The 102,804-nt window shown below is 46.0% G+C and overlaps 2 protein-coding genes across 4 annotated transcripts in view; both read right to left on the reverse strand.

The window, feature by feature from the left end:
* Positions 1-562: 562 nt before the first annotated feature.
* Fbln5 (fibulin 5) lies at positions 563-72,794 on the reverse strand. Of its 2 annotated transcripts, none has more exons than XM_051150594.1 (11): positions 72,413-72,794; positions 67,654-67,708; positions 65,154-65,205; positions 62,352-62,606; positions 23,584-23,706; positions 20,747-20,863; positions 17,117-17,236; positions 13,671-13,793; positions 12,572-12,698; positions 8,681-8,876; positions 563-1,236 (listed from the first exon to the last, which is right to left on the reverse strand). In XM_051150594.1, the coding sequence occupies exons 1-11, from the start codon at positions 72,427-72,429 to the stop codon at positions 1,075-1,077; spliced, it is 1,347 nt and encodes a 448-aa protein (XP_051006551.1). In that variant the 5' UTR covers positions 72,430-72,794; the 3' UTR covers positions 563-1,074. The 2 variants fall into 2 exon arrangements, with proteins under 2 accessions (XP_051006551.1, XP_051006545.1); XM_051150588.1 differs by lacking the exon at positions 72,413-72,794 and adding an exon at positions 71,906-72,332.
* A 17,889-nt stretch (positions 72,795-90,683) lies between these two features.
* Positions 90,684-102,804, reverse strand: part of Trip11 (thyroid hormone receptor interactor 11) — a 71,304-nt gene continuing 59,183 nt past the window's right edge. For both annotated transcript variants that reach the window (XM_051150611.1, XM_051150603.1), the window contains exons 17-21: positions 97,078-97,159; positions 96,038-96,152; positions 95,148-95,264; positions 94,871-95,015; positions 90,684-91,048 (exon numbers count right to left, since the gene is read on the reverse strand). In XM_051150611.1, coding sequence (XP_051006568.1) covers positions 90,828-91,048; positions 94,871-95,015; positions 95,148-95,264; positions 96,038-96,152; positions 97,078-97,159 — 680 coding nt within the window. In that variant the 3' untranslated portion in view covers positions 90,684-90,827. The remainder of the gene's footprint in view (positions 91,049-94,870; positions 95,016-95,147; positions 95,265-96,037; positions 96,153-97,077; positions 97,160-102,804) is intronic.

Raw genomic sequence — 102,804 nt, forward strand, 5'->3', positions numbered from 1 at the left:
CCTCTGCCCTCTGCCCTCTGCCTGTGGAGAGTGCCCACAACTGATCACCTAAGAGAACAGCTATGAGAAAGCTTGAGGTTGAGGATGACTTTCACTTCTCCACCATCCTCACTTCATGGTCCCCCATCTTTTGCTATCTTTGTTCAGTTATGGAGGACATTTCAATCCCTCAGAGAGCTTCCCAAGCCACTGCACAGACTAAAAACCAACCACCCCAACCACTAAATTATCCATGGGATCAAAATCAACCAAACAGAAGCTTTCTTCAAATATTTAATCAGTCTGGATACCTCTGTCTTCCAACCCGACTGGGTAAAAACTCTTAAGAGAGCATGAAGGGGGTCTTCATAAAAACTGGACTAAGATGGAGGGAAAGGCTGGCATTGGAAAGACTGGATATAACATGTATCTGAGGCCTTTTGAAGGAATTCTACCACTTTAAAAACTCAAAATGAACAAGTAGAGGTTAAACAGTCATACAAATTTTAAGGACAACTAAAACTTCCTTTATGCTGAAAATACTAGACATGGTTTTAAAATAGACTCTTTTTAAAAAACAAAAAAACAAAAAAACCTTAGATCCTGCTGTGGTGTGTTTCCATAACCTTCTCAGCACATGCAAGAAGCAAACTAACTATACCCAGCATCCCTCATGAGCTCATGGGGACTTTTGCAAAGCAGCAATGCAACAAGAGATGGAGGAAGAGGAGGAAGAGGCAAGAACAAGCCGCTCAGTCTTTGAACAAAGACTTATACCCCCAGCAAACCTAATCTATTGTCTTTGAAAAGAAGATGAAAATAAATGGAAGGACCTGAAGAGTCACTGGCAACCTCGCATCAGGGGCCAAGGAGAATACTTTTGGGTAACTGCATCGTGGGAACTGGGGACAGGATGTCCTTCAGAGTGACCGTCTACAGTGGTACAGGTAGGGGTCAGGATGCTGGGCTGATGCCCCAGGGAGATGTGCAGCAGGAAAGCCTCAAAGTCTGTCTTGCTCTCATTCTTGCTGGTTTCCTCTGTCCTCCTGTCCCTTGGTGCTGGTGAAAAGCAGTGTCAGAGGCCTTATCCAAGGCTTAGAACGGATACTGCGACACATATATCCGCAGTCGGATCACGGAGCTGCCTCTGAAGTTGATGACGGTGTTGACGGTGATCATCTCCAAGTCCAGCTGGATGTCTCGGGGCCCTTTGATGGGGCGTGTCATCACCAGGGTGGCACTGATAGGCCCTGTTTGCTGCGGACAGAACCACGGGGCACTAGTTAGAATGTATATGATGTTAGCAAAAGGAGTGGCTGGTGGCACAGCAGCCTGAACAAGGATGCTGTCTAGCCTGCGTCAGTGAAGCCAAAGTCACCTGGGCGCCTCAGTGATGCTGAACTCTTTCTCAGATTTACCTACTCTTTACCTGGCAGATCTCACCCAAAAGGTCCTTTTCTAAGACAGGCCTTCTCTGACTCCCCAGTCTAGATGAGACTCTGCCACAGGGCCTTTCACTACACATGAGAGAAAGAATTATTACTATACACTGAGAGAAAGAATGTGTCTCTGTATATGATTGTGTATGTTGTGGCCTTGGTCCATCTCTGCATCCCTAGAACACAGCATGGTGCCACTGCTTAGAAATGTGGACTCTCAGGCTCCATCCAAGATCTACTGAGCCATAGTCTGTAGCTTAACAGAATCCCAGGTGATTGGCAGGCACATGACAATTGGAAAGCGCTGACCTAAACGCAACCAGATCCTGGGGGGGGGGGGGGGGGGGGCAGCTGCCCTCTGTAAGGACTATCCTAAAGTTACATCTCATTATTCCTAATGAGTTACATGATTGGGGCCATGCAGGGGTAGAGCTGGGGACTTCCATTTGGGCTTTCTGCCTGGCTGCAAACCTCAGCCCCTTCTCATTATTCAACAATTATCAGAAGAGACTATGGGCTTTGGGTCTTCTCCCTTGTCATGCCTTAAATAAAGGTGCCCAGAGCCAATGCAATAGACAGATACAAGGTGTCTGCAGAGGAAATAGCACGAGGGAAAACATGGGCGGGCTGCATAATCACTTCCTAGAAGCTGCAGTACCCAGAAAAGGAAAGGAGCAAGCTCCATGAAATCAAGGAACTTGGCCCAGTTAAAGGCTCAGTAGGCATTTACTTTGTCTCCATAAAGGGAGGGCTAATCCTAAGGTTTGGCCCCTCCTCCAAGAGTGGTCACGGGTATGACAGAGGCGGGGCTGGCAGACAAGTGTGGGCCAGGCACTAAGCCTGCCTTGTCCATCAGACTATCAGCAGTTACAGCCACGCAATTTCCTCCTGCCACTGACTTCTTGGTGTCCCCGTCAGCATCCACGTAATATGTACCTCCTTGTGCAGAGGATCTCTCAGACTTCCTTCTCGGCCCTTTCAAAACCCCAGAGCCCAGGGCCAAGACTTCAGCAGGAATGGCCATGCAGGGAAATGGCACGACATCCACATGGGCATTCATTTTGTCAGGTTTCACTGTTTCAACAAAGGCCACGGTTGTTAAGGACCTTGACCTGAAAATGCCTGTGGGAATGATTTGCCGGGGAGGTGTGTGTCCGAATGGGGAGTGGACCAATGGGAAGTTGTCAAGCTAAACTTTCAAACAATGTCTTGAAGGTATGAAATAGGGCCGGGCCCTCCCATCTGCAAGTAGCCTTGGAAGTCATCGAGTGCAGACTGGCAAAGCCAAAGCAATTGCACCCTGCAAAAGGCTTGCCCACAGCACCTGTGAGTGCTCAAATGCCTGCTATATCTGAAGGCGACTGCCTGCCCACCAAATTCAGATTTTAGGGCAGTACTAAAACACCTGCCCTAAGACTCCTGGTCATTTGATGGCTTTGGTGACCCCCGATTCAAAACAATGGTGATAAGGCTGGGGATGTGTCTCAATAGAGGGGGCACTTGCTTAGTGTGTATGAAGCCCTGGGTTTGATCCCCAAGATCTCACACACCCCAAAATGATGCTTATATGATGCCAGTCGTTTGGCTACAACTTTTGTCCTACACTGCCTCTGGGACCAGAGTGTTAAGAGCTAGGAGCCTTGTGTGCCATAAGGTCATAAGACCAGTGCAATGCTAGGGTATCTGAAGCTAAAAGGCTAGTTTCCAATCAGCAGGCTCTCCACCTCTCCATTTCCCACCATTGCATGGCATGTATTTGGCTTCATTAGTTTGTCCCTCGTGTCCACTTCAGAGTGTATTCTTGGGCAGAAGCCATATCCTATGTATGTCTGAATTCAGTGCCTGACTCATATCTGCACATAAGTGAAGAAGGTGCAAGAAGAACATGAGTGAGTGACTGAAGAGAGAGAGTGGGATTGACCCAGAGTGAGCTGCAGACAGCCCACCTGCTATCTATTACAACGGACTAGGCATGATCTGGCACAGGCTAAACCCTATAATCCTTCTGTTTCTTCTGCACCTTCAAGCCCCCAGCGACAATACAGGTTTCCATCCAAGGTTCAGCTCTTGACAGACTGCTAACAGGGCCCCAGAGGCTATGCCTATGGAGATGCATGTGCGTGCATCCCTGTGTGTGTGTGTGTGTGTGTGTGTGTGTGTGTGTGTACACCTGTAAGCAAGTATGCATATGTGTGTGTGCATGTGTCATTGGAGGAGTGTACAGCTTGTCGGCTGACTGAAGCAATGCTGCTCCCAAATGCTTCTTATAACAACCAATAATCCTCAGTATGGGAGAGCCTGAATGGCTACCTGATGCTCCAGGCCCCTGGGTAGCATTCCCAACTTCTCCAAGCTCTGGGAGGTAGCGACTTCCTTACAACTGCAGTCACAGTAGCAGTGGGAACAGCAATGTCTATATAATAATTATACTTATTGAATGCTTTCTCTTTCTACAAGAAGCTCTTCTGAGACCCTACATCCAAAGAGTAAGTCCAAATACTCTGCATTCCAAAGAGGAATGTGCAAGTCCTGAGTAAGGACTGCCTGGTAGGTCGCGGGGCAACCCGCCAGCCTCACCACTTAAAGTCTGTGTGGATCATATTGCCAGAAAGAGAGGCTTGATGGGGCAAGTAGCCAACCGGAGATCTTACTGCCCACACAGGGAAATGGTCAGTGGGACACCCCTAGGTGGAAAACAACAACATGATGTAGCAAGAATTTGAGTGTCTGCCCCAGAAAGGGACATGACTCCTGGCTACGGTGATGAAAATATGGAGTCTGTGTTCACCTCACCCTTTGACCAATCTATACCTCTAACCCTGGAGAGTCCAGAATGCAGTGCTAGCCTAGGTGGGCGGGTAAGGAAATGACTATATGGATGGCTGTACCAGGGTCAGGCAGAAACTTGACACTGAAGGAGACTGGAGGTTGTGGTTTCTGTGTCAGTCATGAGGCGTTGGGCTAAAGAGAATGAGACAGTAGGACAGCCATCAAGGTATGTTCCTGGAGTCTTTCCAGAGCAGGCTGAGATATCACCTAGGTGTCCACAGGTTTGAGGCAGCAGTGAAGAGAACGGGCAAAGAGGCTGACAGTTTCCTGCCCTTCGGCCCTGCGCACAGTCATTCCGTGTCCCAGATGCTGTGCTAAGTGGATGACTCTGCAGCTAATCCAAAAGCAAATAACATTAGGATCTTCTCTAGAGATCAGGAAATTGAGACTGAGGAGCAGTTAGATAGCATGCCCAAGATCAATCTCAGGGCTGGGAAAAACCAGAGAAGACCAAGGAACAGGGCTTAGCCTGGCCATAACAAACACAGGTGAGTGGCCTCCTGGGAGGGTCCTGAGCTCTGGACAGCCTTGTGTTCAGGAGCCCATTTATTCCACCAGTCCCTGTGTCCTGTTCTCAACCGCCATGCCTTCCCCCCAAGTCTCACCCCAAGCCTTTGTTTTGGTCCCAGGCTCAGTCTTAGGGACCTTGGCTACCTCCCCCATCCCTGAGTCCCTTTGATCATATTTTATGGCAGGCCTAGGTCCCTTTGTTGCCTTTATGTCTTTTCTGAATACAAATGATAATGCTTGCAGGCCCTTCTCTGTCTTCTTGGAGAGATGCAAACTGCATGCAGCTTTGAGCTTGGTGTCCGGTGTTCCTTAGCTGGTGCACAGCCTGGGCCCAGCTGAAGTTCTAAGGAATGGAAGGATGGAGTCTCCCTCCTGTCTATTCTACCTACAGGGCAATCTCCTTTTCCTACCATTCATTCCTGGGCACCTCTCAGGCTGGCCACCAGAGTGACTGTGGGAGGGAGGCCTGCGGCAGGGGTGGGGCTGGGGGGAGGGTTAGTGGGTGCTGTTCAAACGAGTGACCTGTTGCCTAGAAAAAGGTGGCCACTACAGAGCTCCTGACCCGGTTGGGGTTGGAGGTGAAAATGAGACAAGCAGAACCAATGATGGAGTCTTAAGTCCCTAAAGGGGGAGGGATCTCTTTACCCCAGGACTAGGACTCCTGTCTCTAGATGAAGGACACTGGGGGGTTGGGCTTACCTTGAGGGTAAGCTCCCCCCACCCCACCCTGACACACACACACACACACACACACACACACACACACACACACACACACTTCTGAGACAGCTCCAAACCAGCTCCACAAGTCAGATAGTCACACATGACCTGATTCCCTTAGGATAGCACTAATAGTGGATAACGTTAGTAAGAATATACTAGTCCTTGAGATTGACAGCCCCAGAGGAAAGAATTGAAAGATCTTGTCAAGGGATGGGGATGGGGCATGAAATTCAGAGATAGGGCTATCTCATAGACCCTTGGATGGGTGTCAGGTCAAGTGTGTAAAACATCTATAGGCCTATCTTTCTGAGTACAACTCCCTATGGTGACTCTAGAGGTTCATTTACAGCCTCCTGGGTTCAGTAGGCCAAATTGTGACACTAAAGGCAGTGAGGTCCCAATCCTGGAAAAATGTAAATATTATAGGAAAAAAGAGAGAGAGAGAGAGAGAGAGAGAGAGAGAGAGAGAGAGAGAGAGAGAGAGAGAGTTTTGAAGATGACATAGTTTGCACCCAGGGAAATAGCTGTTCCTAAGCCAAATCACAAGAGTCTCTGTAAGAGCACAGCAGAGAACATGCACTCTTCCGTGTGCAAAAGAGTAGGCAAGAATGAAAACGAGTAAGTGAAGCTGAAGTGATGTGGGCCACGGTGAGGATGTGCTGGCTAGCTCGATGTCAACTTGACACAAGCAAGAATCATTGGAGAGAAGGGAGCTTCAGAGAGAAAGTGCCTCCGTAAGATGGGCTGTAGGCAAACACATAGGGCATTTTCTTAACTGGTGATTTATGGAGAGAGAGGCAAGCTCAGTATGGGTGGCACCATCCCTAGACTGGTGGTCCTGGGTTCTATAAAAAAAAAAAAAAAAAGCAGCTGAGAAAGCCATTAGGAGTGAGCCATAAGCAGTACCCCTCTGTGACTTCTCCATCAGCCCCTGTCTTTAGGCTCCTGCTTTGTTTGAGTTCCTGTTCTGACTTCCTCCAATAATGACTATAATGTGGAAGTTAAGCCAAATAAACCCTTCCCCACGCCAACTTGCTTTGGTCATGGTGCTTTATCACAGCAAGAGAAACCCTAGCTGAGACACAGGACATGTAGTAGTCATGTAGAAGACACAGGAGATGCTTCTCCTCTTCACATGGGATATACAGCCCTACAACGCTTTGGTGTAGATGCAGAAAGAATTTCAGACATTTTGGTTTCCAAAAGTATGAAGAAAAATATTTCTGTTGTCTTAAGCCACCAGGTTTTGAACCACTTGCTACAACAGCCACAGAGGGGAATATCCTAACTGGTGTGTGTGTGTGTGTGTGTGTGTGTGTGTGTGTGTGTGTGTGTGTGTGTGTGTGTGTATACATGTTTTTGTGTATATGTGCTCATGTACATGTATGTGCTATGCATATGTGTGTACATGCATGTAAAACCAGAGGTCAACATCAATTGTCTTTTTCTTTCTTAATCACTCTCTACCTTTCCCCTCCCCCGGAGACAACATCTCACTACATGCCTGGCTGATCTGGGATCTTGCTATGTAGACCAGGCTAGCCCAAACTCACAGAGATTCACCTGCTGTTTCCCTGCAATCTGAGTGCTGGGACTAAAGGTATGTGCTGCCATGCCTGGCTCCACTTCTTTTTTGAGATAGAGTCTCTCATGGAGCCAAAAGCTCACCAATTCAGCTAGGCTAGCTGGCCAGTAGGTTCCAGGGATACCTGTCTCTACCTCCTAGCACTAAGACCTCAGGCACATAATGCTCTGGCTTTACCATCTGAAGTAGGTCCTTTGGAGATGAAGCTCTAGAACCTTCTCCCAGGACAAGAGGCTACATGCATGCTACAACAGATAAAGATAGTTCCAGATCAGTGTCTGAAAGGAGGTGGATCCCTCCAGGAATAGAAGAGATGAGAAGTCCAGTCATATACATAACATGGTACTTAAGGTATATGCATGGCATGGTATTGTCACATTAAATTTGTATTGTTTGGTCTACACAATAACTGACACAGGGAGACTGAAGCTTAGTCCGTCAGCTCTACGCTGGGCAGAAATCTAAACTGATACAAATCTACCTGTAAACTAAACAAACCACTCTAAACCTCATAGCATACTTATACCCCAAGCACTTGCCACTCTGATGATCCTAGGGCCATTTCTCTCCCATGCCTCATCAACTCTCCCCCTCCTCCCTCCTCTCCCAACCATCGAACTTTTCTCCTCCCCCTCCAGGAAGTCCCGCCTTCCCCTTCCTGTCCTTCTGCCCAGCTGATTGGCTAAACAGTGCTTTATTGACGGTTGATACATTCACTCAGCATTCCTCCACATGGTATTAAAAGCACATAACTTATTTTAAGAAGTAAACACATTTTAGGATGTGTGCTATACTATTTTCAAGCTTTCTACAGTGTTCCGTATCTGAGCTATTCCATGTTATGGCTACAGGTGCCAAACAGTACTTGAAATGGGACAACTGCCAGGAAAGACATTCTTATTTCATTTTACTTAGTTTAGACTTTAAGGGTGCCAATTCCTGCTGTGTAGGCAAAGTCAGTAGAGTCCACACCTGAGAACTATACTTTGTTTTCTTTTTTATTGGCATGTAAGTACTATGACAGTGGCGATTTGGAGTGGGTTGGGTTTGTTTGGTTGGTTGGTTTTGGTTTTTAATGCTGTAGTCTCATCCTCTAAACATGCATGATAGGTATATACTATACTTGCCAAGTCAGTAAATGAATGGATGCGTAAGGAAAAGGGTGGGGTCTCTTCCACAGTTTTGAAACTAAGACTGTGCCATGGCCCAACTCCTCATTTCACAGAGGAGGCTCCTGAGACACATGAAGGAAACACACCTCTCAGAAGACCATGCAGAATGCGACAGAAGTGAGTCCTAGAGCACTGGCCTCCCACCCCCTCCCTTCCTTCCACACTTCCCACCTGAGCTTATTCTTACATTTTCCCATGAAGCACGATTATAGACTAGACCACACAAGGCTGTTATTAGAGGTAGAAACCAGCAGGTAGGGAGTGCTAGAGAAAGAAGGAGGCGAGCAATAGACTGAAGGCAGTCACCATTGACCTCCGGCCTAGACATGTGTGTGAAAAAACATACAGACATACATGTACTACACACACAAGAAGACAGCGGCCTTTGTTAAAGATGGTGGCCATTGTTAAATACGGCAGCCACAGTTCACTCTCCCTCTTACCCGCATATAGAACTCTCGGCCCTCGTTGCCAGATTTGATCTGGAAAATGTAATAGGCACCAGGGTAGCGGGTTGTTGCTTGCATCTGGAAGATGTCGGCAGGAACCGAGCGTCCTGATACCACATCCATGTCCCGAAACAGGATGGTGAACGGCTGGTCTCTACAGCCAGGGTTCTCAGCGGGACACATACAGCGGCTGGGAGGAGAGAAATCATGTGAGTGCTCGGTACACCCTGTCCAGGCATTCGTTGTGCTTACTCCCTCAGTTTAAAACAAATCCAAGTCATTCTTACCATAAGGTGGATTGACTACAAAACATCTCTGCTTCCAGTTCTAATCTGAAGGCTCTCTAGGATGTTGGTGAGATCTGTTTCCTAGACAGTCGCGTTCCCTGGCATCAGATATTCTGGCTACTGAAGGATTTGGTTGGCTCTCTGACCGTCAGAAATTTTCTCCTGTATACTTCACATGTGTCGTGTATTTAGACATGTGATGATGCTTATACAACCGTCATGTCCCAGTCAAGGACACTCATTAGTAATATTTAAAAGTGGAGGCTGGAGAGATGCTTCGGCAGTTAAGTAGACTAGTTGCTCTTCCAGAGGACCCGGGTTCAATTCCCAGCACCCTCATGGCAGCTCCCAACTATCTGCACTCCACTGCCAGATGTGGCGGCTCACGGGTGTCTATATCTCCATTCCCAGGGTGATGTGATGCTCTCTTCTTGCCTCTTCAGGTATCAGACATGCATAAGGTAGCTAGATATATATGTAGGCAAAATACCCATACACATTTAAAATTTTAAAGAATATTTTAAAATAAAAATTATTTTAGACTGATGGTTCTCAGGGATACTTTACATCTCTTTTACACTCAGCTCAGTATGTGTGAACTATAATTAAACCTTTTTATTCAATATACAAGAGCTCGGAACTCACTGGGCACTTCAGAAATTCCATATTAAGTAACATCATGCCCTCAAGCAATGCACCTTCTGATAGGAGAAATAACAAATATTTAAACACAAATATTTCTAATACAAAGCAGATACTTTCAAACTCTAGGACTAACGTAACCTAACAGAAAGCCATCTGTTGCCAAGGAATGCCTGTTAGAGACACCTGCTGGCTTAGCCATGTCTTTTCCATGAGAGTCCCCTTATGGAGCAGAATTCACATCAGGAGGTAGGCAGGTACAAAGAAGCATCTGGACTTAGGATTTAGTTTGGAAGTAAAGCTGACAACCTTGGCAGGTAGACTGGACATTAGGGAACACTGACCTAAAAGCAACAACGTTGACCCCCTCAGTGCTGGCCCCTCTGTCCCATATCTCCTCTCTCACCTGGACCTCTCTGATGGCCTCCTAACAGACTATCCTTTGTCAAACTAAGTCAGATTGCATCTGCCCCCTACACACTCTTCAGTGGTCTTAGTGAAGCCCGGATGAAAACTGAATTCAAGTTTTAGCCTCTATGGGCTGGCTCTGTGAGCCTTCTGGGTTTGTCCTCCCTGTCCCCAGCTTTCTCAGGCTGCTGTTCTTGACACTTTCTATGGGGAAAGAGCTCAACTTCTTGTGGTTCCTACAGCCTCAACTGCCCTCACACCTGCTGTTCCTCTGCCCTTCCAGCCTCTTGTTTAGTTAATATCAAATCAACTTCCTGCCCTATCCAAAGGTCATTTTCTCAGCGAGGCCTTTAGATTCCCAGAACAGGTCCAACTTCCTCTTTCTTTTTTCTAGAAATTCCTTACCCACTCTATCATTTATGTTTTCGCTTATATGCCAATTTTTTTTCTGTCTTTCTCCTCTTCTACACTTTCGGTGGGTCTCAGGAAGTCCATATAGGCAGAAATGAGCTCAAGCTGGGTCATGGAAGGCTTGCGGGTGGTTAGATAAGAGCCAGTGTTCCTCAGGAACTTGTGGAACAGGTTTTCAGTCCCTCCCTGCAGCTACTTTTTCTTTGAATGATCTGTCCACCCCGTGCTAGGCTTTCTCACATTCTCTCACACTTTTTCCTGCTCCTTTCACTAGCTCTTACTATCTCACCACTATTTTTTCCCACTCTCTGGCTTCCCTAGTCCTGGCCATGCCCAATCTGTTTCTTTCTTCTCTCTGTTCTGGGGTCTTCCAGATGTCTCTGGGTATTTTCTGCCTCTTGTTCACAATTAAAAAAAAAAACAAAACAAAACAAAAAAAAACATTCCTTCTAATGGAGCGGTCATGTTGGCAGTTTCTTTACTGTGTCCTCTCCTACACAGCGTTAAGCTCCACAAGAGCAAAGCCACAACACCTAGCACAGAATAGGGACACCACTAATAGTTAACAAAGCAGAAGGCTACAAAGAATCACCAAAGTATCATTTTGTTAAGGCTGCATCACAACAGCCAAGTCAAAATATCCCTGGTGCCAAAACAATCACATTAAAATGTCACATGTCAGAGAGAAAATAATTGTTTCCTAAAAGAAAATCGAGAGAGAGAGATAGAGAGAGTGATGGCTCCCAGCTGAAGAGGCTCAGGAACAGCTGGGAGAGGGGCGCTGAGCAGAGATCTGAAAGATGGGGTGGGTCTGGCCAGATGGAGACGGAAGAAATGCCTTCCATCTGGCAGGAAGTGCACAAAGGCTGGGAGGCTGGGCCGGCTGGGTGTTGGTCAAGGTAGAGAGCAAGCCCTGTTCCAGCTGGCAGGAGCACGTGATTCCAGAGCAGGCCTGGAGCTGAAACAGGGTGGCCATCACATGGGCCTTAGAAGGAGGAAGTTACCAAGCTGTTTCAGGACAGGCTTCACCGGTAACATCCACTCAGGGCTTCCAGTTGGACAGGATCAGTTGCTGGCGTGACAAACCCAGAGGGACCCAAGCACGGAAAGCAGCCTAAGCTCTGCTGGGCTACTTGGGGATTTGGAACCAGAAACTGGAAGGTCCCTGTTCTAAAGAACTTCTTGGAGGCACAGCTCATGGGTTACAAGTGACAATGCCTCCGAAAGAGCCCCCAGTTCTGACCTCATACTCTTCCTTTGTCCTTTTTTTTTTTTTTTTTTTTTTAAATCACAGCAGGAATCACCTTGGTAAGGCTGAATCCTCTTTTGAGAGAAGAATGGGATGGCTGACCCAGTCCTTCATCTCCACTGTGAGGGTTTGCAGTTGCTGGGGGGGAGGGGGGCATGTAGCTGAGGAGAAAAAGGCAGATGTGTATGTGTGTGCTATATGCTGTGCATGTACGTTCAGGAGGAGATACCGAGATGGACCAGCAGGGGGTGTGAGTGGGGTGGGGGCGGTGGGAGGTAAAGGGAAAGAAAGGAAACACAGAAACACACCCCAGTGCCATCCTTTGCTCGAAGCCATCTTCTCACTGTTATTATCAGCCATGTGGCGATTTCATAGTTGGTCTGCCTATAGGACTTCAGAACCTTGACTTCAGCAAGCTAGTTACCCTTGGGCATTGAAGATTCCAGAATTCTCCCAACAGTTTAGCACCCACAGCAGCCCCTGGTCAAGATAGCTTCATTTCACTCGAGGCTTGCCAGAAAGGCAAAACCACAGCCCTCTCTTGGCACTACACTCCTGCGTCTGAGCCTGCATGCACTAACAAGACCATCCAGGGAGGCTCTGTGTGCCACGGTTGAGAAGCTCATGTCTAAAAGACCTTGTGTACCTAGAATGTACGTTGGTAGGAGAATCAGATTCATCAGCTCTGCCTCTCTCTTCCGGGTAGCTTTCTAGATAGTCTTCCTATCTCTCTGGCATGCATGGGAGTAGCAATAGAGGGCATAAAGGAGGGAGCAGGCCAGATCTCTGGACTCCTTAGCTCAGAAAAACCGCCTTTGTAAGATCCTGACAGCCTCCTGAGCCAGGTCCATTCCTCCTTCCACTTCCCAAGGACCAGCCTTGACGTACTTATCGCTAAGCAGCAGATAAGGCTCTTCACAGCGGGTGGGGTCAATACATTTGAAGCCCCCTTGTAGATTGTAGCAAGTCTGCAGCGGGGTGCACGTGTGGTTTCGGTGCTCACATTCATTGATATCTGAAATGCAGGGCAGAGAAGAAACATGGTGTTATCCCTGGGGGTGAGATGAGGGTGAGAGCCACCCTGCATCATATTATCAAACATGGCAGCCATCGGCTCTGCACAGTCATTGGACACTCAGAATGTGGGTAGTGAAAACTGAGATGTTCTTGCAACAGGAAGTAGACACCAGATCTTTATGATTTAGTAAAAAAAAAAAAAAAAAAAAAAAGATTTATAGTGTTTTATCAGTGACTTTATATTAAGTATATATTAAAACTCTAAAATGTTTGGACCTATTGCTTTAAAAAAAATATAGCATTAAAAGTAACTGTATCTGTTTGTCTTTATTATCTTTAATGTGACGACTAGATGAGGTAAGTCAGATGGCTCGTGTTTATAGTAATTCAGGTAACATTTCTAATGTCCAGTGCCACCATTGCTTGGTATTGGGATAAGGTTAATAATAGGGCGGTCATTCTGCAAGCCTTCCAGTAGCCGTAGTGTAGGGATACCCATCTGGAGAGGACTTAGCCTTTTCATATTCAGGGTCTGAACTCTGTGAGGGATCTAGCATTTGGTACCTGAGGTCCCCCAGCATTCAATCTCTAGAGAGTCATAGAAGGCAGCTGGACAAGCTGCCTTCAAGGCAACATGAGAGAGCCAAAACTGATCCCTCAGTGGAGCCTAGCTACAAGAAGCCTTGGTTAGGTCCCAAGTAACCATTATTGGGGTTTCAGAGATCTATCTGCCTGACAAGACTGAAACCTGCCCTCAGAAAGTGCCATCTGCCTCTACAGAGTTCACTATAGACATAAGTAGCCCATGTCCTGGCCAGAGGGTGGGTTAGCCATTCAGACACCCTGGCCAGAGCTACGAGGCCCCACCACATCCAACCCTGCCATCTTCCTGAAGCAACAAGATTCCGCAGGAGAAGACACCCAGATGCCCAGCTGAGTCAGCCCCATGCAGTGCCTCTGGGCAGCTTACCCTGGCAGCTCCGGTTGTCCTCCAATAGGACGTAGCCTGGAGGGCATGAGCAGAAGTATGAGCCCGGCTGGTTCACACACTCGTGTTGACAGAGGAACTCGGAGAAGCTGCACTCATCCATATCTGAGAGTGACAAGGTATAGCTGGTGTGAATTTTCACAGACTATGTCCAGTGCTCACTCTTTCCTAAGAGACAATGACTTCAATACTATGAGGTTTTCAATGCAGTTCTTCATCACATCTACTGATCCCTATGAGATCACCCATTGACATTTGGTTAGCTCTATTGGGGTGGCAAGTAGCAGCACAGGGACAATGCCTCAGATGTCCCCTAGGACACGAGATACAGCAATCTCTAGCCAGCCTAGAACCATACTGCACAGGAAGGCTGGGGGCGGCACTGTCCCAGCAATACTGCCATTAGTCTGCATAGACCTTGGCAGCTGACACAGGAGCAGACATTCCAGTAAAGCCAACCCTTCATCGCACACAGAGTTTGGCAATGCAGGCCCCGTTTGCGCCTCATTCGACAGGCATGCCAAAGAAAACATGTTTTTCTTGCATTTGTTGTTTCCCGAAAACTCGCTCTCCCTGGTTTCCCCGTGTGAGGTGTCCTCGGATTGCTTTGTAACTTACAGACCACTGGTGGCTCAGATCGCCCAGAGAGGGTGAAGGCATGAAGGAGGCTGCTGCTGTGTCTTTGCAGAATCCATGCGTCACATAGCTAATGCTTTCTGAATCCAAGAAAGGAGCCTCTCCCAATCTCTCTGAGCTGTCTCCTGGCCGTGGGTGAAGAGTCAGTGGACTTAGAATACGCCTCCTAACTGGAGTTAGCATTCTTCAGTCTTATCCAAACCTCCACCAGCTTTACAGAAAAACCAGGGGACTCTGGCCCCAGCCCATCAGGGCAAAATATCATCCTTTGTGTGTGTGCGTGCGTGTGTGTGTGTGTGTGTGTGTGTGTGTGTGTGTGTGTGTGTGTGTGTGTAGTTTACAGTGTCCAGTAGTTTCTTTACTAGATATTAGTAGTGATATCTATCAGTTCCTGAGGCCTAATGGGTGTCAACTACCATGTTGAATGTTTGACATATCGCATCTATAATCCCACTTCAACCCTAAGAAGAAGGTACTATGACTATCTGAATTTTTAAAATTAAAATTTAAATTAAAAAAAAAAAAAAAAGAAAGAAAGAAGCTCATGGAGCTTAGGCAAGCAGAGCAAGCTCTTAGATGAAATGCTGAACTAGGACATCACAGCTCTGAGCATGGCATCTCAGTGCTACTCTGGTGAGCACGATGAGGTAGCATGCCCTAAAATCACCAGATCAGGGAGGACCAACGTGGGAGAGATACCCCAGGCAAGTTAATTCCAAGCCCACCCTGCCTCCTACTGGGTGAAGGAGGGTCCCCAACTCATTACACTCTGATTTGTCTTAGTATCTGCAACTCCAGAAATCCCAGAAAGTTTTTTTCCTCCCACAAAGGGCTGTGGCTTCGCCCTCTGCTGCAGAGGCTAAATAGAAGCCAGGCGTCTGGCAGGGAGCACGCACTAGGCTATTTTCATTCTTCCCTGTGAAATCTCATCACACTCGTAGGATTAGCACGGCTTAGCAGATCCCCAAAGGACAAGGGGACAAAGTTTGTTAGGTTTGGTAGAGGGGGCTGCCCCAGCTTTGAGAGCCAGCTAAGAGCAATAGTGCCCCAGTATCTCGGGAAAGTGCACAAAACAAATCCCCTAGGCCACTTCTAGCTCCCTACAAGGCCTGCTAGAGCCAGAGCTCCCATTGAAATTAGTAGAAGGCAGTATCTAGCGACCATGGAGGAAATGCAGGCCAGTTAGAGTCGAAAAAGTAAATCCTGGCAAACTAGAATGAATTGAGTTCCTCATGAAGCCCAAAGCACCTAACGCTTAGGGAAGATTCATAAGGAAACACCAATTCGTCTGGTCATTATGACCAGTTGATGAAGATAGTTATCCAACAAGGAGGACACTGACTGAGGTTTGGGAAGCCCCTTGGCCATAGAAAGGACCAACTAACAGAGGCAGAGTTTGAACCCAGACTTATCCAGCTCCGGAGTCTCGACTTCAATGCCCTGACGGTGGTCAATAAATGTCTATGGGAAGGCAGGTAATTCTGGGGCAAGTATTAATCCCATCCCATAATGCAAAGAACCTCTTAGTTCTTTGGCCCAGATTCCCTAAGGAGTACCATGAGGGGAATTGAAACCTGGGAAGAAAAGGGTCTTTCATGCCTTTGGGTATTTTATTTCTGGGGGGAGGGCAGTATTTAATCAGGCTGCAGCTCTGTAACTGCTTGCTGTGACTCTGAGGGCCCTGGCCCTGAGAGAGGTAACCATTTGTTCCTGGGAATTCTGTCCCTAGAACCTTCCAGTCCCAAGGGAAGCCGGGAAACCAAGTTTCATTCACAGCCTTGGTAGGTTTCCTTAACAGTGAAACCCAAGATTGGGACTCTTTCCGTTCTGCTGGCCCATTTGCACACCTAGAGCGCACCTACTTTTATTTTGAAAATTGCAGAAGTGCTGTTACTGTGGACTGCGCTAATTTACAATCACAGAAGACATTAAAACTGGTGGGATGATTTTACTTTAGTAAACATGTATAAAGAACAGAAACCGACAGACAGACAGAGACAGACAAGCGAGCCCATGGCTCTGGCCTGTATGGGCTGTCACAGACTAAATATAAATTAAAATGTCTTTCTTGATTTCAACAAGTTCTTACTATTTAGGAATTTAACTTTCTTGGGGGACATGGAGGAAATTAAAAAGGTAATTACCACAGACTCAAGAACCTAACCCGAGCAAAGAATAATACCAACTTGGGCTTGGATGGAATTTTTTAAAGTCAGCTAAACTACCACATCTACGTTCTATAAACAAATCACTCAACAGCCATGCCTTTACTCACTGACTCAAGACCTGTTTGCTGCATGCTCGCTGTGAGCCAGGGCTGTGGCTATTTGATGACACTCCCAAAGTATACAAAGTGTATGCACGCATATGTATGATTTATTTACTCAATGTCCTCCTGACCTATTGGCAAAAGCGATTATCCCTAGGTCACTGCCCTCTATACACAACAGCATCTAGACCATTTTCAGGTCTTTGGTTAGTGCTGGGAAAGGAAGATAACTCTCACATCAACCAAATTCGATGAGTTCTCCCTCTCCCTGACTGCATCCCTGATCCAGATGGTGACTTTACTGACTTTTCATTAAAGGTCAGATGACTAGGAAGGTAAGACTGAACTCTACGCCTCAGGAAGTGACTCATCTTTGTTCTGTGGTGGTTATGACCCCATGACACTGGGAAATGTCGCCAGCTAGACAAACCACCAGGAAATGAGAGGAAACATCTATGATGGGTCCCTTGTCCCAGCCCCAGCTCTCCAAACAGGTGGACAGCTCAAACGCCCATCCCATTACCACTGCAATGGATGCCATCTTCGTCAAGTTCATATCCTGGGTCACAGCGGCAGATGAAAGAGCCATAGGTGTTGACGCAGGTTTGAACACAGGGATTTTCAGTCTCACATTCGTTCACATCTGTACAAAATCAAAGCACATCACTATTAGTCACACACACACACACACACAAACACACACACTACAAACAGCAGAAACATGAATTGGCTGTGAAATCTGCCACTACCAAGAGCCCAGATTCCCAGGTACCAAGGACTCCCTACCCAGGACCTATCAGATCATGATCTTGTGCTCTGTAAGACCATGTTAACTGTCAATTTACAGGATCCAGATGAGCTTCAGAAACACCTATGGGGGATTATTTAACCTCGGGTCATACCTATGAGGGATTATGTTGAGTACGTTAGTTGGCGTGGGCAGCACCACCACTGCCTGGACTTAGATCCTGGGTTGAATAAATGGAGACCGTGAGAAAGAACCAGGTTCCATCACTCTCTGCTTCCTACCTGTGGGTGCCACGTGACCAGCTGTCTCCAGCTTCTGCTGCTGTGGCTTCACCGTCATAGTGGACTGTTGTAACCTTGAACTGTGAGCCAACATAAGTCCTTTCTCTCTTAAGTTGCTTCATCAGGGTGCTTTGTCATAACCACAGGAAAAGTAACTAAGACCATGTCCAACATGTAGCCCGAGGAGCTACAGCCTCTGTATGCATGCCCCTTCTGGAGTGGCTACCCAGAGGGGAGATAAAACGGGTCACACACAGCATCCCTGTGTGTGTGCACTTGCATCTACCAGGAAGTCTGCCACAAGATTTCCTGGCAGAAGCCACTCTTTCCCGCCTCTAATTTGCTCCTCTCTCACCCTCACTGACTTGGAAGCTTCAGATAAATAATCACAGCAATTCTGAGAATATATTTGTTATGAATAAATAGCCTCGCTGGTATTTCTTCCAATTCTGCCTTCAGACCATTGTCCTGCATTCTCCGTATTTCATAGGTAAAGGAGAGGATTATAAGAAGCCCGAAGAGTCACGGTGGATGCCTCCTCCTCAGTGTGGTGATGGTTTCCTGTCAGTGTTAGTGGAAGTGTGTGCCTGAGGCAGTGCACCATATTGCGTCTCAACTACATATCAGCAGAAGGCTACTGTGATGCTTCTGAACACTGAGAGGCGTGGCCTAATTCCCATGCCAGCAAGGGCCTGGCCAGATCAACAGCATGAGTTACAGACCTCTTCATAAGCCACAGGATTCATTCTGTACAGCTTATTGAGGTTGGGGGACAGAGGGAAGGAGATCTTCCTGATGCTGGCATCAGCTGACCCTTTGTAGGCACCACCAACCCCTCCCCCATGTAGTCACATGCCTACAGAGGTGGCAGTTCTAGTTGAGAGATGTTTTCTCCACCTCACTAGTCCAGTTAAGCCTCTTAAAGGCTCTGAAAAGAGCATTGAATATTCTCAGAAGTAAAGGACTTTGTGGTAAGCAGCTTCTGAGGGGCCTCGCACAGGGAAACGCTAAGCTCATGCCCACAAAGTGCCTGCTTCCTGCCAACTCTGGAGCCCTCAGAGGAAAAACAAACAAATGAACAGCCACATAGGAAGGGTCTAGTGAGATACCAGGCTGCCCTGGTGCCCACACACCCAGCATCCAGACTGGGACAGGGCTGAGCAGGAGCATGTCCCTGGTGTACTAAACCACATACAGGCCAATGTCACTGCGCGTTAGGGCTGGCGGCCCCCGTTTCTGGCCAGACACTTACCATATGGTGATGAATAAGCTCAACTCGGCTTCCACAGTGCAGAGCTACTTTTGAGAGGACAGAAAGGGTTATATATAACCCTTGTGTCCTAACTGCCTCTCTGGGTTACTGGGTACTTCAAAATCCAGAGGGCAGGGGACCGAGGAGACAATTCAGTCAGAAAAGGGCTTGTTGTGCAAGCATGAGGATCTGAGTTCAAATCCCAAGCACTCATGTAGAAGGCCAAGCATGGTTGCATGAGCACCAAGGCAGGTTGGCATGGCTGTACCTGGTGCTGGAGAGGGAATGCACGGGGCTTAGGCCATCCATCTGAATCCTGAGGGCAAGGCACCCCATCTGACACAGCAAGTCCTTGCTTGGACTTCTTCTCAGCTCTGCCACCACCAATCCACCTGACTCTGACCAAGTGGCTTCACCTTTGTGAGAGTTAATTTCCTTATCAGCAGATCACGGCCACAAACGCTCTTCTGTCTATAAGACTCGATGGGGTCAGTGAAGCTAATGAACATAAGTGCTTTGAAGAGACATGAGGTGCTATGATTGCAAAAGTTTGCTGGCTCTGTCACAGCCTGCATGACTGACCTGTGGGCCCTGCTGATGCAATATCCCGATGGCCAGGTGCCCATGTCTAAACCTAAGTGCTGCCCGAGGATACCGTTCCAGCCTCTGTGGGAAAACCTGGGCTGGCACCTCTGCTCTCAGCCTAGGGCCCCAGGGCCCCAAGAAATCATCATCAGCCCTAAGCGGCTTATCACAGCAGCAAGGGAGCCAGGCGCCTGCTCCCTGCTCCCTGCTCCAGTGGGAAGGAAGGGCCCTGTTTTATTTATTTCCTCAACCTCCTGGCCCAGCTCTGCTCTCAGACAAAAAAAAAAAACCTTGCCACTTCTTGCAAAAGGAGCCCAGACAGGGGCTTCTTGGAACAATTAGCAGGACCAGCTTTAGAGGAGCTTCACAAAGAAACCAGGATCAAACCCTTGAATGCTGATGCCTTCCTGTTTATCCAGTGATTTAGATATGATTAAACTAATGGAGACATAATATTCTCTGAATAGCTGGCTAGGAGCCTGCACGCCAGACCTCACTCAAATGCTGTGACAAGGAAACAGGCCCCCGTGAAACGTGGTGGCAGACTCCAACAAAGGCCTCATTCTATGTCTCCATCCAGACCAGGCCACTGCTGGGGACTGGAGACAGGAGCCAGAGGTGGAACCCAGGCCACGTCATGACTTACAGTCACTCTTTAGGTCTTAAGGCCTTCATTGACTTCCGGAGCAGAAAGAAGCCTTGCAGGAGGAACCAGGATAGACATAGAGATTGCTTCTCCTGGTGATCACTGTTGGAAGCGATCAAGCAAAACCCAGAAATTATCTCTATTTTAATGTGCTTTTTTGTGGAGCTTTCTGAGGAGCCAGAGAAGGTAGCCCACGCTTGACTGTGCTCCTGATATAGTCCAGAGGGAAAATTCCTGAGAGAAACGGCTGGCTGCTGCGTTCGCATCGTGTTTATGTTTTTCTTTTGTGACACGTCAGGGGTCAGGAGCCTTGAGAGGCACTCTAGGCCTCTGCAGAGCCACAGCCACTAGCAGACACAGAGTGACAAGCAGATCACAAACCCATAAGGTGATCTTTTGACGATGACTACTGCTCTCTAACCTCTGCAATCCTAAGAGCACTTTTTGAGCAGGGTCAGAACACACCACCAACTCTGGTGTCAGGTTTAGGTTTCCATCAGCGGGGCGGGGGGCGGGGGGAGTGGGCAGTGACTGGGACACACTTTAGTGACAAGTGTTTTGCAAACATCAACTGTCAGGCTCTGGAGACAACTGAATCCAGTGTTTTGTGCTGTGCCCAAGTTATCACGCACATTACATACCTTGGCAAGATCTTCCATCGTCGTTGAGGGTGAAGCCAGGGTTGCACGTACAGGAATAGGACCCGGGAACATTTGCACAGAGCTGCTGGCAGTAACCATAGCGACACTCATCAATGTCTGGAAACAAATACAGTCAAAGTAAGCCAGGGCTCGTCCCCGAGGCCACCATCAGCATGGTATCATTGCCTTCCTCTTCTAGGATGGGCTGGGAAAGGCCATGGCTGCTAAGACAGTGCTAAGTGTCAAGAATGATGATGCTCTTTGGACCACAGTGCTCGGCTTCCCTGCAACCCTCTACCTCCCCCAAACAATCTCTGTTCCATAAACACCAGATCCTAGCCTGAACTCTGTGGCAAACCTTTCTGCTTTGATTGGGATATTGCACAAGACGGCTTCTCAGAACTTACCCAACTCGGACTTAACTAAGACTTATACAAATAATAAGATTCAATGCTATGATTCTCTATGATTTTTTTTTCAGTACCCTAAACATGAACAAGTTAGCTTTAGCATGTGAAGAGATCCGCAGAAGCGCTCCAGAGGACTGTCTGCCAGCTCCGCTGACAATGACTATGTCCAGGGGGCAGGCACAGGATCCCGGGCTGTTGGGTAGTGCTACAGTGAGACCTATGAGTGTGGCAATGCAAGGGTGTTTGTGCTCACCTTAGCTCTTACCCTTACACCGGAGTAGACATTAACTTCCAGATAAACACACTTCTGAGCCATGGGAAGCAGCAATACAGTGAGGAGTGTGTGCTTGCAACAGAGCTAAACCACATGACCCCCCTGTAACAGAGCTAAACCACATGACCTCCCTGTAACATGCAGTGGGCCATGAGGAGCCTGATATCACTGGGAAAGCACTTTATAACATCCCTGGCTAAAAGAACGATGGGCTGGCCAACTCGCTCCTATTAGGCGCACAGCCTCCAGTGAAACCAACGTTCTCCAGGAGGGCAGTGTCCTTACGTGCACAGGCTCAACTGGGACCAGCTGATCTGACTGAAGCACTCACTGAGCCTTGCATCATCCTTACTGTGCTATAAAATCCCAATGTCCCCTTCCTGAAACTGCGGCTCTTAGAAAGATACTGATAGAACTCTTTGTGCCTTGATCCTGGTGCCCACTTTCTGCTGCCTAGTTCTAGAAAGAACTCCACCCCAGGCCAGTCCAACCCAACCCATTACCTATTTTCCAGCCCTGGATGGATTCTGGGCCATTTCCTGTGATTCTGCTTTATCTCAGTCCCCTTTGCTTCTAACATGGCCTAACCGCCTACTTGGAAAGCCTTTTGAGTAGTATAGTTGCTAATCCTGATCTCTTCCCAGGACACAGTTGGGAACACCATCACCAGTGCCTAGTGAGGCAGCAGAGGCAGAGAAGGCATCCTCTCATTGAGGGGCCGTAGGAAGGAAGGAAGCCTTCTCCTTCATTTTTCTGAGAAAGGTAAGGTCTCCAACAGTGGAATAGTAGGAAGCCATGGAACTCACATGTTGAAAGAGAAAGAGGAGTTTGGCCAAGGAAAGGCATAGGGCCAGCGAGAATTAGGAGAGGTCTTTATGTCAGATGTGACATGCTATGTAGGCACATTAGGCCACAGTGAGCATTCTCCCATAGTGCTCTGTGGTAGAATGCAGCCGTCACAAGCAGAGGAACTGCATCTTCTGTCATCTCTCAGATGGAGAGATCTGCCCTCTATGCGTCTATGATGGGCCCATGTATCCTGCCCCACATCTCTCTGGTGCCCTTTGTGGTCAGAAAAAAAATCTGGCCTGGGAAAGCTAGAGACATCAATATTAGACCCAACTCGTTTTAAGTTTATCCAAAATGTTCCTCCTCTTTGAATCTATCTCCAACTCTATAAAAGTTGGATGACATAATATCGAACACCCTCTCCAGCTCTAGAGTTCTACATAAGAAGTTCCTGTACAAACAACTCCCTCTTGTTGGTCTGCTTCCATTCAAACCAGTAACGTCATATTTTCCACTAGAGCAGAGGTTAGTCTAAACGCATAGGGACTATCGTATTCCCAGATGCCCACATGTGTCAGCTCTGCTGTGCCTGACTGGAGAGGGGAACCAGGACAAGACCAGGCAGTTTACCATGTCTCAAGGACACTCCAGACAGGTCAAAAAGTAAACCCAAATCCAGCCACAGTCCAGAGACCCGGAAGAAAGGTTTTGGGTTTTTGTTTTGTTTTCCTTTTATATATATATATATATATATATATATTTTTTTTTTTTCTATACTGCTGTTTGACTCTAATTTTAAAGCAACTTGACTAAATGCAAATTCAGAGGATAAAAAGAAAATAACCCTAGCCAATGCCAACTGCGGTAAAACTGTGATCAATCAGTGATAATTAGCGTCTCTAGAGTAAAAAGAGAAAGCTGCAGGGTGGGCCAAGTGGAGTGGCAGGGCATCCTTGCTGGGGTGAGATGTCACCGGCACTCCGATCTGCATTTGAGATTTGGAACATTTCTGTAACTAAGCAAAAGTATTCCCTCAGCTAAGGACTATTTCTAATCAGGGTAGAGTAACTCTCATTTCTATCACTTCCTGGCTAGGCTATATGCTTCCTAAAGGCAGGAAGGTTTCAGCAAACTTATGCCCAAGCCCTTAGAATACAGTTTAAAAAAAAAAGAAAGAAAGAAATGCTAGTACGGTGAAAATGTATTTCAATGGATGGTGACACATGCAATGTCATTTAGTAGCTTTCTAAACATGCCCAAGGAGAAGCTTACTGGACTTCCCTACTGTACCCACACTGTACTGCCAGTGACAGGTGACAGTCATCACCACCCCAGAGTTTCTAGGAACCACAGGGAGCTCTTACCTAGGCACTGGCCTTCCAGAAGCCAGTAGCCGTCGGTGCAGGAACAGGTGTACCCTCCTTCTGTGTTGATACAGATCTGGGTAGGGTTGCACTGGTGTGAGTCTGTCGCACATTCGTCCACATCTGTAACACACACATAAAAAAAATGTATTCTGGAATCACCACCCACATCTAGGGACCCTGGGGCCACCAGAGGTGCAAGCGGCCCCTTTGTCTCAGCCAGGAGGCTGTTGATAAAACCACTGGGTTCCACCAGGAACAGAGCATTTCCCTGATAGGCCTTTTTGAGACACAGTGGGCTCTACTTAGAATGGGCAGAGCTGGTCTTGCTCAGAGAACTACACAAAAGGGAAGAAACCCAGCCGCCCACACTGTTCATCAGCCTTTATCCTTCCCAGCCACTGTCACCCTTTTCTTAACATGCACTACATCAAGAACGACTCCTCCTTGTTGGTCCGGCTCTCTCCTGTCTACCAGCTCCTGTCACCCTCTCTTTCACGACTGCTGCAGGATTTGCTCTTTGACAGCCTTTCTCCACCTCTGCCAAAGGGACCATCAGGAAGTCAGGAATATCATGAAAAGCTGCCATTCACCGTGTGGTGTGCCCGACCCCGCATTTGTTTGTTCTCACAGGATTTCATGATTCCAGCTAGGCCAGCCGAGCTGAGGGAGTAGTAAGCAACAGGCCACAAGCTTAGCCCACGCCTCCCACGCCTGGCTCAAGTCTTCTCTGTGCAGCGATAACAGAGGACACAGCTGGGACCGTGCAGATGCCGGAGGGGCTAGCCAAGGAAACTGACCCTTTCCTCTCCCTACTTCAGATGTCTGCCTCTTGATACTGCAGACTGCAGACTTTCTCCCCGTCCACTCACATGGCATCTCTGGGTTGAGGACATTGCTCAGTATTAGTGTGCCTGCCTGGCATGTCTGAGGTCCTGGGTTCAATCACAGGTAACATATGCGCACATGTGTAATGGGGTTAAGAGGCTCCAGAACCTGGAAGTGTGAGCTCCTTGAGACAAGCCTTTGTATAGCACTGGGTTTAGCATGCTGTGTGATCAGGAAGCCAGCACAACTGGGTGTGACATGCAACCAGGTAAGCGGTGGTATCTTTGGGTTAATGACACTGCCGCAACCCACTATCGTCAACAGCTCAACACTAAGAGAACTGATGAATCCCTGCCAGACTCCAAAGTGACAAGGTGTCTGGGTCCCATGGGACTCAACTTTCACTTCTCTAAGTATGGATATCCTCCGAGAGTCTTGGTCTATTCCACCCTGACACAGTGACAGAATGCAAAGTCCCGACGCAGTTCTCCGCTGCAAACTCCTAGCCCCTGCCCTTCACCTCCCTTCTAACCGGGCTCTGCCCATACAGCCCAGCCTCCCGGGGGATCCAGGGAATAATGCTTGGCCAGCGGCCACTCCTGTCCCAGTCTACTTCCAAGCTATGACAATAAATATTGCCACCATGGGCCAGCACATATTTACATTTTCCCAGCAGAGAGTGATGGATGTGATTGTACCCTGGGAACAGCACTGCCCTGGGAGTCTCTGCATTTGTCCCCCCGACTTGACAAGAATGGGAAGTGAGAGTGACCAAAAGGAAGTGAAGAGCTTGGAGAACCATAGTGACAAGTCCCCAAGGCTCTTCCTTTGTGTGACATGTAACATGTAACACCGTGCTTGCAGAAGAGTACTACAGAAGCCACGCGCAGACACACACACACACACACACACACACGCACGCACGCACACACAAAATCTTTGAAGTTCCTCCTTCTTCAAAGCTCTACTGCTCTGAGATTGTGTGTGTGTGTGTGTGTGTATGAAAATGTAAGGTGAGCAAGACGGGTCACTGAATAAAGAAAGTGCCTCCCACCAAGCCTGCCAAGCCTACCAACTTGAGTCCAATTCCTGGAACCCATATGGTGGGCAGAGAGAATGACACACACAGTTTGTCCTCTGAGCTCCACATGCATACTATAGAACACACACACACACTTATGCATGCATGCAGGCACAAACATACAATCAATTAACTAACTAAAAATTTTTATATTTAGTTTTCACCTACTTTCATTAGCTTTCACTCTATTTTTTTTTTAAACGGGGTCGTCTGTATAAAGCCCGTTTTGAGAACTCAGTGGACGGTAGGTCCCTGGAACAAAAGCCGACATTAAATCCCAGCCAGGCTGCTCCAGCCAACTAGCTGACAGGATTTTGGAATGTGAGGTTCCAAAGCAGCCACCACCCTGCAAAGCACTGTCAGCTTACACACCTGCCTGAAGAGCCCAGACTGGAATTGTTCGATCTGTTTCCACAAGGGGGGTGAGTGAGGCGTAGCCGACTCCAGCCCACAGCTCAATTGCTTACATTAAGTACATCTGACTTAAGTAACGGAAGGAAAAATACATAGAATGGCTCCAAGGACATTCTTTGGCAGGGCGTCCTTTTCTGCATCAGTGGAAAAGCACAAGTTATGGCAACCTGAGCAGGTGTCATTATCCTTGCACTCAATCATGTCCATATCCTTTCCTCGTGTGATGGGTAGGAATGGTCCTCAGAGGAAAGACGGCTGAGTGAGGCGATCACTCATTCACTCACTCATTACATATTCATTATTTTTGCTTTATGAGTGAGTGAGTGAGTGTGTGTATGTGTGTGTGTGTGTGTGTCCATCAAAAGCTCCAGACCATTTGAGAGAGCTGGCATCAAGCATAGCCCTCCCAACACATCTACTAAGTGCCACCCACCGGCTCCCTGCTTCCTCCCAAGGTTGCACCTTGACTCAGCTGCCTGGGCACCTACAGGAATTGACCACAGTGCTTGTGGCTGGTTTCTCCGCAGGTGGGAAAATGGCTAACCACTCTCCAGGTGACTAGCCCCTTAGGAACTGAGGAAGGTGTGACATTTTCTGGAACCTGGAAAAGCCCAGTGTGTTCCTGCTCAACAAGAAATCCTCATCTGCACCAAGCCTCACCTTTTGTTGTCCCATGAGGCATTGGCCAAGCTGTCACTGTGTCCTTCAAGTGTCTACACTGTGGTCTTCTCAGTTGCAAACAGCTGTTCACACAGAAAAGGCATCAAACCAGTCGCTACTGTGCTTTGACGCCTTTTGAGGAAGGCCACAGGCAGAGTGGGTTCCAGAGCCCAGGAGACTGCTCCACATGAGGTCACCCCTCAAGCATTACATGATCCTACCTATATCCCATCTCCTCAGTCAGACAGTGAGCTGACATGCGCAGGTGGACCACAGCAGTAGGAAGGAAGCAAGGCCCTCGGAGTCTGTGTAAGGTCTCACAGAGCCTTCAAATGGAGGGCTTCTCTCACCACTGCACAAGTGGCAATCATCCTGGGGACAATGAAACATTCTTGCACTCTGACTCAATGGGTGGTGTGAGAAAGGGCTGCCTTCCGCAAGCTACCACAGGCATTAGCCCCTGGAGCAAAAATGCGGAGTGGCACCCGACTCTTTGGGTTCTCTGAAGGCTTTGTGGGTATCTTGCTGCTGGCTTGAGTTCAGTTGATGTTCCTTCTCAAAAAAGCACCACATGACACTCTTTTGTCCCATATGAAATGGTTCCCAAGGGCAACCTTAGTACGAATTCTCTGTCAGTTAGCTTCTCATTTCCACACATGAGCACAGCAATGTGCCATCATAGATACACTGAAGTGTAAATAGCATGCAAATGCATGTGTCCTGTTGCTCTATGGTGTTCATATAAAGGTGCTCTACATTTAAGCATTTACTTCGGAAAGTTAACAGGAAAGTGTTTAGACTATTTTCGTATCAATAATTCTAACTGAAAGAAAAGTGTTCCTTAAAAACCTGGCCTGGGAAGCTGGCTCAGTGGTTGAGAGCACTTGCTATCTTTCTAGATGACTGAATTTGGTTCCCATCCCCTTCATCAGGTGGACCACAGCCACCTGTCACTCTAGCTCTTCTAAGGAATTTGACCTCCTCCTCCGGCCTCTATGGGCATCCACACACGTGTGACACATACTTGCACAGACACGTGTGTGTAGCCAAAAATAAAACCTTTAAAATTTTTCATATAAGCTGGATGTGGTGGTACATGTCTAAAATCCCAGTCCTGGGAGGCTGAGGCAGGAGGATTACCAAAAGTTCAAGGCCAGCCTGGGCTACATACTGGGTATCAGGCCAAGCAGGACTACATAGTAAAGCACTGAGGCGGTGGGGGGTGGGGACGACAAAACACTGAATTAAAATTTAAAAGTATAAATGATAGGACTGGCCAAGATGGATCAGTAGATAAAAGTGCTTTTTTTTTTCCCTTGAGACTGGTGGCCTGGGTTTAATTTGGTTCCCAGGACTCATGTGGTAGAAGAACATGGACTCATATAAGCTATCCTCTGACCTCCACATGTGCACCATAACATGTAGAACCAAAAGGATGGAAACATACATACATACATACATACATACATACATACATGCATTTAATTTTTAAAAATTAAACTACAAAACAAAACATCTATGCTTCCCTCATGTTCTCCCCAGAAGGGAGAACATCTTCTGAGTCATTGTCTTAGCGCCAAAGTCTGAGAGGGGAAATAAAACCATCAGCGGGCCGAGACCTGTTCAGAAATGGCCGACTCGTAACAGGATCAGCACTTGAGGAGCTGACATGGGTGAGTATGGATCCAGCTCCCTGCACTGATGAGGAGTACAGGAGGGATCCAACACCCTCCTGTGGCACCTACGGATGTCCTACTGAGACAGCTACTTCACAGGCTTCTGGGAGACTCACCCCCATCACCAGGGTCTGCCCCCACCCCCACCCCCCGGGCCTCAGACGTTTTCATTTTATTTGCCAGTGACAACTTGTCCCTACCGACTGTGGAAGACAGGGAAGTCTGGCCTCTGCCTTCCGGGATCCACGGCCTAGAACTTGACAGAGACATCCCAGACCTTAGCACTGAGGCTCAGTGAGCTGTGTGGACATGGCCAGGGCCTCGCTCCCTCAAATCCCCAACACACTACGCAGTAGGACATGATGGCAAGAGGAGAAAACAACAGATGCAGTCCTTTCCGCCTCTGCACCCCAGCCCCTGCGAGTCCTTGTAGGATAACAAGCAACTGCAACACGAAGAGACTGTCTTACAGAACTCCACAGCCATCCCTTAGCCTGCTGGGCCCGATTTTTCCCTTTCTGAACCCAAGCTCCAAGTCTGTGGGACAAGTGAAGCTCATTTAGGGAGCCTCTGCTGGATGAGACTGTTCTAGTGTGAGAAAAGCCATCAGCCAAAGGAAAGCATTCTTGCTGGGCAAGCAGGCAAAACTGTCCAAGAGTACTTCAACTCTATACCTTTCCAAGGGCTCTGCTCTTCTTCTTCTTCTTCTTCTTCTTCTTCTTCTTCTTCTTCTTCTTCTTCTTCTTCTTCTTCTTCATCTTTTGGACATGGCAGAAATCATTTCTGTAGTAGCAGATTTTTAGCTGGTGAAACAATATGTTTTTCCAGCCTTTTTTTTTTTTTTTTTTTTTTTTTTGGATTCCTTCCTTGCCCAAGCTTATGGGGTTTGATAAGAAAGAGGAGAATAATACTGCCACATTCCTGCGACTCTGCGTGAAGGCTATTTCAGCCCTTGCTGTTTGTCTGGGGGACTGCCATTTTTTTTTCAGGCAGCCCAACCCAGCCAAGGCTGGAAGCCACACAGGACCTACTGCCCAAACACCTGTTTAATTAAAGACCTCAGCGTTTGAGAACTCGCTTGCTAAATTCCTAGCACATCTGCACTCCATGTGCCTGATGGCCTTGCATGATCATTAGGAGTCAAATCCTTCTGTGTTTCCAGCCCTTTTCTCAAGGCTTGATATTGGGCATTGCACCACTAATTAGGCCACAAATATGTAGTCCATTTTCCAAACAACAACAAAAAGAACCCTCCTATCTTAGATGGACCCAGCTGGGATGGGAGACCCAGGCTTTCTCTGGATGCTATTCATCTAGCCATAAAGTGAGGGCTTAGGGGAGCATTCTCAGATGGCCTGAGCGCTGATCTTATGCCGAGAGCACATATGTCAGTAAGAAGGATCATATTGGTCGGTGGGTAATTACTTTCATCCACCGGATACGTGGTAAACAGCAACTGTCCGAGCTCGCTTTCAATAGGGGCAGTGAATTGGCCAAGTCCATTCAACTTGTGCCAGAGAATGGGTGGTCACTGCAGTGGAAAAGAGACAGCACAGGGCTCTTCCTGAGCATCATGAGTCAAGATGTTCTCAGAGTGATAGGTCTGCTGACTGGCAATCTGGACAGGGTCTTTAGGGGCTTAAGACTTAGGCCATCATTGTGCCTGTGAAGCAAACAGCATAGCACTCAAATTAGATTTCCATTTATTACATTCTTGTCATCTGTCCATCCACAGAGGAGAGGTTTGGAGTATACCAGGCAGCATTTTCCAAACCTTGCTGTCCGCAAGAATCACTGACTGTATGAGAACGTCTGGGGTTAAGGCTTGGCAGGCTGTATTATTTGGAAGTGTTCTAGATGAGTCTGGGGCAGAGGAATCCGTACGAGAGCGATGCTTTTCAGCCTTCGTGTGTACAAACCAGGATGGGTCTTGTTAAAATGGGATCCTGAGACTCCTAACAGCTCCCAGGTGACACCCATGCTTCTGGCTCAGGGACCACCCTTTGCCTAAGGAGGCGCTACACTCCTCTGAGCGGCGCTGAGTTCTGAGCCCATGCAATATGCTTAGGCTTTTGGGGGTGCTCAAGATAATCTGGGGGTTGCATTTAAGCATCTAAAGATAATCTGGGGGTTGCATTTAAGCATCTAAAACACAGTTCTTTCAGATAAAGCCTGCCGTCTACAACAGCACACTCGGCCCCCGGTATCGTGTGGTTCTGCAGCCACAGACTCATCCAGCTGCATGTTTGGGCCAGGTGGAAACCAGAAGTGTACCAATTTCATCCCCCATCCCTTTAACAGGGTCTTACTGTGTAGCCACGACTGGCCTCAAGGGCTCATTCCTTCTGTCTCTGTGCTAGGGTGACATGTACCATCAGCCTTCTGTCTTACCATCGTTCCCTACCCAAACAACACAACATCGTCACTACTCACACAACATTCATGTTGCATTGAGTGTCATAAGCAGTCATAAGTGCCATAAGCAAATGAACAGATTATACACAAATACTAAGCAAGCTTGTAATAAGAGAAGGAATATCTGAGGATTCTGATATCCAAGGAGGTCCCATCACCAACAACTGCCGCCCCTCCCCGATGGGTGCACTGAGAATTTGGAGTCTTATCAGAGCCCCTAGGGCCTTGGAGAGATGGGTCAGAAGTTAAGAGTGTATACTGCTCTAGCAGAGGACTCAAGTACAGGGTCCAGCACCCACATCTGGCAACTCACAACCACCTGTAACTCCAACTCTGTGGTATCTGATGTTCTCCTCTGGCTATGATGGGCACTAGCACTCACACACTTATCCCTGTACATGCTCACACAGACACACACATGCCAACATACTCAAAAATAAAATAAGCTGAGTGTGGTGGTGCAAGCTTTTAACCCAAGCACTTGGGAGGTAGAGGCAGGTGGATCGCTAAGTTCAAGGGCAGCCTGGTCTACAGAGCTATTCCAGGAAAGCAAGGCTACACAAAGAAACCCTGTCTCAAATAAATAAATGGATGGATAGATAGATAGATAGATAGATAGATAGATAGATAGAGAGAGAGATAGATCTATCTTTACTGTAGTAAGGGAAGTGAAGGCTGTCTCTGATATGGACTCAGATGCCAGCTTTTTGATCATTTCCCCCTGACAGAACGACCTTGCCAGGCCACAGGGGAAGAGGACACTCAGTCTTGATGTGACTTGAGCAGAGGTGGATGGGAAGGGGGCTCCCCTTTTATAAGGAATGGGGAAAGGGGAGAGGGAAGGAAGGACGGTGGAATTGGGAGAAAAGGGATGGGGCTGTGACCAGATGTAAAGTGAATGAATGAATGAATAAGAATAATGAATGAATGAATTAAATTCCTAGTCTAGTCTGGCCCACACAGATTGCTGTTCCAGTACACACTCACCTTCACAATTCAGTCCTGATCTATAGTGGTAAGTGCCTACTGTGCTGCTGCTCACCAAGGCTTTGACCTTGACCGCGAAAGGCCCTCCCTCCTATTAGCTCACTTACAGTGTTAGGTTTCCCATGAGTAGACTCAGTTCCCCACATCTTAACTAAATTCTTAGAAACACTGTCCCCAAGGAGATGGCCAAAGCACAGAGATCTCAATGAGGGGAAAGGTCAAGATTTTCCTACAACACATGGCATCTTGCACCAAATCTGTAAGGCCACCGCTCATAGATGTATGGCTCCTGAATCTTGACATTTTCCTAGCTCCCCAGATGCACCGTTTCCCTGTCCCCTCTGAGCAATTTCCTCCATCTCATTCTTTTACATTTCATTTTGAGACTCGGTCTTACTATGTAGCCCTAGCTGGCCTGGAACTCGCAGAGATCCACCTGCCTCTGTCTCCAACGTGCTGGGATTAAAGTCATGCACCACCAAACCCAGTATGCTCCTGTCTTCTTTTTCTCCATGTCACAGTCTGTGAACTTACACTTACAGACACACACACACACACACACACACACACACACACACACACACACCAGCTCCCCACCCCCAGTGCTCTGTCTTAGACAATGGCACCACCATTTTTCAGTGTCTGGGGAGGGTCCTCACATGGTGAGGACCTCAAGGCTCTTTGTCTCCTTATAAGTTCCAGCAGAGACTTCCACCTTCATGACCTTCTTTCCTGTCCCATCACACTGGGATCAGTACATCAACATATTAATTAGGTAGGGCCCAGACTTTCATAGCACTGCCTTACATAGCTTCCTCTTTCTTCTTCAGATGGCTTGACATCCCAGAAAAAGTTTCCTTTGAGAAGTGTGAGAGACCAAGAAGAGACCTGATACCATATGATCATATACAGGGGGAGGAGGTCCCCCTCAGTCACAGTCATAGGGGAGGGGAGTAAGGGGAAAGCAGGAGGGAGGGAGGAATGGGAGGATACAAGGGATGGGATAACAAGTGAGATGTAATATGAATGAATTAATTAAAAAAAAAGAAAGAAAGAGAGAGAGAGAGAGAGAGAGAGAGAGAGAGAAGTGTGAGGGAAAGAAAACGATGGCCCTTCCTGGCCTGAAAGCAGATATCAGCAGGACCCCTTAAGACTCAAGTAGAAATCCAATCTATTTTTCCATCCAGGACAAAGCCCTCATGAGCCCTGGTACCTGTGTGAGAATATGCAGGTGTGCAAATCCACCCCGGGGAGTTAATCAGTGCAGCAGCAACCGCAAACATTCCCTCCTGGGCTATCCTCAGAGCTCCGCTGGTAAGGAGTGCTGCAGGTGTGCCCTTCCCATCGCTGAGGTGAGAGGGCCCTTGGTCAAACTCTGACTCCCTTGCCCATTTGCTAGGACAAACCGGCACACATTGCTGACCTGTATCTCAGCATCCTCAACTCTGACAAGAACTACCTCATGCCCATGCCGCCGCCCCCCCCCCTCCGAGCTTACACCAAGTACAGAAGACAGGCATAGCTCATAAGCATGTAAACGGAACTGGGGCATGGCTCAGTCGGTAATATCCTTGCCTCACAAACACAAGGACCTGAGTTCAATCCCCAGAACCTACATAAAAATGCCAGGACCGTGGCACAGGCTTGAATCCAGAACTGGAAGGTTATATTGAAGGATCCCTGGGGCTTGCTGGTCAGTCAGCCTAGCCTAATTGATCAGCTCCAAGCCAATGAGGGAACCTGTCTCAAAGGAAAGGAACTTGATGGTGAAAATGACATCCAAGGTTATCCTTCAACCGCCTTACACACACATCCGCATGTGCACAGCACAAACACAAAAATGCACATACAAAATGCACACTTAAATCTTTTAATTAAAAAAAAAAGGTGTGCAACAAAGAATGTCTCGACTCTGGGAGATGGGGACAGATTTGGAGGGGGAATGGTGTGGAAAAATCTTCCTCACAGGGGGAGAACTGAAGAACTGACCTGCAGCTCTCTCTATATTTTTTTTAATTAATTAATTTATTTATTCACTTTACATCCCTATCGTAGCCCCTCCTTCCTCTCTTCCTGGTCCCTCCCACCCTCCCTCCCTTTTCCCCTATCCCCTACTCCTCAGAAAAAGGAGCCCCACCCATCCACACCAGCCCTGCCACAGGGGAGTGGTCGAAAAGCAGGCAACAGAGTCCATGTCAGAGACAGCCCCCGCTCCCCTTACTAGAGGACCCACATGAAGCCTGAGCTGCCCATCAGCTACATGTGTGTAGAGGACCGAGGTCCAGTCCATGCATGGTCCTTGGTTGGTGCTTCAGTCTCGGCAAGCCCCTCTGGCCACTGGTTAGTTGGCTCTGAAGACCAACAGAGCCTGAAGCTCTTTTGATGTAACACACTTCAAGAAGTGCACAGGCTAGTGGCTAAGAGTTCACCTACTTCACCCAGGGACCTGGCCACTCTGCCACTTTCTCCTGCCGCTGCCCTCCTTCACTAGAAGGGGCAATGGTCTCTCCTCTCCAGTAGATCAGCAAGTACCTTCCCTATGGGCAAGAGGAGGTAGAACCTTAGTGGGTGGAAGAGGTGAATGTGTGTAGGAATCATGGGAGCAGAACAAAGATGCCATAGGCAGCAAGGGTCTTGGGAGACACTGGCTCTGCGTGAGGAGCAGCCATGTGCCCTAATCTAGAAGCAAGAACCACCCACACAGCCCAGGACTGAACCCTGAGTATTTACCTGGCCTGCAGAATGGCTGCCACCGCTTACACCCACCACACAGAGGTCAGCAGCAGGCTGGGTTTCTCCAGTGAGGAACACAGGAAGGCATAGGGAACAGTCAACCATCTGGCCTTCCAGTTCCTTCCAGCCCTCCCTACTGCCACTAAGGGCACAGTTCCCAGAGTCTAACACACACTGTGCATCTGTACCACATACATTTCCACTCCCCGGAAGTCAGCACTGCCCTAGGTTCTAGGGAGTTGAAGACAAGCGACATGTGGGCATGTCTTTGAGAGCGCACAGGAGCCAGACAATCTCCGTTATACAGCAAAAGAGATGCTGGGGGGTCGGGGGGAATTGCAAGGCATCCCCAGGAGGGACAGGTTTGTGGAACAGAAGACGATGTGTGGGGGAAGCTGGGGGGCTGCTGTGACAGAGTCGGCGTGCATCCTCTGGAAACCATTCTCCCCGCAAATGTCTTCCAGCCAGAAGGAAACAGAGTCTAGCCCAGAGCTTCTCCACCATAGCTGCAAGTTAGAAACATGGGGGGAGGCTCTAGATTAGAAGATGGGCAGAAGCCCAGCATGGGCCAACTAAGTGGGAGCCTCAGCAAGACTCATCATGTAGGCCAATGAAGCTACTGACCTTGCCGGGGGTACATATAAGAATCTCCTTGCAGTTCTGTGTTTTAATAGAGCTGCCATCTCAGGACATCTGAAGAGAGCTCCAGTAGCCAGCGTTTTGAACAGACATCCTACGTGATGTTGATGAAAGTGTTTACGTGTTCAGAAACAGAGAGCTCGTCTCAACAGCAGACCGGTTTTAACATTGCCTTTGTAGATTGCCCCCATGCTAAGAACAGGACCTGGCACAGAATGTTCCTTTAAAAGCTAATGGCCTCATACCCACTAAGATGGCTACTATTATAGATAGATAAATAGATAGATGATTAAACTGGTTTTCTCCTGCAGATCAGGAGGTCCTGAGGACAAAGACCGGGACTTTCTACATCCTCACTACAGTGCCCGACACACACAGGTGCTGACTACTCTGGACAGGACATAACTGTCTCAATGATGAATAACCACATTTGTAAAGGGCTGTCATGTGTCAACTCCTTCACCAGCAATATCTCATTGTATCTTCCCAACTGCTTTTTGAGGTGTGCACTGCTAGCTCATTGTAACAAAAGAGTCAAGGTGCACGCCCAGCCAGCAGAGCAAGGACTGAGCACTGTAGCCCACATTTACCCTTCTTCAGGGCAATGGACTCTCACGGGGCATAAACAAACTGAGTCTCCTTGTCTTCAGGCATGCTAGGAGAGCCAGCTAACGCTACTCTCTGCAGTTACATGTGATGACCCGGGGGAATCTTGCAAAATGGGCCAGTTGCAAAGGGCAGGTACTCCCTAACTCCTCTTCTGGGGTGCTCCCACAAGAGTCAAACAGAGACAGAGAGTACAATGGTGGCTACTAGGGGAGGAGGGCTTGTTCGGTAGATGCAATTTTCAAGTTGAAAGATGGAGTTGAGATCTGAGGTCTGCTTCATGTCAGTGTAAACACACTCAACATGGCTGAGCTGGACCCCTGAAGATGGTCATGGCAGAATACAGGAGCTGATGGCTGAGAATCAGAGCCTAGTTCTTTGCTGGGCTTCGTTCCAAATTTTACAAACTGTTCCTAATCGAGGAGATAACCAAGTGGCCGCGCTCTACAGCTAAAGCCCAGGAGGAAGAGCACAGCAGCTGTGGCCACACCTCTTCCGCAATGTAGCGTTCCTGCATGCAACCCAGGAACCAGGAAGAAAGACACTGGAGAACTAATGTTTGGGTTCAGAGGGCAACAGGGAGATAGCCAGAGGGGAGCTGGGAGCCAGGCCTGCTTCAAGTCCTCCCACCCTCACTTTTTAAACACGTAACACACAAAAAAAAAATCTGAGGGATTCTTTTTGTCAGCCCCCTAAAACCCTGATTTTTCTCATGTACAAAGAAGCTAAGTAGCAAGAGAACCTTAGTAGGGTCAATTGTAAGCCAAGTCCTTACCACAAGTTCTAGAAGGGGAGCTGGTCTTTAGACAGAGAGTCTGTGGAGCTTCCCTAGCAGAGGAGGAGAAAGGTGAGGAGGGAAGGCAGAAGGACCTACATATCTTTTAAATGAAAGAGAAAAGAGAAACATTTGAAAGCCAGGCTCAAATCTGAAACTTGGCTCCATGGTGGCCTTCAGAGAAGTCTCCTACCCCGACACCACCACCTCTGGGAAAATAGGTCTCCTGCCGCCTGTGTCTGGAGAGGCTTGACAAACCAGATTCCTCTGAGAGCTTAGGTGCCTACCTGAGCTGAGGCAGGCAGAGGAGGCCCCCTGGAGGACACAAGAGGAAGAACCCTATGGCTTGCCCTCACATACAAAGCTGGTATACATGCCACACTGTAACCAGGTAGGGAAAAAGTTAAGGTAAGAGACAGACAGAAGGGGGAGACTCTCCTGATGCCACCTCAGAGAGGACTTGGAAGCAGAGTGTGCTGTCCTCTGCTCTTTGGTTGGCCAGGCATGCCTCCATCACAAACAGTGTTTCTACAAATATTATAATTACTGTTATACAACGTATATAGAGAGAGTTAACTTGTGTGGGCATATTACAATATAGGAAGATTTATATCATATATACAGAGGGGGGAGAGCGTGTGTGTGTGTGTGTGTGTGTGTGTGTGTGTGTGTTTTAAACACTGACATATTTCCTAACGCTTGCTCTGAATCAGAATATTCTGGTATTTCCCTGTGGACCCTCCCTCTGGACCTGTTTGACAGACATATCAGGGGCTCCTAAAAAGACAGAGATGTGGTGATTTACTCTTCCCACTTTAACATGCCAAAGTAGTTATTGATTCATAAAGGGCAACGCACTGCTGGTCAGGGCTTCAAGTTCTTTCCTTCCTTCTTTGGCCAACGGTAGTAACTAGTGCTGAACAGACTGGGAGTTTCCATTCTTTGTCTACTGCTCTTCAGGAGCAGAGGGGAATCTGGTTTTTATTCACATACATTTTTTAAGCAAGTTTAAGACATTACTACCTTGTTACAAATGATGAAAGGGGAGAGACATGATTAGCAGACATCTTAATGAACCTCTTTATGGAGATGTCTTTAACTGTGGCAAATCAGCCACTGAGCAAAGTGTCCTCATTTCTGGCATAGACAGAGCTCTGTCTAAAAATGGGCAAGCTTGGATGCAGGCAGAGTCAATGGCCAGACTCTGCCAAGACAGGGTAAGCAAGTCCTCAATAGTTCCTGCCTCACAAATATGTCTGTCAGATATATTGGGCCAGAAGGCTGAAGATGAGGCTCCAACATTATGGAGAGTTTTGGGTGACTGTTCAGGCAGCAAACTGTCTCTGTCATCTTCTCATTCTGGAAGCTGCTAACTTCTGGTGTACTCTGATAATTAATTTTATTTCTTCTCAAGTCTCTCATGGGGTTGAAGACCCGATAGTTTACTTTTAAAATTAAGCTTAGTTGTTTAGGGTTTAAGATGTTTTTAGGTCTAGATAGATGTTTTAAGTTGATAAAGATGAGATATGATAGGTATTGGTTTATATTCAGAATTTTAGATGCACCAAGATAGGAAAGATGCTTTCTTCAAGGTTGCCAAATACAAATAAGCCACATCACTATGAATGCAACATTTATAAAATTCCTGATTGTTTCGTGGTTCTTCTTGCTATAATGGTTTATTGTATATGTGTATAATAATATAAATGTATATGTAAAAAAAATTTTAAAGAACTTAACCAGCCCAATGCTAATCAAGTTAGTATTACCCTCCCCCATTTTTAAAAATAAAAGCATCATGCCTGAGTTTGGGGGATTCAATGAGATAAGAGGGATTTGGGGAGATGGCTCAGTTGGTAAAGTGCCTACTGTGTAAACATGAGAGCCTTCGTTTAGATCTCCAGCATCCATGTAACAGGCAAGCACATTGATGTGTGTATGTAACCCCAAAACTGGACAGGCAAAGACAGGAAGATCCCTGGGGCTTGCTGGCCAGCAAGTCTGACCTAATCAAATCAACTCAGTTGAGAGTCCCTATCTCAATAAATAAATAAATAAATAAATAAATAAATAAAGTGGAGAGAAACTGAGAGAGGCAATTGATACCAGCCATTGGCTTCTGCATGTATGTGCACTCATGCAGTCCAATGTGTATACATGCACTTATCCATGTAAACACAACATACACACAAGGCAGGAGAGAGAGATTCACTGGAGAACATGCCACCTTAAATGAACTTTATAGAATTACTGCCACTATGGAAAAATTGCCTCTCTGCAGGTCACACAATAAGTAGGTGAAGTTTGAAGCTGTGATACGGTTTCAAGCCACCAGTTTTCCAAGCGTCAAACCTTCCATGAAGTGAGCAGTGCAGGGACGGTGCTTCAGGTCACCACGTTTCTGAACATGGAGAATGTTCTACAGTTCGATCTGGCTGACAGAACTGAGTGGTCTGACTTCAGGAAGAAACAACTCCTGTGACAAACAGTCAACAGACATCCATTCATTCATCATCGGCTGTCAAGCAAAGTATGTTCTTGGCACTGGGCTGGGCACCACACAGTCTAAAGTGACCAACATATTCCACATGAAGTTCACAGAGGCTGTGAAGACCATGTCTGCTGACGAGAATGCAACTCAGTGGGAATCGACATGAAAAGATAAGTCCCAATAGCTGTGCAATTTAAAGGACTCGCCACTACATACATCACAGGCCAAGATGTAATCACAATGAAAACTGGAATATTCTTTGATCTTAATAGCATGAAAATGCTGTGTGCCCTGTGACAAATGGCATTTCAGTAAATAACAGACTACTCATATTATTCTGGGCCCAAAGTTGAAACAGAGAGAGAGAGAGAAAAAAAAAGGACAAAACAAAGAAAACAACAACAACAAAAAAGCAACTTGCATTCTTTAAAACTCTTTAATCATTTATTTAAAATTAAACACAGCTTTCCCTTAGAACAAACAGTGGTTCTCAACCTTCCCAATGCTGCGACCCCTTAATCCAGCTCCTCATGTTGTAGTGACCCACAACCATAAAATTACTTTTGTTTTTGCTTCATAATTGTAATTTTGCTGCTGTTGTGAATAGTAATGTAAATATTTTTTGAGATAGAGGGTTGCCAGAGGGGTCGAGACCCACAGCTTAAGAACCAACCCTTTAGACTATGGTTAGCATTTGCTTTGTGGTGCTGGTACCGTCCCAGTCCAGATTCGGCAGGAGCCACTGAGCACCAGAGTTCTTCAGGCTTCCCAACCCCACCCCTGTGTTTTTACAGGACCTTCCTATCTTTAGACACACAAATACTTACAGCCTCTCACAACCCCCTCTCACCTAGAGGGTATAAGAAAATATTTATGCATTCTTATGTAAATAAATAGATACTTCTGAAAATGCTACAGCACCCAGTACTGTAACATGCTATATTACTCTGTAGCCTGGGAGCAAAGCCGTACCATGTGGTCCAGACGTGAAGGAAGCCATCTGTGTTGGATGGGATTGGAGGGGCCTGCATAGGCTCATATGTCTGAGTACTTGGGTCCCCAGTTGGTAAAGCGTTTGGGAAGGATTAGAAGATATGGCTTTGTGGAACGATGTATGCCACTGGGGGCGGGCCCTTATCATCCCCAGTTACCTCTCTCTGCCTCAGGCTTGTACCTCACGATTTAAGCTGAATGCTGCTCCAGTCCCATGCCTGCTTGCCTGCCGACAGCCATGCTTGCTCCCCATCATGACGGCCATAGGAAAGTGTATGTATGCCCCAAATCGATTTTTTTCTTCTACAAGTTGTCTTGGATGTGTGCCTTATCACAGTAATAACTCAGGTAATTAATTTTATTCCTTCTCAAGTCTCTGATGGGGTTGAAGACCAGATAGTTTACTTTTACAATGATGCTCAGTTGTTTAGGGGTTAGAGGCTCACTTGTTTCTAGGTCTAGATAGATGTTTTAAGTAGATAGAGATGAGATATGATAGATATTGATTTACATTCAGAATTTTAGATGCACCAAGATAGGAAAGATGTTTTCTTCAAGGTTGCCAAATACAAATAGCCAAAACACTATGAATGTAACATATATATACAATTCCTGATTGTTTTGTGGTTCTTCTTGCTGTATTTAGTTTATTATGTGTGTGTGTGTGTGCGTGTGTGTAGTAATATAAATGTATATGTAAAAAATAATTAATTTTTTAAAAAGAAAGAAAAGTAACTAAGACATTATTCCATATTGGTTTGCATATATACACTCTGAAATGTCCACACAAAGATAAATTTTCCTGATAACACATTTCTAGGACATATAAATAACACATAACTATATATTCAAACTTGTAGAACACATTGTGTGTATGTTTTCTCACGTGCTAATATCAAGAAAAAATTAACACTTTAAAATTAATGAGTTATGCACCAAGCCTGAGGAATTATAAATGGAGAAACAAAGAAATGTAACATTAAGTAAGAAGATGATAGAGATCACAACCAAGGCCAGGACAGACAAGTCCGCAGTTGAGAATCTGTACTGCTTTTACAGAAGACCTGAGCTCAGTTCCCTGCATCAGCAGATAGCTCAGAAATGCCTGTGACTTCAGATCCAGAGCATCCAATGTTCTCTTCTGACCTCTGTGGGCCTGTGCACACCTATCTACACACACACACACACACACACACACACACACACACACACACACACACCTACTGGGCATGTACACACTTATCTATACACACACACATAATTTAAAATAATATTTTTGAAAGATAACAGCAAAAAATAAAAAATAAAAAGAAGGGAAAACAACAAAAGAAATAAGTTTAACAAAGTCAAAGATTGGTTCTATAAAATGGCTAAAATGTTCTATGACTTGGCAATATTTGTCATTATAAAACAGGTGAGAGGGCCGGAGAGGTGGCTCAGTGGTTAAGACCATGTGCTGCTCTTGGAGAGGACCCAGCACCATAGGCTGATCACAAACACCTGCACCTCCAGTTCCAGGTCACCTGATGGCTCTGGCCTCAGCGGGCTCTGGTACTCACGTTTCCATACATATAATTTAAAATAATAAAAATAAAGCTGTTTGAGAAACTGTTAGTACAAAAATATTAGAAACAAAAATAGAAAAGAAAATATACATGTAACAAAGAATAAAAAGATAATTCAGAGAACATAGGAAACTTCATTCAAATTAATCGAAAAAACACAAATGGAGTAATCTTTAGAAAAACATTTTTAAAAAGAAAAGGAAAACATAACTTTGCAAAACTACTGAGGGAGGAATTAGGAACCAGATGGAGTGACACCTGTCTGGATCCCAGCAGGAGCGTTGCCAGTCTGTGAATAGCCTGGACTACGGTAGTGAGTTTGCGCCAAGCCTACACTACATAGTAAGACTATGCCTGGAAAAGAAAGAGACTAGAAAGTCCAAATAGTCAAATTGCCCCATAATTGTTAAGAATTTATATTGGCAGCTGAAAACCTTCTCATTCACACACACACACACACACACACACACACACACACACACACACACACACACACACCAGACCTCAGTGATCTTACAGACAAATTCTATGAAGTTTCCATGCAACAGTCCATGAATAGATCAGTTTAGCTTTCCAAATAAGAAAGAAAGAAAAAAAAATCTCACTCTATCAAGATGATATGATACTGGCAGAATCAGCCAGCATAATTCAAGACAGGAATGTGAGAGGCCACTTTAATTTGTAGCTATTTCTGTCCAAAATCCTAAACAAAGCACTAGCCAAACAAATCAGACAGATATTTTAAACAAACTAGGCTAAGTCATAGCCAAGGTGGTGATCTTACAAATGAATAAGCAAATTGGATAACAAGAAAACCTACCAGGGGCTGGAGAGATAGCTCACTCAAAAAAAGGTTCTTGGTTTGTAAACATGAGGACTCAAGTGAAAGAGCCCCACATGGCCGGTGATGTCCGCAACCCCAGTGCTGGGTGATAGAAACAGACACTTAGGTCTCCAGAGCTCACGGCCCTGACAGTCTAGATGGACTGGCAAGCTCCAGATTCAGAGAAAGACTGTCTCAAGAAATAAGATGAAGAGTGACTGTGGGGACAACAGACCAATCTCTGGAAATCAGAACATTAACATGTACACACATAACACACATACACAGACACATAAGCCTTCCAATGTAAGTAATCATATAAGTACCTTCTAAAGCAGGTAATTATCTCAATACTTGCATTACAAGCATTTGGTAAGTTCAATACCCACCCATTTTTTTTTTTTTTTTTTGCAATGCTGCAGACAGAACCCAGAATCTTGCATTTACTAGGCAAGTACTCTATCTCTGACATACATGATGATTTTCTGCATGTATACATGTGTGTTATTCGTGTGTGCATATGTATATATGGGATGCATGTACATACGTACGTGTGAAAAGCCAGAGTTTGATGTCGGGTATCTTCCTCAAACACTCTCCACCTTATATACTGAGACATTTTATCACTTGAACCAAGAGACTGCTCATTCAGACAGTCTAACCAGGCAACTTGCTCTAGGGACCCCCTCACCCCAATCTCTGCCTCTCTAGAGTCTCTGCCACCTGAATACAAGTGGGCTAGCATGCCTGCATCTATAGGGGTGCTGGGGATCCAAAACTCCACTCCTCCTAGCTGTGTGCTAAGTTCTGTACCCCCTGAGCCACCATCCTGGTCCTCCCTGGGAATGTTTTAAACAACAGAAAGACAACTCAGCAAGCAGTATTCTTCATAATGAAGCACTAGACGTGACCTTTTTACTACCCAGATCACACAATATTCGTTGTCACCACCTACACCACATTATGCTAAAAAAAAAAAAAAAAAAAAAAAAAAAAAAAAAAAATCTCAACCAGTGCAGGAAACATGAGAAATAAGTGAAGATGTTTAGGATTTGAAAATAAAAGGGGGAAACTCCCATTACTCTTGGATAGTGTGATTGTCAGAATAGCCAAAACACTCTCCCAACGACTAGACATAAGGACCGAATTTCCTCAGCCATTCCAACATCAGATCAACACTTAGAAATAAGCTGTATTTCTATACATATACAACAAAGAGACTATTTGTTTTTTGTTTTGTTTTGTTTTGTTTTGTTTTTTTAGGTACCATTGGGGAAACCACCAGATTGGTAGAAATCAAGTTTGCCAATATCAAGTGTTGGTGAGCTTTTCAATTAAAATATCCTCTACACACTGCTGCTTAGAATGGTGTCTAGTATCGCTGTTTGGGAAAACAGTAACATTATTATGTGAAGTTCAAAGTACTGTGCCTTACAGCCTCTCAGTATGATGTTGCCCCCGATCCCAGAAAAATGCCCACAGCATCATTCTTTTCAATAGCAAAGAGCCAGAAGCAACTCAAAGGACTTTTGACACAGGAACGTCAATGGACTCTGCTGCAGTCTAGACTCTCAGGGGATAATTATACACACAAGAAAAATGATAGCCATTCAACAGCTTAGAGGAAAATCTTGGAAGACCTTGGGAGGAGGAGGAGGAGGAGGAGGAAGAGGAAGATGCACGGCAGCCTGAGTGCTAACTTCTTGAGTGTGCATGGTGCACAGGCTTCCAGCTTAAGTGTAAATTACATATACTTTGTGTACACCTTTTCCACAGTTCAGCTCAATTTCCTAAGAGACTGATGAGCAAACATCAACCATCCCAAACTCTGATAAGCATTGTATTAGAGCCATTGGTTCAGACGTGCTGCAGATTTTATAAGAACAAGGGACACCACTGCCTCGTCAACCACCTTCTGAGGTTGGCAGGGCAGGAATGGGTACCTCCACTTTACAGAACTGAGACCCAAGAACTTAAGACTTTCCCAAGGCAGAGCTGAGTGTCAGACCCAGACAGCCTGTGCCTGTCATTTCTCTGTGGTTGCTGTCCTCTTAGCCATTTGCAGAGAAGATTCCAATCTCTATGATACCTCATTACTGAGTATGTAGCCTGATTCTGGGCCATTTTCAGCAAAGCATTATTCAATTGCTTAAGAATTTATTTTGTTAGGGGTCAGTGGCACACACACACACACACACACACACACACACACACACACACACACACACAAAACCACTGTCCCAGATGAAAAGCCCTCAGAAGCCATATTCCACTTTATAAGTGACCAACATAGTTTTTTCTTTTTCCAGGGGTAGAAATTATCCTAATAGAATTTGCCATATGGGATGTCCAGCTACAGAAAACCAAGCACCACACTAATGAACGCCACTGAGGGCCACCTGATTCACACACATTATCTCCTGTAGTTGGCTCAGAAAAACTTGCGAGGTAACCTTTATCCCCCATCCTAAGATACAAAAACCAAACACCAGAGTGGTTCCCAAGCTTTGCCAAGACAGAGAATCAGCTGATAAAAAACTGTGCTTGCCTCTTTGTATGTGAGAGGACTGAGTGAGAGAAACATGGCTAGAGGTTATCAGCAAAGGAAACTGAGATCAGAGACTAGAGTTCAGTGTGTGAAGTGCTCTACACAACCATGAGGCCTGGAGTCTAGATCCCCAGAGCCCACATGAACTCCAATGTGTGGCTGGCCCACCTGTAATACCAGCACTCAGGAGGCAGAGACAGGGGATCCTTCAGAGCAAACTCTGAGTTCAAATGAGGCCCCGGCCTACACCAGTCTCTGGCCTCCATGCGCATATCAAAAGGGGCACTGGGCATTGCATGTTGACTCCAAACATGGTAATAGCCTGATATTTATATAAAGAAGATTCATGTTTTGTTTTGTTTTGTTTTCAGACTACTTCCCACGAATGGAAAGGCACTTGGGAAGCAGTTTGGGTACCCATGTTCCTCCCTAAGGATGGCTGAGCAGCACAGATGGCTCCAGGCCCCTTCCCTCTTTACTGTCACCATGTCTCAGCGTCACAGAAGGGTGGGGCATATGACTTGTTCTTACTCTACTGAAACCCGGGTCCCAGGCCCAGCTCCTGCCTGTCTAGCATCCAAACCTCTCCCGTGTGGTAACAGTACCCCGATTTACTCTGCGCAGTCTTACCCATCCACGTGTTCCAGGTGGCCTTAGACAAAGCACTGGCTTAGTCACAGCCCTGCAAGTGGCTGATCACAGCATGAGGAGACCCAAGCTGTCCAGCAGAGCCTGCCAACATGCTCTCACTGGCGTGCTGGGGATCAGAGGCACTCTCTCGGGCTTAACACATAAGCCTGGAAGTTTCCAGACTGCCAGACACAACCTGCTTTGAGAATCCAAGACAAGAAAAGACCGAGGCTCTTAGATCCAGCCATGTCTGGAACTGATATCCCTGGGCTTTTTTAGTATTAAGAAGACACATACTGCATGTGCCATATTTTACACCAAGTGTTCCTTAGACATTTGGTTGCTTGGTGTTCTTTCAGTGTTTTGTTTATTAAGCCAGGGTGAGTTAGGTTTCTGTTTCTGGCAGCAGAGAGCACAGTCTCCTCTAGCAGGGATCTTCTGAGATGAGAGACCATTAAAGACCTTAAAGCTGTAATCCCCTAGGAGGTCTTCTTCAGTCTTCAGTGTCCTCAGTGACACCCTCCGCTCTGAGTCCCCCCAACAGTTGGTTCTAAAGCTCTAATCGGTTTAATTTAACATTATCACAGCTTCAGTGAGTTCTGGCGCTGATGTCTGCTTTGCCAACATCCAAAGCAGCTGGAAGTGGTGGCGTGTGCCTTTGACCCCAGCACTCGGAGAGCAGAGGCAAGCAGATCTCTTATGGTTTAAGGTCAGCCTGGTCTACAGAGTGAGTTCTAGGACAACCAGGGCTACTTAGAGAGGCCCTGTTTCAAAAGACAAATACAAGCAAACAAACAAATCCAAGAGTCAGTGGTATCTAGGTAAATGTTCAAAGGTGAATTGGGGAAACCTGCCGAGTTACCAGAAATCTCTGAAGAACTTGACAAAGTAAAGTTCTCCTCACATCCACAGGGAGCATTACACAAGTGCTAACAGCACCTAGTTAGCAGGTGTGGATGGCCCAAGGACCCAGGCATCTGAGTTCCCTGCCAATCATCCCAGGAACCAAAGAGCGTGGGTGCCGCCTCGCCTCGCTGTGTGCCTGTGGGTCTGAGGGAAAGCTGAGATGAGGAAGGGTCATCTGAGCCAATCTCAGGGGAGTGTTCTCTTAGTGAGACAGGTGACCTGCCTTAGACAGCCCCACATTCTTCCTGTCCCATGATCCATCCTGGAACAAAGTGCTTTTAAGTCATACGCTGTTTTCCGAAGCCTGTCTGCCAGAGCCCAGCTGTTTGTGCAGAGTCAGGCCTTCCGGGGAGTGTGGCTCTGCCTCAGTGGGATTGACCCCGACTGCTGTGGAAACTGCTTTTGCTCTCTCCAGAAGACCCAGACATTCAGCCAAGAAACCAGGGGCCAGAAGGTCACTGGGTTGGGGGTGGGAGGAGGAGTCTTCACAGAGCCGCGCCAGAAGAATGCCATTATTTAAGGGATGATTGAAGGCTTTCCTCAAAACTGGCCCAAAGAGCCAGAAGTCTGGGGTTTCAAGAATGCTAAGCACCCAGTTTGCAGATTCTTTTGTTGACCTGCTGTGGTCAAGCCATGAAGAAAGAATGGAAAGAGCTTCTCTTCTTTATAAATTCAGTAGCTCGGCTTTGTCAGTGAGGGCAGAGAATTGAAGCAAAGGTTTGTAGCTGTGGAGTTTGCTAATAGCCTCGTCTTCCTGTTTACTCAGTACTTATTACTCAACTTTCTTGGACCATGGGCCCATTCATAGGCCAGCAAACATAACTGGCTCTCCTCTATGCTAGACAGGAGGTGAGAGATTCAAGAGATGCAAAAACAACCAAGATGGAGGGCTCAGCACAGGGAGTGTGGCTGTAACTTTGGTCTAGAAGAAATGGTGAGAAATGCCCCAGCCAAGGTTCAAATGAAGTATTTTGGGAGCTCAGAGGAGGAGGTTGCAATGGGCTCTGAAAAGCGATGGTAAAGACACAATAAGCCTTCCTAGAAGGAATCACGTAGGGAGTGATTAAAGACAAGAAGAAAAAAAAGATAAGTCTCTGGCCTCAGAAGAGTCCTTGCTATAGAAAAAGGCCATGCTCCATGTTCTTTGCCTCCTCAAATTCAAATGGTGAAGTCCTGACTTCCACTACCTCATAAGGTGCCTGAGTTTGGAGACGGGGTCTTTGAGGACCTAACTGACAAAGTCCTAACTTACAATGACTGGTACTTTTCTAAGGAGAGCAAACTGGATGGAGATACATACAGGGGGGAAGAAAGAACAGAGATGGGAAAGATAGCTGGCGATAGGTCAAAAAGAGAGACACACAGCAGAGCCACACCCTGTGGCCTCAGAGGAGCCCAGCCCTGCAGCCACCTTGTCCATGCCCTCCAGAACTGAGGCGTGATTCACCGCTGCTCATTTAAGACACCTAGAGTGTGGCACAGTGTTATGGACACACTTTGTAAATAAACATTCCACATGCATGCATGCGCATGCATTCGCGCGCACGGGCACACAGACACAGACACAGACACAGACACACACACACACACACACACACACACACACACACACACACACACACACACACACACACACACACTAGAGGCTGTTCCCAAGCTTCAGGGAGGACGACTACATCGCCCTCCCTTCCTTACTTGTTCTCAGCAACCTCGTTGATGAGACCCTATTAGTCTGCGTGTGGCTCTGCAGTTTGATTTGGAATCCCATATCCTCTGCTTCATGGTCAGAAGGCTGCCCTGGAATGTGACCCTGGCAAGCCTTCCCTGCTCAAGAGAGCCAAGGCCAAGTCCACACTGTCTCCTGCGGGCTTGATGACTTTGTTTCCTACTAACTCATTTGTGACTTGTACATCTGCAGGAGTACCAGGCTTTTCTGGCCCCGTGCTTCTTGTTGTTGTTGTTTTCTTTGTATCTTTGGAGGGATAGAATGTTAATAGTCTCGTTTACAGCTCTTCACTGCGTTTAATTGGAGGTAAAATGGAGCTCTAAGGCTTTCAGAGAGGGCCAAACTTGACTTGGGAAAGAGTTTTGTGAATCTGGACTCTCAGGAAAGGAACTGGAGTTAAGAGCCTCCTTTAAAGACATAGCTGTTTCATGTCTTGGCTTACTGCATCCGGACGAAACTCCTTAGAATATGAAAACTAGCATTGGGACAACAAGATCAGACCTCCCAATATCATCAACCTGAGGGTCTGCAATGCTCACTGGTTCTCCCTCCTGCCCCACAAATGAGACTCTAGACTCACCTCAGAGCATCCTCAGTTTCTGGATCCCATCTCTTTCTACAGCACTGCACGTGCCTTGACAATGAAGAATCCAAAGACTTTAAGTGTATTGGGGGCCACAACATCACATAGCAGTGCTGTTTTCCAGTTCTCCATGGAGACTGCCTCCAGCAGAATTGGCTCTCCCAGGACACTCGGTCCTTGTGCAGCCATACCGTGCTCTCTACGGGAGTTGTGCTCCCTCTACTCACAACATCCCATTTCCTGTGATCCCGTGGAGCAACTGACGGGGAGGAGGGAAGAGGGCTGGGTTGGCCCAGCTTGCCCTTGACAATCCACCTGGCCATCTTCTCAGCTTTCAACCCCCTTTTGTCAGCGAAGACAACATTCCTATGGTTAAAACCTGACTGCATTATGGGAAGCATCAACTTTGTTCTTCAGAAATCAAAGACTAGGGGGCCTCGTATGCTAAGAACTCTCAACGTTACCACTTCAGGGCTTAGGAGAAGCGGTCTCTGCAAGTGAGTCATAAAATGCTAATTCACTTACCTAGAAAGTTCCCTAGGAGGCTTCCCATGGTGACACATGGGCTGGGTTGCTCCAGTTTTCCCTTGGAACATGGGGCCGACATGCCCAAACTCAAGACCTCTTGGTTGTTAATCCGTTTGACTCCAAGGAAAGCCCTCCCCTCCCCCACAGTCAAGCTTCTTGTCCCATATAGCTAGCCTGGAACTCCTGCCCTTTTTCCAGAAGGGCAAGAAGGTCCCTGCTTCTCCTCGCCAGAGAGGAAAGTGGGTGCTTCGAGGTTTAAGCTCAGCACTGCACGGGGACATGGAAGATTTGCGCATTGACACTTGACCAGATGTTCTGAGGGCCTGGCTGTGATTCCATCTGCTTTATGGCGATAAATACAATTGAGATATCCTGGGCTGGGGTTGTAGTTATGATGATAACGATGTTTTGCCTAGCGTGTATCTGGCACCCAGCACCACACAACTTGTAATTCCACCATTCAGGAAGTAGAGGCAGGAGAATCACACGTTCCAGGTTATTCTTGACTAAACAGAAAATTCAAAGCCAGCCTAGATAAGTGAGCCCCTATCTTAAAAAAAAGACTATGCTATCCAGACAAAGGAAAAGTGCCCAGGAATTCTGAGGTGCGGCATCTCATCTGTGGGCCTCTTGTACTCTTAAAGTCCTGTTCTATCTCAGAGGGCGCTGGCTTTCCAAGGGACTGTGTTTTACTTGGATGCCTGCAGACCATCCTCAAACTCTACACAGACAGTGTCAGAGTTCATGCCAAGCCAGGGCGTGCGTTTATCATCCCCAGGGCTGGGTGGATGGCCACCCACACATGCCCCTTCCTGGAGGGACTTGGCAAGAGCGCAGCTCTGCTCCAGCTTAAAGGAGAGTTCGGATAAGGGGCCTGAGCACATCAATGCAATGCTATGAAATGGCTGGCCACTAGTCATGAGGACCAAGACTCTAAACCACCTTTCACCTGCGCACGCAGCACACGGAGTTCGTGAGATGTTGGGGTGGGGAGAGGAGGGGCCTTAGCCACTATCCAGTTCTTCTTACCTGGATGAGAAGGGAAGAGGACTGAGAAGACAAGGGACTGGAACATCCCATCTTGCAAGCTTGCTCTAGGGCCATGACTAGATCCTGGCCCCCATTTGGCCAAGCCTCCAAAACAGAACTATTGTAACCAATGTAAAAGTAACATTTAATTCTCTGTCCACAGAATAAAGCCCAAGTCAGATTGCATGGCTCTCAAGGCTGGACCCTGTAATCCCAGCCAATAGCCAAACCTCTATCTCTCATTCTAAGTCTATCTGTTCTTAGCCTGTGCCCATGTGGCGTGCTGGGTAACACGAACAGGCAGGCGACCAGTGTGCTCACAGACAAGTCTGGCCCCCACTAGGGGTCCTGAACATCCCATAAACTTCCTGTGCTCTACACCGTTGCTCATGTCCCACCTTCTCCAACATCAAAAACCTGCCCGAACCTCCAAGGGTCCCCTAAAGGCCAGCAGATCACTTCGGGCTGTGGAATCCATACAAAGCACTCCTTTAGCACCGGGCCCCAGCTGTTCTTATTAGTCACCCCTAGAGAGTTCTGACTATTTATGTGCTTGTGGCACTCCCAGTCCCCTAACAAACGCTCAGCTGGGAGATTCCCAAGGGCACGAGTTGTATATTGTCCATCCCTCAAACTTGGCAGCGTCTGATGCAGACAAGCTATCGGTGGCTATCTGTCTAATTAAATAGATGCAGATGGGTAACACCTGTCATGGAGAACTGTGACTACCCTAGCCAGGGCCACAGCAGCGCCTCGTACCTCTGTTGGAGGCCCACTGTGTTGTGCTGTCGGATTTCACAATTCCTACCAACTTGCCAAGAACTCAAGGAATGAATGAGTTCATCAGAGGTAACACATTGGGCCGATGTGGGCAGGGCTACCTGTGATGCCGTCAGTTTCTCTTGCTCATTTGAATCCTACTCACTTCTTTTCACCGTGTGCGGCTCATCCACTCATTCATCAAATTCCCATCAGGCACTGAAAATACAATGGTGAGTGAGGCAGAAAGTTCCTGCTGGGCCATGAGATGTTAAATAACCGGGAATGTCTATTTATCACTGTTACGCAGTGTGCGCCAGAGGACAGAGTACAAGATGCTGTGGTCACTCCTGAGTTCCCATTGAATTCATCACTCACTCTCGTAGCCCTGGCCCATCACTCTTCATCCTGCTAACAGAAGACCCAGAAGACATGGCTACCCCTCACTAGGCTCAGATACGGAAGACATATATCTTTCCTTTGTCCCCAACAAGAATGAAGCAGAGGCTGGAAGTGTGTGTGTGTGTGTGTGTGTGTGTGTGTGTGTGTGTGTGTGTGTGTGTGTGTGTGTGTTTGCATTGTTTCATATAACCTCCCTCAAGTTATTATCCTCCCCCTCCCACAGGAACTATGGAAGATGCCAATTTCATACTGATTCCGGATGTGAAGTTTGTTCTGTCTGACCTCACTGATTCCTGGGGGGATGTGTAAAGACCTGCGAAATATGCAGAGCTCATAAATCAAGGCTGGCTGCGTTTCTGCAAATGTTCTCATTTGAAGGAGAGTCAGACAGCACTGAAAAGCCCCCAGGCACCATTGCCTCCCCAGCACTACCACATCAGACATCTCTAGAGCCTGCCCCAGATGCTGGCTGCCTGGGGAAGGATCAGCTCAGGCTGTCCCAGTCTCCCCTCTGGCCCCACTCCAACAAGCTGGAGGGAAATAGAAGGTCAGTCCTTGACTTCTTGTCTGCTGTCTGGAGTGCATTGGAAAGAAAGAATCCTGTGAATGTCCTAAGGATGGGCTGAGACCCTTCCCCCAGACACACTCCTTTGTGTCCAAGACAAGCAGAAGCCTCAGAGTGTCTGGGGGTTCCCAGGGTACCTTGGCATGGGATACAACTGAAGGACATTCTCTGGCTTGTATAAGTAGAGCCTCTAGCTGCTGGTGGATGTGTGGGAGCCAGCCTCTCCCACTAGAACCTCTCCCACATGAGTGCCCTTAAGAAAAGGCTAGGGGAGGTAGAACTCCACAGGTCCATCCGACCCAAAGGTGTTCACTCCTGCCTGTTCCCACCAGCCTCGCAGCTTCCCCTTACATCCACATCCATTCACTACTCACAGTGTAGCTATATGCCAACACATGCTGAGTGTGGGAATACACAGTGACTATCATGGTTACCATGGTCTCTCTCGACACCCAATACAGTGTGAGAAATCACAGGGCATGGTGGATTTATGTGAGTGATGAGAGAACAAGTGAGAGAAGGACGGAAGCTTCACTTCTTTGGCTTGTCAGCACCAACACTTTCATGCATCCATCCATCCATCCATCCATCCCATCCACTCTTGTGATTGTAACTAATTGAGAGCTCACTCTACCATAGGCTGTGGACACATAGCAAGTGCTGGTGCCCTGCCTGCATCCCAGGAATACCCACCCCCACCAGGAATCCAAGCCACTTCTTGAGGCCTACCTCATCGCCTCAATATAAAAGATGTAAACAAGGCACATACCTAGGTTATAGGGAACCTTTGCCTTTCTGATTCTAGCTTGAGGTCTAAGGAAGCTGGCGTGGAGATGGGGCCCAGCCCACAATCCCCATAAACAGCCTGCTGGGCCAAAACATTGTAGAACCAACCCATGTGTCGAAATAAACTAGCATTCCAATGGAGAAGGAAGGGAATATGGGTATCCAAGTGGCTCTGGCACCAGGAGCTTAGCCACGAGGGTCCCCGAGGGTGTGCAAGAGCCACGTCAGTGGGGCCTGAGCAGACAGATGGAGGAATCGGCATGCTCACTTAGTGAGTCAGCGGCAAGCTGCGTGCATACGGAGTCTGGTGTGATTATATTGCCTGGAGATGCTGAAGTGAGGAGATGCTATGCCAGTTACACAATGACAAGACCACCAATAGTGCGTGTCCTTCTCAGAACACCTCCCCATGTTATGCAATACACAGCTGTATCGATATGGAATCATAAACTGGAGACCCGCCTCCCTCTCCTCTCCCTTTGCCACTCTCTCCCCAAGCCTCCCAGCCTGTGCTAAGAACCCACTGAGCATGTGGTGACTGCACACCCACAGCTAAGCCACAATGAAGAAATGCTCCTCTTACAACATAAAGGATCACAGGTTTGGAACCAGGCAACACGATCATAATGAGTGAGTTAACCCAGAAGCAGAAAGAATCAAATGGTATATACTCACTTATATCTGCATACTAGCCCAAGGGGCATGTCCCACGAAAGCCTTCACTTACCAGGAAACTGGGACAGAGGGGAGGGCATCCTATTGGGACTCTAAATGAGAGACGCATGGGAGAATAGCAAAATAAAAGGATACAGAGGGTCCTAGAAATCTACAAGTAGAACAATATGATAGGCAGATTTGGGCCCAGGGGTCCCGCTCAAACTAAGGCACCAGCCAAGGACAATACAGGAGGTAAACTTTAAACCCCTACCCAGATCTAGCCAATGGTCAGAACATTCTCCACAGTTGAGTGGAGAGTGGGATATGACTTTCTCATGTACTCTGGTGCCTCACATTTGACCATGTCCCCTGGAGGGGGAGACCTGGTGGCACTCAGAGGAAGGACAGCAGGTAGCCAAGAAGAGACTTGATACCCTATGAGCATATACAGGGGGAGGTAATCCCCCTCAGGAACAGTCATAGGGGAGGGGAATAAGGGGAAAATGGGGGGGAGGAATGGGAGGATACAAGGGGTGGGATAAACATTGAGTTGTAACAAGAATAAATTAATTTAAAAAAAAAAAGAAAGAAATGGTACATCCTTTAGGGGATGCAGAGCAAACAACCAGACACGCAGCATCTTCTCTGCTACACTTGCAAGCATACCACAAACCAATGCTGGGATCCCATATTGCAGATGCTATGACTTGCAGGTCTTTAATTCCTGAGCTAGGCCATGATGCAATAATGGTGTGTAAACCTGTCTAAGCTCTCTCTGTAGCATCCCGCTGTCGCCCATTGCTTACGGGCAAAATAAGCCACTTGACCCAGGTCCTTCAAGAAACAAAGACCCTCTTTTCTGTTCCTAGAAGCAGGAATTATAAACTTGGGGCCCTCTGATGACACCTTCATGAAGATGTTATTGGCAATAGTGATATGATTCCCGGGTTTTTCTGGCCTCGCACAGGAGACAAGGGACCTGTAATCATATGACGCTTTCACTTCTTACTTCATTTGTTCTATGGCACAAACAGCTTCCAGGTTGCTGTTTCTTGCATCACAGCTGGAGCACAGACAAGAGTGAGGATGCCCTGGAGAGACTGTCCACAGCAGAGGAGAGCCTCTCAGGGCGTGCACAGAAACAGCTAAGTGACATTCTGAACCTCCCTGGGGAATTTGGTTCTACAGTCCACTGATGGCATATTCAATCATCAGGGTGTTTGAAAAGACATCCGTGACTGTCCCTGACAATGAATAAGAAGGTGCAGTCACCATCTTCCACTTTCACACATGGGGAAGCATCTCCAAGGCTGAGGTAGAAAAACCACTTAGACTCCGAGGCGTTAGACTAGCCAGGACAATGTAGTGAGACTGTCCTCATACTGATTTCAGAACTAAATGCTTAGTGCTTTCTCTAGCCTGGTAGGAAATTTTAACCCCATGGTCATCCAGCAGGTACTCTCTGGAGACCTGGTAACATCAGAACCATTACAGCAGAGCCAAGTGGGCCTGTCCGCAGTAACGTCCATACTCCATGCCTCTTCTTGCAAAATCACTTTCTTTCATTCTCTCTCTCTCTCTCTCTCTCTCTCTCTCTCTCTCTCTCTCTCTCTCTCTCTCTCTCTCTCTCTCACACACACACACACACACACACACACATACACACACACACACAAACACACACACACACACACACACACACACAGGGCTGGCTAATTCCAAAATGAAACACAATTAAAAGAGACATGAGCAGACCAAAGAACAGAAGATGAGAGCCAAGAAAAGGATGGAAATAGTTAAGAAAACTGCCATGCTGGGTGCGGGGAAGTGACCTAGTGCACGAAGACACCAGAGATTGGTCAAGTCCCAAAAGTGGAGTTTACACAGCTTATGGGGCCAGTCAGTGCCCTGTGCCTCCACCAGTGCTGACTACTAAAGCTATGGCTACAGCGGGAAGAGAAGCACTCTCTCATGAATGCAGAATTAGTGCCACCCAGCAGACGGTGTCACTGTTGGAAACACATGAGTACAGAGTTACATCACCTGAATAATCCAGGTAAGAAAGTGTTACTAGAAAATCAAGAATCTGCACACACACATACACACACACATACCACACACCACACACACACACACACACCACTGGGAAGATCTGGAATGGTATAACATTCTGGAGCGCTGGAGGGGACTTGACAAATCAAATGTCCCAAGGAGTTGTGTACGTGTGTGCCACAAACCTGTCCTGCATGGATGAACTCCCCTTCTCAAAACAATGTTTTAAACGGCATAAAACAAAATTCATAGGATTACAAAAGAAGCCTCTGTATTTAAAAACAGTGATCAAAACATTTTAAAAGACAAATGTGTGATAAGAGTTCTCTATAAACTTTGATACTGATTCTCTCTCTCTCTCTCTCTCTCTCTCTCTCTCTCTCTCTCTCTCTCTCTCTCTCTCTCTCTGTGTGTGTGTGTGTGTGTGTGTGTGTGTGTGTGTGTGTGTGTGTGTGTGTGTGTGTGTGTGTGCAGGCATCCAGAAGCCGGACGTCAATGTCTGATACCTCCTCAGTCACTCTCCACCTTACTTTTGAGCCAATGAGCCTGGACCTCACCAATTAAGCTAGACTGGCTGGTCAGCAAACTTCAGAGAGCCTGTCACTGTCTCTCCCATACTGGTGATAGAAGCCTGGGCCACCACACCAGCCTAGTCTACAAAGCGAGTTCCAGGACAGCCAGGGCTGCACAGAGAAACCCTGTCTCAAAAAACAAACAAACAAAAGAGAAGGTGGATGAGTTACCCAGCTCCCCAGCCCATAATAGTAACAGACTGAAGGGATGTAGACCATGGGGAGGGGGCTGCCAGTGCACCGGCTTGCTGGAGCATTTCAAGGGCTTCTGAGGAAAACCAACTGCAGAGCTTCAGCTTCCGTGGGGTGCTGCCTCCTCCCCAAGCCTAGCTGGTCCCAAACCCCCTCAGCTACTAAGGAAACCTCCGCACCCACACATTTTCTGAGCCTCAGGCCTGGGTTTCACCTTACAAGCCAAGCTGGAGACCCGGAGAGAAAATACAGAAAGCCCACAAAAAGGGAAGGCCTCCAGCTCTTCCCTCGTTTGTGCTAACCACAGACCTGCCCCGCTGTGCCTGGGGTTTCTATGTGCTCTTGGCCTTGTCTTGGGGCTGGATATAAAATGCCACATTGGGCTGACTTCCCATGGCTTTGTCTCACAAGTTAAACAAACCAAGCTTTTCTGGCACCTTGAAGCAGATTCTGAGTAAAGTCTCCTCAAGGCTTTGAAGGCCTGCAAAGTGGGTGTGGTCAAGCTCAACTTTGGGTCGTGTTTTTAAGTTTTCTGAAGAATTAGGCCTTTGGTACACTTCAGACTCGCTGAATCTTTGCACTTCAAGACCTAGGGCCTGTTCCTTGAGTCGTTCCAATTAACATTTAGTGTGTGGCACTCCGTGCAGACTCCAGGTAAGGTGTTTTCATGAAAGCAAGCATGGCCATACCATACCTATTTACATTTTGTAGACAAAGGCATAGAACCCCAGACCTTAACTATAGGAAGTAGCCAACCAAGAAGAAATCCGGGGCCTTCCATTCCCAGGTCTTCCTGGTCCTGCCTCTGTGCCACATTAGCAGTTGCCCGGCCCCCTTGTCTTTCAGCTGCTTGCACGGTATCTGATCTCCCTTTCTTGACCACAGACACCTACCTATTCCCCTCTGTGCCTAAACCAGAGAGCCTGGCATAAGTGAGGCACTCTATGAAGTAAATTAGTTGACTAAATACTGGCTGGCTGTCAGGAAAAATAACTCAAGAGCATCTTAGGCCAACTCCATGCATCTTCCAGAAGGATCTGTAATTTCTGCTCTCTGCCCACACGGTGCCCTAATCACTAACAGCAATGAAAGCCCAGACCAACACTAAAAGGCATTGCTTGCAGTCTCAGGAATGGCCAGGAGAGTCCCTAAAGTCCCTGAGAGCATAGCTCCAGAGACACAGCTTTCTGGGCTGCAGGACACATCACGGATTTGTTACTGGTGGGAGTCCCTGACTTGCCACTAAGCCAACGTGGTTAGCAAAGCCAGGCTCATGGGGAATGTCACCCAGAGAGATGACACGTTGAAGCACATAAGGAATAAACACTCAGAGATTGGTGGCAACCACATTCCAGGATTGGTTCTCAGAGGCAACATGTTATGAGGAAGAGGTTCCAGGATGGCAGTCTGAGCCTAGAAAGCCCGTCACTGAGCCGTCCACTCCTTGCTTTTAGTTTGACATAACCCGGCCCCTACTTTTCCCAGATGGCTCTTAGCTGGCTCAGAACTCTATGTGTATTGCGTGATCTGCACTATGTCTGGGTCCAAGTCAGTGACCTGGGCTCCAACGGCCTTTCGTCCTTGCTAGTTAGCTATGCCTGACTGCCCTCAGCCCCTAGATATCTAAAGAATCTGGTTACCATATCTTCCTGGAGTGGACAAGCTGGGTGACACATTGCATCCAGCCATGACTCCCAGCAGCCTTGTGGAGCTGGTCACCCTCAAGCCAAGCTGTCATTCTTCTCAGTACAAAACATTCTTGGCTTGGCGACTATGCTCCTATCCACAAAAGTGTCCCAAGCAACCTAGACTTCTAGCCAGGGACTCAGGAACTCATACCCAAGTCACACTGTTCCAGAACAGCGTTTAGTCACTGCTGAAGTGGAACCCAAAACAGAGAAGTCAAGAAGGAAACTCAGAGGTACTGGGGGTTACTGGGGACCCTCAGGCTCTGTCAGCCTGCAGGAAGAGAACACAGGCTACCAGAGGACAATGAAGAAGGCTTCTTTGAAAGTAGGTCTGAAATGCAGCAAAGCCAACCTTCCTGAGGTGGAGGCGGCCATTAGTTGCCCAGGGTAATCTTCACACTTTACAAAAGGCACCCAGGGGATGACTGGATGGGCAGAAGACCAAAGGCATCGTCAAGAAGACGGTTATCCAGAGCATTACACCAGAAGTGGGCCAAGACTCTAGACCTATTTCCAGCTTCTAGAACACCAATGTGGAAGAAAAAACTGGACTACGCTCTGCCACGCCAGACGAACAACTTTGTGTCCACAAGGAAGTGGCAAGGAAAAGACATGGAGTCAGCAATGGAGGCAATTAGCAAAGCTATCCGAATCTGACTCCATGAAAGCAATGGGGAAAGGCACATGTGGGGGGTGGGGAGACGCACATGTATGTGGATGCGTGTGTGTGAGCGTGCACGTAGAGTTCAACATCAGTTAGGTCTTCCTTTCACTATGTTATATTTTATTTCATGTTCATGCACATGCTTATGCTGCCGTGCCTGTGTGGAGGGCAAAGGGCAATTTGATAGAGTCTGTTCTCTCTTTACTAGGCATGTAGATGACGTATTGTGTATTTCAGGAATCAACTTGTGTTGCAAGTGTCCTTACCCACTGAGCCATCTCACTGGCCCTCACATTTTTCTTGTTTTGAGACAGGTTTCTCACTGAACTTGGAGGTTGCTGATTAGGCTACACTGGCTGGCTACCACACCCCAGGGATCTGCCTACCTCCACTTCTCCAGTGTTAGAGTTAAGGGCATGCACAGTCCCACCTGGCTTTTCCCTGGAGGTGACAGAGGTCTGAACTCAGGCCCCTATGCCTGGGAGGCAAGCATTTTGCCCACTCATCTCTCTCCCTAGTCCTGGGGAAAGGGCATTTATAAGACAACCAATATAAACAACATCTAGATATTTCACGGTAAAAATGAATTCTTGATGATATCTGTAGGTTTGATAATGAATTATAAGTTGAATTTGGGGGAGTTTGTTGTTGTTTGTTTCTTTATCCTGGAACTTACTCTATAGACCAGATTGGGCTTCAACTCAGAGATCTGCCTGCCTCTGCCTCCTGAGTGCTGGAATTAAAGGCATGTGCCACCAGCACCCAACTCATGGTCTTCTTACGAAGAATCTTTATTCTTTTTTTTTTAGATAATTCTATAATACTTAAACTGATTTGGCATCTAAAGCTAAAGGAGAGGCAGTGCCTGTGCCAATAACCACTGACTTTGGGGTGACAAGTAGAAAACTATCTATTGTGTTCTCCCAACTCTTGTCCAGTTCAAAACTTTACAGAAAAAAAAAATTCTTCAAAAAAAAATGAGCAAGGACTTTGCTGTTAACACTGACTTCTGTACTGACTCTCTAACAGTGAACCTTTATAGCCCAAACACCAAGTTCCTCATCCAAAGTCTGAATGGTTCAAACTGGGACTCAACTCAATACACAGTGCGACCCACAGACAGGTGTCTTAACTTCTCTCTGCTTTGACTTCCCTGTAGACTCAACATAAACACCAGTTCTACCTGTAGTGCTGAGGCCCCATGACCCTGATACCCAAATACTGAGCCAGTACTTGTGTCACTACTGTGGCCGCTGCTGGTGGTGCTGCTAGGTTGGTTTTGATGGGGAGGAGATACCTTCAAATTCTCACTGAATTCTCATCACTCACCACTGTTTCCTCCTCAGAGAGGAAGAAGCCCATTGCTCCAGGAACGCCTGCCCTCCTTTGAAGGCCTTCTTCGTACACACACCTGCCCATGCCTTCATCTCTTCCCTGCCAACTTGCTTCCTTTCCTCTGCTCCCAGCCTTCTGCCCCCTGTCCCAGTTCCCTGGTACATCAGTTATAGAGCTGCCCTTCCCAGCCTTTCCCTTTCCCTGGCCTCCTGCCACCACCTCTCACAACACCCATAGGGGCCTCAGCCCTGGTAAGCCAGGAAATGGTGGGGTGGAGTAAAAGGAAGTCAGAACTCAGGACATATGAATGCATAATACTGGACATTTTGGAAATGGGTGGGCCTGGTGCCAGTCCTTGCTTGGGTTCCCAGATTGTACTGGGCTTACAAAAGGGCCATTATTAAAGGTTTCATATGTCTATATAACAGGTTCAGAACCACAAGTGGTATGACGTCAGAGGGGTCACAAGATTAATAGGCTTCCCAGCATGTCCTCAGTGCCAAGAGCCTTGAGTCCCTGGAAGGAGGTGTGTGGCATAAAGGAGGGCACCCAGGGAGCCCTAGGGCAGAGAGTGCCCAACTGTTCTATAGAAGGGGTTAGTGACATGGTCCAGGACCAGATGAGACTCTTTTCCAAAGGTCTGTAATGCTTTCAAACTGTCATCACAGCCCCTTTCTCACTGCCATATATACATATGTGGTCAGTCCCTCAGTTCATCTGCCCTCTGGTATCTCCTGAGAGAGTGTCTCTTGTCTGTCTGTCTGTCTGTCTGTCTGTCTGCCTGTCTGTCTGTCTGTCTGTCTCTCTCTCTCTCTCTCTCTCTCTCTCTCTCTCTCTCTCTCTCTCTCTCTCTCTCTCTCTCTCTCTCACACACACACACACACACACACACACACACACACACACACACACACCACATCTCCTTGGGGGCCATTTATTTTCTTCTAGATGGCTGGACTCATATCCTAACTGTGCAATGACATAACTTGCTGGAGCCTACATTCACCTTTCCAAAAAGTAAGAGGTTGTAGCCAAAGAGTATCCAAAAAGTCTCTTCCGGTTACAGTGGCCTACTGTTCTGCTATGTGTCATAAGGAAGCATGGCGTGGTCTCAGTTAACTCTCAGGCAGCACATGCACATGTGCCCCCAACATACCAGGTCCTCTGAGACCAGCAATAACGCAGAATTGTGAGCTCGGGTATATTCAGTTTCCCCTGTAGTGTTGACAAGCATATATTTGCAAAGTGTTTGCATATATTTAAAGGGAAGTGCACACTCATTCACATGAACATATTTATATATTATAATCAGCACAGTCTCTCTAACTGTTGGTTACAGACCAATACTTCAGAGCCCTGAAACCTACAAAAATATTAAGTAGACTGATGGTCTCCCACACTTTTAAGGCCATGGAAAGGAAATATTAGAATTTCAATTCATATTTATTTTTATTGCATTCTTTTAAATTTCCTATTTCTTATGTGTGCTTTATATTTCCAAACCACATGAGTATAACAGGATGCATGTGTCATGTATAAATATGCCTGTAATGGGGATCCAAGTCCAAAAAGATTTGGCAGAGGGGGTACACAGCCAAAAGGGTTTGAGCCTTCACTGTCAATCTCTCTTCAATGTAACTCTCCAAAGCTGGAGACAATTACAGGGATTTAGTCCAACTACTGCCAAAATACTGGGCAGGTCCCCAGGCAACTCTCCTCCAAGGCAGCACTGGCAAATGGAACCTGAAGCTCTTGAGGATGCTGCCAGTTCTTTGGCGGCTCATGGCATATGGTATCTACTTTTCCCCCAGAGTCCCCATCAGCAAGGTCCCTTTAGCCATGAGAACATTGGCTCCTACCTAAGAAACCCACATTCTTTTCTAGATCAGCTCAGGGCTTTTTTACAGCAATACTCAGTTTGTTCAATACATAGAAGACAGAGTACTGGCCTGGAGTCTGACAAGATGCATTGGTTATTTAGTTGAGAAAACATGAAGTTGATCACCAATGAGATCAAAGAAAGGGATGAATAGATGGATGGATGGGAGGATAGATGGATGGATAGATGATGGATGGGTGAGTAAGTGGATAGATGGGTGATGGATGGGAGGATGGGTGGATGATAGATAGATGGATGACGGATAATGGATGAGTGGGTGGGTGCATGGATGGGTGGGTGATTGATGGATGGATGGGTGGATGATGGAAGCTGCATGTATGAGTTGATCAATTAATAGAAAGAAAGAGATCATTAGCTTTCCAGATAACTGTGAAGTAAAGGGCACAACTCAAGTCCTGAGTCAAAAAATATATCTGGAAGAGAACATTATGTTAGACAGCATACCGTTGTCCGATTGGTGCAGTTCACAACAGCTAGCTCCATTTGGGAAGACATATTAGGTCCTCACAACACTTTTGAGAAAGTGTACCATGTGAGAGGCCAGACACCCAGCTACTCACCCACACACTGGTTGCCTTCATCCATCTGATACCCAAATCGGCAGACAGGGGGCCTTGAAATCGTGGGGTAGTTGGAAGCTGGTACTGGTGGGGCAGCTGCTGGATATGGGCCTGAGTAGGACGTAGAGTAGGGATTTGAGTAGGGCCCTCGATATACTGGGTTGGTTCGAGGGATGCACAAATAACCCCCATTCTGGTTGACACACATCATGTCCCCACGGCAAGCCTCAGGGATGGTCCGGCATTCATCGATATCTGCAGAGGTCATAGAAAGGAAAAATGTCAGCAGCCCCCTCCACCACGCTGAGCAAGTGCATACTGAAGCAAAGCAGATTGATGGGAATGGCCCTCTAACATTTCACTTGACTTATGGCAATCTGAGTTCCCCAACATCATCAGCCAACTGACTCCAGGCAATCCCTGGTACAAAGCATTAACTCTTTAAACCCTCTCACCACTAGTGACCCCTGATCCACAGAAGTCTGGACTGTTGCTGACTTCATATTTTTCTTTAGAGAACACCACATTTGAAACCAGGGCAAATGTATTCTTTTTTTTTTTTTTTTTTTTTTTTAATTAACTAAGCATTTTTTATTCTTTACATATACATTTATATTATTACACATATATACAATAAACTATGTATAGCAAGAAGAACCATGACACAATCAGGAATTTAACACATAAGAATATAGCAAATTGAAACACCCTTGATTTACATAAAGAAAGCAACAGTAAAAATAGAAGAGAGTGTTTGTCTGTGCATGTGAAACCGTGTCAGGTACTCTCCTGGGCGTTTCGTATACTCTGAAAGCATGAGAGCTAAGACTCATTCCCATTTCTATTCAAAGTAATAGCTGGGCAAAAAAGAAAGAGACTTTTACACCCAGAAAGACAAGGCTTGGCTCAGAGTCAATAGCTTGCTGAGAAATCAGGGCATTGCTTTCAAGTCAGCTATACAGTGCCAACAAAACAGGACCACATCTAGCCCCAATGGAGACTGGCTCATACTGGAAGGAGAGTGGTGGTCTGTCTAGAAAAATCAGCCTTGTTAGGGTGAGTCAAGGGAGGTCCCAACTCTGTCTGCAGTGGGTAGCAGACCTGGTTTTGGGTGCTGCCATCAGCTCTGGATCCTGCTCTGTGTGGGACTGGAGGGGCGGCAGCAGCGGTGGGGAATGCCTGGATCCAGGCAGCTCGCCCACCACGCCATCTACAACCACTGTGGTTCAGAGCACACTGCTCTGTTCTCTAGTGAAAGTGATGGGCTGGAAGAGAAGCCACGCCCTCTTTGCCCTATAGTGCATCCTTGAACCAAAACAGTTTATACTGTAAATTCAAGGATGAGCCTGGTCTTCCAGGGTTTAATTCATTCTTTCAAGCCATCTATTTTCCCTCCGATTCTCAGTTGATGTGACTCAGGACAGACAAATGATTTGTCCTAAATCAAGTCTAATTAAGAAGCTATCCATCCCCTAATATGGGGCCAAGCCTTATGCTCTCCACAGGCTCTACGCTCCACCCACAACATGCAATGCCTGAAGGCCCTTTACATCCCTAGTCTTTGCCTACGTTATTGCTTCGCCATGGATTGAGATTTCTCGGTGTCCTTTTCATCCTTCAATACCTAATTCAAACTGTTCCCTGACTCCTTGCTGAGTCTGGGCATAGAGCCTTCCTCTCGTTTGCAGTTTTCAGGGTCCATGCCATTACCAACTTGTCACAACATTCACTGTCTAAGTTTCTCTCCACTAGATGGCATGCTGAGAGGATGCCCTTCTTCAAAGTACTTCCTCATTCCTGAAACATGGGAATCCAGCAGGTGGGTCACAGGGCTGATGTCACTCAGCTTACCAATTGGATGGCTTAAAGACGGAACAGTCACCCTGCATTGTGCCAAGGGACACCTAGTGTAATTGTGTAATTAAAAGTGGAAGAGGCAGGAAACGTGGTCAGAGAAGCTATAATGGAAGAAGGGACCCGTAAGTGTGAATATCACTTGACTGCTTAGAGTGGTGGTACAGGCTACCAACCAAGGAATGAATGCAGTTTCTAGAAGTTGGGAAACACTTTGCCAGACAACCAGAAAGACAGAAGACCTGCAACCTATAACTTCAGGAGGGTGGATCCCACCAACTTCTCCCACAGCAAAACGATGCTCTCTCTCTCTCTCTCTCTCTCTCTCTCTCTCTCTCTCTCTCTCTCTCTCTCGCTCTCTCTCTCTCTCTCTCTCTCACTCTCTCTCTCTCTCTCTCTCTCTCTGTCTGTCTCTCTGTCTCTCTGTCTCTCTGTCTCTCTGTCTCTCTCTGTCTCTCTCTGTCTCTCTCTGTCTCTCTCTCTCTCTCTCTCTCTCTCTCTCTCTCTCTCTCTCTCTCTCTCTCTCTCTCTCTCCCTCTCTCCCTCCCCCCCCCTTAGCCCCAGAGAAACCCAGCCCTGCCAATACTTTAATATTCACCTGGTAGACAGACAGATGTTGAGCCTCTAACCTAGAAGGCTCTTGGATCTTAAATGAGCACCATTTAAGCTACTCTGCTTGTGGAGCCTTGTGGAGACAGTGCTGGGGAACAGATCCCACAGAAATGCTTGTTGAGGATAGAGACAGTTCTTTGACCCTGGACAGTGCTTAGCACAAAGAACATAAGCCACAAGGATGTCATTAGCTCAGTCATTCCATCACTGTGTTCTTCCACGGAGAAGGCAAATAAAGAGTTGACAGCATTGGACAACAGCTGTGGAAGAAGCCTAATTGCAATTGGGCTGTCCCTGAATGTCCCCAAGTTACAAGGGACTGTCAACATCACATACCTAAACACTGTCCTGTCTGGCGGTCCAGGTCGAAGCCATTTGTGCACTGTTGCTATAGAGAAGGAGAGAGAAGGAACAGGTCAGGTCACTTGACTTGCATTCTTTGTCACTATAAAAAGCATCACAGAGCACCCCACAGGGCGAGTAGGTCTCTATTTGCAAGTGTTTCCTTACAACCACAGCACACTTAGTGTTGTTTTTCAAACCTCCTATACCAGTGCTTCACCACCCCCACTTGCTGCAACTTGAGGGTTTTGTTATGCCCACGAGGCAGTAATGGCCACATATGAAGCCACAATGCAACAGCCCCACTTCCAGGGAAGGGGACTCGCCCAGTGCTGCCCACCTCTCTTCCATAGAACCTGAAATAAGCTCTTTGTCCCCTACAAACTTCTCCCCCTGACTTTCAGTTGTGTTCATAAAACAAAAGCTACATAGCAGATGTGTATGGCCCATTTTCTAAGCAAAGCAGATGGGGGACACGCCTTCATTCCTACTTCAGAAAGGCAGTGACACAAAGGACACATTTAGGCAATCAATGAGAGTTGTGATTTTACCCATAACCTGAGCTGTAGATGTGTGTTATTTTTGTTGTTGTTTAGTTTAGTTTAGTTTTGTTTTGTTTTGAAAATAAAAATCTCAGTATGCAGTCCAGGCTGGCCTTGAATTGAGTGCCTTCCTGCCTCTGCTTCCCAAGTGCTGTTTACTTCCGTATTTTTGGTTGTGGGCTAAGCCATCTTTCCTGCCTTGGCTACAAACTTTGAAAAAGCCTGAAGTCTGGCATAGGAATTAAGTCCAATGTCTAAGGTTATGGTACCCCCATCACTCGACACCCCTCCAGCCTCAAGGTTGGGCTTTCCCTGGGCTGTGGCAAGATTTGATGAGATTCGGAGCCTAGCCAGTGATACTGCTAAGGGTTCCAGGCCTTAGGGCCTCAGGACAAAGGGTCCAGAAGAGCTAGAGATCTGTACCATAGAACTCAGGAGCCCAGGTCCCCGCCCTGCTCTCCAGCTCAGTGCTGGGGTACAATGGACTCAAGGACTGCTTTACCCAACTCCTGATTCTCACTGGAGCCCTTACTCTCCTCATCCATCTTCCCTTTGCCTCAGTTTCTCTATCCAGAAAATAGGGTAATCTTACAAAGAGGAAACATGTTATTATAAGTGCCAAGGTGCCTATACTAATTAACATGATCTGTGACTAGATTTTTTTGTTTTTTTTTGTTTGTTGTTTGTTTGTTTTCTTAGACAGAGTTTCTCTGTGTAGCCTTGGCTAGCCTGGACTCACTTTGTAGACCAGGCTGGCCTCGAACTCACAGCGATCCACCTGCCCGTGCCTCCCGAGTGCTGGGATTAAAGGTGTGCGCCACCACACCCAGAGGGACTAGACGTCTTTACCTATAACCCTTGGGGCTAGATTAGAAGATGCCAAGGTCCCTATGAGATCTAAGATTCTTTCATTTTCTCTTCTCAAGCCCTTCCTGTCTCCAATGGCCTGAGTGTATCTAGTGGACTTTGAATTACTTCATAAGTCTTGCCCTTACCTCACGCCAATATATTTTTTCAGTGCTGGGCGTCAAAGCTATGGCCATAGGCACGCTGGCCAGGTGTTCTGCCCTCCCCCACCTGCAGCCCTCAGCCTAACTCAGAAATGGAGCTGTCTTTATTTCCTTTCCACAAGGCCACACAAGAGGGCCACGCCGATCCATCTGAATAGTGGTTCTCAATCCTCCTAATGCTGTGATCCTTTAATAGAATCCCTCATGTTGCTGCTTCATAACTGTAACTTTGCTCCTGTTGTGAATCCTAATGTAACTGTCTGCTTCCTGATGGTCTTAGGTGGCCCCTGTGAACGGATCATTCAACCATCCCCCCCCCCCGAAAGGGGTCAGGGCCCACAGGTTGAGAACCACAGATCTGGAGGAATCCTCCCACATCACTTGGAGCTGATACAACTGGTTGACCTTCCCTGTGGCTTTACAAGTGAGATACTGGAACTTCTCTCAGACCCTTGCCTTGAACCCAATGTCATTGTCCCTTTCACACTTCTCCCAGGGATAGGGATACGCCCCCCCCCCGACTCCAGGTTGCTGAACTACCCAGCCTCACACACTGTACATCGGAATGTTTTGGGGTAACCTCTACTTCCTACACACCTCCCTCCCTAGGTGGTGTATGGCTAGAGACACACATTGACCTAGCCACTGGCAAGCATCCGAGAAGCACCCCAACCAGAAACGTCACAGTGGACTATAATTTAAGTTAAAGAGTCTCCTTGCAGGACGTGGCCTTGGATTTGAAGCCAGGATACTAAGATCCAATCCCAGCCTTGCCACTGGGAACCTACATGACCCTGCCTCCAAGTGCCTTGGCTGTGGTCTGTATTTATGGAGGGTGGTGAGTGCCCCCCCCCATTCATATAATCCTGGGGTTCTGAAATGCATGGCTGGATTCCTTCACCCAAGCTTTGTGACATGCTTCTGGATAACTTGAAACCTTACCTGTGCATTCCCAGGATGCGGAAGCCAGAGTGCTAGGATGGTAACCGTGAGTATCCTGTGGGAGGTGAGAAACTGAGAGTGAGTGCCCAGGATGTTCAGGTCCAGGAAACCTGGATCTCCTGCTACCCAGGCATTTAGCTGGTGGCTTTCCCACATGCTTGCAAGCAGATAGGGCACACTCAGCAGAGCCCCGTGTGGCTTCCAGACCTCTAATCTAACCCTACAAGAGCCAGCCTCTTAAGATGGCTTTGTGTGTTGGGATAATGAGTTAGATCGTGTGCTTGAATGCAAGGCTTTGCTGCTTAGGAACAAAAGTCCAAAGACCCACAGCTGTGGCATCAACCAGTTGTCTTGGTCTTTCATTTTTCTGCATGGGGACTGCCTGAGTTAAGCATTATTAAGACATGACTGCAAGCCAGGCGTGGTGGTGCACGCCTGTAATCACAGCACTCAGGGAGGCAAAGGCAGGTAGATCTCTGCGAGTTCGAGGCCAGCCTGGTCTACAAATTGAGTCCAGGACAGGCAAGGCTATACAGAGAAACCTTGTCTCAAAAAAACCACACACACAGAAAAAGGACATGACTGCAGAGCCAAGAGCCACCATGTCTTCAAACCATGAAGGCTAGAATATGAGATGCCTTGCATTTGCAGGAAGTCACTTAACCAGAACTTGAAGCCCTCAGTCCACACATGTGAAGACCTGGGCTTAAGTGGCCCAAGAAGCCAGGGTCCACTCTAGCATGTGGCTTGTGAGAAGTGCCATCCCAGAGAGCAGAAGACTGAGGAGCCCATGCAATCCCCAGAAGAAAAAAGGCAGTGGGAGACAGCAGAAAATGCCAGGACAGCATGGCTCAGCCAACATGGCCACCCACAAGCCAGTAAACATTTCTGCCTGTGGGTAATTTGGTTTTGTTTTTTTAGGGTTTTTTGTTGTTGTTTTTTTGTTTTTGTTTGTTTGTTTTTGCTGTGACTAACCTTTTGTCTGGTGAAACTGTGGTCACCACTAGTATGCTTTAAAACTTCAAAGTCTATGCCACTCATACCTATTAAGATGGCTGTCTGTGCAGTATGTGTGTGTGTGTGTGTGTGTGTGTGTGTGTGTGTGTGTGTGTGTGTTAACCTGTGGGTGCATGTGTGTAAGTGCATATGCACATGTGTGTGTCCATAAGGAGGCCACCAGTTGGCATCCAGTGTCTTCCTCAGTCACTCTCTGCCTCTACTAATCAGGGCCTCTTACTTGCACTCAGAGCGAGCATATGCTCATACACACAAAAAAATTCTTTGACCTTAAAAAAAATACAAAACAGAAAGTCTAGGAAGAATGTAGAGAGATCACAGTGCTTGTGCACTGCCGTTAGGAATGTAAAACTGGTGCGGCTCACGCCTGTAACCCAGCAGATGCACCCCAGAGTGTACTCCCTGGAGAGCTGTGTCCAGAACCCAGAAGACACATATGCATCCAGGATCACAGGAGCATTTTGTACACTGACCAAAAGCGACGCAATCTAAAGCTCTGTGTATAAATGGCTAAACAAAACATGATCACACCTACGTGTGCACACATACGTGTGCGTGTGTGCACACATGCACACACACACACAGAGCAATGTTATTCAGACAAAATGGCAAGCTGGACATGACACAATATGGAAAGCTAGGCACATTGCTATGTGCTTGTAGTCTTAGCTGCTTCAAAAGGCTAGAGTGGGAAGGAAGGTCACTGGAGCCCAGGAGTTCAAGGCCTGCCTAGGCAGTATAATGAGGTCCTAGCTATAAATTAATTAATTAAAACATGCAAAAGGGCGGATGACAAGGCTCTGAAATTGATGACCTGATCACCAGGACCATGAAGTGAAAGGAGAGAACCAGCTCTTGAAAGCTGTCCCCTGGCCTCACCCAGACACCACAACACATGGTTCCCACCAAACACATGCACACATAGGTAAATATAAATACAACATGTGTGACAACACAGATGAGGACACCATGGTGACTCACACAAAAACATGTAGAATTCAACTTCTATCAGGTACCCCCAGAGTTTTCAGACTCAAAGAGACAAATGGTGGCTCCCAGGGTCATGGGCTGAGGAGGCAGGGAGGGTGGTGGTCAGTAGGTACAGTGTTTCTTTAATTTTTTTTTCCTTTTGTGGCTTGAGGTGATTTTTTTTGTTTTGTTTTGTTTTGAAACAAGGCCTTCACTCTGTAGCCCAAGCTAGCCTACGACTCACAATATGGCCGATGCTGTCCTTAAACCTGTGGCAATTGTACTCCACCTTCCTGGGTGTTGGGATTACAAGACATGAGATGCTACAGCAGCTTTTTTTTTTTTTTTTTTTTTTTTTTTTTTTTTTTTAAAGACAGTCTCGCCGGGTGTGGTGGCACACGCCTATAATCCCAGCACTCGGGAGGCAGAGGTAGGTGGATCGCTGTGAGTTTGAGGCCAGCCTGGTCTACAAAGCGGGTCCAGGACAGCCAAGGCTACACAGAGAAACCCTGTCTCGAAAAAAAAAAAAAAAAAAGACAGGGTCTCATGTAACTCAGGCTAACCTCAAACTGCCTATGCAGCCAAAGTCGGCTCTGAACTCCTGATTCTCCTGCCTCTACCTCCCAAAGGCTGGAATGGCAGCATGTGCTGGAGTGCACCACAACACAGGGTAGGGAACAAGGCTGTTTTGTCACAGAGTCTGGTCCTATAAGCAAGTGAGTGTATGTAACACTACCGACGTAGGCACTTAACACAGGAAAGATGGAAGGCAATGCAAAATCTATGCAGATGAACTAGTCTGTTGCCAGTTTGCTCAGTTTGCTAGTATTTATCCCAACAACTACTGCACAGACACCAGGCAGAAGAGCTACCGAGATGTGACCCAGGTGGCATACACCTGAGTTGGCTGCTCTGCAGCATGGGCCAAGAATGCTAGCAAAACCCAGTAGATGCCAAGGGTCAGTCAGAAGGGGGCTCCCTGAAGGAGGAGGTGCTCTTGAATGCTCCTCAGCATGGCTCTGGACTTGGTCTGAGGCTTGCTATTACCCATCCTGCACCATGGCTTTATAGTACCCCCACCTTTTTAAATAATGAGTGCTCAGTGGATACAAGCTCATTCACATCCCTGGCACATGGCTCAGGAGGAACAGCAGTAGGTAGGTAGAGGACCCAGAGGAAAAGTGGTACCTGGACAAAACTGAGCCTGGTGCAGACTGGAAGATGCAAATCCACTTCCTTCATGTAGTGGCCCCGCCCCCCATCTAATCCTGAGCAGACAACCTTTCATCTCATCTCAGCGCCTGTGTGAGCCAGGTTCTCCAGCACTGGAGACAGCTCTGACCTTATAAAGTGCAGAGCCAAATCCTGGGGCTTTCTGATATTTGCAAGAGCCAGACTTTCTTTCTGGAAGGAATGAGAGAACGATAACAAACGCATTTTCCAGTCTGTATATTATGAATTTCAATGTTTTCCTGTTTCTTCACATGAAGTTTCCTTTCAGGTGGTTATAAAATCCCGTCTCGTTTATGTTGGAGATAGAACAGCCTGACTGCATGCAGCGGAGTTCAAGAGCGACTGGAAAAGACGTGCTAACCCTACCGGCTTCTCCTCCCTCCTCTCCCCCGCCCCCCCACTCCCCATTCCTTTTGGCGAGAGCCAGCCCAGGGCCCGCCAGCCCCAAGCCCAACCTCCTGGAAGAACTGTGGCTGGGTCCTGGGGGCCAAATAAGCTCCAGGCTAACAACGGGGAGGCTTTCCAGAATGAAATAGTACCCAGCTCTGCTGCACCCACAGTCTCAGGAATAGCTGTACCTTGTCCTGAAAACCCTTAAAACTCCCAAAATGAAGCATAATTAATACCGGAGAGGAAGAAAAACTGTCTCAAACCTTTTCTTTTGAATCTGAGTCTGCCATAAAAAAATAAATAAATAAATAAATAAATAAATTTTTTAAAGTGGCGGGGGGCACTCTCCAATTATCAGAATTGTCTGTCATTGACAGACATTGCTGGTCTGCTAGATGGGGATTCAGGATGACAATATTACTATGGCTTACCATAATATGGTTCAGGTTGTATTAACATGCATGCACCCTCCCACATGCAAACACGCACAGAGAAAAGTATGTAGATCTATGCAGGACAGGTATATTTTCAAGAGACGCTGGAGAAAGGCAGAACAGATGTCATCCTTAAACTCCCTCAAGGCTCAAGGATTACTTGTCTGGAATTGCAATTTCCGCAAAGAACAGCAAAAACATTTGCTTACATGCGTCTCTGTCTGCAGTGTCCACTGTTCATTGGCTCGAAACTTCTGGGTCCCATGCCCTCTGTGAATCGCACACATAGAGCAAACGCAAGCAGGGGTGTTCAGAGACTCTGTCTGCCTGTCTCGCAGCAGTTGCCGCAGAGCGATTGCTGGTGCTGTATCCAGCGGTCTCGCAAATTTAAAAAATATGTAGTGTGATATTTTGCAAAGTGCGCACAAAATTGCTGCCCTTTCCAAAAAGAAAGCGGAATGATCCAGAGAAGTCGTCTGCAGCCCTCTCTCAAGATGTTTACTCCTGACACTTAGAAAAACCCCCACATCCAAATCAAAGTTTCGAGATGGGCGCAGCTTTTTGTAATCAACAGTGCCATTGCATCACTAGCTAAAAGTCTTTTCCAGTGCCCTGACACAGGCGGAATCTCAGCCATAGCTATTTTCCACCCATCAGGTCTGGAGTTAGGTTTCCCGAGCCTGGAGAAAGACAGTTTCTGGCGCCTTCCGACCTACCTTTTTAATCCTGGCATGTCCAAGATGCGCGGGAGGAGAGACGATGCGAAGAAGGCAGGCTGTGTGGCGGGACCAAGGCAGCTAGATTCCAGAGGGGCCGAGCGGACTGCGCGGAGGGCCAGGGCTGTGCCGGGTGCTGGGAGCCACTGCAGAGCCCTAGCCGCCGGCACCTGGTTTCGCTTAACCCCCTTCAGTAATTCAGCATTAAGCCAATTGGAGAAGGAATGTTAAAAATGAACACTTCATTTTCTAAGTATGTTAAACAATGCAAATGGGGCCTCGGTCTGGACACAGCTGGTTCAGATTACAGCGCTCACCAACTGGCTAGACTCCTCACAACAATCTTGGGGCGTCTGCCAGGACCAAGCGCTCGGCAGCGGCGGCGCTGGGAGGGGAGCCCGGCAGAGCTTGGGGCTTGGGGGCGCCCAGCCTCCCCGGGGCGGAGCGGGGCTCGCGCGAGGGGGCGTGTCATCAGGCCCTGTGGCAGCGGGGACTTGAACTCACCACCAAAGTAGCTACAGGGACGAGAGAGGTTGAGTTCAATTGGTAACCTGAGGCTTTAGAGCAACAGATGGGACAAGTGCGACGTCCCCAATCAAAGATGTGCGGCAGGAGGAGATGGGGCAGAGGAAGAGAAGGGAGGCTGCCAGAGAGCAAGCCAACGGAGAAGGTCTTTCTTTGGCCACCCTCACCTCGTTCTCCTTGGCTTTTCCTTGCTTTGATTAGTTGGCATCCCTGGCCTTCAAAGTACAAAGTTTATAAAAGACAAAGACGAAAAACCTGGGAATGGTGAGCTCCACATGGGCCCCGGAGGGCCTCTCTCCTCTCTTCCGTCCTCACTCTTTTTTGTTTTCTAGCTCGGACCCCTCTATCAGGTGCAAAAGTGTCAAAGACACTGCTCCTTGTAAAAGACACGACGGGATTGCTGCACTGCAAGCCCTCCTCTCCTCCATCTCCTCTCGGGCCCCTCAACTGCCGACCTACAGACCAGAAAGCAGAGGGAAGACAGCCCCTCTCCCTACCACGCCTCTCTGTGCGGTAGGAACTAGTTCAGTGTCCTTGGAGGTGGACTTCCCTGCTGCCACACACCTCTCAGAAGTGCCAGCACGTCTCAGAAGTCTACATCTTTATTTAGCCGTTCCTAAGGATGCTGTTAAGAAAACAGAATCCTGAGCTGGGCGTGGTGGCGCACGCCTTTAATCCCAGCCCTTGGGAGGCAGAGGCAGGAGGATCAATGTGAGTTCGAAGCCAGCCTGGTCTACAAAGCAAGTCCAGGACAGCCAAGGCTACACAGAGAAACCCTGTCTCGAAAAAACAACAACAACAACAACAAACAAAAAATAAACAAACAAAACATACGCACACACAGAGACAAAAACAGAATCCCAAAGCCTCCTTAGGCTAAACACGAGCAGCCAAATTTGATGCTCTTAAACCTTAGCATCCAGCTAGCCTGATGTACTTGCTGTGTGTGTGTGTGTGTGTGTGTGTGTGTGTGTGTGTGTGTGTGTGAGAAACGTCTAAGAATAAATTATTTTTAGGTACATCTCATTCACAAGGATGTGCATCTCTCCCATTGTTCCAATAGCTAGGAATATAAACAACTTTAAGGCCCACAATTTGCCACCAAGGAAGCTAAAAAAAGAGAATTTCAGAATTTGGAAATGAATGTGAGTAACCAATCAAAACAGCTAGACACCTAATTGTGCGCACTCTGGTCAGCCAGCCCAGACTCTGGTTTTTGAGACTCTGAAAAACAAACAAACAAAACAAAACAAAAACAAACAAACAGTACTGAGTGTAGGCCCCAGCTGCGACAGTCACATATCTGCAGAGGGTGACTTTTTTGATATGGTCAGCTCCCCATGGAGCTGTGGGAGGGTCTGGAGTGGAATGCTCTGTCAGGTTGTTGCCGCCCAGCCCCTTCTCTTTTTCCATGGCTTGGATGGAGCTGACCACACAACTCTGAATGCCACCACGTTGCCACCTCGGCTTCCCTGTGTCCCTGACTTTCCTCTGCATCCCTGCCAGGCCAGCCCTTTCACCTCACACGCTTTCTGCTTCCATAAGCAGGCCATCTGGTCCATAGCCCATGAGAGGTTCTGTCAAACATCTGATAGCATCGAGACACATTCGCTCCAGCATTTGCTGGTCACCAAAATCTATTTTTAAAAATAAAAAGAGGATGTGGGCGTAGTGGCTCACACCCAAAATCCCAGCAATTAGAAGGCTGAGCAGGATCATTGGGAGTTGGAGCCATGCCTGGGCTACATGGAGTTCCAGGCCATCTTGGGGTACAGAGTGAAAGCTTGTTTCGAATACCCGAAGGAAGGAAAGAGAGAGAGACAGACAGAGACGAGACAGAGACACAGACACACACAGAGAGACAGGAAGACAGAGAGACAGAGACAAGGAAATGAGGCCCTTTGATGAGAAAGGCTCAGGCTCGGGGACCCTTACTGGCCTCTCTCAGATCACTTCCTTAACCAGGGACCCTTACTGGCCTCTCTCAGATCACTTCCTTAACCAGGGACCCTTACTGGCCTCTCTCAGATCACTTCCTTAACCAGGTGGTGGTGTTCTTTTTCACTTGCAAAGTAAGGACCCCCACACCTTCCCACTTCCCACCCTCAGCTAGAATAAAACTCCTTCCTAAATCTAAGATGGCTTCACCAAACATAAACTGTGGCCTGAACAGAAGAGGTTGTGGTCTGCAGAAGGGGCTCTTCCTGGTTTCAGCCTAGCCCAATACGTTCACCACGATGAGGCTGCAAAGACAAATGAGTAACTTTTTTTTTTTTAAGTGGCATGGCAAATTTGGGGAAACTCAGAGATATGCATTTGATGATATAGATTACTGCTAGTGTTAAACCATTACTCCCCAACCCCAAGTGAAAATGCATTCCATCAAAATGCGTTTCTACATTGTTTTTCTAGTCTCCGCTCCCCACAACAGCTTGAAGTAAAGTTTCGTTTTGTAGATGAAGAAAGAAACCACTGGGTTTGTGGAGCAATGGTGGACTATTGGCTGTTCATGGTCCTGGGTACCACACCAGGAGGAGGGAGGGAGGGAGGGAGGGAGGGAGGGAGGGAGGGAGGGAGGGGAGAAAGGAGGGAGGGAAGGTGGGCACCTGAGCAATGTGGGCTCATAGGTACAGCACACTGACTGTAGCCACAGGCCTGTTGGATCTGGAATTCTCATTTCTCCCAGGGTTTACAAAATGCAGCTTTCTCTGAGAAAGCTCAGCTATTTCTCAGAGAGAGCTCAGTGGGTAAAAGTGACTTCAAACTCCTACCCAGATCTAGCCAATAGACAGGACATTCTCCACAGTTGAGTGGAGAGTGGACACTGACTTTCACACGAACTCTAGTGCTCCATATTTGACCACGTCCCCTGGATGGGGAAGCCTGGTGGCACTCAGAGGAAGGATAGCAGGCTACCAAGAAGAGACTTGATACCCTATGAGCATATACAGGGGGAGGAAGTCCCCCTCAATCACAGTCATAGGGGAGGGGAGTAGGGGGAAAGCAGGAAGGAGGGAGGAATGGGAGGATACAAGGGATGGGATAACAATTGAGATGTAATACAAATAAATTATACATATATAAACTGCTGCCAAGCCTAGTGACCAGAATTTGATTCCTGGACCCATGTGGTAGGAGAAAAGATGGGACACCTCCTCCAAGTTATCCTCTGACCTCCAAAAATTAGCTGTAATAGCCCTTTGTTCCAGAGGTATTTCTTGGAAAGGCAAGTTGTTTGCAGGAGAAGGTCTCATGTCTTCCTAAGGCTGGCTACTCAGTGCTGTGATGGACACAGATTCCTAGCGATGCCTCAAGATATCCATGCCAGACACTATGGCTAGGCCAAATTAGCAGGATGGCCTTACACAACACACACAGTTCCATTTTTATCTATTTATTTTTTAATTATCTGTATATATATATATATATATATGTGGCTGTGTGTGCGCATGTGAGTGAGGGCCTATGAAGGCCACATGGGCTGGACGTGTAGAGACAGAGTGGCAGGAGGTTGTGAAACCACACAGTGTGGGTGCTGGGAAGCACACTTGTCTGAGAAAGCAGTGTGGCTCTTATTGCTGAGCTATCCCTCCGCCCCCGTAGTTTCATTTGATCTTTAACCTCTAGCTCTCCCGATATTAAACCTAGGACTGACATCTACTTAACTTTGAAGAAGTGCCATCAATCAGTCACCCCTATCTTCCCACCACAGGCATTCTACTGGAACTGGATATAGGGGTGCGTCCTGATCCCCCCAGCTGTCAATTCGCCTGCTCCTGTGCCAGGCCAGCTTTGTTTACTGTCACTTCAGGAGGAGGAGCTACTTGTTGCTCTCCCACAAGACCCATGTTCGGTTCCCAGCATCCACATGGTGGCTTCCAACTTGTTCCAGCTCCAGAAGATCAAATGCCCTTTCTTGGCCTCCACAGGGACCAGGCAGGCATGCAGTGGACAGACACATAAACTCAGAAAAAGTGCCCATACACATAAAAGAAAATAAATCTTTAAACAACATTTTTACTGGCATGCTGCTATCTGATTACTCTTTGTTCCAGAATATTGCTGTTTAGGGGAATCTAATAAGTTGCCTACAGGTATTTACTCTTCACACTTTCCAAAAACACTCTATTGAGTGTTAGAATTCTAATAATTTTTTAAAAATTTAATCTTTTGGGGTGACTTGCCGGTTCATTGAGAGGCCTCCTAAGCAGGAATGCACCATAGTTATATCCATTTGCTGCGACTTTTTCCATCGTCCTCCATAAGCAGCTTCATGGTTCCTCTATGGAGCTGTCCATCTGCAGATTCACTCACTCCTCCCGCCGCCTCCTGAGTGCACATGTGAGCACACAGGCTCCCCAAGCTAGACCAACTGCTTCCTTCTGTCCATCACTTGTTCTCTGTGAGACCCCAGGATAGCTCTTTAAGTTCATCAAGCTCTCTTCTGTAAAATGGGGCAAAAATTTAGCACGGTTCAAAAAAACAGCACCTATCAGACATCAGGACACACGGCCCTCAGCAAAGATGAGGTCTCACTTGCTTGATCTCTCTCTCTCTCTCTCTCTCTCCTCTCTCCCTCTGCTCTCTCTCTCTCCTCTCTCTCTCTCTCTCTCTCTCTCTCTCTCTCTTTCTCATCTTTATTTATATTTATATGTCTGAGTGTTTTGTCTGCATGTATGTGTGTGCATCCTGTGTGTGCCTGGTGCCCTCAGAGTCCAGAAACGGGTATGAGGCCCCTAGAACTGGAATTACAGACACTAGTGAGCATCCTAATATGGGTGCTGGGACCCAAGCTTTGCCCTCTGCAAAGGCAGCAAGTGCCCTAACCACCGAGTCACATCTCCAGGCTCCGGGTTGATTTTGTTTTGTCTTACGCACAGGTTGAAAGTTCAGGTAGAGGTGTCCAGGTCTTAGGACTTTGAGAGAGGATATTGTATACAAGAGACTGGCACCAAAACTAAGGTAAAACCTGTGATGCGGAGAGGCTAATTTACCCCAAACCACAGCAGCAAGAGCAGCCAGAACCAGGATCTCTGACCTTCTGCCCCAGGGCTCCTTTTTCCACCATTACTTGTGGGCTTTACCCATGTATGTGTATGTGTGTATATGTGTGAGTGTGTATAGATACCTGTGTATAAGTGTGTGTATGTCTGTGTATATGTGTGTATATTCCTGTGTGTCTCTGTGCTTGTATTTGTGTGTGTGTGTGTATAGGTATGTGTATATGATGTATGTGTCTATGAGTGTGTGTAGGTGTGTGTATGTATGTGTCTACATGTGTGTATGTGTGTGTATATGTATGTGTCTACGTGTGTGTGTAGGTGTGTGTATATGTATATATGTGTCTACGTGTGTGTGTAGGTGTGTGTATATGTATAATGTGTCTACGTGTGTGTGTAGGTGTGTATATATGTATATATGTGTCTACTGTGTGTGTAGTGTGTGTATATGTATATAGTCTACGTGTGGTGTAGGTGTGTATATGTATATATGTGTCTACGTGTGTGTGGTGTGTGTATATGGATATAGTGTCTACGGTGTGTGTAGGTGTGTGTATATGTATATGTGTCTACGTGGTGTGTAGGTGTGTGTAGATGTATATGTGTCTACATGTGTGTGTAGGTGTGTGTATATGTAGATAGTGTCTACGTGTGTGTGTAGGTGTGTGTATATGTATATATGTGTCTACGTGTGTGTGTAGGTGTGTGTATATGTATATATGTGTCTACGTGTGTGTGTAGGTGTGTGTATATGTATATATGTGTCTACGTGTGTGTGTAGGTGTGTGTATATGTATATATGTGTCTACGTGTGTGTGTAGGTGTGTGTATATGTATATATGTGTCTACGTGTGTGTGTAGGTGTGTGTATATGTATATATGTGTCTACGTGTGTGTGTAGGTGGTGTATATGTATATATGTGTCTATATGTGTGTGTAGGTGTGTGTATATGTATATATGTGTCTACGTGTGTGTGTAGGTGTGTGTATATGTATATATGTGTCTACGTGTGTGTGTAGGTGTGTGTATATGTATGTATGTGTCTACGTGTGTGTGTAGGTGTGTGTATATGTATATATGTGTCTACGTGTGTGTGTAGGTGTGTGTATATGTATATATGTGTCTACATGTGTGTGTAGGTGTGTGTAATGTATATATGTGTCTACGTGTGTGTGTAGGTGTGTATATATGTATATGTCTACGTGTGTGTGTAGGTGTGTGTATATGTTATATGTGTCTATGTGTGTGTAGGTGTGTGTAGATATAATGTGTCTACGTGTGTGTGTAGGTGTGTGTAATGTAATATGTGTCTACGTGTGTGTGTAGGTGTGTGTATTGTATGTGTCTGTCTACGTGTGTGTGTAGGTGTGTGTATATGTATATATGTGTCTATATGTGTGTGTAGGTGTGTGTATATGTATATATGTGTCTACATGTGTGTGTAGGTGTGTGTATATGTAGGTGTGCATTCTGTTTATTTTTCTGCTGCTTTAGAGATCGATCTAGAGGCTCGAGCATGGTAAACACGATCAGGATGTCAGGATGTTCTGCACATGCTTGGAACTTCCTGGCACTTAAGCAAACCATGGAAACACCTGGGCTTTTCCTGCCTTGTTTGCTGACTGTGGGTTTTTACATACAGTTCTTTAACACAAAGAGAGACGTCCCCATGGAGCTCAGACTCAGGGTCAGCCAAGGTCAGACTTCCACTTGCCATTAAGTCTGTTTCATTCTTGTTTATTTGTTTTTCTGGTTTTTGGTTTTGTTTTTTTCAAGACAGGGTTTCTCTGTGTAGCCCTGGCTGTCCTGGACACACTTTGTAGACCAGGCTAGCCTCGAACTCACAGCGATCCGCCTGCCTCTGCCTCCCGAGTGCTGGGATTAAAGGTGTGCACCACCACGCCTGGCTTGTTTTTCTGATACAATATGGATTGAGGTTTGGGACTCTAACACATCTCTCTCTCTCTCTCTCTCTCTCTCTCTCTCTCTCTCTCTCTCTCTCTCTCTCTCCTCCCTCCCACCCCTCCTCTCACCTCCTCACTCTCACCTCTCTCTCTCTCTCTCTCCCCCATCGCACTCTCTCTCTCTCACACACACACACACACACACACACACTCTCTCTCACATACACACACACATACACACACACAGACACTTCTCTCACACACACACATGCACACACACACACTCTCACACACACACACTCACACATACACACACACACACAAAATTTACATGAAATGGAACTATATGAGTGGTTCCTAAAGTCCTTAAATTTAGCAGCCCAGTAATACCAGCTTCTTTAAAAAAAAAAAAGACAGAAAAACAAGACACAAACTGGGCCAAGCTTGGTGGTGCACACCACTGACCCCAGCACTAGGAGGCAGAGGAGGTGGTGCTATGTGAGTTCAAAGGCAGCTTGGTCTACATATTGAGTTTCAGGACGGTCAGAGCCACAGCTAGGCCCTGTATCAACCAAACAAAAACCAACAACTGAGGGAAGGGCACTGGGGAGATGGCTCTGTTAGTAAATCATGCACGAGTCGCTGAGTTCAGCTCCCCAGCACCCCAGTGAAAAGCTGGGTGTAGCAGTGTGCACCGGAACCCCAGCTGGCGTGTCAGAAGCAAGAAGACCTTTGGGCTTGCTAGCCAGCCTAGTGAGCTCCCTCCTGGTTCAGTAAAAGACCCTGCCTGAAAACGTAGACAGTGACTGAAGAAGACACCCGAAGTTAACCTTGGCCCACACATACATGCGCACAGGTGCACACTCACCTACATGTGCACACACACACACACACACACACACACACACACACACACACGCGTCAATACTCTGCTGCACGTGCATACACACAATACCCCCCACACTCACACTCAAGTAATGAATATTATTCTGCTTTTTATTTTGCCAAAGAAAAATTTAAAATATATAACTATTATATATGTCATCACATTTCGTGAGGGATTTCGGCATCAAACGTAGCAAACACCGACCCTCTGTGTGTATTTTTCTCACTCATCACGAACTAAGGAACCCCCAGATTTGCATGCATCCTCCCAGTCAGCGGGCTTTTAGTCATAAACAGTGCGTTCTGTCCTAATGTGTGTCAGTTCTCCACTAGATGCAGGCAGCTCCAGCTGGTTCCAGCAGGCCTCACAGCCTCGCCCACCCTGGCTCGGTCCTGGCAGTTATAGCACAATTGTGAAGGTGTTTACCACAATTCCATTTGCCGATGAGCAACAATCTTCAGAGATGCCTGTGGCATTCCTCCTTTCCCAGCCTTCCCCCGCTGCTTCTTATCCTGTGACTGCAGGGATGTAACCAAGGAACCTGCATTTTAAATAACACCCCAGGCCATCCTAATTTCTCAGCAATTGAACATGTTTGCTTTTTAAAATTGGTTATTAAATCCTGAAGTTTGGCTCTTACTCCAACTAATTTAAATTTTCATCTAATAGCCATATGTGGCTGATAGCTTTCCTATTTCCCAGCATGGCTTTAGCCCTCATCTGATGGTCAATTTGCTATGCTAGAAATGATACAGAATAGTAGAAAATAATTAAAAGGCCCGTGGGAACCCAGTTCATACATGTAATTTCATCCTTCAAGAGGCTCGGGCCATATGACTGCTTCCATGGAGTTCAAGGCCAGCCTGGGCCACAGAGTTAAGGCCTGGCTCAAAAAGACTTTTTTGGTTTTCTGTTTTTGTTTTGTTTTAAGTTACTCTTGGGCCTGGGAAATTGCTAGCAATAAAGTGCTTGCCTCACAAGCACAAGGAAACCAAGTTTGGATCTCCGGCACTCACATTAAGGCCTAGTGAAGTGGCACACACCCCTAGACTACATGCTGGGTGGCAGTAATGGAGATGAGTCTATATTCCTGGCAATCGTTGGTCAGCCAGTCTAATTCAATCAATGACCTCTAGGTTCCATGAGATACCCTGTGTCAAAAAATCAGGCAGAGAGATGAAGAGACTTAGCTTCATTCTCAGCCCTACCCCACTCCCACCCCCACATACCTGAGAGCAAGACAGAGAGACAGAGTGTTAGCACTTCTCACATCAAAAATGGAGCTGCCTCCCTGACTCCACAAGGTGCCGTGGTGCACGCCTTTAGTCTGGTGCTGATGAGAGAGAGGCAAATTGATCTCTGAGTTCAAAGCCAGTCTGGTCTACATAGCAAGTTCCAGGCCAGATACATAATGCGACCCCATTTCAAAAAGAAGGAAAGAGAGGAGGGAGGGAGAGGGAAGGAAGGAAGGAAGGAAGGGAAAAAAGAAAGGAGAGAAGGAAGAGGGAAAAAAATCACAAACAAAATGGAACTTCGTCAGGTAAAATGCATACACCTCCCAGCACTCCAGAGGCCAGACAGGACAATAGCATATTCAAGGCCAGCCTGGGCTACATAGTAAATTAAAAGGTAGCCTAGGACAGACGGCAAGACTCTGTCTCTATAGCCCAGGGAGACCTTGAATTTGTAAGACTATGTCAAATGAAACAAAACCCATGAAAGAATCAGTGCCCTAAAAACGAAGTTGGGGGAAAGGAGATGCCAAGTGCAATAAAGATGGAGCCGAGGGTGAGCCTGCAACCATCTGAACTATCCAGGAAGAAACCTGCCAGCACTGGAGGATTTGCTGCAGGGAGCTAGTTACAAGTGTGGAAAGAGCTAGAACTCCAAATGGAATGCTGAAGAACCCAGACACTGCCTGAAGGCTAGAGGGACCACAGGAGACCATGCCACAGAACCCAGGAGCTGGACCACCCACAGGAACTGGGATTGAAGTGAGAGTCAGTTGGCCAGGGAATCTGAGAAGGAATGTCTGTGGGACCCTGGGAGAGCAAGGAGGGGACACAGACGTGAACAGAACAGTGGAGGCAAGGGGCAGCCACACAAACAAAGCACCTGAACTTGCATGGTGTGAAAAGGAAGGACCCTTCTCCCTGTCAGAAAACATGAATGCCCATTGAGTGTTGGGGAAGAAAGGAGTGGCTTAGACAGCATACTAAAAAATAGCAGGAATAAATGGAATTGAATGTTTAGTCATGTGTAAAGTTCTGCCTTTTTTAGTGGGTGTGAGGGGTACACATGTGGAAGTCAGAGGACAATTGTGGAAGACAGTTCTCTCCTCCCACTATGTGGATTTGAGAGACCCATCCCAGGCACCAGGCTTGGCAACAAGTACCCTTTATCTGAAAAATTATGACCACAAAAGGAGGCCCAACATTTAATTTCGAGTTAGACTGTTTTGAGGCAGTAGTCTTGAAGCAAGCTTTGCTGGGATAAGTCTTCCGGGGTCACAGGATGATGCTGATACCTGAGCCACTTTTCTGAGCCTAGGACAATAGACTTGGGATAACAGTTAGAAAAATACGGTCAGATTGTGACATTCTAGGAAAAAGCCACCTGGGCTCAACCCAGGTGATAAAGGTTGAGAATCTGGGACCATGACTGGAACTCTGGGGTTCCAGAAGCTGAGGGTCACTGCTACAGCACCCAGCACTGTTATAGAAGTGGCCTTGTCTCCTCATTTCTAGACTTAGACGCCTGTGTGATCCTAGTCTCCAGCGCATTTTGCTGCGAGAGGCACACACACGCTGGACACTGCTTGGCTTTAGAAGCTGATGTCAAAGCAAAGAAGATGCCAAGTATGGAGACTTCAGCCCCAGGTCACACTCATAGATGGTCCCACAGGAAGCCTCATGCCTTCCCTGGCCTGGGTCTGTCTAAGCATCTCTGCAAATCCAGATGCGATAGATTTGGAATTTCAGTCATTGCTGGAGAGGTGAGAACCAGAAACAGCATTCACTGATGTCTGTGTCATCCTGTAACTACAAGACTGCGGCCTTATTTGATGTAGTTTTAAGATAAACTGCAGCAAAAAAGCTTAAAAAAAAAAAAATAGATGGGATCTAAGATGAACAAGAGCTGGTGGGCTTGGCTTGGTGTTGGTGAAGCTGGTTATGGGCACAGAACTTGCTGTTATTCACTTCGTGTTTGTGTTCAAAGCTTTCCTTGTTTCAAGCCTTTTCTAACAGAGCACTGCTCCAACGTGATGAGGCCCATGAGCAAAGCCCCATCACTGTTCTCTGCTTTTTTTTTTTTTTTTTTTTTTAATTCTTCTGGACTTGCAATCATATTTGCAGTTTTCGTGGGCCAAATCCAACATCTCAGCCCACAGGTTTTTTTTTTTTTCTGACCTTTTGCTGAATGTGGGCCATATTTTCTTCCTTACGTTTCTCATTATTTCTGGTTGAAAACTCAACAGTTTCGGTCAAGTTTGTCTCACCACAGCCTCTTCTGATCCGTTTTACACTCTTGTTCGAATTTCTAGTCTGACTTCCCAGGGTCAGTCCAATCCTGCAGTAGCCAGTCATGCTTGTTCTTACTCGACCTCCAGAGCTTGGAGGCTTTCACATATAGTAGAGGGCTGTGTGTGCAAGTGAACAGCCCACTCAGGTCCACACCATGTTGGCCCAGACCTCCCTTCCAGCTATCACCCTGGACCAGCTACAATTCTGCCCTGCAGGGCTGCACAATGGATTCCTGCTGGCCCAGCCCCTTTCTCATGCTCATTCCCAGCCTGGAGCCGGACTCCTACTGCAGCAAAGGTGCTGGCTTTCATGATCTGCTCAGAGGTTTGGGGTTAAAGGAGTTCTAGCAGGAAGGTCCCAGATTCCAATAGTTCTTACACAAAGCTCTAGACGCCTTTCAAAAAACTGGTAAATCCTGATTGACGTCAACTTGCCTACTGTCACCTCCCAAAGCCCTCAAGTGGTTGTTTAGTGTCAAAAAAGAAAAGAAAAGAAAAGAAATTGACACTAGTTTGCTTTCTTCAAGGAGGGCAGGTGGATCTCTTCATAACGGCCATCCAGATGGCCCCAATAGCCATGTCCTGAACACTGAAGGGCAAATCTCAGCAAGTAAATCTGATGTCAAAAGTAGGAAAGAAACTGTGACCCATGCCTGTAACCCGAGCACTGTGGAGGCGTGGACAAGAGGATCCCGCAAGATCCAGTTCGGGAAAACAACACAGCTGGCTGCCTCCGTGGTTAGAAGTGCTGAGTATGCTTCCAGGGACTCAAGCTCAGTTTCCAGCACTTACATTGGGTGGCTTACAACCACCTGTGACTCTAGCGCCAGGGGATCCAATGCCCTCTTCTGGCCTCTACAGTACTTACACACACACACACACACACACACACACACACACACACACACACACACACGTAAGTCTTCAAAACCAACATTTTAAAAAATGATTAAATAACAAAAGCAAGGAGAATAGAAGCCAGACAAACTGTTAGGAGGGGAGCTTTCATTTTAAGCATCAGTGCTGTGAAGAGCCGACTTTTCAACACAGGTGCCACCAACTACTAAGTACCTCTCCAAGCAGAAACAGTTGAACAAACATGTCCAAGTTAGTTTATGTGGTGTGGAAATGCTTTAAGGAGGGAGAAAAAAACTTCATAATAATTATCTTAATTAAAAATAAACTACACACCCCATGTATGTTTTAAAAAACAAAAAAAAAAATTTTTTTTAACTTCTCCCTTTCTATTTTGCAAACCAGTGGGATGGCTCAGCAGAGATGCTTGCTGCGAAGCCTGACAACTGCAGTCTGATCCTTGGAACCCACATGATGGAACAAAGAGAAAACAACTCCAGGATACTATCTTGATGTGCACACATGTGCACCCACACACACATACAAAACATGCTGAACTATAATAAAAACAAGTCACAGTTTTACCCTGATGGTCTCTTTTATTCGAGGAGTCACTTTAAACGGATTTGGTTAAGGGGGTGACAGATGACATCATGGTTCTTATTACCTACCAAGTTGCAAGGCAAGTGTGTACTGCTTTGTTTCTTGCTCTTTAAAAGAAATGGTGTCTCCCTTCGCCAGCTATCGGGAACCCGTGCCCTCTGGAAGTGCACACAGTTAAGGACACACACCAGGTCACTGTGGCTCAAGGAGGGAGACTGACCCTGCACTGTGAGAGAACTCACACACCTTCAACATTTATTTCAGAGTGACAACAACAACAAAACGTATCTTGATTTTAAGGGATTTCTGAGCTATCTATAAAATAAATTTAACAAACTTTGTATGAGATTCAGCCAAATATTTCAAATCACCAAGATTTAACTGAGGGCCAGAAATAGTGAACTGAAGTTAAAGGTTGTTGGAGCGAAAAAAGAATGTGTAACAAGACAGCTGAAAATTCTCAGTTAGGGCATTGTTACAGGGCAAATTACTAACATCTTAACCCCAGCATGGGTCAATAAAGACTCCATGTTACGAGCCAAGGCAGAAAACTCAGGGTTCAAATGTTTGACTTAAGAGATCTAAGTAACATTTTAAAGTTGCTCCTTATCTCTAACATAAATACTGTTGCAACTATGAAAGACTATTAATTTATATGATTGTGAAGTTTTGACAATGTGTTATAAAACCCTCAATTACATCTCTATTCACATGACCCAAGTCAAAGACAGGAGGACAAGGTTCAGTTGCCACGTTCTGTACTCCACTGGAACTGGTCAGGGCTACAAGCACTCCCTGGCGGTACTTACCAGCCTGCTCCTCCCATCTGCTGCCCAGCAGGGCCTTGTAGCACCTGGCATGTGTGACTCTAACCTGTACCTAGCATGTGTAACCTCCACTTACCTGTACATGTTCTGTTTCACCCGCTTGGCTCAAGCCTCAGGAAAGGCCATACTCCCTCCTCAGCAGACTTCCACATCACAGTGCACCTCCACTTGCTGTTTGTACCCCCCCCCCTCACTCCTGTCTGGGAGAGAGAGCCTTTCCCATCTGAGGACAGCCACCCCACCTGCACACTTTTTTCATGGGCTCCCTGACCTCCCCACAATATTTACACACACAGGACACTCTCTGTTTTAAATGATTCTCTCTCCATCCTAATGTCAGCAGAGATGCCTACGAACAGTACCTCTATTTGCCAGCCAGTGATGCACACTATGTCATCTGAAGGGAAGAGAGGAAAAGTTCAACTAAACCCTCAGATCCTTTCACACACAATCCTGAGAGTCCTAAGTAGTCCATGCTTAACATCCAAGGCAGCAGACATGCCGAGCCAGTGAAGACCCGAGTCATCAGAGGCTGCGACAAACAATCCATGCAAGTCATTTCTTCCCCTAAAGAGACAACAACAGCTGTTTCCCAAGTGTTTTTATTGTGGATGGAGACAGCCAACTTATATCATTTTTATTTGGAGGTTTTTTGTTTTTGTTTTTTGCCTTGCAATGCTCCTGAAAAATTCAAGAGTGCATTGGCTTCAGCTCTATATAAAACATAGCCAAATCTTATGGTACAGTTGGAAATTTCTCACATTTAGTTATTTTCCTATAAACCAAAACAATGTATCAGTCTTAAGTAACTAAATAATAATAAGTTAAGATATAAAGACTGGCAAATCATCACAAATGCCAACATTACAATGATCATCTTTTCCCCAGAGGAATATATAAAATAAATATTACCTAACTTAACTGATATTTACAAAAGAGAAATTTTTGTGGATAGATGCTTTGAATGCCATGATATATAAAAATTTCTTTAATTTAAAAAAACTCCAGTTCAAATGCAGCACTAAGGGTTTCATCTCTTCACCTGTGCCAGCCCCTCCTCCCATAGCTGACTGGGTTAAGTGCTTCAACGCTCTTGAATCCTTTGGAGGGTTAAAGGCACTAAAGGCCTTTCTTGGGTGATATCTGATGTTTAGCTGGCTAGCTACGTGCCATCGCTTTGCCTATGTGCTTTGGTCTTCCCCTCTGTTAAGAAACAAACAAGAATGTCTAGAAGTAAAACTCTCGGAAGCACAGGCTGGTGATTCCATTCACTCAACACCAATGGCAGGGTGAATTCTTGATAGTATATTTCGTGGTACTTGAAAACCATTAGGAATGTTGTGAAGGACTGTGGTTTCCATGCAATACTCAACCACAAATTCCACTAAGTGCAGGAAGAAATCAACAGCAAACTTAGAGCAGTTACAACACCGCAGTAAGTCTGTGGCTTCTGATACAAAATTCAACCAAATTCCACGAAGTGCTCGCAGCCATCATGAGCAGACTTACTGCACTTACCGCGCTGCAGCCAGCATGCCACTAGTAGTGTCCCGTTGGAAACACAGTGTGCATGCTTCTCGCTCTCTGCTACGGACTTTCCTTGAGCAGATAGATGGCCCATCTCTGTACAACTTAGTTTTAGAAAAGCTGATGAGGTACGTCTGGTCCAGATCACTGCACACTTCGAATGCATACAACGGAGACATCGTGTACTACAGCTTTCAGACAAGGCCATACACTTCAATAGCAGCCATGTAATACCTGGTGTAAAATGGCCCCCATCACAACAGCTTCCAAACTTAGGTTACATGAAATGGTGGGTGAGGGCAGGTTGTTCTGGTCAAGGAACTTCAAATGTCATAAAAGTTATTTAAATATAAAGTATATTGCTTAAATACCCACCATGTACCTCTTCTTTAAAAGAAAACATTTATATCTTCTATTTTCTTCGTAGTGTAAAACCTAGTCCTTTGGCTGCTTTATGTAGAACTTACAATTCTCTGGCAAGCAGTAGACGATGCAGGCTAATGAGGGAGGAGAACTTAAGAAGCATATAAAAACCTGTGCCAGCAGATCTTCAGCTTACAGTGGCTTAACTCTGTGTCAATTCTGAGGTTTGCCAAAATGGTACACATTGAGCAGAAACCGAGCCTCAGATTTAGAATTTCTCTCTTCTCAATGCTGGGCAGGCAGCAGTGGGAGCTGCTCAGTCGCCCCGAGGGCAAGCAACCATGCTAAGCCTCGCCCACGGACACCTGGGTACAGCAAAGGAATGCCCAATTAAAGATGTTATCTTATTATGATGTATTTACTGGGCTGTGAGCCCACTGTAAGTTGAGGGGACTCCGTAACCACTGGCAAAAGTGGCAGGGACAGCTTAACATTTCTATTAACAATGTTAATGTGGCAGAGAAGTTAGGGTAGTGAGTTAGTTAAGGACTCAGGTGACATCAGGGAGCAGCATTATCTCAGTTACTTGATTCTTCAGAATCAAAGTACATCAAAGTAACCATCAAAGCACATGATTAAAACCTCCAGCCTTCCAAACACATTAGAAATATACAGTTTATCATAGATGAATTTACAAACAGTCCAACTTATCTCTGACAGGTGCCAGGACTGACGACACTTTTGACTTAGTCTCATTTCCACTCTTCCTTGCTATACAGGCTTTTTTCTCTTTTAAAGGCTAATCTGAATATACAAAATATGCAAGAAATGACTTTTAAATGTACATCATCAACCAATACAAATATGAACATCCTGATACAACAAAAGTTGTGAGTCAGGTAACGGCTTTGTAGAAAAGTACAGAAATACTTGCTTTAAGTTGCAAACACCTGGTGCAGGTGCAGGTGCAGTGAAGTGCCCACCATGATGCGTATGCATGGAGTGCTGCAGCCCACACAGGCGAGGCTCACAGAGGCAGGAGGTGACAGGTCCCAGGATATTGCTAACAGTGGTCTAAGATTTATGTGGATCCAGCTATACAGTGTAACCTTACAGGAGAGTTCCTTGTATTTGTGCATTTGTGAAAGGAAACTGCACAGTTTTTGATTGTGGTGTCTGTGTGTGTTTTGAGGAAAGGGCTCACTATGTTTGTTGCTCTGGCTAGCCTGAAACTCACTGTGTAGACCAGGCTGGCCTCAAAGTCCTAAGAAATCCTCTTGCTATGCCTCCCAAGTACTGAGACTAATCCTGAGCCACAGGCCCAGCTGAAAACCTGTAGTTTTAGGTAATACTTTAAAAGACAGTTCAGCTCTTGAAAGCAAATGATAGCATTTAGTTACTCGCAGCATGTACTCCACAATAAAAAGAAACAAACTACTGACCCATGAAACAACTTGGATGAATCCCAGGGGAATTATGCTAAGTGAAAAACGCCCATTTTAAGAGGTTACATAACATGTGATTTCATTTAAACAGCATTTACAGAATAACAAAATTACAGAGGGTGACAGCAGCTGTCAGGGACTAAGCAAGGCAGCAAGGCTACAAAAAGGCCGCTCCACGAGTTGGATCTTGACAGCGATGGTCAGATGAAACTGCACAGCACCCTAACCTACTTTGCTTCAGGGTACCCGAGCTCTCCCAGAACAGCTCTGCTCCCTCTTCTCTCCCTACACAAGGTCCTCTCCAGGTGAGCAGTGCATACCGCAGGGCATTTCCTGCTCTATGCAGAGAAGCCTTTATTAGGCATCTTTGGAGAGGGAGGGGGAATCAATTCCTTATCTTTAAAAGATGGACTACCTGTCCCTATATTACATGAGCTTGAAAATCTGGGGGTATAGAAGCAGACACACAGTTACTACTGTTCTTGCCTCTCCTCTTTAGAGTTTTATAAATTAAAAAGTAAACCAAATGCTCCTAGTTTTAACTCAGTACAATCATAAAGTGAAAAAAAAAAAGACATTATATAGCAGATACTTGCTTTTCTGACACCTGCAGTTTCTAAAAGCATTAAGAATATTTCTATTGGCTGGGCGTGGTGGCGCACACCTTTAATCCCAGCATTCGGGAGGCAGAGGCAGGTGGATCACTGTGAGTTCGAGGCCAGCCTGGTCTACAAAATGAGTCCAGGACAGCCAAGGCTACACAGAGAAACCCTGTCTCGGGGAAAAAAAAAAAAAAAACCAACAACAACACAACAAAAAAAAACTTTTAGTAACAGAGAAATTAGAACTACAAACAAATACATGACTCTTTCCAGAAGGCCACTTTGTGGTAAAGTTCACACATACAGTGTTCATGGTTTCCTTAAAGTGCTATCTAGTCTCTGGCTCAAAACCACCTATTGCTTTAGAAGGTCTTTGAGTACAACGCCAGCACTGTTGTCCGGTGACACTGGCAAAGGTGTAAATGTGGGTAGAACATCTGAGATGGGCTTCAAAAGAAGATGCCCAGGCCCACCAGGTCCATGTCCAGCTGGGTTAATAAGGGGCACAGCTGCTGAGCGCGGAGCCAAGAACGGATTCAGATCTGTTCTTCTTCCTGTCCTGGATTCTGCTATATCTAAAAAACAGGATACAGATTTAGGTTCTATCCTTCACAAAGAGCTTTAATGAAATAACCTCAACACAAGAATATGAAGAAACCTGTTCCAATAGTTTTCTCAAACTCATCAACACAGTTGTTGGGGTTTGTTGTTGAGACAAGGTCTCTTGTTCAGGCTGACCTTGAATCCCCAATAGCTGAGGATGATCCTCCTGTCTCTACTTTGACAGCTGGACTTATGCCAGCTTTAATAGACATTTAAGTAACCAGTGTGTCACTACTATCAAATTTTAAATTTCACCCTACTGATCATAACAATACTATTAGGCACAGGTTTTGGACTATCCTGTACTCAAAACAAAAACACAAACAGACCCTCAAAATCCTAAGCACAAAATACTAATCTGTAGGCCAACAAGATGGCTCAGCAGGCAACAGCCCCTAATGCCAAGCCTCCATCCAACTCTGATGAACTGAGTTCAGCCCCAGAACCCATGTTGTACAAGAGAAGCAAACCCACAAAAGTTCTTCTCTGACTTCCTAAAGTGTGCATGGAGCACACACACACACACACACACACGCACACAGACATGTGTACACACACAATAAACAACACTGTAAGAACACTAATGTGTATTATGAAAAACTCATGACAGTTCATTCCTAGTCATTCAAAGTATCTTCTGATAAAAAGCAATGTCACGTGTGCTTTAGGTTTCCATATTTGGCTATCGACAAATTAAATTTGTACGCTGCTGAGTTCTGGATCCTATAAGCAGGATCAATCTATGAAAAGCAGATGAGCAAAAGTGTGGAAAGCATGGAGGTCCTAAAACTCACAGATAAGCATGGAGAACCAGGAATGCTACACCATCTCTTCAGAGGAAGGATGCAAAACCTGCTTTCTGCCTACAAGACTGGGAGTGGGTGTGGCTAATATCCTGGTGACCTTTGTATTGTGTAACCAAGACCACACTTAGATATTCCCCTAGATCCTCAGAGTGAGCTTGTCAATCTATAAAACGTATCTTTATAAAAGGTGTCAAATGTAGTCAGTCTACAGAACCCATTTGGAAAATGTCATATGTACTTAACAAATAGTTCTGATGTAGTCATGTCTTAAGCTTTATTGTGTACAAAGGACTCACCAGATAAATTTTCACCAAATTGTTCTGTGCTTAAATATGCCTAACATAAACTACTCAAGGTCAGACTCCTGAAGTTGAACCAACACCTGCTACCTAGTCCTGTTGAACTGAACTGTCATCTTGCCTCACACCGGCCTTTACTCTGTTGGTCATGGTGATCACAGAGACCCAAACACAAAAGAGAAGAAACAAACAAAAAAGAATGGTAGAAAAAGGGACAGGATTCCTGGTCCACAGCCCTCATTCCCAGAGGCCCACGGGGGCTTACAAGAGACTGAAACACCAACCAAAAAGCGTGCATGGTCTGGACCTAGGCCCCCTACACATACGTAACTGATGGGCAGCCTGGTCTTCATGGGGTTCCCTAGCAAGTAGAATGAGACTATCTCTGACATGAACTCTGTAGCCTGCTATTGGATCACTTCTCCCTAGCCTGGCCTCAATGGAGGAGGATGCACTCAGTCCTGAGGAGATTTGAAGTGATATCGGGGGGGGGGGGGGGGGTCGGTGCTCTCTCCTTTTCTGAGAAGAAAAGAGGGGGCCCAGGGACCAGAAGAAGAAGAGGGAGGGGGCTGCAGTCGGGATGTAAAGTGAATAAGTAAGTAAATTTAATTTAAAAAAAAGAAAGAAAGAAAGGAAGAAAGAAAAGGGGACAGATTATTTGCATGCACAATATTGATTAAAGTATTTTATCTTCAAATATTAGTTATATAACGGAAAGCTACACTTACTGTAATAGTTTGGAAATGATGATATGTTGCAAGCTATAAATTTTTCATACCTACCTGAAAGATGAGGGACTTGAGAACTTAAAATTTCCCAGTGATCATAATAGCTATGAAAAATGCTGGTATGTCATATTATTATAGTGATGCAATAGTCATTAAAATTAATTTACCAGAAAAACAAATAATATATGCTTACATGACTCAATCATCTTTTAGGCATTCAAAGGCTAGAGACATTTTCAGTGGTATTATTTATTTATTGGCTTGGGCAGTTACAATTCATTTTCATTAGGATAGATAATTGATTTATGACTGGTCTTGGTGGCTAAAATTCTGCCTTATTACCCAAGAACACTAATAGTGTCATAGTTGAGAGGCAAGCAAACCCTTGGAAGTCCCTTCTTAAGCAGTGGGAAACTTAAAAAGCAGGCTCCTAAGACAAAGACAGACAAATTCACTATATGCAGCTGTTACCAAGAACTTCTGGATTCCCACTCTGGACTCCTGTGACCAACAATTTCCTAAACTGTAAAAGCTGTGCTGCCCACTAAGCTCTACATGCTGTGAACACCGGGGAACACTACACACCTACACACACTGTGAACACAGGTGGACCCTACACACGCTGTGAACACAGGTGGACACTAATCTCTACATACTGGTGAACACAGCGTAGACACTAAGTTTGTGTCTTCCATGTGAACCCTGCCGTACCTCAGTCCACTTCTGACTGACACACACACTAAGCTGAGCTCAGTCAATGGCGGAAGGGAAGATGGTGAGGGAGAGAGAAAGGAAGAAGGGGGGAGGGAGGGATGGAAGGAGGGAGGATAGGAAAGACAGAGAAATGTGGAGATCTTGCGATAAAGAATGTGAGAATCTCTTTTAGGTAGCTACAACCCAGCATAACATGAAAAAGAAAAATGTCCTCAGTACAGTCTACAATCCTAGAGTGACAACTTTTCACTGAATTTAGCAGCCAAAGTTTTATCTTAATGACAGATAAGCTTTATTATTTCAACTTTGTATAAAAGTTCCTAAGTATAGAAATATTTGTTTAAATAACTAAGAAAGTTTTAAAATTCTAGAACAGAAATTCTTTAATATTTTATCCAATTTAACTATGGTATGTGACTTGAACTAGGAAGCATATGATATTGTCCTTAAGTCTATACTAGAACATGTGAGTCTAAATTAAAATATGTAAATTGTAGGGAAAGAGAATTGGTTTATAGTCTGGTGGACAGTTTGATTTTGACTAGCAAATTTTACTATATGCCAGTATCTTCCATATAATATAACTAAGACTCTTACAACTCAGTGGTATTCACCAATTATTTCCTTCCAGACAGATCGTTCCACACACAAGGGTGCTTTGTACATTCTTGGATGTTTAGGTCAGTTAACTAAACCAACATTATATATATTATTTGTGTAGTAAAGTTTGGCTATTAAACGTAAAAAATCCAAAGATGAAAATCATTTTCAAACTATAAATTATGTTTCTAACTTTGATTTGTAAGAATACCATCAGAGAGAAATGAAAACAGGGGACAATGCAAAGATGTATCTAGCTCAGCACCATTTCCAGTAGAGTAATTCAAAGTGACTTACACTGATAATTACAAACACGCTACAGTATCTCTAAATATACTAGTGTCTATAAGTAGTCTACACTATATGTATGATTTGGGGGGGGGGTGGAAATGACAAATTAGAAGGTTTCTGAGGAAGACGCTGGGAATTATTCTGACATAAAATGGAAACATTTCATACTATTTACATTAATTAAAACAAATATATAGCAAGCAGCTACAACATGTCAGGCCTAAATTTGTTGACATTAGAATTATGGAAGCAGATTGACACTTGTCAAAAACACTGAAAACTAAATGCCACTATCATGCTAAGTCGTAAATTAGGCATCTGATTTACCCCTGAGGGAAAGCACATGCCAGTCTTACCTCGGAAGTGCTCCGGTGTGCCTGCGTCAGCTTTCCTTCTTCCTGGAGAATCTAGAGGCTTCAGGTCATGAACTGACAGCTTTGGGGGCGGGGCTGATGGATGAGATTCTGTTTCCAGAAATTTAACAAAGAGTTCTGAAAAGGACTAAGAGAAAGTATTTTGGTTATATTACTAGGGTTGTATTAAATGTTGCAAAAGAAATGTGATACTATGCAAATGATTGTGATATGCAAACACTTCATCATTCATGCTCAGTAAGAATAAAACTGGGCTTACACTATTAAACACAGATTGCTGATTTGGCCTCAAAGGTGTATTGGGCACACTTTTAGATCCTCCTCCAAGCCATCCGGTCATCCACCGAGTAACACCTCCTTGATCTTCGGCAAACAGCTGTAAGAACATTTTAAAACAGAACAATAACAACAACAAAAATCAATACAAGACATGACAAATAAGAACCACTCTTGTGTGACTTCAGGAAGAGTAAATCATCCTTTGAAAATCAAATTCTAGTCAGTGTTTCCTATTACTGACAGAGGGTACAGAGAAAAATGTCACCTCAAGCACAATCTGAAATAAATGTTCTGGCATGGTGATATCTCAAAAAATGTTAGCCACCCGATAAGACAACTGGTTAATAAGTAGTAAAATATTTAAACTAACACCGTAGTAACTGAACAAAAATACCACTTTGATTAAGAAAACTGTATTAAATCCAAGTTACATATACAGTAAAAAGGAACTATTTTCCATGATGTCCTTAATTACAAATGTAATTATAAACATATCTAGAATGAGCCAGACTGTGGTGGCGCACGCCTTTAATCCCAGCACTCAGGAGGCAGAGGCAGGCGGATCGCTGTGAGTTCGAGGCCAACCTGGTCTACAAAGTGAGTCCAGGACAGCCAAGGCTACACAGAGAGACCCTGCCTCGAAAAACAAAACAACAACAACAAAAATCTAGAATGAGAAGCAGACTGTAGCTCAGTAATGCAGTGCTTACCAAACACATGAGAGCATGCTGGGTTCCATCCCCAGTGAAAGACAGGGGAAAAGAGGAAAGAGGAAGGTGGAGAGGGTAGCATAGAATGAGAGAGCTATGAGGAAAGAGGTTGGGGTGAAGAGAGGAAAGGGGATTTCGAGTGGTTTTACTGTCTAGTTACCTGCTCCATTTCCTCCCTTTTAACACCCAGGATGCTCCCCATCAGTCGAAGCACTTCATGACGCTGATTTTTAGGTGTGTGGAAATGACCAATGAAGAGGTTTCTCATAAGGACTCTAGGAAAATCAAGGCATAAACAGTTTAGAGCAACCTAACATGGCCAATCTACCACAAGCATATCTAAAAACATTTTCTTATACGTAAGCAATGAGATGCTTAATTATAAAGACTGAATAATAAGCTACTCTAAACTGGCTTTTTAAATAAGCCTAATTAGGAATATTTCAGATAACCCAAAATGCATACTTTAAAAAAAAATCATTTTGGGGCTGGAGAGATGGCTCAGAGCTTAAGAGCGCTGGCTGCTATTCCAAAGGTCCTGAGTTCAATTTCCAGCAACCACATGGTGGCTCACAATGGCTATAATGAGATCTGATGCCCTCTTCTGGCATGTAGGTGTACATGCAGACAAAATGCTGTATATATAATAAATAAATCTTTTTTTAAAAAAATCACTTATTAGCCACCCATTTCGTTGGACCCATAGCCAACTGAGGAGGTGTCTCAAGTAATTCTCAGCACCTACAAGGTGACTCTCACCCGAGAGACATGAAAATGGAGATAGATGTTATACACCTTCAATCATATTTACTAAAAAATTTAAATAATATCTTAAATTTTAAAATATTAAGTCAGATATGGCATAAACAACTAGATTTCATTTAAACATGTTAGATATGTTCGCGGAAAGGTAGTGGAGAAGGGAAAATATTAAAAAATAAGCCTTTTATTTCTAAGTATTTCATATAGGAGTGATTTTTTTAAACTCTTGCATATGGTTTTGAGAAAAGAAATGAGCTGGGAAAGCAGACTTTAAAAATAAAAAGATAAGTTATTCTATTGACTGTCATGAAAACTATCTATACCTCATTATATTAGAAAAGCGAAAGGCATGTTAAGACGTAGTTGTGTGTAAACGTCTCCCGTAGCTGGGTTGTTCTATGAAAGCAGTCCCTGCAAAGCAGCCAAGGCCGCGCTTACTTGTCCACCTTTCCTTCCGTGCTGTTCACTAAGTTCATCAATTTCTTCTGCGCGTCATCCAGCATCTCTTTGTGGAGCTCATCTGTTTTAAGAAAAAGTGAATAAAGTCAGCATTAACAGACCAGCCTGGACAGACACACAGTGAGACTTACTGAGAAATATGACCATGTGACCGACTCTATAGGAGAATGGACATTTACTGGCATCTTTTCTTTGGCTTGAACCACTGTTACAGAAATTACCTGGAAGGCAAGGGATGCAGTACTCCTCATGGTTGGCCCCCAATAAAATGATCAGTTCCTCAACAGAAGAATAAAAATCACAACAGGTTTCCCTCCTCTTACAAACTCACAGGTAAAAAGCAAACTGTCACCACTGCTTCCTTGCACGATGTCTTTCCAGACCAACTCCTACTTACTGGGAGGAAATGGAAAGGACAGCTTTAGATTCTGCTTGCTCTCCTTCCCTGGCTGGGCTCTGCTGTGCTGAGCCAAAAGGAGTATGTAAAAAATTAAGCCACGGCACAGCGTAGCTGACGGGGCAAGGGGCTCTGCCCAAAAGAAATGGCAGAGCACAACTAAGGGCTTGATTAGCACAACATTGCTAATCATGCTGCAACGGTGCTGGCTCACTTAAAAGGATGCTTAGATCATTTCTAAATTCATAATTTAAAAATAAGCAAAGCCAGCCAAGTGGGGTGGCACACACCTGTAACCGCAGCATTCTGGGAGGCAGAAGCAGGTGGATTTCTATGAGTTTGAAGCCAGCCTGGTCTACAAAGTAAATCCAGGACAGCCAAGGCTACACACAGAAACCCTGTCTCCAAACAAAAACAAAACCAAAACAAAACAAAAATCAAACCACCGCCCCCAAAGCAAAACCTGTAAAACAGTCGGAATCCAGGCAATTTTTATAGGCAAAGTTTAAATTAAATCAGGAGACACCCTGTTCACAAGCTAATCCTGCCAAAGGATCAAGGCTTCGTGGCTAAAGAACCTCTCAGGCCACCCGTTCACACCTTTACTTAGAGGTAGGTCGCCTGAGCTGAAAGAGGAGCTTAGTGATTTTAGGGAGAAGTGAAGAGTGGAGACTGCGTGTAAGAGCCCTCCTCTTCTGAGAAGGGATGCCACACCTACTCCTGCCCTGACTGGGAACAGCTGGACGAGTCCCCTTACCAGGCACTTTCCCCATTCTGTGCATCATTTCTTTTACCCACTATCTCTTGAAGCATTATAGTTTAAAATTTTGATGAAGTCTAATGTACTTTTTGTTGGTTTTGCCCAGCAGTGTGAAGACTCACATTTTATGGTTTTGAGTATAAAATTTAGGACCCTGATCCCTGTCCATTGCTGGAGGTGTTCTGGTTCGGTGCTAATTACTGCTTGCTGTCTCTGTGCCATAAGATTGCTATGTAACCTTGCATAAAAACTTAGTCCTATCTGACCAATAAAAAGCTGACACTCCTGGACAAGCAAATGGGATAGGTGTGGCTAAGTTTCCCGGCTTTGGGAGACAAAGAAAATCTTGGGAGAGAGAAGGAGACAGGATGAAGGAAGAACCAGAAGGAGAATCACCACAGGACAGAATAGAGCCACGTGGACTCTGAAGTTCCCCAAAGAAAGAGAAACCCAAAGGAAGAACAATAGCAAGTACTTTGGGATTGAGGATGGGAGGCAGCCCAAACAGAAATTACTGGAAGCAGACGGACTGGGATGGAGACTGGGAGCTATTGGAGGACGGCTTAGGAGGTAATATCTGCCTTGCCCCAGGTAAAGGCTCATTTTAAAATGCATCAGGTGTCTGTGTTCTCACTGATTGCTAGGGGGTTAGAAAATAGCAGCAACAATTAGCCTAATAATAAACATTTATTAGGCCATATTTCTAAATTAACGGCAACAGTCCATGGTCTGAGACAGGTTTGCAACCTGATATCCACCTGGCTGTCTTCACAGGAAAATAGAGGCGTCAGCATTACATGGTTCTGGTGCTGTCTTTCGTACAGTTTTGAAAAGTTAAAGACCGTCAATGTCTGGTGTATTTTCTGACTTTTCTTTCCCATGGAATTCGGCATGTTTTTCTCCTCTTTCACAGGACTGGCTATGCTGTTGCAGGATATCTGGCCCATTGTGAACCCCAAGACTCTGAACTGTAAGAACCTGTTTCTTGTTTGGTGTGGTTGAGCCCTAGCACACACATTTAATCCAAGAGCTATCTGTACACAGGATTGAATAAAGTTAACCCTAGGTCAAGAGGTGGAGCAAGAAACCAGCTGACAGGAATTAAAGAATAAGAGAGACATTAATATAATTCCTGATTTTTTGTGGTTCTTCTTGCTGTATGTAGTTATTTTATGTTATGTAATAATATAAATGTATATATAAAACAATAAAAAAGAGTAGGAGGGACTTTGAGTTGAAGGGTATTTAAGATAGTGTGGATAAGAAGGGGCTTTGAGCTTTGAGTTAGCAAGCTCTTTGGCTTTTAGTTTTTTGGCTTTTCCTCCTGGGCTGTCAGCTGAGCTAGCAAGCTTTTGTCTTTAGGCTTCTGGGGCCTCTCTGAGCTAGCAGCTTTTCACCCCAGCACCTGGCTCCTGAGTCTTCATTGGTAAAACTGAACATTTGGGATTTTTATTTTTTAAAACAACACTAATGTACTGGCTCCCATCTACTCTTCATTATGAAGAGCCTATCTTACCTCCCTGTATGACTTTCCTCTGAGACACATTAGGTCTCTGTTTTTTGTTTTGGGTTTTTTTTGGGGGGGGCGGTTCGAGACAGGGTTTCTCTATGTAGCCTTGGCTGTCCTGGACTCACTTTGTAGACCCAGCTGGCCTCGAACTCACAGCAATCCGCCTGCCTCTGCCTCCTTAGTGCTGGCATTAAAGGCATGTGTGACCACCGCCTGGCTAGGTCTCTGTTTTGTCTCCATTCTGTCCTATACAATGACTAGAATGCTGATTTACAGCACTAAATGCAAATATGAAAGCATCCATGTTAAACGTTTGCAATGGCTTGTGGTTCTCTAAATTGCAAAATTCTAACAAAATGTTATTCATATAATAGGCTAGCTTTACCAAAATAGAAATGGTTGCCATAACCATATTATAAAAACCAAAGTTTGTGTTTGGAAAATCTCTTACACTTTTCCTTTCCTGTCTTTCCAATAAGGAATTTAAAATTGGATATAAAAGGCGGGGGCGGGGGCTATTACTCAAGTCTGACTCAGTAAAGGACATTTTCCCTTGGACCCTTTAAGTACTTTACACTATGGGCATGCACTGCTATTCAGGCCTTTCCCCAGCATTACATTCTAGATGGGACAGAACCCTTAGCCACAAAAAGAGCCCACCAAATCAGCAAGCAGAAACAGGAGTCGCTGTAAAGACTTTCCCTCCACCAGGGCTACAGAATAGTAACTGAGAAACAGCTCAAACTTCCCCGCCTTATGTACATGTGGCTGTGTGCTTAACAGAGGCAAGAAGAGGTCATCGGGTGTCCTCCTCTGTCACTTTCTGCCTTATTCCCTTGAGTCTCTCACTGCAGCCAGTAAGCCTTGTGACCTCCGGCCTCCACAGTGCTGGGGCTATAGGAACAAGTGCAACCATATGGGTGCGGGGATCCAGATGCAGATCTTTATGTTTGCACAGCATGCCTTCTTACCCATGAGCCACCTCTCCAGCTCTTTCTAAAATGTGTTTTACACTGATTACATTTCAAATGATAATAATTTGAGGAATATGTTATTTAAAAGTAATTATAAAAATTATTATCATGGGGCTCAGTACTTGCTGCTCTTGCAGAGGAGCTGGGTTTGGCTCCCAGAGCCTACAAGGTGTCTTATAACCACATGAAACTCCAGGTCCAGAGGATCTCATACGTTCATACACATGTACACATGGTGCACATAAACCCATGTGTGTATACACACACACACACACACACACACACACACACACACACACACACACACAGAGATACACACACAAAGAATAATGTTTTCAAGATTTTGCCTTTATTTTATCTGAGTATTTTACCTGTATGCAGTTCTGTGTACCATGTGCATATAGTGCCCGTGGAGGCCAGAAAATATCAGATTCCCCTGGGCCTGGAGCTAAGAGACAGTTGTGAGCTGACATTCGGGTTCTGAGAATCAAACCCAGGTCCTCTGGAAGAGCAGCTGCTGAACCATCTCTCCAGCTCCAATAAGTAATCTTAACCAATCAAGTGTGTGTGTGTGTGTGTGTGTGTGTGTGTGTGTGTGTGTGTGTGTGTGTGTGTGTTTCTTATTCCTTTTTTACTGTTTCAATGTAAGCATAAAAATAAAAAAAAAAAAAAACTTACTACATCAGGCATGGTAGTACATACTTGCAATCCAAGCACTTGGGAGCCTGGGGCAGAATTCCTAATCTGAGGCCACCCTGAGCTACATATAGTGAAGCCACTTTAAGCTTTCTCAAAAGAGAAAAGGGAAAGGGGGGGGGTGGCTTGCACGTGGCTCACAGTTTATTTGTATTGGATAGTGTGTTCTTACCACATAAACCATATATTAAGCTAAATTACACACTCTCTCTTATTTAAACAAACTAGAAAAACAAAAAGTGAGCTGCTGAGCCAGGAGAGGGTTTAGCAGGTAAAAGTGCTGCTCTGTAACCCCGATGACCTAAGTTTTATCTCTGGAATCCACATAAAGGTGGGAGGAGAGAAATTACTTCACAAAATTGTTTTCTGACTTCTACATGTACCATGGCATGCATATACTGCCTAGCACACATCAGATGCACACATAATGGTTTTTTTTGTTTTATTTATTTATGGGCATTGTGGTTTGCACCAGGTCCCAGCTGCTCAGGAGGCCAAGGCAGGAGGATCAGTTGAGCCTCAGAATCTGAAGCCAGCTTGGGCAACAGAGTGAGACCCCAACTCAAAGAATACCAAGCAAACAAAAGACTTGCATGATGAATGAACATCTTCAGAGTAAAACTCATAAAGCAATGATTCTGATAAAAGTTATTTTAATCAAGTAAGTCAGAAAGCCAAAACACCCTGAAGGCCAAAGTTTTAAACGCACTATTGGTCCTGACCTAATGCAATATGGAATACAGAAGGGGATTTCAAACTCAAGTGCTTAAATGTACATTTGAGTAGATGAGGGAGAAAGAAAAAGACCTTAGAACTTAGAGGAAATCATGGGAAGGAAAAGATTAATTTTGAGAGGTTATAGGAAAAGGAAGTCACACACCCATTCCAAAGTCCCTCAAGACTCATCTTTTTCTCCAGCAACACTTACTCTCCTCTCCTCAGAAATTCTGAATATTTTTCTACAAAAACTGAATTCAAACCACAATTTGAAATCAGAACTATATTTATATGGGCAGGCAAAATATTGTTATTAAGAAATGGTTCTAGGCCAAATACAATAGTCCTGTGAATAATCACACACACCCAAATAATTCTTTAGAAATGCAAGCTGGGGCTGGGGAGCAATTTCAAGTTAAGCAATGAATCAGCTGAGACCGAGCCTAAACTGGAGACTGTGTGACACAGTAAATCTTTCACCGCAGAGCTCTGAAACACCCAGAGATGATGCTAGTCTTAGAATCAAAATCAAATGTGCAACAAGTCAGCCCATCGTAACGTTACATTTTACTTGGATTGATGACAGTGTACAATACCATCTTCATAGAACATCTTAAAGTGTGTGACACTACTTATACCCACCTGGTTATCT

This window comes from Acomys russatus, chromosome 1, assembly GCF_903995435.1.
Source record: "Acomys russatus chromosome 1, mAcoRus1.1, whole genome shotgun sequence".
In the NCBI taxonomy this organism is placed as follows: domain Eukaryota; kingdom Metazoa; phylum Chordata; class Mammalia; order Rodentia; family Muridae; genus Acomys; species Acomys russatus.

Bases quoted from the DNA above. Each gene is read 5' to 3' on its own strand.
- Fbln5 (XM_051150588.1), bottom strand. From the start codon at position 71,961: ATGGGACCCAGAAGTTTCGAGCCAATGAACAGTGGACACTGCAGACAG. The intron at 67,709-71,905 runs GTAAGCAAATGT...CACCTCCCACAG, and splicing joins CACTGCAGACAGAGACGCAT to GATACTCACGGTTACCATCC. The intron at 62,607-65,153 runs GTATGTGATGTT...TGACCTCTGCAG, and splicing joins CCAGACAGGACAGTGTTTAG to ATATCGATGAATGCCGGACC.